This window comes from Canis lupus, chromosome 9, assembly GCF_048164855.1.
Source record: "Canis lupus baileyi chromosome 9, mCanLup2.hap1, whole genome shotgun sequence".
In the NCBI taxonomy this organism is placed as follows: domain Eukaryota; kingdom Metazoa; phylum Chordata; class Mammalia; order Carnivora; family Canidae; genus Canis; species Canis lupus.
The window spans coordinates 28949538-29093716 of NC_132846.1; the positions used below are offsets into that span (position 1 = coordinate 28949538).

The 144179-nt window shown below is 38.8% G+C and overlaps 1 protein-coding gene and 2 long non-coding RNA genes across 3 annotated transcripts in view; 2 read left to right on the plus strand and 1 right to left on the minus strand.

Moving 5' to 3' along the window:
- LOC140639948 (uncharacterized) overlaps positions 1 to 556 on the plus strand; it is a 21360-nt gene extending 20804 nt beyond the window's left edge. Inside the window, exon 4 of the long non-coding RNA XR_012036604.1 lies at positions 382 to 556. This is a non-coding gene — a long non-coding RNA (uncharacterized lncRNA). The remainder of the gene's footprint in view (positions 1 to 381) is intronic.
- A 38918-nt stretch (positions 557 to 39474) lies between these two features.
- LOC140639950 (uncharacterized) lies at positions 39475 to 79838 on the minus strand. The gene is made up of 3 exons (XR_012036605.1): positions 79123 to 79838; positions 40765 to 40844; positions 39475 to 40453 (listed from the first exon to the last, which is right to left on the minus strand). It is a non-coding gene; the product is annotated as an uncharacterized lncRNA (long non-coding RNA).
- Positions 79364 to 94074, plus strand: TMX1 (thioredoxin related transmembrane protein 1). The gene is made up of 8 exons (XM_072838544.1): positions 79364 to 79643; positions 82742 to 82857; positions 84381 to 84426; positions 86621 to 86749; positions 88667 to 88712; positions 88807 to 88908; positions 89020 to 89086; positions 92283 to 94074. Exons 1-8 carry the CDS (start codon positions 79492 to 79494, stop codon positions 92459 to 92461), a joined length of 837 nt encoding a protein of 278 aa, XP_072694645.1. The 5' UTR covers positions 79364 to 79491; the 3' UTR covers positions 92462 to 94074.
- The last annotated feature ends 50105 nt before the right edge of the window (positions 94075 to 144179 follow it).

A 144179-nucleotide genomic window follows, 5' to 3' on the forward strand; every position in this document is an offset into this window, starting at 1 on the left:
TGAAACAATAATAATCACATAACTTTTATAAGTCATTTATCTGAGAACCTACATTTAAGAGGCTTTCTCAGAAAATTAATTAGAAACAAGATGCTTCCTTAATTACCATTTAATAAACTATTTTTCTAAACATAATCACTGATAATTCTCTAAGTTTAAAATTTATTTCATTTGGGGTGCCTAGGTGGCTCAGTCGGTTAAGCGTCTGCCTTTGGCTCAGGTCATGATCCCAGGGTCTTGGGATCAAGCCCCACATCCCTCCTTGTCTCCCTCTCCCTCTGCCTCCTGCTCTCTCTGTTTATATTCTGTCAAATAGATAAATAAAATCTTTAAAAAAATTTCATTTGTTAGTGCAGATTCTTCTCATCTCCTTTATTGCAGGATGGACTTTGCTTATATTTTTCTACAATTCTTATCTACATTTTGAAGATCAAGGCCACCTGTAGCTTGCAATGCCATCTGTATGGGAATTAAGGGCCCCTTAGGAGTGAGAAGCCACCAGGGTGGTGTGATCCAGGAATAAATATTTTGTGAGTATTTGCATTAGTGTAAAAACAAGTGATGGTATAAAAATACTGATCTCATTCATCTGTATCCAGTTAAAATTCCAGTATAAAAGTAGTAATTAGTGGTAACAATAATACTTGATGAAATGCTAGTAAGTTCCAGGTATCATGAAAGTACTATGCTTACCAGTAATGGATATTGTCTCATTTAATCATTACAAGCACCCCATAAGTCAGGCATTGTCATCTCCATTAACAGTTGAGAAAAGTGAAGCTCAGAGAGTGATCCATGTGAGATTTCACAATTACTAAACGGAAGAGTTGAGATTCTAACATAAGTTTGTCTTCCAAATCTACTTGTGTTAGTCTGCTGGGGCCGCCATAACAAAGTACCACAGACTGAGTGGTTTAAACAACAAGAATCTATTTCCTCACAGTTCTGGAGGCTACAAGTTCAAAATCAAAGTGTCAGGGTTGGCTCTCTCCTTGGCTGGTAGATGGTTATTTTCTCCCTCTATCTTCAAGTGGTCTTCCCTTTGTGGCTGTGTCCTAATCTCCTGTTCTTATAAGGACATGGAGTCATACTGGTGAAGGCCCACTCCAATGACTTCATTTAAGTTTAATTATTTCTTCTATCTCCCAAAACAGTCACATTCTGATTTGCTGGAGGTTAGGACTCCAACACGTGAATTTGGCAGGGACACAATTCAGCCCATAAGTCCTAAAGTCATAAAGTCTGTATATAGTCTGTAAGAGGAAATATTAGGTCACTAGACATTTCCACTCTGGTATTAACTAGCTTTTCCCCCAACTAATCTCCTGGGGGAAGATTTGATGATGAAACTGAGGGAGAAAGTTGGGGCACTGCGTCCTTCAGGAAATGAAGAAAACCCACTAAAAGTGGGAATATGAAAGAGAATCTGAGGATGTGGGAAAGTTGGCATCTCCTAATTTGCTTTTAGAGGGAGGGCCAAACATAACAGAAGCAAATTAAACACAGGCCTCACTTTCTATTTTTACTTCTATAGTTCATCTTTCTAGCCTCTTCACATTTTTATTCTGAAAGCATTATGACTATCCATCCAAGCCAGCAGGCTCCTCAGTTGTTGGAAAAGCTCCTTAATAATCTCATTGTCACTTCTAAAATGGTAGCAAAAAAGTATTATTCTGCTGGACTCTATCATTTAAAAATAAGTTGTTAAAAATTATAGTTCTCTATTGATACTGATTGGAATCCAGAAGTTATCAGGAGGTATTTGGAATATTTAATGAGAATTCAAAGGGAGCCAATCATGAGTGATGATTTTTTCCAATTTCCATCAGAGCTATTACATCTAAAGGAATCTACCAGAGAGTAAATCAGAGCACTGCTCACAACTTGCCTCCTGATACTCCTGATTTTATAACATCTTGGGAGCCAGACCTAATGGGAAGAGGCAGAGCCCTCCTCTCCACTGTCATCTATCAAGAGCAGGTTCTCCCATTACTATTCTTTCTCCCACGTTAGTGAGTTTGTTCATGGATGTATATTGCTGAATATACCACTTCTCCAGAAGCAAAATTAACTACCAATCTCCTTTTGGACATCAAGCTCAATGTTAATAATACTGTCGACAGGCTGTTAAAGGCTTCCTGAATCAGGAAGAGCTAATAGGCATCAGTCTGCACACCAACACTGAATGATTGATTGGTAGTGGCCCTCTAGAAAAGAGTGGTGTCACATGAAGGTTGTGAAGCTTTTTTTTTTTGAGAAAGAATGATATAATCAATTAGTGGAGTCCACCGTGGGGGAGGGACTAGAGGCACAAGTATAAATGATCTTCCATTGTTAATAAATTCACAGCTATAATTTATTGAGAGCTTACCTTGTGGCAGGCCCTGGGCACAGCCCAGGACATTCATTATCTCAATGAATCTTCACAACTCTGCAGGATAGGTGCTTTATATCCTCTTCGTGAGGATAAAGAAATTCAGGCCTAGGAGGATTAAATAATTAGCCCCATGTCACCCAGCTGCTAAAAGCAGGCACAGGAATTTGTGCCCTGGCAGTCATTACACAGTTCTTGAAACAGTACTCCAAGTGTGTGGATCAGGATTTGAGCTGAGGCTGTGCCACAGACAGAACTACAGTGCTGCAATGGCCATGAAACTACAGGGCACTGCCAAGGGCCAGGGAGTGCCACTATCGTGGATGTACCTTCAGTACTGCTTCTCTGGCATGGAGATGGGGGATGGGTGTGGGAGTGAGGTTTGCGAGGAGGAGGACCAGTCTCCCCATAGAAAAGTCCACACATGTTTATTAAGCACCTGTACTATGCCAAGCATCTGGGAATGCAACAGAGTTGCTTGCCCTACGGGAGCTTATGCCCAAATTGAGGGAGACAGATAATAAGCACAGAAGCAAAGAAGATGTTTTCAGGCCCAGGTAAGTGTTGTGGAGATGCTTTAACAGGCTTACTGGGTGGGACTGAGCAGGGGACTACTTTAACCAGGGATAAAGGTCTTTTGAGAAAGAATCTGAAAGATGGAAAAGAGGGACCCAAGGGGGGATATGGGGACACGCCCCACAGACTGAAGGACAACAAAATGCAAAGACCCTGACATATAAAGAACTTGTCATCTTTGAAGGGAAAAGGCTTAGTTATTTGCCATTACCCTGTTCAGGACTTAAGACATAGACATGATACAGCACTGTCTGGGGTTTCCCTGCACAAAACCACTTGGTGGGGGGATGGAAGCAAATGATTTGTCCTCTTTTCTTTCTTCCCTCCTCTACCCTCTGAATTATGTCTCAGTTCATATAAAGGTAACACATGCCAAAGCCTTCAGCTTTGAGGATTGAATTAATTTGCTTGGAGAAGAATGTGAATTACAGCACGTGTTATAGAAAGTGTGATTGCTAATATATTGGCCATGCACTGATCAAAATGATAGCAGAGAGAATACTTTCACACAATTTAGAGAGTTTATCTTTGTAAAGTAAAGAATAGGTTAGAAAATTCTAGGAAAGGGAGGTCATTTTCACTAGTCCTGCTACATTAATTACATGTTTCCCAAAAAATAGACTCTCTTTCTTCTAACTTACATGAGCCTTTGGAATAGCTGTGGAGGAACAGATGCCTCAAATTAAGGGATTTACGGAATGATGGGGCTTTGTGTGTATTTTCCCACATTGATTTGATTTACATTAGTTCATGTATTGTTTTAAAGTAAAAGAACATATATGTATTTCATAATTATTATAATTAGGACAACTATTGGCTAAAAACCTGAAATAGCTTTTCCAAAATGAGTTAACCAAGCTTCCTCTGACAAAACCTCTAGCATTGCTGTCCCACATGCTTTTACTTATTTAAGAAAAATTTATCAGGCTCTAACTATGTACCTAACCGTATATCCAAATTCTATGCCAAATTCTATGGGAGATAAAATTGCAAGCAGAGAAATCTTTGTTTCCACCCTTGAGAAACTTGCATTTAATTGGTGGAATGGTTAGAGAAGTCTTTGAAAGAGCTAAGGGTCAAATCTAGAGCAGTTCAGAAAAAATGATAGTATCTAGAATTAATCTAGTACATTATAGATTGTAGATCATCTTCATATACCTTTCTTTGTCTCAGCCTCACATTCGTCTTTTGAGATAGTTATTAGTATTATGCCCATTTCACAGATGAGGAAAGTCAAGTTTAGAGAGGTCAAATACTCAAGACAGTGAGTACGGGGCAGAGGCAGGCCATGGCAGTAGTTAAGACCTCTGGGGTCAGAGAGATTGTGTTGTTCATTTGGCTTCAACTCTGATTAGTTTTGTAACCTTGGGCAAGTTTCTTACCCTCGTAAGGCTCAGTCTCCCCATTTGTAAGGATAACAATAGTACTCACGTCCTACAGGGCTGGGACTACAGTGTGCACTCCATGAACGTAGCCCTTGCTACTAGGAAGCGGCAGAGGGAAGGCGGAATCCCAGCATCTCTAGCCTCTCAGTGCAAGGTCCTGCATATGGTGTGGACTCCAGTGTCTTGCTACTTAGGTTCAAACCATGGCCCTGCTACTTATTTATAAAGGTAACCATGGGCAAGATCCTTAACTGCTGTGTCTCTATTTCCTCATTTGTGACATGGGGTAAACACAATGGCCACCTCTCAGGTTGATGTGAAGATAATTAGTTACACATACTTTGAACGGTACTTGGCACGCAATAAACTCCCTACAGGAATTCACCATAAAAGTTAAAAGATGGAGGTGGGGAGAGTTTCACTAGGAAGGTTTCTTCCAAACAGCACACTTGTCACTTACATCCTGATGGGACAAATGCCAACACATCCTGCTGAGCATCCATGTCGTGCAACTGGGGGAGGCATTGAGGCATCGTGGCTAGATTCACAAACCTACTTCCACCGCCTCTCTTGCACCTGTCAAAACTACAGGGGCTGCTGAGCAATACATGAAAAACCTAATTTGCAATAAAGTAATTTTTTTCCCTAATACATCTGTCCACACTTGAAGGTGGCAAAACACATTTGAGAATTCACAATCCCGCATAGAGGGTACGAACTTGTCAGCTTGTTCTGTCAACATGCTTGATGTCGGAGCATTGTTGTCATCACAGGGCTGCTTGCTATCTGCCAAGCTTGATTGCTTTGCTCTCAAGTGGGAATTGGAAGGTTCTCTAATGGAGGAGAAAGCTTTACCAAGCCCCAGATGCAATTAAAAGCCACAGCCCTTGATGTTGTAAAGTGGGAGGTTTGGTCTCTACACTCTCAGTTCCGTTCAGCAAGTGATATGGCCCTGAGGCCTTTCCCCTTTGTGTCATTCCTCCTCCTTCACTTTTCATTCCCGTTCTCCCCTGCTAAGGCTGCCTAATGGACGCAGGAGTCAGGTCAGCTTTATTTGCCACCTAGTAAGTATTTGTCAGATTAAGTGACTATTACTCATCTCTCAGATGCTTACACACAGGACTTTTTAGTCCTCCACAACCCCTGAGAATTTGAATATTGGCCCGCTTGATGACAGTATTTAGACCCTGATGCAGGCAAAGAGCTTGCCTACCTTGCCTGGAAGACACGGAAGCTTTGAGTTGTATAATAGGGGATTGTTTAATTGTGTTACTTACATTATGGTCACCTAAAAGGGGTCAAATATAAGCAACTTGTAGATTAAATAAAGAGGAGAAAACAAACCTGGGTCCAGAAATTAAATCAGATGAATTTCGGTGTCTTCTCATAAATGTCATTCAAATAGGTTATATGAAAATCTGGGTAATAAGAAGAAACAGATCACTGGCCTTCTGGCCAGACCCATGTGGGATCAAACTCTGACTCCATACGTGGCCTTGAGCATCCTACCACACCTGTTAGAGAACCCTAATTTCCTCAACTACAAATCAGAGATGATAATAGCTACATTACAAAATGGGATTAAAGAAGCTATCACATGCAAAGCACCTGGATCAAGCTACCACAAATCTAGTTTATATTTCCCTCTCTTTGAATCATACCTTTCTCTTTTTCTTTTTAATTTATTTTAAAAAAACTGATCTCTTCATCCTATGTGGAGCTCAAACCCACAACCCCTAGATCAAGCGTCATACACTCCACTGACTGAGTCAGCCAGGCACCCCTGAATCATACCTCTCTTTAGTGGATACAGAAGGGGACCTTTTCCAACAACTTGAAGAACTACAACATGAATGTGATTTTATTATTAAAAAAACAACATTCTTTTGCCATGACCCGCCCAGACAGGTAAAAAAATCAAATCAAAACAAAAAAAACCTTAAAAAAACAAACATACAAAAAAAACTACTTAATGAAAATGAAGGAGACTAGTGAGGCCCAAAAAAAAAAAAAAAGTATTTTTAATGGTAGCATTCCACCTTTGAGTAAGAGTGATGTGGGAGCTGCTATTACAGCGTTCTCAATGAATTTTTTGGGAAATGATTGCCAAATAGCATAAAGAGATTAAGGCCAATTAGTAGAGTTTTCAGTTTCTTAGAGGACGCTCCATTGGTATACGACACAATTGCCAGAAGTGAGTGTACGTTTTGAGTACGAGCAATGGCCTCAGGAGATCCAGGTTGGGCTTAGAGAAAGCAATGTGAACTTGGGTCATTTTGCTCTGGTTCTGATTTCCTATCTGACAATACTTGGTTCCAAGGTCGACTATATTAAAAAACAAATGATGCAGATGTAAGCATGTTCTTGTACTCTTTAGATGTAAGAAGGGCATCTGCACGAGCCATTCATCGATAACCTAAGTACCATAAAAAAAAGTCACCTGGGAATATTGCTTTTTCTGTACGCTGGCTTTAGGAATACTTATTTTGAAAACAGCTCTTTTAAAGCTATTCAATTGTAGGTAAAAAAGTAAGTGAAAATGTCAACTAACGTCCTGGTGGAAACAGAGTCAAACTTTAAAACAAAGACATGTTTGATGAGAATTCAAGAACTATTTTCTTTCTTTTTTTAAATTTTTAAAAATTTTAAGACGATTTTATTTATTTATTCATGAGAGACACACAGAAAGAGAGAGGCAGAGACACAGGCAGAGGGAGAAGCAGGCTCCATGCAGGAAGCCCGACGTGTGACTTGATCCCAGGACTCCAGGATCACACCCTGGGCCGAAGGCAGGTGCTAAACTGCTGAGCCACCCAGGGATCCCCACTATTTTTCTTTCTTTCTTTTTTTTTTTTAAAGTTAATTTATTTTTTATTGGTGTTCAATTTACTAACATATAGAATAACCCCCAGTGCCCGTCACCCATTCACTATTTTTCTTTCTTTAGAGCTATTGTTTATCGCCTCCCCTTGGCGACTTCCGCCATGTCAGTTTTAGTGATGACATATGGACAAATGATCAAGTTTTATCCATTGGGTAAATGTGATTCATCCTTTAGTTTTTTAGACCAAATGGGTTGGTGGTTTTCACAGAGGGAGATGTTTTGCTCGTGTGAAATGACTAATGGTACAATTTGTTTTACATTACCAAAAAAAGGAGAGTAATTGACTTGAGAGCTTGGTTGCAAAGGATTTTTGAAGAAGCATTTCATCTTCTGAGAATGCAACACCTGAAGCATGAACAAAGGTCCTAATCAATCCTCCTCTGTTTTGAAAAATTGAAGACTGTTTAATGAAAAAAGAATGTAAGGAAAAGACAGATTTTAGAAAAGGTGCTGAGCAGGAGGAAAAAACTGGTGGATTTAAAAGTCTATTTTCTTTTTGTGTGCTTTTAAAAGTACACAAATGGAAAACTAATGTCTTGTGTTCCTTTATATTTATAGGCAATGGCTATAGGACAAACCATGTCACTAGCACCCTAGGTGGGATGGGAAGGCAAAACTCTACTCTGACATTGGTGAGAAACCTCTTCATAGATACACCCAGGATGTAGCACTATAGAATGACTGTACCCAAGTGGTGGACAGACCCACCATGAAACCTACAGTTTCAGGTTGCTGATCTGGCTTCCAGTGACTGCTTTTCTGGCACAGATGATGTGCCTATTTTGTGTATGTGTTAATTTGGCTTTGCATTTATAATAATTTTTATTGTATTTTATAAGCTTTTTCTAGGAGTTGCAGTGGGGAGGCAGGTTTCAGGTTTCTTAGTCTACTATACTGCTAAAATTGAATCAATTAGAAGTGATTTTTCTAAAGATCTAAGTGGGTCATACTTCCTATCTTTAGGTGCTTTAAAATTTTGTATGGTAAAACCACTTACATGCCATAAGGAGTCAGAAACACTCTGCAATCATCTTCCTAACTCAGAATCTCTATGCTCCTACTTTTGACCACAGATCCCAAGACTGGATGCCACCTGATGAAGGCCACTGCTTCCTACCCTCAGATGAAAGTTCATATATGAACACATGCCTACACATACACATGTCCTCCTCCCCTATCCAGAGTTTATGAGGGGATACGAATAGGCCAGAAGCCAGGGAGTAAACTGCAGCCATAATGACCTATACTTCATTTCCTGAGAATGCCGTGTTCTTAGATCTTCTTTGAACTTACTATTTCCTACTTGGGCTATTCTCCTTCCTCCTATATGGCAAACTCCTGTTTTATCATCCAAAACCCAGATCAGTGATCCTTTCTGCAAAGTTTCTTCTGCTCTTTTATTGCCTTGCACATCTTTCTTTTTTTTTAAATATTTATTTATTTATTTATTTGTTTGTTTATTTAATATTTTATTTATTTATTCATGAGAGACACACTCAGAGAGAGGCAGAGACACAGGCAAAGGGAAAAGCAGGCTCCATGCAGGGAGCCCGACGCAGGACTCGATCCCGGGTCTCCAGGATCACTCCCTGGACTGAAGGCGGTGCTAAGCCGCTGAGCCACCTGGGCTGCCCTTTTGCACATCCTTCTATTACTGGATTTATCACACTACATTTTTGCACATAGATGTCTGTCATCCTCATTAAGCAATGAGCTCTTTGGATCCCTAAAGCTTGGTACTTTAGGCATGCAAGAAATGTTTACTGACTTTAAATTATCAGGGTTTCAGCATGACATTAAGGAAATGTATTGAACGTTGACTCACAGGGTTGGCTCTACTGGCAATCTTCCCCTAGCACTTTGAAATTTAGGAAAATAACACAGAAGTTATATCTTTCCAAAGGCATTCAAAGGAGAAACTTGATGAGAATGTAAAATAATATAGGCAATGTTGTGCTAATGTGCATTGCACCAATGTGCAAACTGTGGGGAATGGTTTGGTGGTTCCTCAAAAATTAAACAGAATTATCACATTACACTTTGGGGTATATGCTCCAAAGAACTGAAAGCAGGGACTCAAACAGATACCTGGCATCAATGTTCATAGCAGCATTATTCACAATAGCCAAAAGGTAGAAACAAACCAAACATCCATTGACAGAGGAATAAACAAAATACACATACAATGTGTTTATGTTGTACATACATACAATGGAATATCATTCAACCTTTAAAAGGAGGGAAATTCTGATAGATACAACAACATGGAAAAATCTTGAAAACACTATGCTAACTGAAAGCTAGCCATAGAAGGGCAAATATTGCATGACTTCACTTATATAAGGTATCTAGGATAAACAAATTCATTGAAACAGAGTGTTAAATAGAGGTTGCTAGGGGCTTAGGAGAGGCAGTAATGGGGAATTATTTTTTTAAAGATTTATTTATTTGAGAGAGAGAATACACATGTGAAAGCAGAGGGAGTGGCAGGGGAGAAAGGGAGACAGAATCCTCAAGCAGACTCCCTGCTGAGCACAGAGCCTGACTTGGGGTTCATCTCATGACCCTGAGATCATGACCAGAGCCAAAATCAAGAGCCAAAAATCAAGAACCTAACCAATTGAGCCACACAGGTGCCATGAGGAGCTATTTTTTAATGGGCATAGAGCTTCTGTTTAGGATGATGAAAAGTTCTAGAAATGGATAGTGCTGTAGGTCATACAACATTGTAAGTATACCTGATGTCATTGAATTATACATTTAAAAATGGTTAAAATGGTAAATTTTATATATACTTTAGCACAATAAAAAAGTAACTTGATCTTTCCTGGGATGTAGGAAGGGTAAAATTTATCTAAAGAATGCACCCCCATCTCAGAGTCTGGTCTCTTGTCCCAGGGAAAAAGTTGACAATATGCAATGAGAGCCTAATTTTCTTCTGCAATTCCTTAAAGGAAGAAGGAGAAAAGGAAATATTCCCTTGTTGCTTTTTCTGAAATGAATTCAGATTCAAAGAACATTTCCCTGTAGAATCTGGGATAGTTCTTAATATTTCCAAATAATAGTATATAGTGACCAAATCAGATTTTTGTTGTGTTTTGCTTTGTTTTGTTTTGAAGTAGGCTCCACGCCCAAAGTGGGGCTTGAACTTTCGATCCTGAGGTGGAGAGTCATGCTGTACTGACTAAGCCAGCCAGGCTCTCCGTGACCAAATCAGTTCCACTATAGGATCAATCATTCTGCAGACTGGTAAATGTTATACTGTAACTAGAAATTTCAGCCAACCAAGCTAAACCTACCTCAGCTATTGGCTTATGCTACATTTCCTGCTTAAGCTGGGGAGAAAGGCCAGAGCCTTCTTTACTGCAGACTAACATACAAACCCAGGGCAGACAGCTCATCACACTTGCCCCTCCATAATTTCACCAGATAATCTTAATGCAAACTGACTGGTGGATTTGGAAAACAGACTGTATCTGTCTTCATTTCGATGTGGTAAACACAGACAGCATGTGACTGCATTACAAACTCTTGAGACAGACCTGCATCTGGAAACCTTTTCTAGTTCTGTTGCTGCTGCCATGGCAACTGCTGGAGCTTTTGGCTCTGTCTTGGCCTTTCCTCCAGCACTTGACCACCAAAGCGTGACTTCTGTTTAGTGCTCTGGAAAGCCCAATTTCATAGACCATGTTGCAGTCTCTGACTATCATAAGCGGAATTGTGCCTTCTTTTTGCTGCTCCCAGAAACGTTATTTGGGGTCTGAAGTCCTCTCTCTGCGGGTGCTGCTCAGAGGATCTAAGGGGCTGAGTAAGCACATATAACCTTTGGGTGTTATGGGGTCTGCTCTTCTTTCATTGTGTGACTCCTTCAGGGAAGAGAGAACTATAGTCATGGTGGTAAGTAGGAAAGAAGTCAACTACTTGCTGCTCTGCTATCATAGGACAGTCTTGTTTGGGGGGGCACAATCTCAGTGTCATCATAAGCTTTCAGGATAGAAGCAATGGCCAACACTGAGAAATATCAAGACACAATTTTGAATATGTAGCTTTCAACTTCCAATTACATTAACATAATTTTCTAGGTTAGTGGATTAAATATAATACCTAAGCTAACAAATCGATTAAAATATGCTTTTAGGCTTTGTCTTAATACAAGACACTTACAGGTTATTGTAATATGTAACTTTCACAATTTTCAGTGCTGAAAGGACTACTGTTCACCAATATGTTGTATAAAGGGAAATGATTTTGTGAAAAATTAGGAATAAATCTTTATATTTGAAATAACCCCTTTCTGGCTGGAGGGTGTTATGCTAAGCAAACTAAGTCAGACAGTGAAACACAAATGCCGTGTGATTTCTCTCATATGCGGAATCTGAAAAACAAAACAAATGAACAAGATGGAAGAGGACTCATAAACACAGAAAACAAATGAGTGGCTGCTAGAGGGGAGCAGTGGAGATGGGAGAAATAGGTGAAGGGGATTAAAAGGGACAAAATTCCAGTTATAAAATAAATAAGTCATAGGATGTAAAGTACAGCATAGGAAAAATAGTCAATAATATGGTAACAACTTTGTAGGGTGATAAATAATAACTATACTTATCTTCATATTGAAGCATATTGTAATGTATATAAATGTGAAATCACTATGTTACACATGGAACTGACCATTGTACATCACCTAGTCAACTATACTTCACCTAAAAATAAATAAATAAAATTTTAGAAATGACTCCTTTCTTCAGATTTTAATTATTTACTTAATTAAAATTCATAGATGTACACAAAAGGCACTGGATCTAGGGATAGTCAGATCTTAATGCAGTAAGAAGAAATTAGTTTTCTGCATAAGGGTTTAGAGATTTATAATTCATGGCCTTTATCACTTTGCTATGCTTCATAATTTTGCATTGCTTATCACAGTGTATTAACGAATACTCATTAAATGCCTGTGAACAAAATCCAGTGAGTTAAAGGACTGATATCAACACTGTCTTACCTACTTTGTCAGAGGAGAGAAGTGAAGATAGATTGAGTTTACTCTTTCCTTCCTAGAAGAATTTGGCCAGAATAATAATTCACTTGCCTCTAACTGGCTGGAAAATGTGGGAGGGGAGGTGAAAAAAAGGCTGGAGGGAAAGAAGAAAGCATCTATATTTTAAGCTTTTCTGTATGTTCCACACACTGGCGATGTGAAGGCAAGGTTCCTGGCTTTGTCTTGATTTTAGATCACTTGGCTTCTGCTGGTGACTGTGTAAATGAATTCATAATGTTTAACATATCCCAACTCACGTGCCTCTTCTGTTTTCTTCACACCACATTGCAGATCTGCTTGTTTGTGTTCTCTCATTCTCTCTGAGGCATTCCCCTCAGATGGCTTAATACCAGGGAGTCCTTCCTTCTATTAGGATGGTGGAGGTTACAGCCTGGAAGCAAATATCAGGCCTCAGGGAAATGCTCAGCAGGGAAAATCCCAGAGCACGTGTTCCCACCATGTGGTGCTACACAATGGACCTTCTGATATGTGACCTCTGGGAGAGAGGGCTAATGCCAGACAAAGCAGTTGCCAGCATGAACCATCAGTTTATCAAACCCTCTAAGATCACTGTCACTCTTTTTTTTTTTTTTTAAAGATTTTATTTATTTATTCATGAAAGACAGAATGAGGCAGAGACACAGGCAGAGGGAGAACAGGCTCCCCATGGGAAGCCCAATGAGGAACTTGATCCTGAGACCCTGGGATCACACTCTGAGCCAAAGGCAGATGCTCAACCACTGAGCCACCCAGGCATCCTGCCATCACTCTTCCTAATTGGCCTTCCTCTTTGAAATCAACTTTTTGTTGTTCCTGTTTAACGAGACGCTTTTATTAAAGACTTGGTTACATTCCATATTTGAGTAGGATAGCTTTGTTTTGAAATTGAAGTTCAATTTTATACTTTTCTTACAAGATTCACTTATACAGAAAGGATATGTACAGATACCAATGTACATGTAGTGGGGAAAATTTGCTATTTTGAAACTTTACAGAGAAATTAAAGGGGCCCAAGAGAAAAACAGGAAGAGAGATCTCTTTTGAGAGATGGAAGTCAGGCCTATCAGAGATGGCAGGTGACTTCAGAAACAGTGATTTCTTGAAATACACACACATATTAAAAATTCACATGGCTCAAAAATCAAAAATTGAAATCTCCCTCCCACCCCCACCCCCCAGTTCATCCAGACTCTCTCTCTCACTTTCCTTGCCCTAGTAACAACTGTTATTATTTTCTCAGGAAGTTTCTTGAATTTCTGTGTGCCTATACAAGCAGATGTGAATAAATCTATGTATTTATTTGTTCACTTAAAAAATTATCAACTGTTTAGGTAACACAGATTCCTGTCCCCCAAAAGATTACATCCTAGCTGGAAGAGACAGGCAATAATCAGTAGACATAATAAATTTGGAAACAACATATTCCATTAAATTAACAGGGTTAAGGAATAAGGAAACATTAAGGAAGGAGAATTGACATGGGGACCTATTTTCAACATGATCGTCAGAGGGGCCCTCCTTGAGCAGGTGGTATTTAAACAATGACTTGAGTTGAGAAATCCTCATGGGGGAAAAGTTTAATTCCATTCATGAGAAAAATGATTTCACCTGTTTTCTGTGTGCACATGTGGTATTCATTCTCAATTACAGGAGAGTGGTTGGCCTCCACTTCACAGAAGTGGATACACACATTTTCTCCCAAGCAGTGCCTCCTCCAGAAAACTGCCTCCCTTTTTGGGCATCTACCAGTGCCAGAGGGACTCGCTTACTTTATGTTGTTGATGTACAACTTCCTTACCCTAGGAAGAACCCAGAAGAAACTGCTGCATTTCCGCTGTGGTGGGCACCTCACATGCATGAGGAAGAGAGGCAAAGCAGAGCAGCTCATTGCTTCCCTCAGTGGGGAAGGTAATACAAAGTCCTCTCATTTACTGAGCACTTACCATTCATCAGACACACTGCTAAAGCACATTGCCTCATTGGACCTTTTGAACAACATTCAGTTGTTGTGAGATAGGCATTTCTATTCTGTTTTTATAGATTACAATGGTTAATTTTATAGATAAAAATTGTAGACTCGGGTTATGGAAACTGTCCAAGGCCACACAGACCCTAAGTAGTTAACTACAGAGTGTGAGGTTCTGGAGTGGAATAGATTCACTGCAGTCCTTGCTTTGCAAAAGAAATACCAGGGAAGGGACGCATGGGTAGCTCAGCTACCCAGATGTTCAGGTTGAACATCTGCCTTTAGCTTAGGGCGTTGGGTTCTGAGATCAAGCCCTGCATCAGGCTCCCCACAGGGAGCCTGCTTCTCTCCCTCTGCCTATGTCTCTGCCTCTCTTTCTGTGTCTCTCATGAATAAATAAATAAGTCTAAAAAAAAAAAAAAAAAAAAAGAAATACCAGGCAAGTGACTCATTTGCCTTGTCCTTCAAGTTTAGAACAGCTTGGTAGTAGCTTTGGGTAGTACAGGTAAATATGCATGTTATCTCCTGGAAGGTCATTCTGTGGTTACTTACAGAATGCATGGTACTTGGTATTTGGCTCGATATTTTTCACCTTCTATTATAAAATACCATATCAAACCTACCCCTGTGAGGCCAACGAATGTCTTTATTGGCTGTCATATCTCTAAGCCTACCTGTAGATTGCTGGGCAGTTTTAAAATTAATTACATGTTTCTCACATGGAACTCACAAAGTCATAATTTTGTTACTATGATAAAATAGTACAGCTGTCATTTAAAAGTTAACACTTAACACGACACAATCGCCACAATACACACATGGCTTCCATAACACTGTTTGTCAAGTTTTTAAGTTCCTTGACTTGTTGTCAAGAGTCCACAGGAGAAGAAACAAGTTTTTAGTAAAGTGGATCTTATTTATAATAATGTTTCCATTAAAATATATCTCTGATGTTCCTATCTCTAACTAAAGTCTAATTACTCATTAGAGGTAAGACATAACACCTTTATGGGATAAAACCCACTCCCAGGTCAATGCCAGGTGCCCTATTTGAGTTGTTGGAGCTAGACTGTCGATTTTATAATTAAAAGATCAATATTTAGTCCTTCAAAAATGGGGTCGTTTTAATGTTCTGCTGTCATTCTCTTTGATTCTTAGAAAGCAAGATTTAAAATAAACTTAGTTTGTAACCCAGGTAAAAAGTTGACCCAAATACTTCTTTCTGTCATCGAAGATTGATTTTAATTATTGAAATGTCAGTCTTGGAAGTATTATTTTGTAGAAATGAAACTGAGGAGCTTCTCAGGATACTTTTATGTGTGACTGCCTTACCAATCAAATGCATGTGATTTCAAAAACATAATTTAAGAGATTTATTTATGATTTCTCAGTATGCCACATATTCATTGTTCACTGTAAGATGCTTCAACCACAAGTGATGCTGACATAGAAACAATTTAGGGAGGAGGACAGAGATAGAAAATGAGTTTCTGACATTCTGATATGTTTTTAAAATTACTTGGAAGCAATACTGAGAAATATTCCTTAAGTAGTTGCCAGCTTTCAGGCTGCAATTTGTAGTGAACTCTAATTTGATGTCCAAAGACACCTCCTTATAGGAGGAAAACACAAATCATAAGGATAGATCTATGTGACACTTCCTGGAAATTCTTACAAGTTGCCATATAGTCCTATCTTATAATGCAGAAAACAAAACAACTGAATTCACCTCATGTGGCTGGCTGCAAAGACAAGAAAATGTCCTTGTCTGTTTTATTACTGTCATCATTATGATCATTGAGACCCAGTTTAGGAAAACTGCTTTCTATTGACTTTAGGTGTGTCTTTGGTCACTTGCACATAGTAGATGCTTGATGCCCACTTTTTGAATGAATGAATGAGATGTCTATGTTTATGACTGAAATGTGGAAAGAGTTGGAGGATCTTAAAACATTTCAGAGTTCTTCCATGAGGCAACATTGCAATGCTCATGCTAAAGAAAATCTTTCAGAGTTCATTTTCCCCCAAGTTGTTTCCTGCATGAATCATTCTAAAGTTCTCCCAGACACAGTGGGGCTCCCAAATGCCTGTGATGTAAAGCCTCTGCAATGTGTGAAAGTGTAGGAAGTGTTTTTAAGATTTTCTTTCCCAATCATCTTGCCTTTTGGCAGATGACACAATTGAGGTACAATATGTAGGTGGACATTTTCTAAATTATAAAATAAAGGAGGCTAGTGGGTGACTGCAGAGGCAATGACATTAACAAAGTAGAGAAGATAAGGTTTGAGAGTTAGAAAAAGCAAGAATTCTTTCACAATTAATAAAGAACCATGAAACATGATACTAATAGAAAGGATAAAGCAACCAAAATGTACATCGAGTATGCTGCAAGAAGTGCTAGGAAAGCAAAGATCATTTTATTTTTGAACCCAAACTTTTATTTTGATTGCTCTTCCACTACCCTAACTCCTATTTTCAGATTTCACACACTTTCTCTCTCTCTCTCTCTCTCTCTCTCTCTCTCTCTCTCTCTCACACACACACACACACAGCTATACACAAAAGTATAATGTGAGCATGTGTGATTTACAAAATAAAATCAGACCATGAAGTACTTTCTAAATATAAAATGAAAATTGAACAATGTCCTCTTTGGATTCCATATGGTGACATTAGGTAGTTCAATCTCACACCATTGAGTGAGGGTGCACACCACTGTGATTTTAGCAGCAGTGGTATTTCAATCCTCAGCCTTGAAGACTGACACTGGGGGTTGTTATACCAAGAGTGGATCCACCTCTTTAGGGCTGACTTACTGGTACTGATATGTAAAATCAAAATGTCACACTTTACCATGAAATATAAAACTGTCACATATGCAGGAGTCCTCACATCACCATGATCAGCTCCTTCCCTCCCTATAAAAAGACCAAATGGAGAAGTCATGTGGAACCAGAAGATTGTATGATGAGCACATACATTCTCATTAAAATGCAGGAAGTGAGAGCAATAGATCAGCTGATGGTATTCAGCAGGGGGCAGGGGTGGTGGGTGGTCAACAGAGATGCCTTTGGGGTCCAGGCAGGTTAAGAGAGCTGAGTGAAGGTAACTGATTGGGGAGTGAAGGTGACAGCTTTTACCCAGTCAAGCAGATTTTTGCCACATGAAAATGTGGGCTTTTTCAAGAAAAGCAATAAATGGAGAATCTTACCACAAAATCTTTTAAGATTTTATTTGACTGTGTGTGTGTGTGTGTGTGTGTGTGTGTGTGGCACGCACAAGCAGGTGGAGCAGCAGAGGGAGAGGAAGAAGCAGACTCCCTACTGAGCAGGGAGCCCAATATGGGGCTCAATCCCAGGACCCTGAGATCATGACCTGAGCTCAAGGCAGATGCTTAACTGACTGAACCAACCAGGTACCCTGAATCTTAAAATCTTAAAAAAAAAAAAAAAAGTTTCTAGTTAGTTTGAATATCAAAAAGAAAACCTATAGGATCCAGATAATCAATCTGGGAGCGAGGTTAGGTGGGTGTGACCTCTGCCTTGAGTCTCCATAGTCTGATGCATTTGGTTCACAGGAATGGGAATGCAGTCACTGGTTAAGGTTCTCTGTCCTCTGGACAGTGTTTAGACACACACAGCCAACATTTGCCTTAGTGATACTTGCTTTTCTATATTTCTGTGACCACCTCCCACATGGCTTTGGATAATACATTCTTTAGGCACCACAATATATTCATTCTTTCATGGCCCAGTCCTGCTGACCTGACAGCTACTTGGTCTCTAAGCAGATGTGCACTGTCAGCTCTGATCACTATATATTGATTGCATGGTTTAGCACTCAAGTCAATCCTTATTTCCTGTATTGGAAGTTCCAGGGGGATAGAGTATTGTATCTCCATGAACTGACAATATTGCCCTATAAAACATATGTCATTTTGTCAAAATCGTACTTTATTTTTAGTTCTGCCCATTTGACCTGGGATAAACTATTTTTTCCTATCTCTTGATAAAAACAATGATCCTCCTGGTGGCTGGTTTAAAATAGAACCCATCAAATGGACCATCTGTATGGTATCTGTATGAGAGTTTAGTAAAGAGGGGAGTAATATTTGAGAACTGTTTAGTATGAAATAAAATGCAGAAATGATTATTAATTTTTTTGTCTAATCACAGCTGGCTCATTAGATATGTTATTTTTAAAATCAGCAGCATGGTCATAGAAACATTTTCTTCTCAATTTGCCACACCAGTAGGCATATGGTGCTGATGCCAGCATGATAAAATTGAGGCATTGAGGCCTTAAAAAACAACCCATATTATTATGTTTTCTTTTGGGTGCTAACTTGAGATTGAGCAGCTGTTCAACAAGTGTGGGAGGTGTTTCAAAGACAGCTTTTGGGTCTGGGCCTGAAACTCTGCAGAATATGGAAGGTTCTGTCCTATAAGCTGCACCAATCTGGGCATCAGCTCCCAGACAGTACATTTACTGCAATTTAGCCTGTGCTTCATGGTCTCCAAACCTCCAGAGAGAAGTTAAAATATGTTTTATTTTGTCAGATTGGTCTGAAAGAAGCATTATGATCTCTGGTATTTACCTGGCTCTGAAGTTTTGGTTTACTTAAATAATCATTCCATATAGACAGAATTTTCAGAACAGTTAATTGAAAAGAGGGGAAGCTGCTCATGTAGTTGATATACAGATCTTATGGGCCCGTGTTTCATTTGCTTATGAAATACTCATCCAAATCACGACAATAAAAGAAATTTTTTGTTATGGAAAATTTCAAATACCTACAAAAGTTGAAGGAAGGGGTGCCTGAATGGTTCAGTTCGTTAAGCATCTGCCTTTGGCTCAGGTCATGATCCCAGGTCTTGGGATCTGGGATCATGTGCCATACGGGGCTCCCTGATCAGCGGGGACTATGCTTCTTCCTCTCCCTCTGCTCCTCCCCTTATTCGTGCTCACACTTTCTTTCTTTATCAAATAGATAAGATAAAATATTTTTAAAAATTAATTAATTGTAAACAGTTGAAGGAATAATAATAATATAATGAACCCCTGTGTACTCTGAAACCAATCTCACCATTTAGCAACACTGGTCAATTAGTTTCATTTATACCTCTACCTGCCATTTCTACTGCCAATGGATTAAATCTCAAACATTATCTAAAATATTTCAGTGTGTATCTTTAAATAATGACTTTTTTCCTAAAACACACAATAGTATTACCACACCTATAATTAAAAGTTAATCCTAAATGTCATCAAAGATCTAGTCAATGTTCTAATTTTCCTGATTATGTCATACATATTTTTTAATTGGTTTGTTCAAATCAGGATCCAAACAAGGTCTACATATTATGTTATTGTGTCTCCTAAGTATGTTTCTCTCTTAAAATATTTTTTTGGAATGTAAAATATATAGAAAACTGCACAGAGCAGATACATGGCAATGAATTTTTATAAACATGAACACCTTTGTAACTACAATCAGGCCAAAATATAAAACTTGGCCTTTCACTTCAAAAGTCTCTTTCCACAAGACTTATCCTAATGATGAACACTGTCTTCCCCATTTACTTTTATAGTAATTGTTGCTTTGCAGATAGTTCCATCCTTTAGTGATAAAGTGTCTCTGGAAATTGTGAGTTAGCCTTGCCCATTAAAAAAAGATGTCTTTTAAGTGTTAACCTAATCATCGCTGTCTTTTTCTTACCTTTTATTTGGGTCCTTTGACCTAATTTTGCTTATTACAAGCTTATGGTACAGTTCAACATGTTTCTCTGTCCTCGCTATTTCCTGAGAATTGGCAGCTGGACCCAGGGACTGGGTCAGTCTCTCGTTTGATGATCCTTTAAGCAAGAGCATAGGAGGTGTTGGGCAGTTCTATAGGAGGCACATCTGGTTGCCTCCCTCAGAATGTTAACAGCCACTGACGATTACTGCCTATATCTAGTAGTTCATTCGTTTACAAAATGGACATATTCTAATTTTAATAATTTCTATTTCATTTGTTAAATATTACTAATAAAGAGATACCTCCTCTAATCTATCATTTGGCTACCCAGTAGTATAGTTCATGTAGGAAAGGAGGATAGATCCTTGATTCTTTGTTTTTACTTATTTATTTTTAAAGATTTATTTATTTAAGAGAGAGAGAGGGAGAGAGAAAGATAGTGAGTGGGGCAGAGGGAGAGAATCTCAAACAGACTCCCCACTGAGCACAGAGCCCACTGGGGGTACAATCCCAGGATCTATGAGGTCATGATCTGAGTTGAAATGATGAGTTGGATGCTCAATAGACTGAGCCACCCAGGCACCACTCTTTGTTTTTATGTAAATCATCTTTCAAGATAATGAATTTATTCCTATCACATCCTGAAGGTGATCAATTCTTTATGTGTATATATATATATATATATAGTTACATAAAAACATATGTGTACATATATATTATATATATGCACACACACATATAAATATGATTATGGCCTCATAGATTTAAATATATTTAATTTGTTTCAATCCATCAAAATTACTAGTATCATGATTGAAGTTCCACTTGTTCCACCTTTGACCAGGAAAATCTCCTTATGTTGTCTCCTGAACTTTTTTGTGGCAACCCTAGCAGTCTGATAATTTCCTTGGTATTTGGTAGACAAGATATTCCAGGCGTTTTTTGTCATTTTCTGTCACACACCTGGAATCAGCCATTTTTTTTTCTAGAAACTCTAGTTTTAGTGAAAAATGTTATTTCAAGACCACAGTTTGGGCACTAGAGATGCTTACTGTTATGAAGTTGGTCATTATTTCTATTCTCTGTCTCTATTTATACTTATATATGTATATAACTTTTATATGCTACATATAACACATAAAAATATATACCTTATTAATCATTTTAAAATAAGTTGCAAATATCTTGACACTCTTAGTGACATTCCACCTGTTATCGCTTACAAAAATTTTACATTGACTTGATAATATCATCTAACATACAGTCCATATTCAAGTTTCAACTCCCCCTGCCAATGGCATTTACATTTATTTTTAAAATCCAAGATGAAATCCAGATTTCTGCATACTGTATTACTGTTATGTCTCTTTAGTCTTCTTTAACACAGAATAGTTTCCCTCCACCTTTTCTTTTTCCTTTTCTGACATTGACATTTTGAAGTCTGAGCTGTTGTCTTGTAGAATATACCACAGTTCTGTGTTGGTCCTATGATTAGATTCAAGTTAAACATTTTGGCAAGAATACTACATAGATGGGCAGCCCAGGTGGCTCAGGGGTTTAGCACCGCCTTCAGCCCAGGGCCTGATCCTGGAGACCTGGGATCGAGTCCCACGTCAGGCTCCCTGCATGGAGCCGGCTTTTCCCTCTGCCTGTGTCTTTGACTCTTTCTCTCTCTCCTCTCTGCTGTGTTGCTCATGAATAAATAAATAAAATCTTAAAAAATAAAAAAAAAGAATACTACATAGATGAATCTGTATAGTTTCTTTTATAGCTTATGAGAAAGAGGTGTAGTATGCCAATTTTTCTGTTATTACCGAGAAAGTCTGATAACTTAAGGTGTGTCTGTCAGATATCTTCATTGTAAACATCTTTTCCCTTTTTAATTAAAAAAGAGTCTGTGGGGTGATAATTTGAATAACATTATTTTTTCTCCAACAAACTTTCACTGAATGGTTTTAGCATCCTCTATTTATCCTTGAATCAATTATTAAATAAGGATTGCAAAATGGTGATTTCTCATTAAACCATTTCTTCTATATTTATTATTTCCCCTATATATATTATTTTCCTATAAAGGAGATCTTTTTCTCTTTTCTGTTTTTCTATCCCTTTCTCTGAGTTTTACTATGGGAATTATGGATATTTAAGTTTATATTATTCAGTGTGGCTAGTGGCAGCACTCAAAGTGCTTCAAAGAAATGCTTGGTCCACTTTCAGTTTCCTGTCACAATCACAGGACACTTTATAAAACATACAGAAATGCATAATGTAAGGTCATACATCATATATGAATATTGGGCACAGTGACCAGTATCCTGTTGAAATGAACTAAACTTGCACACTCCTGAACCATGTCCATACTTAGTGGGAGTCAAGCCAGTGAAGAGCTTTTTCATCTTCTCAAACTGAAACTCTGTGCCCATTAAACCCTAACTCCTCATATCCCTCTCCCCTAGTCCCTGGTAACTACCATTCCATTTCTGTTTCTATGAATTTGACTACTTTAGCTGCTTCAATAAGGGGAAGCATATAATATTTGTGTTTTTGTTTTTAGTTTTTAAGCAGCTCACAACCGTATTAATTATTTTAAAATATTTTGTTGGAAAAGGAAAAACTGTATAAAAGATTGACAGCATCATCGAGTTTATTACACAGTTTTCAACTTATCAGAAAGACAAATCACTGACAACACGGGGAACAAGGCCTCCCTTTTTTTTCCTGTTTGCCATCAGGAATTAAAACTGAAAATTGTATCATTTGAGTAAAAACAAAACAAAAAATTGGAAGAAAAAAAATTCTCCAGGTAAATGGTTTCTCCCACATTCTAGATATATTTTCCCTTAGACTATCACTTCACTTGATTATCTCTGCATTTTAAAAAGATATGATATGCTTAGAGTGGATGCATAAAAGGAGGGACTCCAAAGGTTGAGGAGAGAGGTGGTGAGGATGGAACTAGGGGTGGGGATAGATCCAACAGGTGAAGGGCTGAAGGAGGGCAATTGAAGTGTGGTGGCACATGTAGGGCCTACCTTCCAGGTAGATAAAGGTCCAAGGTGCTGAGGGTATGGTCCATCTACCAGCAGAATCACTAGTATCTCAGAAGTGGTTCCATGGGGATATCCCCTGTCTTGAGACACAGACACACATTTTTGAGACTATGCCTCAAACTGTGATGGGTTCTAACACGTGCCTGGCCTCTGGTCCACTTTTTCTACATTAAGAATTTTTCCTGTAGGAGTTCCAATGATTTGTAAACAGTTTTCAGAAGCTTTTACCACCTCAGTATACCCTTTGGATTGGCCATTTGCTCCATTCTCTGCAAATTTCAACTCTACCACATTATAGATTCCTACCCAAATCTGCTGCTGGTCTGTGGTCCAGCAGGAGAAGTTGCCACCTACCTCATCTATTTTATAGACCATTGTAGGCATGCAGAACCACAGGGGTCTTGTTGCTGAGCTTGGAGCTGGCTCCCGGCAAACAGGAGGAGGTGACTCCGTGCTGCTATCCTGTCATCTGAGGGCTATGAGGTGGCCGTCAACACATCATCATATAGGTCAATGTGATCCGTAATGCTAAACTCCAGGTTCTGATTTTTTTAAAAAGATTTTGTTATTTATTCATGAGAGCTATGGAGAGATAGAGAGGCAGAGACACAGGCAGAGGGAGAAGCAGGCTCCATGCAGGGAGCTTGATGTGGGACTCCATCCCAGGACCCTGGGATCACGCCCTGAGCCAAAGGCAGATGCTTAACTGCTGAGCCACCCAGGCATCACTCCAGGTTTTGATTGAACTCTTTGTCCATATATTTATCAATCAAGTTCACTCCTTCTGAGATGGTTCCAGAAGGAAGGGGGAGAACCCAGAAAGAGGCTTATTTCACTTAGCATAATGTTCTCAAGGTTCATCCACAAACTATAGCATGAAAAAGGATTTCCTTCTTTTTTGTTTAAGGCTGAATAATACCTCATTGTATGTATATACATATGCTTACCCATTCATTAGTCAATGGCCAGTGGATTGCTTTCACCTCTTGGCTATTGTGAATGGTGCAGCTATGAACATGGATATGCAGATATTTCTTCAAGACCCTGCTTTCAGTTCTTTTGGATATATATCTGGAAGTGGAATTGGTGAACACTTTCCTTGTTAAGGCTGAATAATATTCCATTGTATGTGTATACCACATTTTGTTTATCCATTCATCCCTCCATGGACATTTGGGTTGTTTCTCCCTTTTGGCTATCATGAATAATGCTACCATGAACATGGGTGTACAGATCTGTTTCTGGGTTCCTTCTTGATGAATGCTTGAGGCTCCCTGTTAATTTGTTCATTCATTATGCCTACTATGTGCCAAGAATAGTTGCAAGCCACAGGATACCTCGGTGATTAATCAGATAAAAGCATCTGCTCTATTAGCACTTAAATTTCAAGGAGGGAAGGTATTCCATAAAAAAGAAATATAATAAATAATGTATTAAGTGATATTATGATACATGTCTTGGGGAAAAATAGGGCAGAGTTAGAGTGATAAGATGAAATGGATGGGTTGCAATTTTTAAGTGGGATGCTCAGGATAGGCCTCATTAAGAAGTGGCATTTGGGCAGAAACTTGACAGAGCTTAGGGAGCAAAGTTCAGAAAATAAGTTCTATTCAGCTATCAGGGAGAAATGATAAGAGCATCAATTTAAGTAATTTCTTAACCAAAATTTGAAATGTGTAAAGAATTAAGTTTTTAGGATTATGTCAGTGATAATCTTTTCTCTGGCAGACATAATTTAGTGCTATTATATATAAAATACAGCTTGTGACACAGCTCTCTCTGTATTCACCGAACTCTTTTATTTCCTTCCTGGGCTCACAGGAAGACTACTTTTCCCAGACTCCAGTATCTAGGTGGGACTGGTGTGACTAGTTCTGGGTAAAAGATTGCAAATAGAAATCATGTAGGCCACCAGGTCTCCACCTCCCAGGTGGTCCTTCACCATCCCTCATCATTCTCTCTCTCCCTCTGCACTTGGGATGGATGGAGGTTCCAAGGCTCTAGGGGAGAGATGAGCCACAATATGAAAGAAGCCTGGGCCCCTGAGCCCTGCTAACTTGACAACATTATGAGATGAGCAAGAATTAAGCCTTTTGTGTGGGTGTAAGCCATTGAGATTTTGGGTTGTTACAGCAGTAAGGCAATTCTAATACGTATCTTATCCTAACATATAGCTGAAGCCAGCTGGAAGCTATTTCTTTTCCAGTTATGTGTAAAGCAAACAACCCTACATTGAGTCCCAGGTAGACAGTTCCTTAGACAGATGGTGCTGCTTTTCTTGCACAACTTTCTGCTGCTCCTACCTGAGGTTTGCTGGGCGTGAGAGAGCAAGGCCTTCCCTACTTTGAATAAAGTTTTGCCCCTCTGTGCAGGACTTCCCATGCACTGTATCACAAAAGGTGCTTCTGCTATAATGGCAGGGCCTTCAGGGTAAAACTATATCTGACATAGTCTTAAATATATAGACTCCTTAAATATACAATCTTAAATATATAACTTCCTGACTTCATTCGTGTACCTCAGAAGTAAAATGTTGCCTGGTATCTCCCAGTCACTTCCTGTTCTTTTTCATCCCACTCAGATGGGACAATCATTGTCCCCTCTTTCTGGTTTTTTTCTAAAATGTCTGAGCTGGGTCTCTCAGGTGTTTTTGTTTATTTTTGTTTTACTGTTTTGTTTTCCAGTCCCTAGGAAAGTAAAACACTTTTCTTCATGGGTCTTAGCTTTAAATCAATGGCATACCTCAGATGGTTCAACAGGAGAGGAGGCAAGATGGTGTACCAATTCATCTGGTCCCACAAACTTACCTAGATAACTTTCAAAACATTCTGAATACCTACAAATTCGACCTGAGATACAAAGAGAGAACAGCTACAATGCTACAGAGAGAAAAGTGATTGCTTCACTGGCATACCTCAGGTTTTGACTAAAGAAGTTATTTTAATGAATTTGATGTCTATTCTTGATTTGATAGTTCTGGGAATGGGTTGATTATCCAAGGTTCTAAAATGTTGGTCAGTTTTCCTGAGTTCCCTGTAGTTCACTAACATCTTGTAGCAGACAGTTGAAGTGCCCTGAGCCACACTCCTGGCCCACCTGATTTCGTAATCATTTGAACCATTCCATGCATTCTGACAACATCCTACCTCAAGTGTGTGCAAGGTATCTCTCTGCTTTTCTTAGTGCTTTCTCAGAAGCTGTGGAAGTTTGCTCAATTGGCTTGTGGATTTAGGGGAACCCAAGGTAAAACAGCTGGGAATGGAAGTGCTAGATAAAGCAAACCCTCAGGATGGGACACTGAAACTGGTGAGATGAAAACAAGGACCCCACTCTTACAGTGGTATGTGGAATGGAAAGAACCTCTGGTGAGCTTTTCCTCATAACTGCTAAGAATCTCACTAGTGGAAGACTGGCATGAGGGTTAGGTAGAGGGGGGAAGCACTGACTTCCATAGTTGCTCTAGTATTTATGAGGGTAAGTATGAGGACCACAGCCCTCCACCCTCAGAACTCAGGATGGGACATGGGAGCTGGTCAGTGAACAGTCCCTGTACATGGCCAATGTCTTACCTCAAGCATGTGCCAGGGGATCTCTCTGCTTTTTGCCTTAGGACTTCCTCCAAAGTCTTTTTGGTTCACAAAGAGGTGATTCAGAGGTGTGTGTGTGTTGGGGGGGAAATTAATGCCTGAGGGGATAAACTTCAATGAACGAGGAAGAAGTTAGGGAGTGAATCACCCCGCCTCCCTGTCTTTCAGTGGGCTAATTATGAGACACATTCTCCATAGTTTCTTTGAGGGTCTGCAGTGGGAGTGAGTCCCTGATGTCCACAGCAGTAAAAAGTCTCCCTGTTTTGGCCTCTTTTTTTGCTCAGAAAGTCACCATGTTTTATTCTCTCTCCTGTTCTGTCTCCCTATCTCAGTAGCCTCACTCTTGCTCCCTGGAAACACCTCCCAGTTCAACTACCACACCCCAGTTCTTGTCTCACATTTTGCTTTTAGGGGAGCACAAGCTAAAGCTCTTCTGTGCTAGAATTTCAAGTTCCTAAAATTCATATCTGGGTAGCAGAGTACATTAGGAACCAGTTAACCTATTAAAATATCCTCACTTGGAAAACATATCCTAGGTTAGCATTAGCTGATTCTTGATAATATTGGTATTCTCAAAATTGTACATTTCACTCTCTACCTCAAGTACATTCAGGGAGGATGCAAATTTTTCCTACAAATACTACCCAAGCCCCGTGGAAAGTCCTTGACAGCAGAGCTGAGACAGTAGAGGGAAAGCAAGAGGGAACTTAACTCCTGTAAAGCTGCTGGTCTGAGACAAGGGTTAAAAGTTTCCATAGGCTTAAATACCTCCTTCTGGGAAACAGAACAAATGACAGATAACAACCGCCAGGGGAACAATGGTTGTCTGAGCAAAATAAGAAGTAACAGTTTAAAGCCTGCTTGCACAAGGTATTTCTGTTTTCCAGGGCCCTAAAGAACATCGACCACAAAGAAAGGCATCCTGTGACTGTCTTGTGTCCAAGACTATTATTAAAAAGTAACAGTCACAAGATAATGACCATGGGACTGAAGGACACTTCCCCACTCACAGTTCCTCACCCTCTGGAAAAGCATCTTTATAAGCCTCCCAAGCTCCCTGTTCAGGGAGTGACATTCCTCTTTCTAATCAGCTCCCTTATATACAAGTTATCTCTAATAAACCCAAAATCCTTTGTCTCGTGTTCAGTGTTCATTTCTATGGCAAGACCTGGTCTTGGGGGTCTGGTAACAAAGCCAGGTAAGGCTTACAATAAGGGTGAGCAAATAACCGGAACCACTATATTTCATACAGAGCAGCTGTTATTAAAAGCAATAACGGGACCTAATTAGGTCTAGTGCAATTGAAAGTAATTGCATTTTCTGACGTAAGCACTTCAGTATGTCTGAGTGCTTAGCCTTAGTTCTCCATGCTAACTCCCATCACTTATTTGCCCTGCTGTTAGTTAAGACCTGTTTTGCCTGAATTATTATCATTTCTGTTAGAGTTTGTATCTGACTGACTTTTGACCTGTACAACATCAGATGTCTCTGTTTCTACTTTTATCAGGAAAAAATATCCTTCCTGGTTTATATCCCAGATCTTGCAATATTCTCTCTTTGGTAGACACAAGCCTTACCACTTCATTTGAAAGCTTCCAGAATCTCATTTTGTTTCTTTTATCTTCTCTCTTAGGAGTACAATATAATAATGGCTCCAGCCTCTCCAAACTTGGAACCCCTTAGAGCCCTCCTTTTCTGATTCCCCAGGAGAGGCCCTAAGCCCCAGGCAGGCAGTGAGATTCAGACTGGTTGTTTAGATGTTCTTTGTCTTCACTGTGGTGGTTTTCCTTTTTTTCTTTAAAGATTTTATTTATTTGTTTATGAGAGACACAGAGAGGGAAGCAGAGACATAGGCAGGGAACCTGATGTGGGGCTCGATCCCAGGACCCCAGGATCACAACCGGAGCCAAAGGCAGACACTCAATCACTGAGCCACCTAGGCACCCCACTATGGTGGTTTTCCATTAGAAATTCCTTGATCTTAAAAATAACATCCTTGTAATTCAGTTCCTAGTGCAAAGTCATGCACAGAAAAACACTTAATATAATGTGTTTGTTTTGTTTTGTTTTGTTGTTTTGTGTTTGTTTTTTTAGGGAGGAGAGGGAGAGAGAATCTTAGGCAGTCTCCACATCCAGCCCGATACAGAGCTCCATCTCACAACCCTGAGATCATGACCCTAGTGGAAATCAAGAGCCGGTCACTTAACCCACTGAGCCACCCAGGTGTCCTTTAATACAGTCTTTTATAAATAAAAGCTGAAGGGCACCTGGGTGGCTCAGTGAGTAAGCATCCAGATCTTGGTGTTGGTACTGGGAACCAGCCCCAGGTCTGGCTCTGTGCTCAGCAGGGAGTCTGATTGAAGAGTCTTTCACTCTGTCCCTCTCCCACTCTCAAGCTCTTTCTCAGTCTCTAAAATTAACAAATAAGTCTTAAAAATAAATTAAGACCGAGCCAGATTTAAATCCAGAGAACACACAAAATTTTTTTTTAATGTGACAATTTAATATAATCTAACAAGTGAACAATATTTTGCCTTGGGTTAATATTAGAAGGCTGGCTAGCAGGTTCACATAGCTATAATATACTTCTTAATACTTAGAAGCCAAAAGTAATTTAAAAACACATAAAAAGCACTAAGCTATATGAGTTGGAGAGAGGAGGGTAACAGAATCAACCATATTCCTATATAATGTTTAGTGTTCTCTATGGTATAAAAATAGTGATATAGTAATACCCTATATCCATTATCAGTGCTATTCCTTGGTGTTACACAGCTCTAAAGAGCATAAGAAGAATTATGGTACTGGATAGGAGCTAGGTCCACTGAGCAAATATTTAAGGAATATTGAACACGACTGGAATGACAGAGATTATCTAATTTGACTCCATGATTTTATACCTGTAGACTTAGAGGTAAAGAGGCTTGCTTAGGGCACCAAGGTAGTTTGTGGAACAATGAGTCTTGTGACTGCTTGGACGGTATGCTTCTAACATTCTGTGTGGATATAGAGAGTAACCTATTGATTCTTCTCAGCTGTAGGCTTATCAGGAAACCAGGAAGGATTTTTAGGGATCTAGGTAAAAGGGGGGGGGAAATCTTCAAATGCAGACTAAAGTTTTATGAACAAAGATATTCATTATAGACTGTTTATAATAGCCAACAAATTAGAAATTATCTGAATTTCAACAATGAGGGAATTGTTAAGTAAATAGTAGGATAATGGAATAATAGGATAACACACAATGGAATACTGTGTAGACATTAGGGGTATTCTATAAAAAAAAAGTTTAATACCATGCAGGAGAAGCAGGATACTAAATTTATATTTGGTATCATCTTACTTGGGTAGACATGAATATAATGTATAAAAAAGATAGAACAAAAGCATACTGAAATGATACCTGGCTGTCATGTACCTTCAGGTGCTGAAACTGGGTGGTGATTTTTATTTTTATTTATTTTTAAAAAGATCTTATTTATTTGAGAGAGACAGTGCAGTGGACAGAGGGGGAGGGAGAAAGAGAGAATCCCAAGCAGACTCTGCACTGAGTGTGGAGGCCCATGCATAGCTTGTTCTCATGACCCTGAGATCATGACCTCAGCCAAATCAAAGAGTCTGATCCTTAACTGACTGAGCCATCCACCTGCCCCTGATTTTTAATTCTTAAAAAATTATGTTCTAAGGTTGCCTGGCTGGCTCAGCCAGGAGAACATGGGACTCTTGATCTCAGGGTTGTGAGTTCAAGCCTCATTCTGGGCTTAGAGCTTACATATAAACAAACAAATAAATAAAGTTCTCAACTTTTCATAATGACTTTTCTAACAGGAAATACTTTTAGGCAGAAACAGTATGATGATCTAAAATGTATTAATCAAAACCTATACATTTTCACATGAAAGAGAGTTTTCAATATTTTGCATCAATCTTTTGTTTGTTTGTTTGTTTGTTTTTGCATCAATCTTTGAATAAGAGAGGATGCATCTCAGGAAAAGCTACACTTTTCATCACAACAATGTGCTGCTGTGGATATTTTTGACATGCCAAATACAGAGGAAGTAACGTCAGAAAATATCAACTGGTTTTAAAGTTAATTTGCAACCCTGACAAGAAAACTAGTAAACTTTCAGATTTTTGTCTTTTTTACTCTAGGTTCAACTTTTTCCCCTTATTTCATTTATTTTAAAGATTTTATTTATTTATTTGAGAGCCGGCATGAGTGGTGGGAGAAGGGCAGAGAGGGAAGGAGAAGCAGACTACCCACTGAGCAGGGAGCCTGACCTGGGGCTCTATCCCAGGATCCTTTGATCATGACCCTGAGCCGAAGGCAGATGCTTATCCAACCGAACCACCCAGGCACCCTTCTTTCCCCATTACTTAAAATTCATTCTTAAACACCCTGATTTTATCTTGTGTGATAGAATAAAAATCATGGTCTTTGTGAGTTCAGGTCCTCTGAGAAGCAGATTCCAAGATGGGGTTAGATGCACATGAGAGGGTAATGGAAGTGATGGATGAGGAGGGGAGGGCAGAACTAGGCAGGAAGACCCTTTAGATGGAAAAAAAGGTCCAACTCCTATGGAAGCAGAGAGGAAGGAGAGGTTGGGTAGTACCGAGTCTCAGACTGCCGTACAGTTCCCAGAGAAGTTTAGGCAGGCCAACAGGGAGTCTTTGAGCCAAATTACCCATTGAAGGAGTCTGGAGTTTCACACAAATAGACACATTTGTACCTCATTGTGGGGGTGGCCTGTGGGAATTGTGACCTTGGTGCCCGTACAGTGGTACATTCAGAGGGATAGCTATTAGAGCCAGAGTCAATTATGCTCATTACAGGTGGTATTTGGCTAGCCCAAGTTCAGGGCCACGACAGTCATTAAGATACACATTACAAGGAGATGGCTGGCTGGCTGGTTCCCTAAGTCTTTGAAACACAGAATGAGTGACTTTGGCATTTTCTTATACTAAGTTATACTCTCTGCAGGTATGCTAAGAGGCAATGTCTCAAGCAACTTAGGAGTGAAGCACATCTGCATTTGTGGGCAAATAATGCATATCACTTTCTGATTCCTAACACATGAAGAAATAGTTATTGTATGCATATTTAACTTCTCCAGATGAACTTTGGCTGGGGATACTCAGCTTATCTATTCTGCTGTACTTTGGTTTTGCTAATTATCTATTTCAGGTAAATATAATGAAGATAATAATATATTGCAAATGAGATACCAATTCAGAACATTTCACAGTATTTCCTTTGGAAGTATTGGCTCAACAGATTATAATTACTGGAAAGCAGAAATGTAAAGCTGTCATACAAATTGAAGTGTTTCTACTATTTCTCTGAGGCATGTAATCAATTCAGCGGAAGCAATCAACAAAACCAGTTGTTTATTGTTATGCAGTCCAAATTGCCTACTGGTTAACTGGGTTTCTTCAGATTTAATTGACTAGCTGCTGAGCTGCTGTGATAACATACCAGCGTACCTAAATGGCTTTTAAGGTGGTAAGATTGCTGAAAGGCCACTATGGCTAATATTAATGAGTAAAACTCCTTTCAATTATTTTACACTTTGAAATAAAGACACTATTGAATTGTAAAATGGTCAACATAGCCAGTAAGTTTAGATAATACAACAGTTTATTGATTTTTGGAATTACCTTGCTATAACTGAGGAGTGACTTAAATTTTGTCTCTGGAATCTTCTTTTTCAGTGTGCCCTTGTATTACCCGGGCAGAATAAACCCTGGATGCCCTCCCTGCTCATGGTAGGAGTTCAATGACTACTACTTTTTTTTTTTTTTAAACTGAAGTATAGTTGATATACAATGTGACATTAGTTTCAGGTATACAACATAGTGTATACACTGTACTTTACAACTCTATACTTTATGTTATGCTCACAAAGTGTAGCTACCATCTGTCACCATATAACGCTATTACAATACCACTGACTATACCCTGTAGGAGGTACTTTTCATCCCTATGATTTACACACTTCATAACTGGAAGCCTATACCTTCAGCTCACTCATTTTGCTCATCTCCCCCACACTTTCTGGCAACCACCAGTTTGTTCTCTTTATTTATGGGTCTGTTTCTGCTTGTTTTGTTTGTTCATTTGTTTTCTCTTTTAGATTCAACATATAATTCAAATCATATGGTATTTGTTTTTCCTCTGTCTGATTTATTTTACTGAGCATAATACCCTCTAAGTCCATCTCTGTTGTTACGAAGGAAAAGATCTTATTCTTTTTATGGCCGAGTAATACCCCATTGTGTGTGTGTGTGTATATATTCCACATTTTCTTTATCATTCATCTATGTAGGTCAGTATTTGGTTTGCTTCCATGTCTTGGTTATTGTAAATAATGCTGTAACAAACATAGGAGTGCACATATATTTTTGAATTAATGTTTTTGTTTTCTTTGCTAAATACCCAGTAGTGGAATTACTGAATCATATGGGATTTCTATTTTTCATTTTTTGAGGAAACGCCATACTGTTTTCCATAGTGGCTGCACCAAATTACATTCCCATCAACAGTGTGTGAGACAAGGCAGGAAACAACAAATGTTGGAGAGGATGCGGAGAAAAGGGAACCCTCCTGCACTGTTGGTGGGAATGTGAACTGGTGCAGCCACTCTGGAAAACTGTGTGGAGGTTCCTCAAACAGTTAAAAATATACCTGCCCTACGACCCAGCAATTGCACTGTTGGGGATTTACCCCAAAGATACAAATGCAATGAAACGCCGGGACACCTGCACCCCGATGTTTATAGCAGCAATGGCCACAATAGCCAAACTGTGGAAGGAGCCTCGGTGTCCAACGAAAGGATGAATGGATAAAGATGTGGTTTATGTATACAATGGAATATTACTCAGCCATTAGAAATGACAAATACCCTCCATTTGCTTCAACGTGGATGGAACTGGAGGGTATTATGCTGAGTGAAGTAAGTCAGTCGGAGAAGGACAAACATTATATGTTCTCATTCATTTGGGGAATATAAATAATAGTGAAAGGGAATATAAGGGAAGGGAGAAGAAATGTGTGGGAAATATCAGAAAGGGAGACAGAACATAAAGACTCCTAACTCTGGGAAACGAACTAGGGGTGGTGGAAGGGGAGGAGGGCGGGGGGTGGGAGTGAATGGGTGACGGCACTGGGGGTTATTCTGTATGTTAGTAAATTGAACACCAATAAAAAATAAATTAAAAAAAAAACAGTGTGTGAGAGTTCCTTTTTTTTCCACATCCTCATCAACATTTGTAGTTTCTTGTGTTTTTGATACTAGCCATTCTATCTGGTATAAGGTGATTATCTCATTGTGGTTTTGATTTGCATTACTTTGATGATTAGTGATGTTGAGCATCTTTTCATGAGTCTGTTGGCCTTCTGCATGTCTTCTTTGGAGAAATGTCTATTCAGGTCCTCTGTCCATTTTTAATTGAATTATTTGGGGGTTTTTTGGTGTTGATTTGTATAAGTTCCTTTTTTTTTTTTTTAAGATTTTAAAAATTTATTCATGAGAGACACAGAGAGAGGCAGAGGGAGAAGCAGGCTCTTCACACGGAGCCCGATGCGGGACTTGATTCCAGAACCCCGGGATCACACCCTGAGCCAAAGACAGACACTAAACCGCTGAGCCACCAGGGAGTCCTGTAAAAGTTTTTTATGTATTTTGGATATTAACCTCTGGTTGGATATATGATTTGCAAATATCATCTCCCATTTAGTAGGTTGCCTTTTTGTTTTGTTGATAGTTTCTTTTGTTACGCGAACACCTTTTATTTTGGTATAGTCTCGACAGTTTATTTTTGCTTTTGTTTCCTTTGCCTGAGGAGACATACTTAGCTAAGTATTGTTAAGGTTGATGTCAAAGAGATTACTGCCTATGTTTTATCCAGGACTTTTATGGTTTCAGGTCTCACATCTAGGTCTTTAATCCATTCTGAGTGTATTTTTGTGTATGGTGTCAGAAAGTGGTCCATTTAAAAAAAAACTATTGTAGTAAGAACACTTAACATGAGATCTACTCTCTTAAAATTTTAAGTGTACAGGGATGCCTGGGTGGCTTAGTGGTTGAGCATCTGCCTTTGGCTCAGGGTGTGATCCCGGGTTCATGGGATCAAGACCTACATCAGGCTACCCGCCAGAAGCCTGCTTCTCCTTCTGTCTGTCTCTGCCTCTCTCTCTGTCTCTCTCATGAATAAATAAATAAAATCTTAAAAAAAAATTTAGTGTACAACACATTATCAATGACTGTAGGCACAATGTTGTACAGCAGATCTCTAGAGCTTATTCATTTTGCTTAACTGCAACTTTATTCCTGTTGATTAGTAATTCCCAGTCCCTGGCAACCACTATTCTACTCTTTGAAACTATGAATTTGACTATTTTAGACAACTAATATAAGTGAAATCATGCAGTCTTTGTCTTCCATGATTGGTTTGTTTTACTTAGCATGTTGTCCTCTAGGTTCATCCATGTCGTTGCATATTGCAGATTTCCTTCTGAATGATATTCCATTGTATGTATATACCACATTTTCTTTATACTTTCATCGGCTGAATGCCATTTAGGTTGTTTCTACTCTTTGTGAATAGTGTAGCAATGAACATGGAAGTGCAGTATCTCTTCAAGATCCTGATTTCAATTCTTTTGAATAAATATCCAGAAGTGAGGAATCTTCATACTGTTTTGCATAGTGGCTGCACCATTTTTCAGTTTTCCCAACACCATTTGTTGAAAAACTGTCCTTTCCCCATTGTGTATTCTTGGCACTCTTGTTGAAGATCAGTTAATTGCACATGCATGGATTTATTTCTGGGCTCACTATTCTGTCCCATTGATCTCCATGTCTCTCCTTAGGCCAGTACCATGTTGTTGTGGTAACAATTGCTTTGTAATATATTTCGAAATCAAGAAGTATGATACCTCTGGTTTTATTCTTCTTTCTCAAGACTGATTTGCCCATTCATGGTCTTTCGTGGTTCCATGTGAATTGTAGAATTATTTTTTTCTATTTATGTAAAAAATTCCAATGGGGTTGTGATGGGAGTGCATTGAATCTGTAGATCATTTTGGATAGCTTTGATATTTTAACAATATTAAGTCTTCCAAACAATGAATACAGGATGTCTTCTCATTTGTGTCTTCTTTGATTTTTTCCATCAATGCTTTGTAGTTTCAGCACACGAGTCTTTTACCTCCTTGGTTAAACTTATTCCTTAGTATCTTATTCTTTTTGGTGCTATTATAAATTGAATTCTTTCAGTGTCCTTTTCAGATTGTTTATTTTATGTATAGAAACACAAGTGAATTTTGTATGTTGATTTTTGTATACTGCAGCATTACTGAGTTTATTAGTTCTAAGTTTTCTTGTGGAGTCTATAGTGTTTTCTATGTTTAATAAGATCATGTCATCTGCAAAAAGAGATGATTTTATTTCTTCCTTTCTAATTTGGATGTCTTTTTATACTTTTTCTTGCCTAATTGCTCTGGCTAGGACTTCCAATATACTATGTTGAATGAAAGTGGCAAAAGTGGGCATCCTTGCCTTGTTCCTGATGTTAGAGGTAAAGTTTTCAGTTTTTTACCACTGAGTATGCTGTTAGCTATAGGCTTTTAATATTTGGCTTTATTTCAATGACTGTATTTCTTGAAGAGAAAGAATGGAACAGACACTTTCAGTCTGTGATTCATTCTCAAAGTGTGGTTCCTAGACCTAGCAGCAACAGCATGCACCCAGGAACTTGTTAGAAGTACAAATCCTCTCAGGCTCACCCCAGACCTACTGAATCTGAAACTTTGGGAGTACAGCCAGCAGTCTGCATTCCAACAAATCATCCAGATGATTTTGATGCATGCTAGGAAGAAGTCTGGCTATCAGCATTTCCCATGTATATTTTTCAGAATGTGGCATATTAACAAGTGTTATGTAACAGAAGAGTTTTTTATTTTGAATACATTTGGGAACTTCTGAGCTAAAAAAAGCTAAATAGAACTCATGGACCATGCTCACAGAGGTCCCCTATGGGTCATTTCTCCTGATCCGTCACTAGTTACAGGAACCTGCTTATGTCCCACAAATAGCACATTTCATGTCCTTTCTCCAAAGAATCTAGTTTCTCATCCCTCTCAGCCATTCAGAGATAGTTCTCCTTCTATCATTCCAAAGTCCACCTTTCTTTTATCTACCCCAGTATGACTGACAGTGGGGAAACAGTGTAGTCTGCTGCCCCACTCACTCTACTGCAGGGTAATCACAGTAATTAATGAGCAACATATTAACCAAAGAGTAGGTTGTTCAGTCCTAAGTAACTACTCTTTTGGGACACAGTGAAATATATATTTAGAAAAAAGACATTTTTCTGCAAGGACACAGTCTTGCTAAAGACATAGCCAATTCCTATTTCTAAACTGAATGAAACATCTCCGTCTGAGGCATCTATATTTGTGCTATTTCAGTGGTTCAGTCCTCCCAAAATTAATGTGGAGTTATTTGCTTTACATTTCTCTGCAATGCAAAACCTAGCAAAGGCCTGCCCACAGAATAGATTCCAGTTTCCATTTTAAAATGCAGAAATTGGTTATGGGCCCCCAGATAGCAGCTTTTTCTTTTCAGCAACTTAGAATTCAAACTCTACCTCCAGCAACAGGAAGAAACTTCAGGCAGCTTAAATATACTGGTGTGTGCCTGATATAGGACTTATATGAGAGAGTCTAAATTACCTTTTCACTTAAGAAAAAAAATGAATATACTCCAAAGCTTTCAAATTTTAGTTTAGTTTCCCCGTCAGTTCGACACTATAAGCCAAAGAGCAGGAGGAGAACATGCAGAAAAAAGGATTATTCGACTCTAAAAAAACAATACTGTGTATCTTGTCTGCCTTTACTTGGATCAAGATATATCCCTATACAATAAAGTACAAACCTCTAATGGCTGCGTAGGAAAGAAGCCTTCCAAAGCACAGACCCTACAGAAAGTGGATAAAATCTGGGTGAGAAAGAACTTGGAAGTTAACTTAAGCATGATTTAAACCGTCTTAAAGGAAAACACCAAATTATGCAAAGTTGCTTGTGCCCTGTCATAATGAGAACAATTCAGTTCCAAAGGAGAAGGGGCATTGATTTAAGGATTGTTGGCATGGGGAACAATAGATGACGTGTCATCCCTTTATATCCTATAATAAGTGCGTGTCATCCCAGTCTTTCCTCCAGTTCCTCTGACTCAAATTCATGCATTGTTAAAAACTTATTAAAATGAACTGAATCAGAGCACTGCAGACAACAAAAATAGAGACAGTTTTTGACGCCAAGCCAAATAATTTTGGCTCTTCTTCCCAACGTTCATGTAAACAAACTGTCAGACACCCATACATGCGAATGGAAAATTATTCACAAAGCAGGCCAATCACTGAGGTTCTCAGAACAGTTCTAACAGCAGGGAATTAACTCACTGACATGTTGTCTGTGGAGGGCTGTTCCTTTCCTTAGTGTCATGTCATATTAACAGGTATTTCATTTTATGTTGTCCACCATGGAACACAAAACTCTCATGTAAATTATAGTAATTAAAACCCAGGTCTTTCTAAGCAGAAACAATAAGCCTTTTCCTCATGTGCTGCTGCTTCTTTCTCCATGTGGAAAGGAGATGCAGAATAATTGTCCCAAAAGTTTGGAGGTCAGATCTTAGGAAATAATAATCAATAAAGCAATCACAATTATCACATGATTTCCCTCATTTGTGGAAAATAAGAAATAGTGAAAGGGACCAATAGGGAAGAGGAGGAAACTGAGTGGGGAAAAATTGGAGAGGAAGACTCCTGACTCTGGGAAACAAAGGGTTGCAGAAGGGGAGATGGGATAACTGTGTGATAGGCATTAAGGATGGCACACGATGAGATGAGCACTAGGTGTTTTACTATATGTTGGCAAATTGAATTTCAATAACAAAAACATACTTGGTAAAGCAGTCACATCTATTAAAAAGATGGTAAAGGGGAAGAAAAGGGGGTGTAGAGCACCAAAAATTCATACAGGAGCTAGAAGAAACTGAATCTAGGGAGATGACCACATTAAAAACATAACTGGATTTTAAAAGTGCTCAATAAATACATGCTAAAGGTTTTGTCACAATTGGGTAACAGTTATAGATTGTAATGGATCCATGAAACAAAAAGTTTTAGTTGTAGTAGAGATTGCCAAATACTCTCCAACATCTGTCCTCCCATCTTTTATAGCATAGGATTTGTAGCTGACTACGTGGCCCACTAGTTTGTCTACATAGCCCAGGCCCTAGAAGCCAGCTGTGACCTAGAGGGATGCACACAGGGGGATGCGGGCAGAAGTGGCACATGCATCTCCCTGGCTGCCCCTGAAGAGAAGAAGCATGCCCTCCACTTCCCTTCTGTCCACAGGTTGAAATGTGGATGAAGATGTAGGTACAGCTGAGGGCAAACCTTAATGATGAGGACCCATAAGACAGAATCCAGGGTCCTGAGACCATGGTGTTGTCAAAGCAGCTCCTGACCACTCACATATAATTAGAGAAATAAACTATCTTGTTTAAGTAATACTGTTTAGATTACCTGTCATAAAAGCTGAATGTATATTCTATTGATGCAAGGTATGTTTGTTTAAAATGAAGGATGTAGAATTCTAATCCTCTACAATGAAGCTTGGTAAAATGACAGCCCCAGGCCAAATCTGGCCTGCTGCTTGTTTTTGTAAACAACATTTTACTGAAATACAGCCATGTTCATTCATGTCTATATTGTCTCTGGCTGTTTCCATACTATAATATCAAAACTGAGGAGTTGTGACAGAGACTGTATGGCCTACAAAGCCTAAAATATGTATTGTCTGGCCCATAACAGGAAAAATGTCCATGCTATCGAGGGAAAGAAAAAGAAAACCTAGTCATCCAGTACAAGTCAGGAAAGAGGGAGAAACAATAGAAAATCGAGAAAAAGAAAATTTAAAATAGAAAGTTAGGAATATAACTAAATGTTGTGGTGGTTCAAATTAATGTGAGTGGGCTGAAGTCCTCCACTAAACATGTTGACACTCATCAGGTAAGACAATGAGTCACATCCGGAGTTGTCAGGAAATCTGGGGCATTTGGATAAATTAGATGATTAATTAGAGAAGCAACAACAGAAGGGATTTGTTGTAGGTAGAATTTTCCTAGGAGAAGAGGAACTTTACTTTCAAGAAATTCTGTGTGAAAAATTCCAGGTAGCTATTAGTAAGCTAACTCAGAGAATCAGTAATCATTTCAGCTGAAGAGAAAAAGACAGGGAGAACAGGCAGTCTTGCTTCTCCAGTGATCTAATGGCCCTTGGTGAAATAGTCTCAGGGAAGAGTGGCTATCAGAGAGGTAGAAGGGACACAAAAGCCAGTTCCTCCAAAAACACAAACCAAGTCAACTGATGGAATTAAGGGCTTGGAAATCATCTAATTAGCATATACTATCTGCCAAATTTATTCCTTTACATTTAATAAAAGAAATGTATACTTAAGTATCCTAAAGAGCTCTTAACCACTGGAGAAATGCTGAGAAGGAGCCATGATTCTAGTTATGGGTAAAGGACAAACTCGCATCCTCTGGGGGTTACCCAAGGGCGAAAATGGTAAGGAAACCTGTCTTTGAGCTTCTCTGGGCTTCTTCTGTGTTTGTCTTGCCAGGAGGAGCATGCTAGCATTCTTGTCATTGACTGCGGCCTTGGTCACGCCTCTTTCAGGGAGCACTTGACTGGACTTCCTCCTAATGCAGCCACCTGCTATGATGTCATCTCCCCGGCTTCAACCATTTCCACCAGAAAAGATTACACAATTGCCCAATTACCTACAGAACCAAATAAGGAGATGCTGACATGAATGGAGCAGCTGCTAGGGCAGGCATGGGGAGGGGGAATGGGGATGTAGGGAGGGCACCCTGACTCTCCTCTCATGCCTCCTTAGAACTAGGAGTCTCCAAATTTGTGATTCAGTAACACTTTAAATCCAGTGTCAGAAAATCATTCATTCATTCATTCATTCATTCATTCATTCATTCAATCCAGTGTCAGGGTGAATTTTTCTGGGATGCTAGAGGTTATAATTTGAAGAACTACTCTTATTATTAGTTCAGTTCAATAAGTATATCCTAAATGTTACCTGTATGTGAGGTATTATGTTAAGTATCAAGGATGCCAAGATGGATTAAAATATGTCCCCTGCCTTTGATGAACTTATACCTAATGGAGAGAAAAAAATTCAAGAATAAAACTCCCTCCATTCTCCTTCCACCACTTTCCCCTAATGCACAAATATAGACATATATGCACAAGTGTGCCAACTATTGGTCCCACATTTAGTTCTATAACTATTACAGTACTTAGGTTGGAGTGGACCCCAGAAACCATGGGTCCCTTCCGGTTTCCAAAATCAGTTGTTTTTGGAAGCAAGGGGACAGAAAATATGGATTTTGTGTTGTTTATAAGCTAAATCTGTTTTGCTGGTATTTTAGCATTACTTAAAAAGGGAAAAATTTGTCTGGTTTAAAAAAATAAAATTGGGGGGATCCCTGGGTGGCGCAGTGGTTTGGCGCCTGCCTTTGGCACAGGGCGCGATCCTGGAGACCCGGGATCGAATCCCACGTCGGGCTCCCAGTGCATGGAGCCTGCTTCTCCCTCTGCCTGTGTCTCTGCCTCTCTCTCTCTCTCTGTGACTATCATAAATAAATAAAAAAAAAAAATAAAAAAAAAATAAATAAAATTGGGGCACTAGGGTAGGCTCAGTCAGTTCAGCCTCTGACTTTTGCTCAGGCTATGATATCAGGGTCCTGGGATCAAACCTCTCAGTGCATCCCAGTTCCTGGCTCACTTGGGAGTCTGCTTGTCCCTCTGCCCTTCCCCCACCCCTGCTTGTACTCTCTCTCACTCTCTCAAATCCCTTAAAGTCCCTTAAAGTCAGTATTTAATTTGTGCTATTTTTCTTGAAACTGGTTCTAACATTTTCTGGCACCCAACACATACTGCTTGAGTAATATACTAATGAAAAATCACATTTCAGTATGGAAGGGACTTGAACTCATTTTCAAGTGTTTTAGAGTTTTTGTTCATTTGTTTCTAGATTACTAATGGCTTTCTGAAAAAACAAAACAAAACAAAACAAAAAAACCCTAAAAAAAGCTCTCCCCTTTCCCCCTGCAAAAAAACTCCTCTACTTTCAAACTTTCAGTGAAAGGAAGGAAGGTTAATCAAGAAGATTTGGGACAAATTTTCCTGTCTTAGAGGTGCAATTTTGAGTTTCATTGACCACTTTCAGAGTTCTATTTGGCCCACAACCAATGTGTTTTATGCATAGCAGAACTAAGTGAAAGTCATTCAAGTTATGATGGTTGTCCCTCTGCTGACAACTGTCAAATTTGTCATCAAAGGGTTGCATGTTGTAGGATGACCTTGGGCAAAATTACCAAGGAAGTACAGGTTATCTTTGACCCCTCTCACTTTTTCTTTCCAGTCCTTCTGCCCTTTTCCTAGTTAACCTTCACCTTTCCTTAATATGACCAGTCTTCCCATGACTGACTGACAGCCCCAACCCCATTATATCTCATCAACCCCAGACTGGTTTTCACTGCCACTTGTTCCTAACAAAATCCTGTTTTTTATGTCATATTTCCTTAAAGCCCATTCTCCTCCAAACATTCCTGGAGCCAATCTGCTCAGGTAGAGTGAGTCAATGTATTTGTCCCTGTTAAATGTCTTAAAGCATTGCATTGGCAGCTTCACTGAATTTAGTTTGAGCTTATACCCTCGGATTTGATCAAAGGTCAGAATAATAAGTGACTATGGGAGAATGATCTTGCATCTTTTCCTAGATTACTGTTGAAAAAAAAGAGTTCATTTTTCCATTTCCTAAACACAAGGGTCTTTTTTTAAAATTTAGTATCAGAAAAATGTCTCTCTCCTGAAAAACCGGTGTCTTTTAACAGGCCATAATCAAATAATGAATCGTAATAAAAAATTCATTTGACTAGTTTCAGGAAACTTGGAGCTCAATCAATGTGTAAGCATAGTCTGGATTTGTGGCATATTTATTCCTTTCTGTGGTCTCTATACTAATGGTCTTAGGAGAAATGTCTCTTTTATTATGTGCCACCTCATGTTTTCCTAGAAGTAAACAAAATATAAAATTGATCATAAAATGTTATTCCTCCCAGAAGCAGATTTGCAATTTCCCAGAATCACATAGCAGCAAATGACTTAACAAAAGCAGTGGTTGTTATGATAACTGGGGACATAACATGGCCTTGGAGATTATTTTGGGATGGTGGTTTTTGGTGTCCCCCAAATTACAGTCCCAGGGTACTGCCTTAACAGGCCCACTCTCAGGCCTGGCCCAGGTAGATCCTGTCTGTTTTGCCTGTGTCCGGTAGGGAAAGTTTGGTGAAAGCCTCCTGGGAGCTCAGATGGTTGGCTTGAAAGAGCTATTCAAGATCAATGTAGAAAGCATGTCAATTTATAATCTAGTCTAGTCTAGAAGGTTAAACAGGAAGACCCTGGGAGGGGGTGCAGAGGGACAGGGGGCTTATCAACAAACTCTTCTGATATAAATATTCAAACCTAGTTTTCATTGGTCACAGTGCTATTTTTGTGTCTGAAATGATGCCCTGTGGGAAAAAAATCAGGGCAACTAGGGCATGGCTGTGAACACCTGGGACTTTATAACAGTTCTAGTTCTAAGTAAAGGTTCTGTTTCTTTTATTCATCCACCTACCCCCCAACCTAATTCCAAGCTAGTTCCCACTTAACTCAGAAGAAAACCTTCATTTAAAAAGCACCTTCACTGTGGATCTCCTTTACATGATGTAAAATGATCTCTTTTAGAATTTAATTCTGCACAGCTGGACAAGCAAGGGGGCGACGCAGGTTGCCACAGAAACTGCTGTTGGTGCTAGGAGTCTTTATACTTTGCTCCTAAAAATAAGATGTAAAATGTACTGAGGGTGTGATTAGCGCAGCACAGAAGGGAATTTCTAAAAGGAGAGCCAAGCCTCCCACCCCCACAGGCACGGGGGTGTTCTTCATAGCTGGAGGACAGGACAGAAATCCAGGAGCAGATGCTTAACATGGCTCCTCCCTCAAAAGGTGCAGGGAAAGACAAATGGGAAAAAGTGGCTTTTGAAGAAGAACACAGTCTTGAATCAAGCATAATTCACAGGAATTTCAAGTTTGGGATGTCCTAAAATCACCCAGGGAGGAAATACTGTTCTTCCTAACCTACAAAAAAGCTATAGAAACTTGGCCAAGAATCTGGATCAGAACATTGTAGCCTGGTGTCTTGCCCAGTGCAAGATGCCGTCTTGCTCCACTTTTGTCAGGTGGTCCTCCAGTCAGTTGGGACATGTTCAGTAACCTTTATTTCCTTAGGAAACATCTAAAAGCTGGGCCTCTCTGTCTAAATATTGTTGGAATCTGCCTTTCTGTAATGTGCACTCACTTGCTTTTGTTTACCTTCTGGAGCAACCAAAGAAAATCAATTGCCACATTATTTTTTTGGTCTTAGTATGATAATACTTCACTTACTACCAAAGTGGAACAATTAACACAAATGTCCACCACATAGCTCAGCAAGGCTCAGCAAACTGAAAAATCAGTCCATTTCACAGATCTCTGGCTTCAGTGCAGAATGACATGCCATTAAAACTGCATCATTTCATGATTACATGCAGAGAATATGTATGTACTCTCCAGCATATTCAGCATCTACCATATGCCAGGCATTGTGCTAAGCGCATACATTATTTCATTTTATCCAGTTACATGAGGTAAGTAGTTTATTATCCCCATCATATAGAGGAAATTCAGTTCAGTCTGAATGGCAGCATCCTCATGGGTGTGTGCACACAGTAGAGTAGCAAGGGCATAGACTCTAAAGTCAGAGGGGGTTGAGCTCATTGAACACCAGTTCCTCGACTTGCTAAATTTGTGATCTTGGATAAGTTATATAACCTGTTTAAGCTGCAGGTTTCTAAAAACTGGGTTAATAAAATGTCGTGAGTTAGTAAAAGTAAAGAGAAGTACATGCTTAAAATGTCAAATGTAAAGTGGGTGCTCTCAATAAACCCCAATTCTCCTTCCCTTCCCTTTCAGTCCTAGAGGACCTCACTGCCATTATTGTATGCCAGAGCTGTCAATCAAAAGTCACCTTAGATCCATGTGCAATCAAACCTGGAGAAGCTATCTGTATAGATATTGAACAGTCTGAGCAAATGAACCATTAAATGACTAAATCCTTTGCAAACAGAATATAGTGAAATGATATAAGCTGTTAACATAGAACAATTTACCTCCTTCAAGGAGGTAATATGGAAATCTCACTGACTGTTAAAATGGAAGGAAAAAAAAATAAAATGGGAGGTTGCAAATATAATCTTTAGTTGATCAGCTATATGCCCAGAAAGAGAGAATGAATGTAAAAAGATAATCAGGACTCTCCATCATGACACCGTATAAGATAGTCACATTTTTATCCCCATTGTGCATATTTAAAAAACAAACAAACAAACAACAACAACCCTGAAGCATAGAGAGGTTACGTAACTTGTCCAGGTAAACTAAGCAAACAATGATGGGGCCAGGATTTCAGTTCCAGGTAGTATGGCTCCAAAGGGCTTGCTCTTACTGACCCTTCTGTCCTCTCGGAGTCTACTGTATTTTGTGGTCATTTACTTTTTTTCTCTTCACTGTGCTATATAAGCTCCTCATGGACAAGATCTCATTCATTTTAAAATTTCCTGCAAGGTAGCTTTGCATATAAAGGGTGTGTCATTTCTTAGTTGCAAAGGACAGAGTTGCACACTCTAGCTAGTGTAAGTAGAAAATAAAGGAAGCAAATGATTTTAGTAGCACACATACCGAGGACCATAGCATCAGGGTGAAGGTTATAGAGACTGCAGGAATGTGCAAATTCTACCATCCTGTGGGGTTACCAGATGAAGGCAACACCACAGCTCACTGCTGCCCCCCAGAACACACTAGCTTGTAGCTGAACCTGGGTTCTGGCTGCCTCTGGGTGCCCACATCTTTGCAGTCACATTCCCCAGAATGAATTTGTATAGTACTAGCTTAGGCAAGGCACCAGTTTCTGAACTGAGGTGTTACATGTTTCTGATTGGGGTGGCCTCCATCACTCTGGGGTGGCCTCTATCACTCTCACATGCTGGTGTCTGGCTGCATGGAAGGTGGGAAATAGTTTCTGTCTTCCGTAATGAGAAGGACAGGACTCAAGAGATGGAGAATTTCCCAACATAGGAAGGGTGCTCCAAGGAGTAGGGCAGCCAAAAATACATTAAGTGTCTACCCCATCTGGGCTTGAATAAGGTGTTTTTTTCCCTTCTAACTTTCCTAAATCTTTTTTGCCTGAGAAGTAGATTGTCTGAAATATTGAGATGACTTTCCAGTGGCTGATTAAGAAGAAATGTTTAGAGTTCAGAGAAACCTCAGAAGTTTCCAATTCTATAGTTTTTTTGGCATTGATTTAGTAGGACACAGATAAAGGTAACCTAGCCCATTTAGCTGCTATAAGGGGTAATTAGCAACCTAAATGGTGCCAGAATCTTTAAATGGACTCCAATCTCTCCTCTATCCTCCTCACCTCACTTTAAAAAAAAAAAAAAGGCAGTTATGTTTTTCTTCCTGTTCATCTAGAGCCTATTGATTCCTATCTACTGATTATAAAGTTTCACTATTTTTGTTGATGTTTTACTGATTTATAAATTCATATCAGAGAGAAAATATATGTGAATGAAGGAACACTGAGTTAGCATAATAAAAAAGGTCTTTGAAAACATTAGGTATTTAAAATAGTAATTATTGTTATGCACAATACCATATTATCAAAGTATAATAAAATGAGATTTATTAACCAAATGCATTCTAATAATCTGCTATTTTGACTAGAAATTTGGAGATATAGCAAAATTCTAGAACTATGACTGCTTTAGTTTGGATTCCCCAATTGTAGACAATGACTTAAGTACAGGTAGTTGATTTGATCAGAGTGAAGAAATGAGACAAAGAAGGGAGGGCAGCCAACAAAGGACATGTTATCAACCCAGCTATCAATGTGGGAGGCTGAGCTAGAGGAACTTGAGGAACCAGCTTAGATCTCACTCATACCTCAGAGTTATCCTACCTAAGAAGGTGAGGGAGTGCTTGGGGGCTGCTCTCAGGCAGTGCGCATTTTCCTGCCTGCTGACCATCACAAAGTGATGACAGTAAAGTTGCATCTGGGTGGTTCTTGTAGCAAGAGTTCTTGTCCTCAGGTAAAGAAATGGAGGTGCTAGCAGTTGGAAATCATGCTAGAGTAACTTGGTGAGTTTGGGGACTGTGGGCAGGACACCAAGAATGTCTGCCACATTCCTATGATTGATTGATATGAATGATTCCTAACTGAACTCTTAAAACTCGACTTACATAAGATGTTGACCTAGTAGTTAATCTATCTGTTAGGAGAAATATGTTTGGGACAAATGTTTTCTAAAGTTTCTATGATATTCTCCAGTTGCCTCATCTGTTTAAACCCTGCAGCCCCAGAGTTAATGCTTGCTTGTTGTTAATAGTATGATATAAATGGAATGTTTAATGCTTCTGCTATGAAGGGAAACTTAAGTTCTAGGATATTATTTGTAGTATATGGTATCAAAATACCTGATTTCTTGGTAGGATCTTTTGGGATGTTATTATGACTCTATTCCAGTACATTTTATTGCAATAATTTCCTAAGCCATGGGTAAGAAAAGATGCTTGTTACAGATTTATAGAGAAAGTGGAGACTGGGAGATGTTACAAAAACATTTTTTCATAATAAGAAACCATTCTGGGCCTATAGCTTGACCAGGGAGACAGAGAGAAGCAGATGCCCCCCATTGAGTATGGTGCCAGAGACAATGTGGGGCTCAGTCCCACAACCCTGAGATTAGGACCTGAGTCAAAAATCAAGAGTCAGATGCCCAAATGACTGAGCTACCCAAGAAGCCCCTAGTGCCAGTTATTTTTATCTGGGTTATTTTTTTCTTTCTTGCATAAAGTGGTTGGGATTGTTCCGTGGCTTTAGAAAAACAAATAGACAAGAACTTTTTTGGTTTCTCTTCTTATCTAGGGTTGCCAAATTTAGCACACAAAAATATAATACATACTGTTAAGTCTGAATTTCAGATAAACAGCAAATAATTTTTTAGTATAAGTATGTCCCATGTAATATCTGGGATATACTTGTGCTAAAAGTACCTGTTGCTTATCTGAAATTCAAATTTAACTGGACAAACTATATTTTATCTGGTGGCCCTAGTCTTAACCCACTTTAAAATCTGTTTTTGCTTTTATTATGTGACTGACCTACCAGCAATAACTGCAGTTCAATTTCCATTTTCAGCTCTTAAGGCCAAGGAGATACAGGCATAATCTCATCATTTATGGTGAAAATGCAATTATTACAGCAGATGTACTTCATTTGAGAAAGTTTTCTCTTGCCTTTTTCTTTTGAGACTGAAGTATTTCTAGGATTATGTGGAATAATAAAATGAAAAGTGTAATTATTATGGTGTTGAGTTGTGGAATGGAAATTAAAAAATCTATTACTAAAGGCAATTCTCATCCATCACATATGGCCTTTGTGATTAGTTTGTATGTAATCTGCTATACTCAAGGAGTTTTATATACTGTCTGTTATAATAAAAGTAATTTAATATGGGGTGCCTGAGTGGCTCAGTCAGTTGAGCATCTAACCCCTTATGTCAGCTCAGGTCATGACCTCAAGGTCATGGGATCAAGCCCTGCATCAGGCTCCACACTCAGTGGAGAGTCTGCTTCTCTCCCTCTTCCTCTGGCACAAAAAGGCATTAGAAGGCATAGCTGATGCCAGGTTGGAGATAGATGCTCTATGAGGAGGGGGTGCTATCCTTCAGGATGTAAATCCAATGCCATTTTATAGTACTATGTCCCAAATAGGGAGACTACATGGGGTAGGAAGCCAAGGGATAGCAGCAGGAACAGTACTATTCTCCATCATTACCAAGGACCGACTTGGGGACTTTGTGCTTCCCATTCTCACAACTTTTGGCTCTGTGGGTCTGGAAGTCCTTCACATCAAAAGGATGTTTCCAACAGAGAGTATATGAAGATACCCACTAAACTTATTGCTATGGCTGCCATTCGGTCACTTAAGGCTGGCTCCTTGTGCCAGTAGACCAGCAGATACACACAAGACTTCTCACACTGCCAGGTGCAGTCCACCCTGAGCATTATGAAGAGGTAAGCCTGATACAAAATGGGGGTAAAAGGAATATATTTGGTACTTAGGCTATCTACTAAGGCATCCTGTGGTTCTCTCACACCCAATATTAACTGAAAATGGGCAGACGTGAGACAGTAAGATGAAGCCCAGATGTGGATGTAGGTCACCGCACAAGCGAGCCACTTAGTAGAAGTACACACCAAAGACCCAATATTAACTGAAAATGGGCAGACGTGAGACAGTAAGATGAAGCCCAGACGTGGATGTAGGTCACCGCACAAGCGAGCCACTTAGTAGAAGTACACACCAAAGACCAGGGGAATCTAGAATAGGTGCTAAAGGAAGGTGGTAATGAACAATGGTTATAGCTTGGGGCCAAATGCTGCAGGAGAAACCTGCTTTCTTCCTCTAACCTTCCTCCTATAAGCTTCTGAAGAAATTGTGAACTAGAATCCTAGAGAACTTATATCTAGATGGAATGAGCTTAATGAACTGGAAGGCAGTGGATCTGAGCACTGCACAGGATGAACTGTAATAGATGCTGCTGGTGCTCCATCCACTCAGATAACCTATATTATACTTACACACATACAGTCTATTTTCATCAAGTCCCATGGCTAGAATGCTTGGAAGGTCATATACTCCCTTCCTGGGGACAATGATAGTCTGTTAGAGGTGAGACAACTTTGTATGATTTTTACTCCACAGCACCCCCCTCCCTACCTCTGTACCTCTGTCTTTACACACACACACACACACACACACACACACACACACACACATACACTAATGAATCAGGCCAAAGCTAGACCTGAGACCACATCCTTGCTCAGTGCCTTCCTCTTTCCTTACAGATTTTTTTTCCTGAAGATTATTCCTGCAGTAGAACACATTACCCAAACCCCTCTTGCAGGCTCTGATGCTAGGAAATCTAACCTGATACTTTGTCATTTCTGACTCCAGGAGGCAGAAACTATTTTTAAGTTGACTTAGACCAAATACAAGACTAATTCAATGATAGGTGGATCTTGGAAGAGAATCCCATGGTATAATTACAGGAGATTAAAAAAAAAGAGTACCTCCCTTCCAAAAAGATATTAAACATAGGTTAAGCCTAAACACTGGAGAAAATAGAATTGAGTAATAGTCGATCTCAAAAACCAAATATGAATTAGCAATGGTAGTGCTATTGTTTAAAGTATTGTTAAAAACAGAGATATATTGAAGAAATTTGATGTCTGAACAGCCAGGAATAAATTTTCCAGTATTTTCTGAATTGGTCAGACCCTTAATAAAAGAGTATACCCTTTTTGGTTAACACAGAGCATGGAGAAACTAGACACCTTGTATGATAGTCACAAAATTGACTGTAAGTACGAAGAGTAGGTTCTGTATGTGGAAAAGATTTTTGGGGGAGAGAAGTATCTTTTTCAGGGAGCCTTTATCATTGACTTTGTTTAGAATTGTCAGTGATCAAACGGTGAATAATAACAAAAATTGGACTCATTTTTAGTCAGTTTTATGACTATTTAAAAATTCTCTATAAACAATACAACTTCTATTGTGTATGCCTAGGTGGTTTGCTCACACCTCCCTGCACTTGGCATGACAGAGATGCACACACATGACAAAAGACTGAGATAAAGTAACAAGAATGTCTGAGAATAGTGCCATGCAAGACATGGCTTATGTTATGATATTGGTTTATGACAAGATAGGTACAGAAATTGAGAGGAAGATCTTAGTTATTTCTTACAGCAATTTGATTCTGCTGATATCCAGTATTGTCTTCTAATAATTCATTTTCTTTGTATTTTACAGAACTACTGGTCTGCAACAATGTTAAATTGTTTTTTTTAAGATTTTATTTATTGGGGTGCCTAGATGGCTCAGTTAGGTGTCTGCCTTTGACTCAGGTTATGATCCCGTGGTCCTGGGATGGGGCCTTGCATTAGGGTCCCTGCTCAGCTGAGAGCCTGCTTCTCCCTCTCACTCTGCTGCTCCCTTATTTGTAATTTTCTCTCTCTCTCTCTCTCTCTCTCTCTCTCTCTCAAATAAATAAATAAATAAATAAATAAAATCTTTAAGAAAAAAAGATTTGAGAGACAGCGAGAGAGTGAGAGAGAGCGGGAACGGGGGGAAGGGCAGAGGGAGGAGAAGCACACTCCCCTTGAGCAGAGAGCCTGATGCAGGGATCGATCCCAGGACCCTGAGATCATGACCTGAGTGGAAGTCGGATGCTTAACTGTTTAACCAACTGAGCCACCCAGGTGCCCCACAATGAGAAGATTTTTAAAAATCATTCTTTACTCCAGATACTTTGAGAAAATTAGTTGATATCTCCTGCTGAAATACAAGATACACGTGAAAGTCTCTTGATTAAACAAGATGGTGAATAAATCTGTGAATCTAAAAACATAACAAATGGCTGGGCTTAAGAATGGATTAGAAGTCAACAAAGCTGATTATATCAGAACATAGCAGGTTATATTAGCACAATTTTAAACATTAGGTTCTATCCTGGAACAGACTTAATATGGTTTTCCCATATTCCCATATTAGTATGAAGAAGATGAAGATGTGAATATTTGGATGGCTGGTTGCATTATTTGTTTACCTGAAGGCAACAGATTGGAACCAGATAATTCCTTGGGAAGAGTGCTCACCTTGACTTAATAGGGCAGAATCTGGGTAATTGGAAGGATGCCAAGAATAAAATTAATACTATATGGATGATAATGTGCAAAAAAGAGTAGGAGGGATTCTTTGTTAATTCCAGAGCAGTAATAACTGAGATGACTAAGGCAGTATATAATGGAAGACATTTCTGATGGAAATAATTAGGAGATGAATGAAAGCGTCAATCTCTTAGTGACAGGGATTTCTTTCTATCCTAATTTTAGTCCTGATTCTTCTTTGGTTCTTCTGTTGTCTGAAATCTTCTTAAAACAGTTTGGCATTTCCTTTTCAAAAATGCCACCAGGCATCATGATTCAAGCAGCAACTTAGCCCCACAATGTTAATTTTCTCTATAGCAGAGCACAGTAGAGAAGGAAGGAATGTTTATCTCGCAAGGAAGTTTAAATCTATGACTTTTATAATTTCTATGATAGATCTTCTGGGGTACAATTATTAGTCATCTTCACTTCATTATTCATCCATTCATTTCATACTTTATGGTGTATTAGGAAATAATTCTTTGGCAAATGAATGGACTAGATGAATAAAAAAGATTGGAATAAATCTGAGTCTGAGGAATGCTAGATATTCTTGCCTATGGTAAAAAAAAAAAAAGGAGAATTTTTTTTTTTCCTTTTCAAATCTATCATGTTGGAAAAACAGTCTGAGAAATCCATTGTTCCAATCACTCAGGAATCAACTGGGCAAAAAAAAAAAAAAAAAAAATGGAGGTCTATCAGGGTCCAAATGCTTTATGATTAGAATGTTTTTTATGAATAGGCAGGTTTTACTGACTTTTTGAAAAAGAGATCAGAGATACTTTTTACATAATCATATTTACTGCAAAAAACCACTTTTGATCTAATGACCCATTATCCAGTGTTCTGCCTGTGGTCAAGTTGCTACTATGTCATAAAACACTGTCATATTTTTAATAAAAGTTATATTAAAATGACTCTTCTATTAAATAGCTATCTTATGACCTTGTTCAACAGCCAGTTTCAGTGTATAATTAATCTTGCCTCCATGAAATTCTTTGTATGCCTAGCTTGAAGTTTTCAGGTAATCATCGAATTTCTTTATACAACTTTTTTTTTTCTTTTTAAAGGTTTATTTATTTGAGAGAGAGAGAGAGAGTGCATGCACTTGAGAGGGAGGAGGGGCAGAGGGAGAGGCAGAGGGAGAGGGAGATGGAGACAAGGAGACTGCCTGCTGAGCAGGGAGGACAACTGGGGACTCTATCCCAGGGCCCTGAGATCAAGACCAGAGCTAAGTAGGTGGCTCAACAGACTGAATCACCTAGGCATCCCCTATAGCTTCTTTAAAGAATGACTTTGGTAACATGTGACTGTAGGACAATGTATAGGACCCATACTCACAACTATTTGTTGGTTTTCTGATTAAACTTGAAACTTGGTGGGTTTTTCTTACCCATCTATATACCACAGGAGGCAAAGCAGGACTCTCTTGATGGAAGAAGCAAAGCAGAACTTGTGGGACGAGACAGGAGGAAATAAAAATGTCAGAGGTGGCTGAGTGTCCTGAGATTTTAACCGCCATGGAGGGCTTTAAATTTCTAAGGTTTCTTTTTTCTTTTTTAAGATTTTATTTATTTATTCATGAGAGACACACAGAGAGAGGCAGAGACACAGGCAGAGGGAGAAGCAGGCTCCATGCAGGGAACCCAATGTGGGACTCAATCCCAGAAATCCAGGATCATGCCCTGGGCTGAAGGTAGGCACTACACTGCTGAGCCACCCAGGCATCCCAATTTTTAAGGTTTCTTATCCGTAATCCAATACTTCCCTGTAGCTAATAATTTCTGACAGTTTTTCATGCATTATTTCCAGAGGGAACATTGCTTTTAACAACAAGCACCATGTTATATCAAAAGAAAGACCCGTACAAATACAAGTGGGTGAATGTAGAACCTACCAGTTCACATGTTAATTATTCTTGATGAGGTAAAGTGTGGGTGAGATGAATAAAGTTTCAGACTCAGTTTCAAATAGCTGATAGATCTCCACAGACTCTGTCAACATGTATGTGGTATGTAGTATATTTTCATTGATCATAGTTTATGGAAAACATCTTTAAAAGTATGCAGCATAATCTACTGAACATAAAATACAGGATCCTTTTTTCCCTTAACTAAGTTAGAGCTCTTTTATTGAGAGAACCTTAATAAAGGATTCTAATTTGGCATTAAATGGCACAATAAACTGTGCACATAAAATTTTACTTTTCCCCCTACAGCTCTTGAAATCTAAGATGTAACAAACTGTTGGTAATCGTCATCAGTTAATTGTTATTTGCAGCTCAGTGTATAAATGAAATTTATGTGGGATTTCCCCCAAATACTTTAAGAAAAAAAATATAGGTTCAAATACTACTGTAGTAGAAAGGTTGGCTTTTGGATTCTGTGACCAGGGACTCTGGGATTCCTATATATTCCTATATATAATCTTGCTCAATTTCGACCTTTAAAGTCACAGTTAATCTCTATTTTTATTCCTTTTTTGGTTTGCTTTATTCTTGTTTTTGAAAATTAAACCATTAAGTGAGTCCAGATTTCTCCTTACACACTTAGATTGAATGTGGTGTATAGCATCTTATATAGCATCCCACTGAAGGATGATTACCATACTAAATATTTTTCTTGATTAATTTAATTGCTGTCACTCTTATTTTGTATTAACTAAGTAAGCATAAATGATGCATATTATTTTTATTACACTTATTATATTTCTAGAAAGAGGTACAATTTGTATTAGGAATTTTTACAAACTTCAATAAAATGCATTTTAATCATACAATAAAATAAGTTTTACTTTGTGAAAATTCCAAACAGAAAGACATGTCAATGAAAACTAAATTTATTAATTTTAAGGATGTATTTGAGAGAGAAACTGAGCACAAGTGGGAGGGGCAGAGGGAGAAAGAATCTGAAGCAGACTGTATGCTGAGTGTGGAGCACGACGTGGTATCACATCTTACAGCCCTGAGATTGGGACCTAAGCCGAAAACCAAGAGTTGGTCGCTCAACCCACTGTACCACCCAGGTGCCCCTCCTTTGTCACTTAAGAAATTTAATGATTGGGCCAGTTCATGCATTTATCACGTTTAAAGTCTAGCACTCTTTTTTTCCATAATGAGAAAGAAATGTCCATTTTTCTTGGCTAAACAATTTTGCATAGAGCACTTTTTAAAAAATTAGTATTAAAACAGAAATGGTAGACTCTTGGGCATGCCATGCATATTGGTGGTCAGCTTAAAACTACCTGTGTGTGTTCCCTGGTTTCAGTAGTATTTGAGCACAGAAGTCACCTCTCAATAGATGTGAGGATGAGTAGAGACCTCTTTTTTTTTTTAAACAAGATTTTATTTATTTATTTGACAGAGAGAGAAAGAGAGAGAATAAGCAAGGGGGAGCAGCAGGCAGAGGGAGAGGGAGAAGCAAGCTCCCCCCTGAGCAAGGAGCCTGATACGGGGCTGGATTCCAGGATCCTGGGATCATGACCTTAGCTGAGGCAGACACTTAATCGACTGAGCCACCCAGGTGTTGCTGGAAGAGTGGAGACCTCTTAAAGCCATGGTGGGGACAGTGTACATCTCTGCATAGAATGAATGCCTCCCAGCATCCAGCATATAGCATGGCAGAGGGCTAGGAAGTCCAGACATACCTGCTGTCTGGCCAGTCTCCTCCAGGAGGAGCCATGCCAAAGGCAGGTCAGGAGTAGGGGTAAATTGTATGGTGAAGAGCAGCACAGTCTCTATCCCCAGCTGGAGCTAGTTCCTTCTTACTCTTTGCTGCTTTTAATATCATAATAACATAGGCTGTACCACTGGCTGCTGGTGGCAGGAGAGAAGGCTGTGACATGAGATGAGAGATGTGATGAAGGATCACAACTACTCTGCGCAGATAATGTGTCACTGCAGACCAGCTAAAAAAAAATGGAGATGTACTCTGCATTTCCTACATTAAATACCTAGTGTAATACCTGACACATCTCTTGCATTATCCTAGAAGTTAGTGCTAGCAGATGGCACTAGTTTCCAGATTAATAAACATTACCATTTCCTTAGACATCAATTCAGATAAGCCAGTGTTCCTAAACTTGAAGGTTCTAGGTGGCCAAGAGACCTCCTTTTAGTGGGTGATTTTTCTTTGAGAATTTTATTGTTTTTTGAACACATACAAAGATGAAACTTCAAGTTTAGGTCACGGGCAGCTACAGTTTCATATGTTGGGAAAATGAAAGAGCAGAAACTTACTTAGCTAAGATCATTTGAATACAAAGAGCCTGAGATGAGTATCGACCATAAATTCTCTCACCTATTCATCTTAGGCTCATGTGTCAGTTTGCAGGGTCCATTCCTGAATTCTAATAGTCACCTTTTACAGCTGTTTCATTGATTTCTCTCATTTGTTTTCCAGAATGTGTGTTTTCTTCAAAAGTACCTCATAAATCACTTTTACCCAGCCTCCCATTTGGGCAGGATATGTTCTTTTCTAATGATAGATGGGACACAATTTGTTCTCAATCCAAATGATATAAAATTGGCTGTGAGCCATTGCTCAAACTTCTATTTTTATATATCTCCCCTTGGTTTTGTAAAAAAATACCTCTAATGAATACAGCTCAGATTTCTGTTCTTAGTAAGATGCATGCAGCATCTTAAACTTATTTTGTTTGTTTTTAGGACTATTTTTAGTTTATCTAATTTTAATAAACCTTGCATTTCATCAGAGTGAACCAGGATTTCTGTAGAAGCATATCATCTCACAAAGGAGTGTCTAACAAATCCTTAAAATGTTCTTTTACTTATGAATGACAATTGTCTTGAAAGCTGATCGTCATCATAGGCTGATGATGCAGGGAGAAGCCCACTGATTCTCTGGCAGATTGTAGCACTTTGTGAAGAGGAGTGGGTCTTTCATTTGAGAGTTTGGATTTTGATTTATGCAGGGAATTGCTAATGTGCCAATATCCATTCTATAGACTTTGTGTAAATATAAATAGAGCCTCCTCTACGGTCCAACTGCAAGAGTGCAAGAACTCTTCTCTCCTGTCCAGCATCAGGATGGGCTTTTCCCATGGACAGTGGCTGCTGGGCCCATGCTGCCTGTCTCCTTCTCTTTGTCTATCTTCTCTCTCCATACCAACTGCTGCTTTCTGAAGCCCCAGACCAACTGTGGCTTGAGGCTCAGAATGATGAGACAGGAGCCCACGATGCATTTGAATTTGCCTGAACCCCAGGGGTCTGATCTCAGCTCCTATATGCTTTCCAAGTAGGAGAGGCAAAGCCCCAGACAATGACTTGAATTTTGAGATGGAACTTGCAATAAATGTGCATAAACCAACAATATTACCAATGATGCTTCTTGTTTCTAGGACTATTAGCATATCACTATGATTCACTTATAGAATTCCTATGAGAACTAGAGAGATCCAACAAAGGAAAACACAGAACGTGGCTGTTTTCATATAACTTCTTTCATGGAGATGAGATTTTCTAATTTCATGAAGATTACCAAGAGCTGCTAATGTATTATAGATCCCATTGCTCCTGAGCTCAGTTTATATCTTCCAGCCTATTTCCTATGTCTAAATGGGGTTTTCCCTTCAGAAAGAGAAATTATAATCTGATTATAACATTTTCCCCAGTAGTTGTGAAGTGTTTCTTTCAGTTTCTGTCAACCTTATTTCAAGATGGAGAGCACTACTAGTATTTTGCCAGCCTGTTTGAAAGATGTAAGAATAGTAGGCAGATCACTCAGATAACACATAACATACTTCAAAAAGCAATATAATGGCTGCAAATGGTTCTACACCTACTTTCCTCCTTTCCTCAAAAATATGAATAACTTCTATGAGACAGAAATGCCACTCAAAGGAAGCTAAGACAAAGTAATGCATTTTGGATATATACTACATTCATGAAATAGAATATTGAATTCTGGTGATACTATAAAAAATCTGGGTTAAGATGGAAGGATCTTTTACTAAAGAGATAATCTGATCTTTACAAGATGTGCTTTCAGGTAGAATATTGTTTGATTGTACTACATTGTATAAAGGATATTTTACATTTTGAAAGATTAATGTCATCAGATCTTCATGATATACAAAAAAATGTAATAAGTGAAAGGAATGGGTATTACTTATACTCTCAAATATGACACACTAAATCTCACAGTAGGCCATATCAGCAGAACCAACAAGTTACAGATCTACCTTTTTAATTTCAGCTTCATACCACATCGGGCACCATTTCCTACAACTATAGTGTTAACGTGTTTCATGTGATGTATTAATCAGTGACATTCTGATGTGTCAGGCAGCCAGCTGTACCCAGCAGGTTCCCATAGCCTAGCAGATGGTCCACCACTGAAACACACTGCAACACCTGTTCTTTAGAGGACTTCTAACCCAGGCCTTCTCCCTAAACTCAAATAATTTTTTTCAACTTTGTGTAAAAGTCATTCTATTATCTTTTATTGCACATACATACAAATTAATATTTTATGTATCTATTGGGAGTAGAGGAGGTAGAGACAGAAGAGAATGCTTTTGAGCCCTCAATAAAGTGAGAGAGTATATGTAGTGGTGTGTAAGCAGATGCAATGGAAGGCAGGCTCCCTGTGGCTGCCCTCTGCTCACTGCACCATCTGCTTTGCAGCTGGGACAATAGCAGGGGCTGAATTAGACAAATAACTTAGCCCTGAAGAGGGCCATCTTTAACCTAAAAAGCAACCAAATAGCCCCAGATGGCGGGTTAATGTCAATCCATAGCCTATTTAAGATGATTTGGGCAGCAAAATTGAGATAAAATACTTGATTTAAAAAAAAAAATTAAGGGACTAGGTCTTTAAAAAAAAAGTTTGTATCTTAAAATTTCATTTTTTTTATCTACAAATATTTGAAGATACAGATTTACATATTTAGATACATTAGCCCCAGTAGCACAAATAAAAGAGCCAGTTACAGATCCCCGAACTATTTTGATCATCTTCACTAGGAAGATCATTGGGGACTGTGGCAAGAGTTATAAATAAAAATCCTTTGGATAGTTCTCTCTAAATTTTAGAGTCTATAAATGACTGTTGACTAAAAGTATAATTATAGGTAGCTATACCATAGCAAATCAGTATTTTTTACATACTCAACTGCAACTCAAAATTCAGGTGTTACTGTTAGTTTGAATTAGGACAAAATGGTAACCTAAAATTAAAATAGAACGCATCCAAGACATGGTAAAAACTAAATCTCAAAGTTCTTCATTAAAAGGCAAACTAATGAAAACTGAATTAGGCCATGGGACAGAGGGAATTCTAATTGTAAAATGAACCATAGAAGGTCATTAGATTGACAAACAGGATGAATACCTGATTCTCAAAACCAGAGCCAGTTTGATAACAACCACCACATCAAAAAGCTCTTGAGGCATATAACATAGAGGATGAAGGGCAAAGATGAAGGGTTTCCAGAATTGAGGACAAAGGAAAATCTTAGTAAAGCATTTTATTTGCATACTTCTTCACAGAATAGTCTATAGCTGTTTACTTGAGGTCATTTAAACAAATCTACTCTTCAGGACATTTTCTAAAACCTTTCTTGTGATCCTAAGGGAATCAGGACAGAAGAGTGGTTGCAAGTGTATATCCTGTGTAGCTTTTATAACACTCTCTTGGCCAGCCCTCAGGTAGATCTACAGAGCTGGGATTATCTGAGGCCTGCTACTTGGCAGACTCACTGCTTAGTGCTGGGGATCCACCATGCTATTTTGTTTTTATATATACACACATAGCTAACATATTTACATTTTACCATATATTATACATTCAATAACGTGTTCAATATATGTTTTTTTAGGATGACAAATCCTAAAAACACTGTGAAGAGTGATGCTCTGGTGTACTGATAAAGGTTTAAAAATCAGCTCTCTCTCTCTAAAAAAAGAGCCTGATTTGTAGCATTTGTTGATTTCTGTGTGTAAATACTCCCCATCATGGCTAATTTTAAGCTACAAATCTGATGCACTGAACATGGGGGTTAGGTAGAAATTTGTAGCAGCCACTGCTATATGCTTTGGGGCCATACAGATACAATAGATACAAGTAACTTTAAAAACATAGATAATGGTCAAATGCAGTAAAATAATTAGGAAGTGGTAAGTTTTGAGTATTCCTTTTGATTTAACACAGCTCATTTATTAAATTATACCACTGAATTTTTAATAGGGACTGTGTTTGACAGTAACATGTAAAATTCCTGAAAATTTAACTGGCTTTTATAAACAGATAAGCCCTCATACCACTATTGATGAGGTAAGTTATTCCCATTTTACATTAAGAAGAAACTGAGGAACAGAGAGGTGTAGTAAAAGTTTAGTGACTTCCTTAAGGTTCCATGATCTGTGAATGGCTGAGCTGGGATAGCAAATTTAGTCTCCAAAGTTTTCCTGCTTCTCTGATGGGGCAGTGTAGACTTACAACAGCCCATAGGGACCCCAAATGCATCTCTATTTACATTCTTATCACTGGTTGTGGCAAAAACTATTTTGTAGATCTTTAGTGGGGAGGATAATTTTAGGAAGGAATGGATGATTATCCAGCCTTGATGGATAGAAGACTGGTTAGAGGGACACCCCAAGAAGCTAAAAAGGACGGCTTCTTCTCTCCTTTGCTCCCCAGCAGGAGGCTGTGTCTGAACTTAGGCTTACATGCAGAATTTTGTGGAATATTCTTAGTGGAGAATAGCAATGCAAAGTTACACTTCTTAAATTTATATTTTTATATGACTTATAGAAGTCATATATAGAAGTCATTTCTGGCTAAGATGAATGAATTTATAGACTTATAACAGTCATTTAGGCTAAATCCACATTTTCTTCAAAATCCTCATGGAAAAAAGAAAAAAAAATCCTCATAGAGATTTCTGAGTCAGTCATAATTCCAAATGAGAAAGACACAATATTTAGGGGAAGAAAATGTTACCTTTCAAGCAAAGAGTTTTTTATGAGAATTAATTAAATATTGCTGGTCATAACCATTACTAACCCTATACTGACAACAATTACTTTCTGGTATGACTTTTAGTGGTTCTCATTTTATATGTATCTTTTGAAATAATTATTATTCTGAGATTGAGAACAGAAATAATATAAGTCCTATCAAATATTAGGTAATTTTGAATACAATATTAACATTAATCTTGATATTATATATAAAATTTTTCATTATAACTGCACATTTTAATGATCTGCAACTGATAAAAGCAGCTGATAGCATTAAATTGCTTTTTTGTTATGACATTTTTGTGATGAACTAATTCATAACTTTAGGCTCATAAAATGAATATTTCAGTGAATTAATTTTATATTTATAACCTATGATCCTGGGCTGCATATTTATGAAACTCAGGCAAGTAAAAAAATCCATATTCATTTTTGACAAAAATGTAAATCATTTCAAAAACCATTTGAAGCAAATAAAGTACAAGAACATTCATTGCTTGGAGGCTAATTCATCTGAGTTACGAATTTATACATTTATGTGCTTCCTGTGGTCTCCATGGTAACAACAATAAAACAAGTTAACAGAAGAGGTTTCTTTTAATCCCATAAAGGAGGTTGAGACCCTTTCATGACATATTCAAATTTAAGCTATCAAATCAAATTCACATTCAGTCAGCTTCAAAGATTAAAAAGGTGATCAATACACTTGGATGTAATTTTCAACAACCAACAACCCAGTTACCAAATTCAGTGCTATGCACAAGTGTCCTTCATGGCATAAGGCTAAAAACAATGTTTTAATCTATTGCAAATATCATTAAACTATGCATTAATACATTTGCTTAATGAACCTCTAACCTTACTAATTTTCTTATCCAGTTTTTCAGTTTTCATTCTACAAATGAATATGGGCCACGTTGATAATGAATTCTCTGGCTGTCAGAGGTGGAGGCCAGGTCGCACTAGAGGCACTCACTGGAAAAATGGATTCAGAGGAGAGCTGGAAAAATAGCAGTAGAGCTCTCATTATGGCTTTGGGCACTGCGCTCAGCAGAGTCAGGTAAATCTGAGCCCCTGCTTTACCTACTGGATGTCCATTTTCCTGCTTTCATGACTCTTACCCAACCACTGTCTGCTCTAAAGCCTCTGAGAGCCATCTAACATTTGAGGCCTCTCAGGGAAAGATTTCACTATAAAGGTTCAAAGATTAGGAATGGTGGCAGGGCAAGGAGGTGGCTTGAAAATCCTACAGCCTCAAGCCCGACTTGCTTCTGCACAAGGTAAACATGAGAGTTGTTGAAAGTAACTTCTTTCATAGGACTACTACCATGGACTAGGCAAGGACTGCCACATGTTCAACAAAACCTCCTTGATTTCTGTCCCATGGCTAAACAACATCTCCCAGCCTCCCTTGTGCATGACTCAGTTATGGCTAATGGAACAAGGGCAAAACCATGCTGGCCGTTCCAGGCCTGTCACAAACTTTCTGTGTGATTCTCCACTTCTTCCCAGTCTATATTTGCCAGCTGGATGCAGAAGATCCAGCAAAGAAGTCTGGGAACCTAGCAGATGGGGGGCCATACATGGGAAGGAGACAGCTTCCCTGAGTGGCTACACTGGAGGCTGTCCTCCAACCCAGAACAACCTCCTCACACTTTACACAAGAGCAAAAATAAACTTCTATTGTGTTAAGCCACTGAAATTTTGAGATTTGATTGTTGTAGCAGCCAGGTTTACTTATCCTAGTATTGGGAAAAGGGAAACAGTCTTACATAACATGAATTTTTTTTATCTTTGATGCTTTTGCCAAGGCTGCCCCCTGTTTGTTAAAACATTACTATTTTCAGTGGAGAGATGGCTCCTGATGCTTATTGGATAACTAAAAATAGCAATTTTTAGTAGGAAGACAAAAGGCATTACAGAGGTTCAGAGAAAGGGAGAACAGTACAAATATATAAAATGTCTGGCTCTTAGTGATTTATTGCATAACCATATATACACAAATCAAATCATGCAAAAAGTAGAAATGCAGGTGATAATCTCTTCCTAAACAATTAATGGATAGAGTGGAATATTATCTAACAGCTAGAGGAAATAAGTAGCTAAAATAATAGTATGCAGGGTAATTACATTCTAAATGCATGGTATTTTAAATTGTAAAATCAGAAGAGAGATTTCTGACATAAAAAGACTCTCAAAATTGCTCTAGGTAATCATGACCTCTTTAAAAAAAAGGAAAGGAAAAAGGGGCTGGTAACCACTTACGAAAAATCAATTAATCAAGTAAGTGACAGTAAATAGCTGTAAACTGCTAATCCCTAACATACTTCTATTTATTTCTTTAGCTTAAGGAAATAGTAATATTAAAGAGTCGTCAGTGAAATTTATAATCAGTGTGATAACAATTTTTCCTCCCAAATTCCTATGATGTTGGATTCTTAAAAGGTTTATTTATCTATTTTGTTTTGTTTTTAGAAAAGTTCTCCATTATATATAGTCACAGTGAATAATAAGTCACAACTTATTGGGACATTTAAAATGTATGCATAGTATACATTTAAGTTTGACCAACATAAAGTTTGAATATTTAAAAGGAAACCAGGGCACCTAGGTGGCTCAGTGGTTGAGCATCTGCCTTTGGCTCAGGTTGTGATCCTGGGGTCCTGGGATGGAGTCCCACATCAGGCTTCTTGCAGGGAGCCTGCTTCTCCTTCTGCTTGTGTCTCTGCCTCTCTCTCTGTCTCTCATGAACAAATAAATAAAATCTTAAAAAAAAAAAGGAAACTAAAAAAGGAGTAGTATTTTTGAATTTTCATTTTGCCTACTATAATTTGAAGATCTTCATAATGAAAAATGATAAACACTAAAATCTAGTTTAAGTGACAATACAAATAAGTATCAAATTTAACATCCAAAAACTACCAACATCCAATGAACTACTAATTGCTCATCTGTTAGCTTTTCTCCCTTCCCTATTGCAAGGGATAAGCTGACGTTTTTGAAAGCATCTTCTAAACTATAAAGCATTTTATGAATGTAATATAAAGTATCATCAATCTAGATGATTTGAGGATAATATCATAATTTAATGAGTAATAAAGACATATGAGATTCAAGCTTCCTTCTGTTGGCCTGCACTCCCATTTTCACATCCAAGAACATGAGGATTTGGAGATGCTCCTTCTTTTATTCAAATAACATCTGTGTAGATATGGGATATCACCTTCACTGCTCTCCCCTCCCCCAATCTTTTCTTTTTCCAAAGAAGAAAACTATAAAGGAAACACAAGGATAAGATACCAACTAAAGCTTTACCAATTAGAAGGAGGACTAGCCATAGCCTTATGAAATTTCTACATGATCACTGCCCCATTTCAGATTTATGTAACAGTTACATATTGCCACAAAGCTTAACATTAAGCAATATTGTATCTAGTTTCTCCCTTTTCCCATTACAGTGTATATCTTTAAAACTGCTACTGTTATTGAGGAAATTTTTAAAAATTGCTTCTTTGATAACTTATGTCAGCTACAGGCTTTAGAATATGTAGTTTTCTGAAGATGAATACAATGGATTGCAAAAACTATTAATGACTGGGTCATCTGATTTCACTTTATTTTCTATGTGTGGTCATGGACACCATTATAATATTGTTCTTGTAAACTACACTGTTGCAGGGAACTTAAAAATTTTTAGTTAGAGGAAGATCTATAAAACAATGGAAAAGTTGGCTTTCATTCATAAATTGTCTTTTCTTGACATACAGGTATAATGGAAAGGAGGTTTTGAGGGAATAGATTAAACATGATGTATAGGAATTGGGTTCAAATGGTTACTAAATGGGAAAAGAGATAGGAGGTTGGACCTACCCACTTGTGAAGTCCTTAATAAACTTTTTATTTTGTAAGGTCTTTAAGGATTAGATTGACAGATATTAATGTGACGTCTAAAATATTAGAAAATATCTGAATTTAACACATGTCTAAAACTAATTATATCATAGAGCAGTTAATCCTCCCAAAAAGATTTAAATATTCTCCCAGTGCTGAGAATCTGTGAAGTAGTTAATTCCTCACTCTCTGGAATCCAACAAACCTGGTTTGAATCTGACCTCTGCCACTTATCACTGTCTCAGGCACATCGTTTCTTTTCTTTTCAAGACTCGGCTTCTTCTGCAAAGAGTGACTCAAGAGTGTTTGCCTCTGCTAGCTTCTGTGAGTATTAAACAGCATAATGTGTGGGCGCCTCTTAGTCTGGTGCCTGGTATACACAGTAATCATTCAATAAATCTTTGTGGTTTTGGTATTATTGTGGTTGTTACTAAAATATGGCAGTAAGCCAAAATTGTTAATCCCAAGGCCATGGGGCACTAGAATAACGTTAACCTATGAAGTCTACAGTGTGATGCTTTTTATGTTTTCCAAAACCTATTTCCTACTGAAATTCTTTTTAATGTTTTCTCCCTGCTATCAAAAAAAGCATCCTCTGCCACCTAGTGGTTCCTTATGACCAGTCAAGAAAAACCTAAGACACCACCCCCTCCCCCAAAAAAGTAAGGAAAAAAACCACCATACTTATTTTAAACAAAGGAATTGTGCTGTAGGTTTTCAAAAGAAGCAATACATAGTAGGAATAAAGCTGCTTAAATTTAAAATATTGACATATTATTTTTTCTCTATAATATTGGTCAAATTGCATTTGAATATTTAATTGCTAACAACATTTCTGCAGAGTGACTAGTATGGCTTTTATGCCACATTTAAGTTCCTTGGTTTCTTCATGGCATAGGTGATACATGAACATAAGGATTTTAACTGCCATGCTTTTAAAATATAAATATCACAAATGCTGATTTTAAAAAAGTGTGGGGTGCTTAGGGGCCTTCTATTTCTGTGTCTTAAGTTGGGGGTAAGAAAATGTTCATTTTATTACTCTTCTTTAAATATATATATGTGTTATGTAAAAATGATAGTTCATTGGGCAAAAGAGGCAAGAAGGGTCCTCTAGATAGAGGGGACACTGGATGCACAGGCGGGGTATGTGTAATATCAGGTTTTGGAAACCACAGTCGGTCTATGTATTTAGGCTACAAAGTGCAAGGTGAAAGGTGTGGGTAAAAAGGTGGGTGGGGCTCGATTCTCAAAGGCCTGGAATATGATATATCTTGACTTTAGCCTGTGGGATATTAGGAGCCATCATAGAACTTCACAGCAGAAAATACTGTAAGGATGAAAGCTGCCACTAAATAGTCACCTCCTATGTGCCAGATCCCTTTTGTTCTAAAATTATCTCAATCTTTACAATAACCCTTAAAACTTTCCCCCCTCATCTTATCTATTGAAAAGCTGAAGTTCATGGAAGTCAAGTCACTTAGGTGAAGTCACACAGCCAATAAGTGAAGAAGCCTGAATTCAGAGATGATCTATCTCTAAAGCATGACTCCATGTCAGTAAAACAGGAGGCCTATGCCATGCTTCCTGATATGGTCATATTTGTTTTAGGACATTATGTAGCATTCTCTTATTTTGATGGACTTTTTGAGAATTAGGGAACATACTTTGAGGCTGGGGACTGTCTCTTTAAATGTTTTTGTCTACCACTACACACAGTAAGTGTTCAGAGGCTTGCTGAATGACTCAACACTGAGTCCAGAAAGGGTGAGTAGAAGGCACTGAAGTGAAGCAGTGTTAGATGGAACTGCATTTTCATAAACGCATGAGGAGGCATTTTGAACAACCTTCTTAGGTTTTCCAGGCTACCTTATATAAACAAATAACATGTATTGACTATAGATTTTATATATTAACTCATATAATCCTCACAATGACCCATGACTGAGACAAGAGAGATTACATCACTTGCCAAAGGTCTCAGGTTACTAACTGGTAGGATTCAAGACCAGGGCATCTGACTTTAGAACACTCGCTCTTAAGTGTTTCACTCTGAAGTCCCCACTATACTAAACCGCCTCTCAGTGAAGACTGCTGTACTCGGTATGATTTAGCAGGGTAGTAATCTCCTAGAATGATAGTGAGATGTGCAGCCTGTAAGGAGCACAGAAGGAACAAGAGATGTCCTTGGCCTGCTACTGTGCTCTAGGGCCTCCAGCCAAGGGCCGAATTGGGCTCAAAGTCAGCCTGTGTTTTGTTGGCAAAGCCATGTGCCCTGGCTATTGTCCACACCAAATCAGGTCCCTAGTAGGGTTCCTTTGCCAGGACAAAAGTTTGCCTTTTTCAAATTAACATGAAGGCGCAATATAGGCAAGCCCCCTTGCATGGGGATCTGGTTTGCTAGGGGCAGTGAGGGTAGATAAAGAGGATAGTGAGTGTGTGGAAGAAATTACTAACCTTCTAGGACAATTCCAAGGTCAAAGAGTCATAAAACATGATCCTCTGCTTCAGAGTTTGGTCAAGAAAGATCCAGGCAACTCTCCAATCTCTAAAGACTCTTTTAAAAGTCAAATCTTAAATGAACTTAAAATGATCTGTACATAACATACCATTTGTCCCTAGCAAAGCCTGCTTATTTGGGAGGAAAAGACCAATTCTCAGGTAGAGCCATCTGAAAAAAAGTCACGTATAGGAGATAAATCCTCCCTTTGCACTTCCCAGTTTTATTACCTGCCAAATCATTTTAACTATAGCTACACAGGGGCACCTGGGTGGCTCAGTGGTTGAGCGTCTGCCTTTGGCTCAGGTCCTGATCACGGGGTCCTGGGATTGAGTCTCACATTGGGCTCCCGCAGGGAGCTTGCTTTTCTCTCTGTCTGTGTCTCTGCCTCTCTCTGTCTCTCATGAATAAATAAATAAAGTGTTTTTAAAAAAACTATAGCTACACAATGATAGCTTTGATTTAAAAGTATTATACATACTTTCTATAAATAACAAAGGAATTTGAAAATTGTAAAGTACATATATATGTGAGAGATTAGGACGGTCAAGATAATGGGAAGGATGTTGCTGATGAGATGTTGATGATGATGAAGTTGAAGTCAGATAAGATTTATTGAATTCTCATGATGCTGTGGGTCAATGTGCTGAATAATTCATATGTATTATTTAATTTTTAAACAAATATTTTTGGGACACCTGTTGTAAGCCAGGCATACTTTTTTTTTAATTAAAAAAAAAGATATAATTTGTTTATTTAACACACACACACACACAGAGAACAATCACACAAACAGGGGGAATGGCAGGCAGAGGGAGAGGGAGAAGCAGGCTTCTGCAGGAAGCCTGAGCCTTTGACCTGAGCCAAAGCCAGATTCTTAACTGACTGAGCCACCCAGGAACCCTGCCAGGCATACTTCCAAGGAGTAAAGATAAGTTGGTGAATGAGATGCAGTCCTCATGGAAGTGACACGGTAATGAAGGAAAGGCATGATAATCAAAATAGGCAAACATATAATATCAAGTAGTGGTAAGTGATATAAATCAAAAAGTAAAGAAGGATAAAAGAAATGGTCAGGGAAGGTCTTTGAGGAGGTAACAATTAGGTAGAGACATGAATGAAATAGGCAAATGATCTATGAAAACATAAGGGAAAATGTTTTCATACATCAGGCCCAGGGTTAGCAACTGCAAAGGCCCTGAGGTAGGAGAGAGATAGTGTGTTTGAAAAGGTGACCAAAACATAAGGGAAAATGTTTTCATAGATCAGGCAGAGGGTTAGCAACTGCAAAGGCCCTGAGGTAGGAGAGAGCATAGTGTGTTTGAAAAGGTGACCAATGGATAGAGTGAAGTGAGGAAAGGAGACAGTAAGAAGAAATAAGATCAGTTGGTGGCGGTACCAGTAGTAGCAGCAGCAATAGTGATAGTGGCTAAGTCAGTTAGTTGTAGGTAGGTCAGGATCTGGTAGTCCAGTTGAATTTCTAAGTCTGAAAAAATTTTTTTTAAGATTTTATTTATTTATTCATGAGCAACATGAGAGAGAGAGAGAGAGAGAGGCAGAGACACAGGCAGAGGGAGAAGCAGGCTCGATGCTGGAAGCGACATGGGACTTGATCCCGGGTCTCCAGGATCATGCCCTGGGCTGCAGGCGGCTCTAAACCGCTGTGCCACCAAGGCTGCCCTAACTCTGAAGATTTTGAGTTGGGAAATGATATGATCTGATAGAAACAATTATTCTGTGCACTGTAAGTCATTTAATGCTTACAACAAACCTTTGAGGTGGATCTATCATTTCCATATAACAGATAAGAAACAGAGGATTGGAAAATGTAAGTAGTGCCATTAAAATTGGAATACTGGTCTGTCTGACTTCAGAACCAGGTTCCTAGCCACCAGACCTAACCTATCATGACCATTAAAATGGAGCTGTAAGGTGTGGAAGCCAGCCTCCAAGATATCCCCCAGTATCCTTACCTTTTTGTATCTTACACTCATGTGGTCCTCTCCCACAATGAATAGATCTGACCTTTAGCACCAATGGGATGTGGTGGAAGTGACCAACAGTCAGTAGCCTCTGAGGCCAGGTCAGAAAAGACATTACTGCTTCTGCCTCGCTTTCTTGGATGGCTCCCTCTGGAGGAAGCTGGTCATGAAAACCTCAAGCAGCTTATGAAGAGGCCTTCCTGGAAAGGTGCTGAAGCCTCCCCCAGCCAGCACCTCCCATGTACCGGGCACATGAAAGTAACTTTGCAAGTGTATCCTCCAGCACCAGTTAAACCTTTGGATGAATGTCCCTCGAAGAATACCTTGTCAACAACCTCATGAAAGACCCTGAGCCAGAACTCCCAGGAATTAAGTCATTTCTAAAGTCTGAACACACAGAAACTGTGAGGGATCATGTCTATTATTTAATTTAGTTGAGGTAACTTTGGGGAGCAGTACATAATTAATAACTAGGCTTCTGTGAAAGCAATTGCCCCCTACACTGTTGATCTAAATATTCAGAATGGAAATATTAAAAACCAAAAGCAAGGGCACCAGGGTGCTCAGTTAGTTGGTTGAGCATCCAACTCTCGGTTTTAGCTCAGGTCATGATCTCAGGGTCATAGGATCAAGCCCTGTGTTGGATTCCATACTTAGCGTGAAGTCACGCTACAGATTTTTTCTCTCTCTCTCTTTCTCTCTCTCTCTCTCCTTCTGCCTCACCCTCAACATGAGCTTTCTCTCTCATTAAAACAAGTAAATAAATAAAAATTAAAAAAAAACCCAAAACCAAAAGCATATGGGCTTGCTCCTTTTAATTTTTAAAAATGACTGTAATAGTCTGCTTAGGTTTCTATAAGAAAATACTATAGCCTTGGTGGCTTAAACAACAGACATTTATTTCTCACAGTTTTGGAGGCTGGAGAGTCTAAGATCAAGGTGCAGACAGTTTTGGTTCTTGGTGAGGGCCCTCTTCCTCATTTACAAATGCCTGCCTTCTTGCTGTATCCCCACATGGCAGAGAAAACCAGTCTGGTGTCTCTTCCTCTTCCTATAAAAGCACTCATCTCATTATGAGGATTCCATTCTCATGAACTTATCTAAACCAAATGATATCCCAAAGGCCCCACCTCTTAATTCCATTGCATGGTGGGTTAAGGCTTCAACATATGAACTTTGGAGAGATATAAGCATTTAGTCCCTTAATGACAATTAAGGGTCATTTTCTATAATTACTGAGTTTTAGAGAGATACTTAAATATGTGTGGTATGTCAATATACATATATAAACTTTGATATTTAACGTACTAAAATTAATGTAATAGGTAAAAATAAGATAATATGCAATGTTGTTCCATATTAACTGTCAATTCTCATGGGCAAGGAAACTGTGACATCCATGGCATGCTCAGATAACCATTTCTGTCTGGGTCCATTCAAGCATTTCTTGTTGTCCTGACCCCGTATCATTTATGATCCTTTCTCTATCTTGGGCCATCTATGCAGGAAGAGCTGCTACTTGTGTCAAAGATTTCAATGCTAAGTGAACACATTTCTCTTTCTTCTTCTGAAGTTGACATTTCAAAATTTAAGTCTGGTGTCTGTGGCTTTAGCTTTCCTCACGCCTTGTGGACATCTGCAATAATATATATTAAGCTAATCTTGAGCTACAAATCCCCTCTAACTTGCTAAGTAATTATGCCAGTGATTATAATCCTTCAGATGGCTAAATCTTCACTTATGCCTAAATTAGGGGTTTCATGTGATGGCATCACTTTGAATACTCAGAATTTTCTCAAGTTTCATTTAAACATTTTATGCATGAATGAGAACATTATAAAATATTTAATACGCTTCTTTAAAGTAAAATTTTTAAGTCAACCTCATAAATTTAGAATGGTCCTTACTTTTGCCTTTCTGCATCTAGATGGGAAAGGAGAATAATTAATCTTCCTAATCTTGGCTTAGAGAGCTGTGAGACTGTCTAAGGATGTTATCTCACAGAGAGTGTAGTTGTCAGAGTTTAGCTGGGCTACTCCATAATATTGCTGCTTTGGCATCCTTTTGGGGTGGTGAAGCAGCCTGCAGTCTGCAGGTGGTCAAATCAGCCTTGAGCCCTTCTGTGAGTGTATGCCCTAGATAACAGCCCATAATAGAGTCATAAGTAAATGTAAGCTCCTGATAGGACTCCCTCAATGGCCCTTATGATAAATAGTCCCCACCTTCTTTCTAGGACTTTCACTTTGTGTACCTCTTAGATAAAAACTCTGAAATTTACCAAAACTCTGGGGTTTTTTTTTGTTTGTTTATTTGAATTGGCCAATTTGGCCATAGCCCAAGAATCCCAAAACATTCTACCCACTGACCCTCAAGACATACTGTGTACTTCTCTCAGGACTTGTGAGCAATAAACTTCTCTATTTCAATTTCCCTTGTGTTCTTTCATTAAACTGCAACTCGCCATCTGATAAAGGCTCTTATCAGGGCTCTAACAACAAGTATTAATTTAACAAAGTCACAACAAATGGCTAAGCTAATATCAGACAAAACAGACTACAAAACAAAAAAGTTACTAGATTTAGAGGGAAATTTTTTTTTAAGATTTTATTTATTCATTCATGATAGACATAGGGGGAGAGAGAGGCAAGACACAGGCAGAGGGAGAAGCAGGCTCCATGCAGGGAGCCCGACGCGGGACTCGATCCCGGGACTCCAGGATCGTGCCCTGGGCCAAAGGCAGGCGCGAAACCGCTGAGCCACCCAGGGATCCCCTAGAGGAAAATTTTATAAAGATAAAAGAGCCAATGGATCAGAAATGTATAACAATTATAAAGATATAAATAATAGAGCTCTAAAACACATGAAATACAAATGGTCAGAATTGAAGAGAGAAATAGTTCGGAACGGTAACAGTTGGAGACTTCAATACCCCATTTTCAATAATGGATAGAACACTTAGGCAGCAGATCAGCAAGGAATTAAAAGATTTAAACAACCCTATACACCACCTAGACCTAATAGACATTTACAACAGAAGAATGTAAATTCTTCTCAAGGGTTGGAATATTCTGTGGTTAGCCTATATGCTAGGCCATAAACCAAATCTCAATAAATTAGGAAAAACTGAAATCACAGGAAGTATCTCTTTGATGATAAGAGGGTGAAATTAGAAATTAATGACAAAGAAATTTGGGAAATTCAAAAATATGTGGAAATAAACAACACACTTCTATATAACCAATGGATGAAGAAGATATCAAAAGGAAAATTATTAAATACCTTGACAGCAATGAAATGATGACACAACGTGACAAAAATTAGGGGACGCAGCTAAAGCAGTGTTTAGAAGGTAACTTAGGGGTTCAGTGCCAATGTTAGAAAAAGAAGAAACATCTCAAGTCATTAACCAAATCTTCCCCCTTAAAATATGTTAGAAGGAGGAAGGGAGAAAACTAAATCCGAAGATGCAAAAGGAAGGAAATAATGAGACAGAGAATTTTTTTTAAAATAGAGAAAACCAATGAAACTAAAAGTTGGTTCTTTGAAAAGATTAATAAAATTGACAAACCTTTGGCTAAACTGACCAAGAAAAAAAGAAAAAAACTCACATTACTGAATTATTGATTAGTAAAATTAGGAATGAAAGAAGAGATATTAATATTGACCTTACATATATAAAAAGGGTAATAATGGGATACTATGAGCTACTATAGGACAAAAAATTAGATAACTTAGATGAAATAGACATATTCTTAGAAAGATACAAACTACCCAACTGACACAAGAAAAAGTAGAAAATCTGAATAGATCTACAACAAAAGATTGGATTAGGAATTTAAAAACTACCCACAGGGCAGCCCCGGTGGCGCAGCGGTTTGGCGCCGCCTGCAGCCCAGGGTGTGATCCTGGAGACCCGGGATAGAGTCCCACATCGGGCTCCTTGCTTTTCCCTCTGCCTGTGTCTCTGCCTCTCTCTCTCTCTCTGTGTCTCTCATGAATAAATAAATAAAATCTTTAAAAATAAAATAAAAATAAATAAATAAATAAAAACTACCCACAAAAAAAAAGCCCAGGCCTAGAACACTGCACTGTTGAGCTCCACCAAACATTTAAAGAATTAATAGAATTTTTCAAAAACACTTCTAAAACATAGAAAAGGAGAGAGCAATTTCTGCCTCATTTTATCAGGCTAGTATTATTCTGATATCAAAACCAAACAAAGATATCATAAGAAAATAAAACTACAGATCAATATCTCTTATGAATATAGATGTAAATATCCTGAATAAAATACCTGCAAACTAAATCTAGCAATATATAAAAAGAACTAAACATCATAACCAATGGGATTTATATCAGAAATGCAAAGTCGGTTTAAATCAATTAATCCAATACACTATATCAATAGAATAAAAGACAGAAACACCATGATCATCTCAATAAATGCAGAAAAAGCATGTGACATAATTCAACATTCCATCATGATAAAACTACACGACTACCTAGGAACAGAAGGAAACCTCTTCAAGCATTTGTGAAAAACCCAAACTCACATTAGACTTAATGATGAAAACTGAATGCTTTCCTCTCAAGAATAGGAATCAAGACAGACTTCTCTAGTCTTGCCACATCAAGACTATTCAACATTGTACCAGGGGTCTAGCCAGGAAAATTAGGGAGGAAATTTAAATAAAATGCATCTAGATTGAAAAAAAATGAAGTAAAATTATCTTTATTTTTTTTAAATTTTTTATTTATTTATGATAGTCACAGAGAGAGAAAGAGAGAGGCAGAGACATAGGCAGAGGGAGAAGCAGGCTCCATGCACCGGGAGCCCGACGTGGGACTCGATCCCGGGTCTCCAGGATCGCGCCCTGGGCCAAAGGCAGGCGCTAAACCGCTGCGGCACCCAGGGATCCCTATCTTTACTTTAAGATCATATAATCTTACATACAAAAAAATCCTAAGAAATCCACTAAGATGTATTAGAACTAATAAACATATCTAGCAAAATTATAGGATACAAGATAAATATAAATTCTATTACATTTCCATACAGCTGCAATAAACAAACAAAAAATAAAATTAAGAAAATAACTGCATTAATATTAGCATCAAAAAGAGTACTTAAGAATAAATTTAATAAAAATGCAAAGCTTATAATTTGAAAACTACAAAATTTGCTGAAAAAAATTAAGAAGACATAAATCAATGAAAGACACACCATGTTCACAGACTGGAAGGCTTAATATTGTTAAAAGGGAAATACTTCCCAAATTGATCTACAGATTTCATGTAGTTTCTTGAAAAATTCCAGCTTGCTTTTTTATGGAAATCAATAAACTGATTTGAAAATTTATATGGAAATTCAAGGGTCTCAGAATAGCTAAAACAATCTTTAAAAAGAACATGGAGCACCTGGGTGGGTCAGTGGTTGAGCATCAGCCATTGGCTCAAGTCGTGATCCCGGGGTATTGGGATAGAGTCCTGCATCAAGCTCTCCCCACAGGAAGCCTGCTTCTCCTTCTGCCTATGTCTCTGCCTCTCTCTGTGACTCTCATGAATAAATAAATAAAATCTTAAAAAAAAAAAAAAAAAGGAGAACATAGTTGGAAGACTCACACTTCCTGATTTCAAAACTATAGTAATGAAGACAGTGTGATAATGGCATCAAAGGAGACATGTAGATCAACAAAACAGAACGAAAATTCAAGGAAAAAAATAAAACAACATACATATATGACCAACTGATTTCTGACAAAGTTGCCAAGACCATTCAAAGGTGAAAGAATAGTCTTTCCAACAAACGATGTTGGGACAACTGGATATCCACATGCTACAGAATGAAGTTGGACCTCTTAAGCCACACCATATATAAAAATTAACTCAAAATGAATCAAAGATTTAAATGTATGAGCTAAAACTATAAAATTCTTTTATTTTAAGAGAGAAAGAGAGAGAGAGGTGGGGGAGGGGCAGAGGGAGTGAGAGAAAGAGAAAAACTTAAGTAGGCTCTATGCCCAGTGTGGAGTCAGATGTGGGGCTCGATCTTACTGCCCTGAGGTCACAACCTGAGCTGAAATCAAGAATTGGTGTTTAATCAACTGAACTACCTAGGTGCCCCGAACTATAAAATTATATGAAAACATAGGTAACCCTGGATTAGGCAATAGTTTCTTAGATCATAAAGACTTTCAATTCAAAGTGGATGCCCATGAGAAATGAGAACATTATATCCACACAAAAACTTGTACATGAATGCTCACAGAAGCATTATACCCAACAGCTAAGGAGTAGAACAAATCAAATGTCCATCAACTGATGAATGGATAACCAGGTATGTTCTAATTATACAATGGAATGTTTAATTAGCAATGAATAGAAACGGAGTACTGATACATGCTACAACATGAGTAAACTTTGAATACATTATGCTAAATGAAAGAAGTTAGTCACAAAGGGCCACATATTATATTATTCCATTTCTATGAAATATCCAGAGTACCCAAAACCATAAAGGCAGAAAGTAGATTGGTGGTTGCTGAGAGCTGGGGAAAAGGGTCATTGAGAGGAAATGGGGAATGATTGCTAATGTATATGGAATTTCTGTTTAAGGTGATAAATAAGTTCTAAATTTGACTGTAGTGACAGTTGCATAACTGTGAATATACTAAAAACCATTAAATTGTATATTTTAAAGGGCTATGTTGTGCTATAGGTACATGAATTATATATCAATAATGAGATTATTATTTTAAAAAAGGAAAAAAAAAACCATTCAAGATTCCAGAAGAAAAAGATGATGGCATATATCAGGGCTATGACAGTGGGATGAACAGATAGATTTGAGATGAGTTTAGATGTTAAAACCAACAGGACTTCATGATTTGGTTGATTAGTTAGGAGGGTTAATCTGGTTTTAGTAACTTAAATTTAAGAGTATTTCCTTGTGAGTTTCTGTGGTAAGCCCTAGCAGTGAAGCTAGATCATCAGTGGCTCTTCCCCCTAAACCTAATGAAATAAACCAGAACAGTGAAAAACTAGCTCTCAGAGGGAGAGGAACAGCCCTAGCCTGGGATAAGTCTTCAGTTACATTGTGAAGGTAAAGATGCACCAGTTGTTAAAATATTGAAATACTTGGTTGGTAAACAGCTGCTGCCTGGAGCCTAATGCAGGAATCTATCACCAGGGTGGATCCCAGGACCCAGAAATCGTGACTTGAGCTGAAGGCAACTGCTTAACTGACTAAGCCATTCAGGTACCTGTGTGTGTGTGTGTGTGCGTGTGTGTGTGTATTATATACACACACACATATGGAATATATATATATGGAATAGTTTATGTACACAAAAAAATTCCAAAAGCATACAAAAGAAAATGTTAATAGCAGTTGCCTATGGGGTACAAATTCTCACACAAGATGGGAAAATATTTTAGATGGTATTTCTTTTCACTTAACAGTCTTTAGTACTTTTAGTCCTAAGTGCATTTTTTGTACAGAAAATTTCCTTAAAAGGAATTTTAATAATCTTGAATGATTTATAGTTTAAAAGGAATACTCATGAACATAACCTCATTTTATCCTTTTATCAACCCTGTAAGTATAAACAGGAGGTATTATCTCTATATTACACATAAGAATATATTTATATTCTTTCTTAATACAGCACATACATTAAAATAAAAGCATGGCATATCTATAATTATGATTTTCCTTATTCATTCATTCAACAAATATTTATTGAGCATTTATTATGTACTAAGTTCTAATAGTGGCTAGGCACTATACCTTAGAGATTACAGTAGTGAACAAAATAGAGCTTTCCACTGTCATGAAACTTATATTCTTATTTTTTTTTAAGATTTTACTTATTTGGGGATCCCTGGGTGGCTCAGCGGTTCAGCGCCTGCCTTTGGCCCGGGGCATGATCCTAGAGACCCGGGATCAAGTCTCACATCGAGCTCCCTGTGTGGAGCCTGCCTGCTTCTCCCTCTGTCTCTGCCTCCCTCCCTCTCTCTCTCTCTCTCTCTGTCTGTCTCTCATGAATAAATAAATAAAATCTTTAAAAAAAGATTTTACTTATTTATGTATTTGGGAGAAAGTGTGAGAGAGAGAGAGAGTGCAAGCATGGTGGGGAGGAGCAGAGGGAGAGGGACAAGCAGACTCCATGCTAAGTGTGGAGCTGGACATGGGGCTCCATCCTATGACCGTAATATCATGACACAAGCTCAAATCAAGAGTAGGTTGCTTAGCCAAATGAGCCACCCAAGTGCCCTAAAACTTATATTCTTATTGAGTGAGGAAAGAAATCAAATCAGATAAACAAGGACATCAGTTTAATATCATGCAGAGATTTAGAGTAGACTAAAATCATGGATAATATGACTCTCTAACAGGACTTTTAAGAGATAACATTTAAGTTGAGATCAATGACAAAATGGAATGATATGAAAACAAGTGGATAAGTAGTCTAGGTACAGGGAATACCAATGCCAATTCTCTAACGTGGGAATGAGTATGGCATATTCAAGGAGCGATGGGAGTGTAGTAGGGTAAAAGGAGGAGGGAGCAGTTAGGCAGATTTCAGATCATGTAGGAATTTATAAGTGATAATAAGGAGTTTAAGAAGTTGGGATTTAATTTTAAGTAAAGTGGGAATCACTTGGAAGGTTTTAAAGAGAAATGGCTTGATCTTATTTAAGGAGGCAAGAGAGGACAAAGGGAGATCAATTAGGAATCTAATATAGTAGAGGCAAGAGATGATAGAACCTTGGAGTAGGGTGTTGGCTATGGAGATGGAAATTAGTGGTCAGATTCAGGATATGTTTTGGGGGTCGAGTTTATGGGACTTGCTGATGAAGTACAAGAAGAAGGGATGAAGAGGGAAAGCGCCAAAGAATTAAAATGTAAATTTTTGGTCTTGAACAACCTGATGGACGTTGGAGCTTTTTGCTGAGATGGAAGACTACGAGAGGGAGAACCAGGAATTTTATTTTTTGGCCACATTATGTTTAAACTGCCTATTTGATATCCAAGAGACGTCCAGCAAAGAGTTGAATATATGATGTCTGAAACTTCCCAGAAAGGTCAGAGCAGAAATGACAGGTATACTGATGGCTTTTACAGCCAGATTGAGGTTACCTGGAGGAGTGTGTGAATACAAAGAGAAGGAAGGGCCAGTAAAGCAAACTGGGGCAAGCCGACGTCTAGAAATCACATAAAAACCAACCAAGAAGCAGCAGCTAGTGAGGAAGGAGAAAAACAATCGAGTGAGGCCCAACTGAAGGCCAGACAGTAAGGCAGCTTCTAGGAGGGTGTGGTGACTGCAGAATGCTGCAGTCAGTGGAGTAAGATGAATATGGAGAAGAAACAATTGGCTTTGTTAACATGCAGATCACTAGTGTCCTAGAAAGAGCCTTTCAGGGGAGGGGTGAGGAAGTCAGCCAACTGGGGTGAGTTGAGGAGAGATGTGAGGTGAGATGTAAGGGCTACAACTACTAACGTTGGACTAATACTTTCTAGAGGCAGTGCACGTTTTGATGTGCATTTGCATTTACAACGATTGAGAAAAAAAATTTCTAATATTTGTTATAAGCCTATGTGTTTTGTTCCCATTTTGAATTTCAGATCTCGCATCTCTGTCAACTACTACATTTAAAAAGAAATTGAGGGCAGCCCAGGTGGCTCAGCGGTTTAGCGCCGCCTTCAGCCCAGGGTGTGATCCTGGGGTCCTGGAATCGAGTCCCACATCAGGCTCCCTGCATGGAGCCTGCTTCTCCCTCTGCCTGTGTCTCTGCCTCTTTCTGTTTCTCATGAATAAATAAAATCTTAAAAAAAAAAAAATCTTGAAAAAAAAAAAAAAAGAAATTGAAGGACAACATACATCCTAAAGTGCATACAGTGCACTAATCTCAACATGTACGGCTTGATGGTTTTTTATATGTGTACGCCCATGTAACCAACTGTTGAGACCAAGATAAAGAATGTAAAACGTATGCCCTAAGGTTCCCTTGTTGCACCTTTCCAGTCTGTATTCCCCGAGTAAACCAATATTCTCATTTACATAAACATTCATTAGCTTTACTACAAAAAAACTTCAAAAGAAGCAAGGGAAAACTCTAGAGGGCACTTAATTGGAAACTGCTTTAGAGTAAACTTACCAATTGGCTGGAGGAAGTACGACTACCAATTATTTGGCGCCAAAATGCTGGAGCGGTATTTAAGCCAGTCATCTCCGAAGCCCCGCCCCACTGCCTAGGCCACGCCCCCTGCCTGTGCCGCTCCTTTCCAAACGTACTGGGGGCTCACCAGGGGGGGGGGAAGAAAGCGCAACTCTGTCATGCGCACTAGGGACAGGCGTGCTTTACAAACCGACTCAGTCGGACTTGGCCTTGTCATGCGCATTGAGAGTTCCCAGGAGCGCGCGCGGTCAGGCGCATGAGCAGATTCGCCCGCGAGGGCGGAAGTGGAGAGCGGCTGCGCAGAGGTGGGGGCCGCCGCGCTTGCTGTGGGGTGGGCACGCTGCAGGAATGATGCCCTCCGGGAGTCCCGCGGTTCCTGTGGCGGTGTTGCTGCTCTTGGTTTGGGGGGCTCCCTGGACCCACGGGCGGCGGAGCGACGTGCGCATCATCACGGACGAGAACTGGAAAGAGTTGCTGAAAGGAGAGTGGATGATAGAATTGTGAGTGTGGGGCGGTTGTCTCGGGTCCCCTTGGTGGGCCGGAAGGTCCGCGTCCTAGATCCACGTCTGGACACCAGACTTCACCTCCACCCACCACGCCCTGCGGGCCCTGGGCTCCCCAGTACTCCCCCTCGGAGCCGTGGAGCCGGCGCCCCTGGCTCTTCGGGATCCCTAAACTCGTATTCGGACGCGCCGCTGGCTTGGTCCCACCCCTTCTTGGTTTCTCACCGGGGAACGTTGAGTGTCCCCCGAAGGGCGTGTCCCGCGCGGTGCTGCGGCTCCGAGGCGGCGCTCCGCTGGGAATTCTCGCTCGGCTTCTCACGACTGGGCTGGAGGTGGTTGGTCTGACTAGCTCCCCTACAGCTGTCTATTTTAGCACGATCCTTCCACAAACTTCTCACTTAACTTTTCACCAGACTTTACAAAAGAGTGAATTGAGCAGAACCTCTCTTCTCCTTCTCATTATCCTTTAAAAGTCCATTTATAGTGTTGGAATTTGAGACTTTTTTTTTTGAGACTCTTTTTTTTAATCTTAAGTTTTATTTTATGGATTGAGTATATTCTTATTTGAGGTGCTGAGTAAATTCAAGTTGGAATGTTAAATTTTCTTTTTGTTTTTGTTGTTGTTGTTGTTGTTGTCTGTTTGTTTCACTTTCTCCACATCTCAATTTTCCTTTGGATGTGTTTTGCAAAGAACTGAATACGGTGGGCTGTTACTCTCAGGCTCAAGTGTTATTTCATTAAAAAGTAAAATTAATGTATGAGTGTGATTGTAAACTCTTAAGACCACCCGTAAATGATGATTTACTGTACAGAGGAAATCACTTTTCTGTGGGGACTCTAATAGTGTCCCTTCTGCATCGATAGAAAATAAACTGCCTCCCTTTGCTTTAGTTGCTGATTGGTGGTGGTGGTGATGGTAATGATAATGGTACCACTGTTGATAATAGTGGTGTTAGTGATGTTAATTAAAAAAACACTAATGAGTGTTAAGTGTACTAGACACTGCTACGCACTTTGTATACATTATCCTGTTTAATGCTCTACAAATTCTATAAGGTATTATTTCCCGCATTTTACAAGTGAGAAATGCCTAAAGGCTTTAATTAATGTGGTCCAGTACTGTTATACTGGCTTCCTTTCTGTTTTCAGAGCCTAAGAGTAGGTATGCAATAATTGTTAGAATAGCCCCCTTCTTTAAAACAGTTCAGGTGAGTGATTTCCTGTATCCTTAGGTTGCCAGTTGATGGATGGAGGTAGATGTCCCTAAAGGAGACCGCAGAAGGCCAAATCAGTAACTCCTGAGTTATAAAATCAAAAAAGGCATAGAACGTTTATATGAAGGAAAAGTTAGGGGGAAGTGTTTATGTAGTATACATATAATCTGTAACTTAGTGAAATGGATTTTCAGGCACCTTTGAAGCTACAGGGCAGAGGAAATATAACCAAGGACAACATTTAGTTTTTATTGACATGAATGACTTATTTTAGATTGTGCCAATAAAATAGTTACAGTTTCATGAATATTAAAACAATAGTTATTATGAATTTATGTGCAAAATACAGACAAGTGGTACTTGAAGTTTTTTTTTTTTTTGAAGTTGTTTTTTAACTCATTTGCTTAAACTATAAATATAGTGGTCAAAAGTTTATTAGGGGATTTGAATTAGAACTCAGTGAAATTAGACTATATTATTGTACTTATTTTTTTCCTTTAGCTTACTGAATTTGGGGTTAAGATTTTAAAAACCACCTAGGAAACAAGAGGAACTTGAAAAGGGGATAGATCCTTCTAGTCCTAATGATAGTCAGCTCATATTACAAGTCTGTTATCTGCATTACATCCATCTTGATCGGTTTTGTTACAGAGATATTTTCATTGAAATACAATCTCTTGTTAAGGGCTTTCCCTTTCATGTATGGTGCTAGTCTTGTTCCACAGTGCCAATTACTTTCAGGAATTTTATTTTCATAAAGTAATTTCAGATATAATGAAATGTAGAAACTACTCTTGTGTTCAACAAGTACAGGCTTTATTCTTGGTTACATTAAAAAAACTGATTTTTTATTCTTGGTTACATTTAAAAAAAAACTGATTTTTTTAAAACTCAAATTAAAAGATGATAAAATCCTGGGGGAAAATCAGGGCCTTGAAAGATGCTGAATGTCTGAGGAGTAATTAAAAAGCTAATAAACTTACCCATAGATTTGTAAACCTGAGGTCTTAGAAACTGGCTGACCAAGGGCTGGCAAAAGGAATTTTGTTTGGCTTGCCTACTGTTTGTATCTTAGTTAAGTTTTGAGGTAACATTTTTGTATAAATACAGATTTTCAGCTAATTTTAAATAAAAGCTAGACCTTGCTACCAAGCTGTAAATTGCTTCCTGGTGGTCTTGCTGGTGATTATTCTCCATTAAGTAGGGGCCTACATTTCCTTGTTCACCTCAGCCCTGGGGAGTTCCTATTTTTCTCATTTGTGACTCCTGTAGTGCAAATTATTAAAACTGGTGAGCTCCAAATTTGGTTTTTAGGTTTCCAATGGCCACATACTTATAGAGAAATTTACAGGTTTTGGTTTTTTTTGTTTGTTTGTTTGTTTTTAAATGATTTTATTTATTTATTGAGAGAGAGAGAGCACGCACACAAGTGGGGGAAGGGGCAGAGGAAGAAGTCGACTTCCTACTGCTGAGCAGGGAGCCTGACTGGAGGCTGGATCCCAGGACCCTGGGATCTTGACCTGAGCTGAAAGCAAAGCAAATGCTTAACCCAAGCACTGAGCCAGCCACCCAGGCATCCGAGAAATTCAAAGGTTTTTAAAGAGCTCTTTTGCATGTGAACTTAGAAACTTACTTTTGTGTCTTAAGAACTTATTTTTGTGTCTTAAGAACTTACTCTCACAATTACTTTTCTGTGATTAGTGTTATCAGTTAAGAGTTTTGATTTCCAGAATGTTTGACCCACAATTAAAACTTTTTTATCTTCACAAAATTAATCATTTTGCTGTATTGTTTTTAGTATGAAATATTCTTCACAAGAATTTTTTTCTCTGTGTGGTCATATGGTGCTTAACTTTTTTTTTTTTAAACTATATTTCTTAGTTATGCTCCATGGTGTCCTGCTTGTCAGAATCTTCAACCAGAATGGGAAAGTTTTGCTGAATGGGGAGAAGATCTTGAGGTTAATGTTGCAAAAGTAGATGTCACAGAGCAGCCAGGTACTGTAAGTCCGTGGTTAGTCTTTGCAGATTGGGTTAATATGTTCATCCTGTTTGCCACATCACTTGGTTTTAACTACTTTTCCTTAGATTTTGAAAACGTAACTGACTATGCTACTTAAGCTCAACTACCTCCCCGATGAGGGATCCTTGTGCAGTGGCTGCAGAAAGCAGATTGTATTGCTCTAAGGGACCTTGGAGACATTGCCTTCTTCCCATTCTTGCCCATATAAGAGCCTCTGATCTGATCTTTTTTTCCCTTCTTATCCCAGGCCCCAGACTAGTGGTAAGATGCCTTTGAGAAATCCTAGAATACTGTGGTTTAGGTGGACATTGGCCAAGCTGTCATTTGCATCCATACCAAGCTTCAGAATAAGGAGCATGTGGTTGAGGTTCTATATAGAGCCAAGGGCACATTTCCTGACAAGTGATCTGGATCTTTTAATTGGGTTTCAAATTTAATACCTTTTAATACAAAGATCTCATGGTTATGGGGTCAAATATACTCCTGACATGGCCCCCTGAACAAGTGGCACGCCCTACTCTTACAGATGGATGCTCTTTTTTTAGACCAGCTTTATCTTACCTGTTCTTGGTCACAATAAACTTGGGTTGTTGACTTTGTTCCCATCCCAGATGGTAATAATAGCTAATATTTATTGAGCACTTACCTGGTACAGATATTGTTCCAAGTGTTTTGCGTTTATCCTATACATATAGTTCTGTACAACCTTGTGAGATAGGTAATATCCCCATTTTACACATAAGAAAACTGAGGCATAGATTAAACTCTAGTTATATTACTGCCTAACATGGTTAATAATGTTAGCTGTTATTGCTCACCTTATGAAAGGTTCAAAATATTTTCCATTTTTTAAATATTTTCCATTTTTAATAACACATTGACTCTGCCTTTGTTTTTTGAATGTCAAATGCAACTTTATTTTATTTTATTATTTTTTTAAGATTTTATTTATTTATTCATGAGAGACAGAGAGAGAGAGAGAGAGAGGCAGAGACACAGGCAGAGGGAGAAGCAGGCTCCATGCAGGGAGCCTGATATGGGACTCGATCCCTGGACTCCAGGATCACACCCTGGGCCGAAGACAGGCGCTAAACCACTGAGCCACCCAGGGATTCCTCATTTGATTTAGACCTAAGATTACTGTTATATTGTGCTCTCCCATTACTCATTGCTAGTAGTCTTATAATTATACCACACAGTGGTATAATTGATCAAATGTTAATATATATATTCACAGATACCTTCGATATTTAAGCATTACGTACTTGTAATTGAGATACTGCGCAATAGTATTGATTTTTAAAGTTGCTTTAAGTACATAATTAGGATTTTTTTTATTGTTACAAAGCTCAACTATTTTTAGGTATGATTTCATATGCTTTCCCCATTAATATTTAAATAATTGAGAATCAACTTTTAGTAGCAAGTGATTGTTGGCTCATATAAAACCTGCTGTGTGTTCTTTCTTGTATTGATTTCTAATCTTTATAATTTTTAGGGCTGAGTGGACGATTTATCATAACTGCTCTTCCTACTATTTATCAGTAAGTATTTGAAGATTCTGTAGTTACGGAGAAGGATTCGACATAGCATAATCAGAATAGTAGGCCTCTGGCCTGGATTAAACAGCATTATATTCAGTAAGGCTTATTTTGCCCTTAGTGCTGTCCAAGGTGTCTCTAGATAGATGGATGATGTATGAGACAGTCCCTGGTCTCAGAGCTTTGTAATTATTTTGGAGGATTATGTTCATATGACATGATGTGATACCAAATAGTATAGTAAATGATGATGAGCCCAGAGTTGTGTTTAAGTCCTGTAGAAAGTCTGGTAACAGAAAAATCACTGGGCTAGGGTGGTTCCTGGTTCATCACAGGGATGTAGATGCAACCCTGAATTTTCCAAAGAGTGCAGAAATAAGCATTCTACCCTTTGGATAATCTCATGAACAGTCATAAATAGTCTCATGAATCTGATATGTTCAAAAATTAGCTATGAAAGGGCTATAGCTCAATCTTCAGACAGTAGTAAGTGAAACGGTTGAGTGCTAAGTAAGAATGAACAAGATTATGTAGTCTTCAGTATCACGTCTTTTAGTTTGAATTTCTCTTCTAAACTGGGGATCAGAAATCTCAAGTCTATACAGGCCCACCTCATTTTATTGTGCTTCACAGATCCTGCGATTTTTACAGATTGCAGGTTTGTGGCAGCCTTGTGTCAAGCTAATCTGTACCATTTTTCCAATAGCATTTGCTCACTTTGGGTCTCTGTCACATTTTGGTAATTCTTGCAATATTTCAGATTTTTTCATTACTCTATTTCTTATGGGTGGTCTGTAATAAGTGATTACAACTTACTGAAAGCTCAGTTAATGGGTTACATTTTTTAGCAATAAAGTATTTTTTAAGGAAGGTATACTTAGTAGACCACAGTACAGTAAATATTTATATGTGTTTGGAAACCACAAAGTTTTGTGACTTGCTTTGTTGTGATTTACTGGGGTGGTTGGGGTGGTACTGTGATATCTCTGAGGTATGCCTGACCTGCCCTATAAGGTAAAGTTCATCTAGCTGGTGAGTTGAATGCCAGGAGGTACTTCTCTTCTCATATAAAGTCATGAAAGCAAGTTGACAGTTTTTTGTGTGTATCTCGCTTTTCTTTGTCAACTTTTTTTTTTCATGTTTATGTCTGTTTCCCTATACCTTTGTATTCTTCCCTACTCCCTTTGTGCCTGTTCATACACATGTTCTATGTCTCTGTAAGTACTACTGTCCATTTTCACTCAATTCTTTTCTCCACATGCCCCTTAACTGGTTCAAATCACTGTCTTTGATTTTCCTTCTCACTTCTTAACATCCCCTGAACTTATCTGGAATTTCCTGTCTTTTTTTTTAAGTCACATTGTTTGTCATGCCCATTCTTTCACCTGTTGAACTTCTACCTATTCCTCAAAAACAGCTCAAATGCCATTGACGTTACAAAACTGTATTTTTTGAGAGGGGGCCTCCTTGTGGTCTTTGGCTCTGGATGGCTAAAGGATCCTCTAACCCTACTATAGGTAGGGAATTTTCGAAGGTTTTTGCACTTAAGCAATAAAAATAAAAGTATTATATAGGGTTGGACTGGCAGTATTATTTAGGGTAGCTTGAAAATAGTAAAGATGTGGGACCAGGGAGAACATTTTTGAACCTATGAGAACTTCATACATTGGGAATGGGAAGGGGGAGGTGGCTGTCAGGAAGAATGCAAAGCAGACAGTAAAATAAGAGGAAAGGAAACACGAACAGATCCCTCCAGGACTTCATAGTAGCACAGTTAAAATGATGTGATTAGGGCTGAAAATACCAGAAAAATGCCTTAAATTTTTAACCTATATAGCTTAAAAGTGGCTAATAATAAGTGCCAGACACTATTCTCACAACTTTTCATGCAGTCATCCTTTTAATATGTGCGTTACACATTTATTGAGCTATAATTGACATATAACTACTGTGTTTCATAGTTTTATTATTTGGAAAGGTAATAATAGTCTTAAGGCTTATGATTGTTTATAACCCCATTGTTTAAATTTGGAGCTAAGATGTTATGAGTAGGCAGTTAGTATGATTTGTTACTTATGCATTACTAATGATTCTGAATATAAGGATTGATTATAAAATGATGTTAAAGAAATAGTAAAAACAAACACAAACTTTACCTACTTGGTTCTGTTTAATATGTAATTCTGATCCTCTTTAGTTGTAAAGATGGTGAATTTAGGCGCTATCAAGGCCCAAGGACTAAGAAGGACTTCATAAACTTCATAAGTGAGAAAGAGTGGAAAAGTATTGAACCAGTTTCATCATGGTTTGGTCCAGGTTCTGTTCTGTAAGTATGAAGGATTTTTCTATTATTTATTTCAGAATCAGTTGGACCAGATAATTACATTTTGTGGAAATAAAGCATTCATACTGAGTTTTAATTCTTGGACCCTTAACAGTACATTCATATTTACTGTGATATTTTTAGTTTGGCTTTTTCTTTTAAGTCCGATACTTTGATCCTTGTTAAGCTAGAAGGAGGCATTCACTAGAATTGAAAGCCTTTTCAGGAATATTTTAGCTTTGTAGATCATGGTTATTTGTATCATCAAAAACTAATCAGTCTTCCTGAACAGTATAATGGGTAAAGTTATCATTTGAACTTATTCTTTGAATGAGAAGCCTCAGACATGTATCTCCTCTTGCCGTCTTTAGATTTCAGTTCTTCATGTGATTGAATTATTCTACCCATCTGATAATTTTTTGGTTGAATAGTATAGATGAACAATGATCTTAATGGCATGAATAACCACTCGGCTTTATGTATAGCTAGGCAATGGAGTAGTAATACCTGGAGATAGCTAGCATATTTCCTCTTAGCTGTTGGTGTATAAGGCCTCACACATCATTTGAGAGACATCCAGAAATACTGAGTTTTGCTGAGGTCCCCATGGAGTCATCCTGGTGTGGCCAATCTGTTTCTTCCTGTCCTCTTACCACACTTGCTCTTGAAGGATGGGGGGGTTGTTACACCAATGGTATAAGAGATAAAAATGCTCTGGATTCTGGGAGTGGACAAAAGATCAACCCTAGGCAGTATTTTAAAGTAGAATTTTGTCTTTACCACCTTTTCCTGACACCTTTCCTGTGATAATCTCTGAATTCACTTGTCCTGTAGCTCTCAGAATTCCCCCTACTGAACCATCATGCCAACCCAATTAAGGCACCTGATATTCCTGATAGAGCCTAATTAGTGCTAACTACAGTGAGGCTACAACAGTGCTTTATGTTTCAGTTCCTTGTTCCTGTTCCCATTTTGCAGTTCAAACAGGAGAAGCAATGTGGTTGAATCACCTTTCTGGGTTGAACTGAAAATGCAACTGATTTTTGTTAATTTGAAATCTTGTAAATGACTCTTCCCCTCTCCAGTAGCTTGTAAGTCTCTGTTGAATTGAGCAGTCCATGCCTTTTTTACTGGTGGACTGAAAGAGGCACTTCCTGTGTCATTAGATTCACCTACCCAATGATTGGCAGTGGGTAAGACCATCCTGCATCCAGGAACTCTGGCTTAGGTGTGAATTAGTTCATGTGTTAGTGGCAACACTTTTCCGCTGGGGGAAAACAGGGTTTCTGGGTACAAACCCTTCTTAGTTTTGGAGCATGCCTTTTTCTAACTTCCCATCTAAGCTACTTGGGTTTATGTGAAAATAATTATTATTTTTATTTATATTATTACTTAGCATTTATTTCCTATCTAGTTTCTTTTTTTTAAGATTATTTATTTATTTATTGATAGACACACACACACACACACACACACACACACACACACACACAGACACAGAGGCAGAGACACAGGCAGAGGGAGAAGCAGGCTCCATGCAGAGAGCCCGATGTGGGACTAGATCCAGGGCTCCAGAATCACGCCCCAGAAGGTGGCGCTAAACCGCTGCGCCACCGGGGCTGCCCTCCTATGTAGTTTCTTTGTATATCATTAAATGATATCAAACTAATGCTATTGTAAGATTTATTTTTAATACAAAAGGGGGATAATTCTTAGGTGGGCAGGATCAGTTCAACAAGTGCTCCCAGTTCTCCCTTCAGGCTCCCTTCTCTGCTCATGCTTTGGAGGATTAACACCAGCAATAAAATCTGTCATGATGGGGAAATTTTGACTGAAAGGTAGAAGGTATAGATATGCACATATTGTACTTCTAAGCTGTGTGTCTTACTCAGTTTCTGATTCCCCTCTCCTTTCTTTCAGGATGAGTAGTATGTCTGCACTCTTTCAGCTGTCTATGTGGATCCGGGTATGGGCTAAAGTTTTATTTCTATTTTAAACATTTTTGACACTTTTATTCTAAACAACTAGGTTTTTAGTTTATTTTTTTCTTTTTGTTTTAGACTTGCCATAACTATTTTATTGAAGACCTGGGGTTACCAGTTTGGGGATCATATACAGTTTTTGCTTTAGCAACTCTGCTTTCAGGACTATTACTAGGACTTGTAAGTATTTCATTTTCAGAGTACTAGGGAAAAAAAATTAAATCTGATAATTTAATGTAGTTACACTAGCTCTGTTATATACATTTGAATTTCTTGTATTTATTTTTGCAGTGTATGATATTTGTGGCAGATTGCCTTTTTCCTTCAAAAAGGCGCAGACCTCAGCCATACCCTTCCAGTAAGTATATTTTTAAATGTTTATTTGCTATAATTCTGTTCATTTCTGTGAACATAATCACACACATAACAGATTGCCCTTCCAGCTTAGCATTCTAAATATGAATGGTAGATTATTTTGGACGGAACTGGGAGACACTTACTCTGTGTAAGAATGACAGCCTGGTGGGTTTTGGAACATAGTTATTTTCTTGGCTTTTATAATGTGGATAATTTTAACAGTGCATATAACTTGTAGATATTTAATGACATTGGTCTATTGTCATTTTATTTGAAAATTCCATGATATTCATGGATCCATTTGAGTATACTTGAATGAGAAAAGGTTGAATATATTCTACTCTTGAAGTCATTCATTATTATAGTGACCACATTTAAAATTTTTCTTTGTATGCTAGCCAAGTTAAGTTTTTATGGTAGGCTTTTGGAAAAATAGCTGATTTAGGATTAGCATTGACACTGTACTACAAGATGAATTTATATAATTAGAAGTATTCACTGATGTCTGTCTTCATATAATTGCTTCTCAAACATGCATTTTAATCTTGAGAATTATACTGATTTGGAAGCACTCCTGTTTGCTGTTTATAAAGAACTTTCATTTTGTGCCATCCCATTCAATTTTCAGCAACTCTCTAGATTTCATAAGTGATACCCTCTCCATTTTGTGGTTGAGGAACGTAAGGCTCAGAGAGGTGAACTATTTTCCCAGGGTCACACAGAAGTGACAGAGTAGAGAGTAGAGCCTAAATTAGACTGTTGGCATGACATTTTCATCGTGCTGCCTTTCATGACTTAGGATATTTTGAGATCAGAACTCTTCAGTTGAAATCAGTGGAGATTGCTGATAATTGACAGATTATCTTTTCATTTCTTAGATCATTACATCAGTAATGAAAAGGACATATACAGGGAAAGGAATCATTTTAAACAAGAGCCACTGACCTGTAAGAAAGAAATGCAAGCACAGATTACTTAAAAGACCATTTAAAAGTTGTTGAATAAAAAAATGATAAAAGTTGGTGAATGTACATGTAATGTTTATACCACTTAAAAACCCTTAAAGCTAACAACAGTTTGTCTCTTAAGTAATCTGTGGCACAACTGATAGATATTAACCCATACTTTAATGTGATACTGCGCCCTCTATAGCCGGCCACATGATTTGAGTTGTTTTCCAGTATGTGTGTTTAACTTAGATTTTGAGTTGCTAGGTAAGACCTACCTCAGTCTAACTTTAAGCAAAATGGAAGTTTATTGCTTCAGATAGCAAAGAAGTCTTGAGGGCAGAGATGGTTGGATTCTAGGGCTCAAATGTTAAGATGTGTTTCTGAATTGCTTAGTTTTCTATGCCTTAGTTTGCTTCATTTTTGGCTCTTTCCAGTCCTTAGCATAAGATGATTAAGAGAGCCGTAGTTCACAATCCAGAGTAAGAAGGAGATACATTTTTTTCTTACACCCACCTATCTTTTAGAAAAATTCCCGTGTACTCCACTAGTATAGAGAGAGTTCACTTGTTTGGAACAGTCACTCTGAACCAGGGTTTCTCAGCCTGAACACTTCTCACCTTTTGGACTGGATAATTTTTAATTGTGACAGACTGTCTTTTGTATGTTGTTGAATGTTTGGTAGCATCCCACTGGTTGGCAGTAGCACTGCTCCTTAGTTGTGACAACCAAAGATATCTCCAGACATTGCTAAGTGTTCTTTTGGCCAGGAGGTGGGGAATAGGGGATGGGGGCAGAGTACAGCAAAATCACCCCTGGTGGAGAACTGCTGTTGCATACTGTAGTGCTCACCACTGCTACATGGGATGTGGCACAGAGAAGGGGCTCTTAACCCAACAGAAGGAGGGATGCCAGACCAAATAACATTGTCTACCATGTGGTAATTTCTTCCAGTGTTTTCTTGTGCCTTAACACCCTTGCAACTCCCTACTCTCTTCTGGATCACCTAAGATTAGGGGCAGGCTAGGATCACTGAACAGACTGAAGCTCATTGACCCAATTCTGTGTTCTGTATCTCAGTAACATGGTGTGTTCTAAGTTGAAGTTAACTATCAATGGGTCTTTTTAAAAGAATGGAAAGGGTATATATGTGATATGTGTGAACACAGAAAATTCATTGAGCTGGGCAGCCTGGGTGGCCCAGCGGTTGAGTGCTATCTTCAGCCCAGGGCATGATCCTGGAGACCTGGAATCGAGTCCCATGTCGGGCTCCCTGCATGGAGCCTGCTTCTCCCTCTGCCTGTGTCTCTGCCTCTCTTTCTCTCTCTCTCATGAATAAATAAATAAAATCTTTAAAAAAAATTCATTGAGCTGGATACTTAGGATTTGTATATTATATTATTTGTAATTTGTATCTTAATAAAATTATATATGTAAGGAAGAACATTTGTGAAACTCCTTGAAAAAACTTGGGTAGGAATATAACCTTTAATTGTAAATGTCTGATTCCTGTTCACCTGGGAACTGAAATGAAGGTAGTGGTGATTTATTTCAGTGTACTTGTTAACTGGAAGAGTGATTGATTGATTTAAAAATTTTATTTATTCATGAGTGAGAGACAGAGAGAGGGAGGGGAGTAGAGGCAAAGGGAGAAGCAGGTTCCCTGCGGAGCAGGGAGTCTGATATGGGACTCAGTCCCAGGACTGTGGGATCATGACCGGAGCCAAAGGCAGACACTTAGCCACTTAGCCACCCAGGCACCCAGCTAGAAGATGTAATAGAAAATTAAGATAGCTCTGTTTAATGCAGTGTATTTTCTTACGGCATCCACAATCACAGCATTAATTTTAGCTTATTAATGTCAGTTCAGTTTATAAACAGGCAGGTAATTATAATGAATTTGGTAAGGTGGATTTTTCAAACCAATTTTTATTTTTATGGTGTCGTTTATTCCTAAAGATATCCCTTTTGGAAATCTAAATTTAGGATTGATAAAGTGGCAAAGCAATTTATGGGCATATGAATTGTCTCTTGATTTTACTCTAGTGCAAGTCTAGTACATCAAGGAAAACCTATTTCTGGTCTTGATTTTTATTATTATTATTTTTTAATGCCCGCTGTGGATGTTATTTTCTGTTGTCATATAATGCTATTACATATTCCGTATGCTGTACTTTTCATCTCAGTGACTTATTTATTTTATAACTGGAAGTTTATACTTCCTAATTCCATCTGGTCTTTATCTTTAAGAAAAATTATTACCAGAGTCTTCTCAACCTTTGCAAAAAGTGGAGGAGGAACAAGAGGCTGATGAAGAAGATGTTTCAGAAGAGGAAGCTGGAAGTAAAGAAGGAACAAACAAAGACTTTCCACAGAATGCCATAAGACAACGTTCTGTGGGTACTTCATTGGCCACAGATAAATCCTAGTTAATTTTTCTAAATGTTGTAATATTATTTTGGCAAAAACAGAAGATCAATCATTTCTTTGTGGTTTGAAGTGAACTGTGACTTGTTTGTACATTGCAAGGTTCAGTCTAGATTGTCATTAGATTGAACAGACTACCTTCAGAAAATAAAAGTAGCACTTGAACAGAGTACCTTCAGAAAATGAAAGTAATACTACGTAAAAAATTTTGAAATAGGATTTAAGAACAGCAGTATGGTGGTTTAAACAATTCTTTAATTTTTGAAAAATCTGGTGCCAAGCAATAAGATTTGAGTATGTTAATAATGTTTCAAGTTTTCTGAGTTGATCAATTACATTTCCCAAATATTGCATTATTGAGATACTTAAGAGGATTACTTTGGAGAAGAAGATTTCTCATTTGATATGATTTTTCTCAGTTTCACTGTGTGAAAAAAGAACATTTTCCCATAAATGGGAACTTTGCCCATTGTCTGAAGAAATGTGTATTTCAGTGACAACTCTGGTCATTTTAGAGATATAGTCCAAAATTTCTTCCTATTTTTAGATTATGCAACTAATAAAAACTACTTTGCTTTAGTTTTCTACATGTGATAATACAGGATATGCTACTGATTTAGGAAGTTTTTATATAAGTCCATGGTGTTGTCTTGATTCCTATAAAGGTCGGTTGCCTTTATTGTCCCCTTCTGTTCAGTGTATGATTTGTATTTTTTTTACCATGGGTTACATTTTTCATTTTCCAAATTGGATAATTTTCTGGAAATGTTTTTCATTCTTTAATAAATGGTTCTTTTTTTGTTGTTTCAAACTGAAGTTTACTGCAGGATTCTTAAAATTGAAGAGCTATCTACTAATAATTTAAAATTTTGGCCATTCATTTCAGGTTTTATAACATTCTACTGAACCTCTACTTGAATTTTCTTTTTAATATGAAAGTGAACATTCCTGATTTTTATTTGGTGTTGAGGAAAAGCTTTGATATTTTACATTTTGAAAATTCATAGAAACTTAATTTGATATAAAATAAAGTTAACATTCTACTCAGGAAAAAGTATCTCAGTGTATATTTTCAATGCACATTTGTCCTCACACAGAAAGTTCTTAATTGATTTTACAAAGGCTGTACATGTTTGATGTTTAAAAATCATAGCATTCTTAAGTTTATGAACACACAAAATCCATATTCTGCTGTACTTTTTATTGTGTAGTATTTCACAGGTGAGCATCAGCAGGATGGGACATTTAATATGTTTTTACTCCTCAGACAGCTACAGCACAGAGTTTTCACCTTTCAGCAAAAGCAGTGAGGTGTGATGAGTGGAAATAAGAACTGTATTACCTACAAAACGGGGAAAAACCATAACTCAGAATGAGTCATTTGTCCATTATGTAATAGAAAAGTTCTGTGATGCCCCCTTTTGTCTAGATTCTGCTGCTATGTGACTCCATTAGACTTACACAGTATCATAATGTACAACAGTTTTTCTGAAAGATCTTGCCTTTAGAATATTAAACATTCTATCATTGAAGAGTTTTGGATGTATAATAATTTTGTGATGCTTTAGAAAAATAGTCTAAGCACAAAATAAACTTTTCTAAGCACTTCACTAAAGCTGGAGACAAGTGTGATTTCTGGTTGCATATTTAGAAAAGCCTAATTATTTTGTATTTAACGATGTTCGGATGAATAGTTGTGTCACTGTGTGTTCTTGATCTGTACAGTCAAAAAGCTAGAGTCATACACCTCTTTTTCTGTTACTTGAGATGATAGAGGAAAATAGTGCTCCTTAATCAGGCATTCTGTTTTCTAGTGTTCTCATATACACAGCATAGATTTTAAGTTTTTAAATGATTAGAAAATACTATGTATGTAGAATATTTAAAAGTAAAAAATTAAAAATTTTAAAAAGTAAAGTAAAATTTTAAAGTAGCCTAAGTAGAGCCATGATATTTTAGAAAACATCTTGCATTTCATCACGACTCTTGCATCTCTCCAGTGACTCTTCAGTTACTCTAGACATCTGAATAATCAATTTTCTGTCACACTAGCGGTGTACAGAAGCTATGCAGTATCATTTTACCTTTAACAGAACCCTTTTGTTTTCATTATAGGAAAGATTAAGGTGCAGTATCAGCATCCTGGAGAACTCTGCTCCCTCCTGGAGAACTCTGCTCCTTCCCCCCCTCCCCAATAATTATTCAGTGATACCATGGAAGTGTAAAATCTTTCCACTCCAATGGAAAATGCAGTTCTACTACATATTATCTAGATACTTAGCAAGAATGACAAAAGTTTTAATGAAGAGTCCTATGTATATAATCGTGGCTTCCATTCACAAGGGTTCTTTTTTCTCCACATTCTCACCAACATTTGTTATCTCTTGTCTCATTAAGTATAGCCATTCTGATGGGTAAAGTGATACCTCGTGGTTTTGATTTGCATTTCCCTGAGGATAAGTGATGTTGAGTATTTCATGTCTGTTGGCCATCTGGATGCTGTATTTGGAAAATTGTTTAGTTAGGTCCTCGGCCCATTTTAATCAGATTATTTGGGTGTTTGTGGTGTCTACTTGTATAAATTCTTTATATATTTTGGATATTAGCCTGTTACTGGATAAATCATTTGCAGATAAATTCTCCCATTCAGTAGATTGCTTTTTGATTTTGTCAATCGTTTCCTTCGCTGTGCAAAAGCTTTTTATTTTGATGGAGTCCCTATAGTTTATTTTTGCTTTTGTTTTTCCCTTGTCTGAGGAGACATACCTAAAAAATACTTCTAAGGCCGGTGTCAGAGAAATTACTGCCTGAGTTTTCTTCTAGAAGTTTTATGTTTTCAGGTCTCATATTTAGGTCTTTAATCCATTTTGAATTTATTCTTCTGTATGGTGTGAGAAAGTGGTCCAGCTTCATTTTTGAATGGTGCTTTTGAAAACAAGTTTCTGTCAAGTCACTTGTGTTCTTATTCAGCCCAGTGCATCAAAGGCATAACTCTGGATGTAATTACATTATAAGATTAACATTAAGCATTTTGACTTATTTTAGAGTTACCAAGGATATTCTGATCTATCACGATAGTTTAAGTTAGAAGTCTTTCAATAAGTTTTTTCCAGTTTTAGGGATCCCTGGGTGGCGCAGCGGTTTGGCGCCTGCCTTTGGCCCAGGGCGCGATCCTGGAGACCCGGGATCGAATCCCACATCGGGCTCCCGGTGCATGGAGCCTGCTTCTCCCTCTGCCTGTGTCTCTGCCTCTCTCTCTCTCTCTCTCTCTCAGTGAGACTATCATAAATAAATAAAAAAATTAAAAAAAAATTTTTTTCCAGTTTTATCAAAACAAATTACTTTGATATGGATCTTTTATTAATAAAATAATTGACCTGGGGTGGAAATTTAAATGAGTAGTCCTACTGAGTAACTGTATAATTGTGAAAGTAAAATTTTAAGTATCTTACTTGCAGATTTAGATTTGTATTTATGTAGCAACTTTCGCATTTGTTTTAAAACCATTAAAACTAGAACAACAATAAATTTAAATGAGAAGTTTGGTAATATATAAGTAGTAAGGTCAAATTACATATTTGAACGATCTAAAATAATATTCTTTTAATGATTGTTTCTTTTGACTCAATTACAAATGGTGGTACTGTCAGTATTGTGGCCATTTATGAAATCAGCTGTCCTTTCTACCCATTTGGTTTTGTGTGACATTATTTTTATACCTATTTTCATTGTGGTATGACAAGTCACGACTGGTTGTATCCTGAAAACGAAAATATGAAAAATGAAAATGTAAGAAGTCAAATGACCAAATAGAGGTTTGATTCTCTGAAATTTCTTTCAAATCTAAATATAATTAAGAGCTAGTTTTAAACTGAGTGAAAATATACTTAATTTTGAAGAATAAGTAAGTATTTTTAAAAAACTTTTCTAGTTTCAGTGTTTTTAATACAGCACGTCATAGAAATGATGTTACTAGTAGATTGGATTATATCCAGTCCAGTACTTAGGAAGATTCAACTTAATGCCACCTGGGCATTCCAAAGAAAATTTCTCTATATAAACTTCAGACATCTCTGCTTCCACAGAAGCATCTATACTATACACTTGGTTGGAAATTAACAATGCAATCAACTTTACCTCCCCACCCCAACCCAACTAATATTCCTGAAACTATTTTAACAAATCTTCTGTTGTTAGGTGAACATGTCTCACATACCATCTGTTGGTTTAACAGTCCGCTCAAATCCTTTAAATCCTTTCTGACCTACAGTCAGAAACCTAAAATGTAGGTTTGCATCATTCCCTGGCAGTTAAATCACATTCTGTCTTGTAATATTTATTCTTGCATTTATTATCCCAATTAACTGAGAGATACTGAGCAAATCACGATATATCCCTGGCCTCAGCTTATGAGTTCAGTGATTCTGGGGTTCTCTACCTTTAACAAGATAGTCACTGCATTTTTAAGTTGTCTCTAAAACCTGATTGTCATCACCTTGAGACCTGAAAATACTTGTTAGTTTGAGACAAAGCATACTATTGTGGGGAAACTTGGCAGAAGTCAGGAGAGCTGGCTTCAAGTCTTGTCTCTGCCCCTGACTAGGAATGTGACTACCACCTCTCTACACTGATTTTCATTTTTATGAAATGCGTGTAAGTCAAGTAGTCTAGTTCTTGGATAAATTACTTTGAGGAAGTTCTTGAACAATGAAGTTATTTGCAACTTTAACTTCCTGGGCAGGTTTCCTAGAATATTAATGCCTTGTGAAGAAAGACAGTTGAAAAGTAAGATTGTTCATGTTGACAGTAAATTGTGTGGGTGTCACTGGACACGAACTTAGGTCCTCAGTCTGCTGAGCTGGGAGAGCAGGAAAAAAAAAAGGCCATTGTGCCTTCACTATCATTGTAAACACTGATGTCTACTCTACTCTCTAACATTCACATCCTTCACAGCAGAACCCAGATTTTATGTTCTCCATCTCTCTCTGCAGCCATGTGCTTCAGGACAAGCTGACTCCCTCCTCACCTAGGTCTGAATTTGAATTATGACACCATGATAATCCAAGCCAGTGATTGACGTGGTCAATAAATATGCAGTCCAGTTTGAGCCAGTGAGGAGGTAGGGGCTTCTTGTAAGGTCTCTGTTTAAAAATGAGGATTTAAGGGAGATGTCTCTTTCTTTTGGAGTTGGCCATTTTCTTAGAGTTTTATGACCGTCTCACAGCCTGAGGATGAAATGAATAAATAGGAGGGCAGAACCAAAAGAATCAGAAAAGCAAAGCTAGAGCTTTGCCAGAGCACATCCTATCTCTGGGCATCTTGTTATTAGAGATAATTTTCCTTATTACCTAACCACTTTGAATAAGGCTTTTCAGTTCCTTGTATCTAAAGTATCAGCATGGTTGTCACCGTTCTGGACTTTGTGAACAGTGGTATCTTTATTTGGCATAATTTAGCTCAATTCCATGTCATTTTCAGATTGCCCACCTCAGGTATGGTTAACTTTTCTCCCTGTGACATTCCAATGTCAGGAAAAAGAGTTATCTCTATGTATGTATTTGAAACTAATTCAGACATGTACTTCAAACAGACTTGGTAGAGAAAAGTTAAGTGAGTATAGTTTTACTTTTTTGGAAGGTTTGTGTGTGTGTGTGTGTGTGTGTGTGTGCACTTATATTTTATTACATTAATGTTAGGATCTGTAAGCATTAGAGGTGAAATCCTAGAAGCTAAAAATAGTGTGTCGAGTGTAAGTATAGCTGGCTATTTAGTGTTGACTCAGGTTTGAGCCTAAAATAGCCTGGTTTGGCTTGTAAAATCCTCTTTTATTTGGATTTTGTGCTTAGTGAGCAAATTCCTATTGTCATTTTTGACAATAGCTTGAGTTTTGCTGAGAATGAGAACAATGTAAGTTTGAAGATGGTAAGAAGGAATTATTTTGCCATTCTATTCCATTTGGGGAGGAGCAAATAAAGGATGAAGTAGTAAAAGGTGAAGTTTGTTTATGTCTTCTGGAATGTTTCTCTCCTTTCTAAGTTTATTTGTTTATTGTCAAGATTAAATAAGAATGTATGTGAAAATGCCAATCATAACTTAGCATGTGCAAATAGCTTGATATAGAATGTTTCTTAATCTGATGTTTATGAAAGGGGATTCCAGCTGAATAAGCCTACTGCTTAATAGACTGTAACTTGCATTATAGTATGAAGTGTTTATTTTGCAAATCTGTTGAGAATGCAGTTACTTTTTTTGATGGTTGAGCTCCTTGTCAATGCATGTTTTGATATTTCATTGTTGGAGGACTACTTGCTAACTTTGAGTTATATGCTGCATGTAAAAATGTTTAGTTATGTTCATTGTTTATGTATGAGTTCAAGTTGCTAACAGGTTCCAGCCTTCAAGCTGATTTTTAATCTGGAGATATGTAAACTGCATAAAATGGTGTGTTACTTGTTCTCATCCTTGGATATGAGCTTACAGAGAAACTTAGAGTAAACAAAGACAAGAGAATGTGATGAGTTTTTTTATTAAAGGCCTAACTTTTATTCTGGGATTATATCCTTCTTTTAAAGATATTTTAAAAAATTTTTTATTTGACAGAGAGAGTGAGAGTGCACAAGCATGGGGAGTAGCAGCAGAGGGTGAGGGAGAAAATAAGCTCCCTGCTGAGCAGAGCTCCATGTTGGGCTCCATCCCAAGACTCTGGGATCCTGACCCAAGCTGAAGGCAGACAGATGCTTAACCAGCCTAGCCACCCAGGCCCCCCTATGTCCTTCTTCTTAATGTTTTAAAATTAAAAATGTTAGATTTTTTTAAATGACCCTACCGTAATAAAGAGTTGACAGTCTCTTATGAGTATCTTAAATTTGGAGAATTTTACTGGATGATAAAATTTTGAAGTCTGGGAGCCACTCTTGTCCAAGATGAGCAACCTGAAGTTTCTTCCCTAGACCACTCATGAAGGGCAAATAGAGAGTAAGAATTCTGGTCTCCTCACAATTGATTCCTTCTTTCTTCATAAGGTTTTCTTAGTGGGGTTATTGGAAGCCATGCCATGTTATACAAACTGTAAGCTAAAATGCTCTGTTCATAATATTAAATAGAACCCAAGTCTGATCAAGCAGAGCTGTTGGCTTATAGGAGATCTGTCATGTCACATTTGGTATTACTATGCAACGTAAACCTGTAGTAACCTCATTTTTCTGCGTCTCTGTGTTAAGCTGCAATCATCAAGGAGAATAATTGAATTTAAGCTTCATCAGTAATATTTCCACCTGTTCATATAGGGAGATCAGATTAAATCTGATATTGGTGATAAGCAATAGAAAGTGTACCAGTGGTACACTGAGGTTCTGTAGCTTTATTATTTTTTTCTGGTTGAAGCATCATTATAATATATAGTAACAAGGAGAAGTACCCAACTTAAGTTTGTGTCAATCACATTCATATCCTAACACTACAAGAGCTCAATAAATGTTTGAACAGTATATTTATTTAGCTGTTTACCACTAGGCTTGAGGTAGATAAAGAAAGCTCTGATGGTGCTAATTACCCAATTTTGCACAGAATAGTTTTTATTAACATAGTTTCCATTTTATCTCACTAATAATACTGCCCCATCATCCCCATGGATTTACCTCTCTCCTGTGAGGTACTGTTAAGAACACTTGACTCATGGGGCACCTGGGTGGTTCAGTCGGTTGAGTGTCTGCCTTTGGCTCAGATCAGGATCCCAGGATCCTGGGATCCAGCCGCATGTTGGGGTCTCCCCTCAGTAAGGAGTCTGCTTGCCCCAATTCCCCTGACCCTCCCCCTGCTGATGCTCTCTTGTGCTCTCTCTTAAATAAATAAATATTTTGTTTAAAAAAAACAAACACACTCTCCACGTGTGTACTGCTGTAGAGTTTTCAAAGAGCTTTCACAAGCTTTGTCTCATGTGACTCACAGCAACCTTAATGAGTGAACAGGGTAAGTTTTGTTATTATTTTACTAATAAGGAAATTGAAACTCAGGCCAAAGACCTGCTTGAGGTTATACAGTCATTAAGTGGTGGATTTAAGACTAGAACCTAGGTTCACTTACTTTAGTAGAGTTCAGTGTTTCTCAGGTTATCTTTAGTTCACAAGTCCCACAAGATGTTTCATGAAGAGTCTTGTAAAACGAGTTAGGGAAAGCATGTATATTCTGTTCCTTCTGGATGTTCATAGTACAGACTGTCCCTGTAATAACAAGACCAATTTACCTTTGTTCAACCTGATACTTCCCTTTATTTGAACATATAACCTCTTTTTATTTTTTATTAAAGATTTTATTTATTTTAGAGAGAAAGAGAGAGAATGAGCAGGGAGAGTGGCACAGGGAGAAGGAGAAGCAGACTCCCACTGAGCAGGGAGCCCAATTCAGGATTTGATCCCCAGATGCTGGGTTCATTACCTGAGCCTAAGGCAGATGCTTAATCAACTGAGCCACCCAGGTGCCCCAGAACCTCTTTTAAAATTAACATTCTTTAAACTTCCCAAGGCAATTAGTTTTCCTTAAAGTACACTTTAGGGCAGTGGCAATATAGGAACTTATATACCATGCTACCCTCATACGGGGCTTTCTTTAGTACCTTATAATTTAAGCTTCCTAGTCAATTGTTGAATACTAGCTTCCTGAAAATATACAAAAATGATCTATTGATTAAGCAAAGCTGAGTTTATTCTTTATGATGGTAAGGACAATCACATCATTGACAGAGCCTTAGTACACTGTGTCTTGGAGAGAGGGAAAGCAAAGGCAGGTTATTTGAGTTCTTTTGGGATCTGATTTAAGGTGGGTTTCTTGATTTGAGAACTTGTTTATGAGTGAACAAATTTAGGAGTAGGGTTTTAAGCTACATCTTAAAAAGTAGTCACTGAGTGTCAACTAAGAAGGGAGTATATGCTTTGTTGAGGAGAAATTGAATAGTCTAGTGTTCAGGTAAATGACTTTGAGGAAGTTCTTGAACAATAAAATTATTTGCAACTTGAACTTTCTGGGCAAGTTTCCTAGAATATTAATGCCATGTGAATGAAGACACTAGGATAGTAAAATTGTTAATATTGACAGTAAGTTGTGTGATTGCAAATAGTTTCAGTTCTCAGTATCATACCCTTACCACCATTCTTTGGTCTGAGCTGAAAGATTTGTAACTGGGGATGTGGTCCCACAATCGTTACTGCAGATCTTCACTGCTATTTGTGGCGTTGTGATCATGTATCACAGTTCCCAGATGGTTGTTTCAACATCCATGGTGTTAGTTTTTTCTGTTCTTTGCATTGCTTATTTGTTTAATTATGTGATGGGACATTAGTTGCACAGCAACATTGAAAACTTGCCATCACCCATCTGAGTCCCTATATATATCAAATTCTAGGAGAAGGACTATGATCAGAGTTTGTAGGGCACCTTTTAAACCCTGAGCCAAGAGTGCCCAAATGAAGATGGAAGAATAATTTTCATTTCCATTGCAATGAGTCTGCAGGACCAGACATGGGATTATTAGCCAAATTGCCTAATTTTGTGATTTCTTTGTCAGGTCTCTTTAGAAGTATCAGAGATGCCAGAAAGCTCTGCAGGGATATAATCACACCATTTTCCCCTAAAACAGCACATACTCCCTCTCAAGACATCAATATTAGGTTTAATGGGCTCTTAGTTCAATTTCCTGAATCTCTTGGATGAGGATCACCTTGGTGGAACTATATAGCCTTAGTGGCTTTGTCTAGCTCTCCTGCTTTTTCTCTGAACCACAGCATGTAAGATGGCTCCCTTTTTCTGGGCCTTTTGCAAAGTGAAATTAGCAGAGAAAAGAAAGCAACCTAGAATCTGCTGTGAGTGGTTAAAGTTTTTGAATCAAGGCCCAGTTTTTCTCCTTTCACTAATTTACCTAATTTCTTTTTCTAAAAGGCAAATTGGTGAGTCAGACTGGCTAAGAGACTATTCTGAGAGCAGGTGTCTATTTACCATGGTAACAACCCTTTGTACAGTTTGTAGTTAGTAGCCAATAGACTTTGGTGTTACAGATCTAAATGTATTATAAATTTGATTTTGTGTTACAAATGAAATCACTGGTGGCCACCCACTTACCTGTTTTTGGTCAAAATACCTCTATGTGGTTGTCAAGTAGTTTTTTATGATTTGGGACCATTTAAGGAGTAGTCTGGCTCTAGGTACTGAAATTTATAGTGTCAAGAACATCATTTAGGCACATCTAAAGTGAAAGAAATAGTGTGTTTTACCTGTAAAACTGGATAAAGTGAGACCACTTCCAAATCTCTACCATATGTACCATAGTTCTCTTCCAGGCTCTGTATCTGAAATATCTGCATAAAAGGTTCCAAATATTAGTGTTGGTGGATACCAGAGCCTTTTTTCCCTAAAATATCATAGAAGATTTTAGATTTCTGGCTGCCTGTGTTTTGTTTGCCATCTAAAATTTGCCTAGGAGGAGGGGCAAGATGGCGGAAGAGTAGGGTCCCCAAGTCACCTGTCCCCACCAAGTTACCTAGATAACTTTCACATCATCCTGAAAACCTAGGATTCGGCCTGAGTTTAAAGAGAGAACAGCTGGAATGCTACAGTGAGAAGAGTTCCCGCTTCTATCAAGTACAACTTGTTTTTGGCCACTGCACTGAGCAAAATGACTAGAAGGAAAAACTCACCTCAAAAGAAAGAAACAGTCCTCTTTCCCACGGAGTTACAAAATTTGGATTACAATTCAATGTCAGAAAGCCAATTCAGAAGCACAATTATAAAGCTACTGGTGGCTCAGGAAAAAAGTATAAAGGACTCAAGAAACTTCATGGCTGCAGAATTTAGATCTAATCAGGCAGAAATTAAAAATCAATTAAATGAGATACAATCCAAACTAGAGGTCCTAACGACAAGGGTTAACAAGGTAGAAGAACGAGTGAGTGATATAGAAGACAAGTTGATGGCAAAGAGGGAAACTGAGGAAAAAAGAGAACAAAGATCATGAGGATAGGTTACGGGAAATAAATGACAGCCTCAGAAGGAAAAATCTACATTTAATTGGGGTTCCCAAGGGCACCAAAAGGGACAGAGGTCCAGAATATGTATTTGAACAAATCATAGCTGAAAACTTTCCTAATCTGGAGGGGAAACAGGCATTCAGATCCAGGAAACAGAGAGATCCCCCCTTAAAATCAATAAAAACTGCTCAACACCTCGACATTTAATGGTGAAGCTTGCAAATTCCAAAGATAAAGAGAAGATCCTTAAAGCAGCAAGAGACAAGAAATCTCTAACTTATATGGGGAGAAATATTAGATTAACAGCAGACCTCTCCACAGAGACCTGGCAGGCCAGAAAGGGCTGGCAGGATATATTCAGGGTCCTAAATGAGAAGAACATGCAGCCAAGAATACTTTATCCAGCAAAGGGTCTCATTCAGAATAGAAGGAGAGATAAAGAGCTTCCAAGATAGGCAGAAACTGAAAGAATAGGCAGATACAGAATAGGCAGAACAGAAACTGGTTTGGTTTGACCACCAAACCAGTTCTCCAAGAAATATTAAGGGGGACTCTGTAAAAGAAAGAGGAAGTCCAAGGGAACAATCCACAAAAACGGCCAGAATAGGTATCATGATGACACTTAATGACCCCATCAAAAGGTGCAGGGTTTCAGACTGGATAAAAAAAAGCAAGACCCATCTATTTGCTGTCTACAAAGACTCATTTTAGACATAAGGACACCTACAGCCTGAAAATAAAAGGTTGGAGAACCATTTACCATTCAAATGGCCCTCAAAAGAAAGCAGGGGTAGCCATCCTTATATCAGATAAACTAAAGTTTATCCCAAAGACTGTAGTAAAAAATGAAGAGGGACACTATATCATACTTAGAGGATCTATCCAACAAGAGGACTTAACAATCATCAATATTTATGCCCCGAATGTGGGAGCTGCCAAGTATATCAATCAATTAATAACCAAAGTTAAGACAAACTTAGATAATAATACACTTATTCTTGGTAACTTGAATGTAGCGCTTTCTACAACTGACAGTTCTTCTAAGCACAACATCTCCAAAGAAACAAGAGCTTTAAATGATACACTGGACCAGATGGATTTCACAGATATTTACAGAACTTTACATCCAAACGCAACTGAATACACATTCTTCTCAAGTGCACATGGAACTTTCTCCAGAATAGACCACATACTGGGTCACAAATCAGGTCTTAACTGATACCAAAAAATTGGGATCGTCCCCTGCATATTTTCAGACCATAATGCTTTGAAATTAGAACTAAAGCACAAGAAGAAGTTTGGAAGGATTTCAAGCATGTGGAGGTTAGGGAACATCCTGCTAAAAGATGAAAGGGTCAACCAGGAAATTAGAGAAGAATTAAAAAGATCCATGGAAACTAATGAGAATGAAGATACAACCATTCAAAATCTCTGGGATACAGCAAAAGCAGTCCTGAGGGGGAAATACATCGCATTACAAGCATCCATCCAAAAACTGGAAAGGACTCAAATACAAAAGCTAACCTTGCACCTAAAGGAGCTGGAGAAAAAAACAGCAAATAGATCCTACACCCAGCAGAAGAAGAGAGTTAATAAAGATTCGAGCAGAACTCAATGAAATAGAGACCAGAAGAACTGTGGAACAGATTAACAAACCATTAATTCTTTGAAAGAATTAATAAGATAAATAAACCATTAGCCAGCCTTATTAAAAAGAAGAGAGAAAAGACTCAAATTAATAAAATCATGAATGAGAAAGGAGAGATCACCACCAACACCAAGGAAATGCAAACGATTTTAAAACCATATTATGAGCAGCTATACGCCAATAAATTAGGCAACTTAGAAGAAATGGACGCATTTCTGGAAAACCACAACTACCAAAACTGGAACAGGAAGAAATAGAAAACCTGAACAGGCCGATAACCAGGGAGGAAATTGAAGCAGTCATCAAAAACCTCCCAAGACACAAAAGTCCAGGGCCAGATGGCTTCCCAGGGGAATTCTACCAAACATTTAAAGAAGAAACCATATGTATTCTACTAAAGCTGTTTGGAAAGATAGAGATGGAGTACTTCCAAACTTGTTCTATGAGGCCAGCATCACCTTAATTCCAAAACCAGACAAAGATCCCACCAAAAAGGAGAATTATAGACCAATATCCCTGATGAACACAGATGCAAAAATTCTCAACAAGGTACTAGCCAGTTGGATCCAACAGTAGTACATTAAGAAGATTATTCACCATGACCAAGTGGGATTTATCCCTGGGATGCAAGGCTGGTTCAACGCTTGTAAAGCAATCAATGTGATTGATCATATCAGCAAGAGAAAAAAAACAAGAACCATATGATCCTCTCAATAGATGCAGAGAAAGCATTTGACAAAATACAGCATCCATTCCTGATCAAAACTCTTCAGAGTGTAGGGATAGAGGGAACATTCCTCGACATCTTAAAAGCCATCTACGAAAAGCCCACAGCAAATATCATTCTCAGTGGGGAAATACTGGGAGCCTTTACCCTAAGATCGGGAACAAGACAGGGATGTCCACTCTCACCACTGCTATTCAACATAGTACTAGAAGTCCTAGCCTCAGCAATCAGAAAACAAAAAGAAATAAAAGGCATTCAAATTGGCAAAGAAGAAGTCAAACTCTCCCTCATTGCAGATGACGTGATACTGTACCTAGAAAACCCAAAAGACTCCACCCCAAGATTGCTAGAACTCATACAGCAATCTGGCAATGTGGCAGGATACAAAATCAATGCCCAGAAATCAGTGGCATTTCTATACACTAACAATGTGACTGAAGAAAGAGAAATTAAGGAGTCAATAGCATTTACAGTTGCACCCAAAGGTATAAGATACCTAGGAATAAACCTAACCAAAGAGGTAAAGTATCTATACCTTAAAAACTACAGAACACTTCTGAAAGAAATTGAGGAAGACACAAAGAGGTGAAAAAATATTCCATGCTCATGGATTGGAAGAATTAATATTGTGAAAATGTCAATGCTACCCAGGGCAATTTACACATTTAATGCAATCCCTATCAAAATACCATGGACTTTCTTCAGAGAGTTGGAACAAATTATCTTAAGATTTGTGTGGAATCAGAAAAGACCCCGAATAGCCAGGGGGATATTAAAAAAGAAAACCATAGCTGGGGGCATCACAATCCCAGATTTCAGGTTGTACTACAAAGCTGTGGTCATCAAGACAGTGTGGTACTGGCACAAAAACAGACACATAGATCAATGGAACAGAATAGAGAATCCAGAAGTGGACCCTCAACTTTATGGCCAACTAATATTCGACAAAGGAAGAAAGACTATCCAATGGAAAAAAACATAGTCTCTTCAATAAATGGTGCTGGGAAAATTGGCCATCCACATGCAGAAGAATGAAACTGGACCATTCTCTTACACCATACACAAAAATAAACTCAAAATGGATGAAAGATCTAAATGTGAGACAAGATTCCATCAAAATCCTAGAGGAGAACACAGACAACACCCTTTTTGAACTTGGCCATAGTAACTTCTTGCAAGATACATCCATGAAGGCAAGGGAAACAAAAGCAAAAATGAACTATTGGGACTTCATCAAGATAAGAAGCTTTTGCACAGCCAAAGAAACAGTCAACAAAACTCAAAGACAACCTACAGAATGGGAGAAGATATTTGCAAATGGCAAATCAGATAAAGGGCTAGTTTCCAAGATCTATGAAGAACTTATTAAACTCAACAGCAAAGAAACAAACAATCCAATCATGAAATGGGCAAAAGACATGAACAGAAATCTCACAGAGGCAGACATAGACATGGCCAACAAGCACATGAGAAAATGCTCCGCATCCCTTGCCATCAGGGAAATACAAATCAAAACTACAATGAGATACCACCTCATACCAGTGAGAATGGGGAAAATTAACAAGGCAGGAAACCACAAATGTTGGAGAGGATGTGGAGAAAGGGGAACACTCTTGCACTGTTGGTGGGAATGTGAACTGGTGCAGCCACTCTGGAAAAATGTGTGGAGGTTCCTCAAAGAGTTAAAAATAGATCTGCCCTATGACCCAGCAATTGCACTGCTGGGGATTTACCCCAAAGATACAGAGGCAGTGAAACGCCGGAATACCTGCACCCCGATGTTTATAACAGGAATGTCCACAATAGCCAAACTGTGGAAGAAGCCTCGGTGTCCATCAAAAGATGAATGGATAAAGAAGATGTGGTTTATGTATACAATGGAATATTACTCAGCCATTAGAAATGACAAATACCCGCCATTTGCTTCGACGTGGATGGACCTGGAGGGTATTATGCTGAGTGAAATAAGTCAATCAGAGAAGGACAAACATTATATGGTCTCATTCATTTGGGGAATATAAAAAATAGTGAAAGGGAATAAAGGGGAAAGGAGAAAAAAATGAGTGGAAAATATCAGAAAGGGAGACAGAACATGAGAGACTCCTAACTCTGGGAAACGAACAAGGGGTGGTGGAAAGAGAGGTGGGCGGGGGTGGTGGTGGTGAGGGTGACTGGGTCATGGGCACTGAGAGGGGCACTTGATGGGATGAGCACTGGGTGTTATGCTATATGTTGGCAAATTGAACTCCAATAAAAAAATTAAAAAATAAAAAAATAAAAAATAAAAAGTTGCCTAATAAAATGATTGAGTTTCGTTACCCATAAAGTTACCAGATTTCATTAAAGGAGTGGAATCATGGAAACTGGGTGGTTCCTCCCAAAGGAAAATGTGTAATTCCAATAGTTAGTTTGGTTGTATGGGTTACCAGTTTATGAGTAATTTGTCTCTTCCAAAAGGCCAAATCTTTACGTTTTAGGTTGTGCACTGTTTAGGAGGATTCTGAGGCAGGTCTCCTCATACCTGTTGATGCTAAAATTGGATGTATTGCATGAGCACCTTGCAATATTTGGTCATGTCTGCTTGCTGGTAAGATGTAATAATCCTAGATGCCTGGACAGGCCAGTCACTCATAGAGCAAGAAGAGGTCATGAACCCCAGAGGTATCATTAAAGCCCATGAGAATATCTTCAAGCCATAGAACTTGGAGAGTCTGTGAGCTTTGCTAAACTGAGTTTCAGAATTCCATTTGTTCTTTTTTACCTCTCCTGGAAATTGGGAAAAAATACATAGCAGATTTTCTGAGTACGTGGAAATAACTCTTTAACGATAGTCCCAGAAGAATTGGTACCCTGTTCAGTAGGGAGAGAGATTGGAATTCCTCAGGTTGGGTTATGAAATCAGGTTAATATATTTTTTTAAGATTTTATTTATTTATTCATGACAGAGAGAGAGGTAGAGACACAGGCAGAGGGAGAAGCAGGCTCCATGCAGGGAGCCCGACATGGGACTTGATCCCGGGTCTCCGGGATCATACCCTGGGCTGAAGGTGGTGCCAAACTGCTGGGCCATCGGGGCTGCACAGGTTAATACTTTTTATACTGTAGAGCTAGAGGTCTAGCAAGAAAGGATTTCAACATATCCTGCAAATGAGGCTAGAACAATGACCAGAGCATATTTAACACCCATACTAAGATGTACTTGTATGAAATCCATGAAGTGTTTAAGGAGGACCTGAGTTTGGGGCTCTTGGACAAGTTCAACCTTTGCAGTTTTACCAGGACTATGCTGGTGACATGGGACATGCATCAGAGACACCACCAGCAATTTTAGTAAAGTTTCCCCACTGAGGGTTAAATTTATGTCACTCGACTGAGCTAAGGGATGCCCAGATAGCTGGTAAAACATTATTTCTAGGCGTGTCTATGAGGTTGTTTGTGGAAGAGATTAACATTTGAATCATTAAAGATCTGCACTATCAATTTGAGTGGGCAACATCTAGCCAGTTGAGGGCCCAAATAGAACAAAAATGCTGAAGGAGAGTGAATTTTCTCTCTTTTTACCCTTGGACATCAGAGTTCTTGGTTTGGGGGCCTTTGAACTTGGACTGAATTATTTCACCAGCTTTCCTGTTTCTCCAGCATGCAGAGCAGATAACAGATCATAGGACTTCTTGGCCTTCATAACCACGTGATCCGATTTCTGTTCTCCCTCTCTGCTTATTTGTGTGTTTGTGTGTATGTGTGTGTGTGTGTATGTCTATATTTTGTTCCTTCTGTTTCTGAATAATACACCAAAGTTGGTTCAGTACAGCGGCCAATTTTTCCTTACTGTGGTGAGTAGTTTCATGGAAACTTTTTTTACCACATCCCTTGCTAAAAGTGTCAAGAGATTATCCTCATGACATTTGCATCCAGATTCCTTGCAGTAGCTTTCTTCTAACTCTGGATCAAATTGCTGGCATCTTGTAATATAGCCTCATCTCTCCAGAGGTTTGGTCTTTTGGGATTTCATGGATGCTAGGATTTTACTAAGGGATGCCTATCTCACATCATGATATGCCAGAGCATTTTGTTTAGTGTTGTGTTATTCCTTTTGAGATGAGTTCCAATCATCATAATAACCAGTACTTTAAGAAGCATTACAGTAACTTCAAGGTTCTTTAATCTGTTAACTGATCTTGGATTTTCTGCTGAGATAAAAAAAATCATACCTGTTATCAGTTTATATATAGATTCTCTTATCTGTAAGTAACCAACAAAATCTGGTTAGTATAATGAAAGAAATTCTGCCTCTTGCAGGGTGTCACATCCTAGAGGTGAAATTTGAGACTTGTTACAGTGTATCTCTCCTAATACTTTTCTATGTAGGTCCATCAACAAAGAAGTTTAAGTCTGTATTTTCTAATAAATCAGTTTGGAGCATAGATTGTTCATGCACAGAGGTTAAATAGTTACGAGTGTCTTCTCCAGGTAATACTTGAGCAGCAGTATGGAATATGTTACAACAATGAATGTAAATGAGTACAAGAGAAAATAATAGAATTTCATAGAAGATAAGATCCCCTACTAAGAAATGTATATTTCTAGCGAGCAAGAAAGACTGTACAGCATGAGACATCATCAAGTTTAAAGGAGACCCTAAAACCAAATCTGCAGAAGCCTCTACTAGGTTAGCTGCTGTCCTTACCAGGTCCGGAGGTTTTGCTACTAGGTTAAATGGAAGATTGTAGTAAGCACTTGACCTCTAGTGATTCCCATGAAGTTGAATCAGAACATTAAAAGCTTGTCCAGATTCCTTTTATACAAATAGAAAGGTTTATGATAATTAGGAAGACCCATCGTGAGACATTGTTGAAGAGCTCAACTTTGCTGTTGTAGCGCAAAGACAGCATTGGATGATCTATAAATGAATGAATGTAGCTGTGTTCCAATATACTTTATTTATAAACAGGTCACTGAATATGGACATTTTCTTTTACTAAACAATTTAGTTTTTAATATTTATTGTGGTTACTAATATATTTGGAGTTCTTTCCACCATCTTATTTTGTACTTTTTAAGTTTCTTACATATATATTTTTTACTTTTTCTTTTGGATATTTTTTAAAATTTTGTTCTCAATTCTATCTTCTGCATTGAAAGTGATGCTCTCTAATTCTGAAAATTCCTGAAAATTCTAACAAGCATGTTTAATTTAACAAATTCAAAATTTAATCATTATTTTTGCCCAGCAACCAAAATTATATACTATTATCTTTTATTTTACTTCTCTATATTTAACCTCATAATTTTAGCATGATTATCATTGCATTATACAGTAGTAGTTTAGATTTTCTTATGCATTTTCCACTTACTTTTGCTCACCATTGGTTTCTGCATCACAGGCCATTTTTGGGAGGGTCCATTTTATTTCTTTCTGGAGTAGGTCTTCTGAATTTTAGAAGCCACTTATTAGACTAATTTCTTTGAGATAATCTTTTCTTTTACTAGCTGCACTAAAATCTACCCTTTGTTCTTCTGTAATGTCTTGTTGTGAATGTCTTTGTTTAAGCATTTTAGGATTCATCAAGATTCTTGAATCTGAGGATTTATTCCTTTTATCAGTTTTGGAAATTTTTCAGCTATTATATTTTTCAGTATTGCCTCATCCCTATATTATTTATTAAATCCTTCTGATTTTCTTATTAGAGGTATGTTAAAAATTCTCCCTCTGTTCTCTACTAAACTGCCTTTTTTGGGATGCCTGAGTGGCTCAGTGGTTGAGTATCTGCCTTCAGCTCAGGGTGTGATCCTGGAGTCCCGGGATTGAGTCCCTTGGGCTCCCTGCATGCAGTCTGCTTCTCCCTCTGCCTGTGTCTCTGCCTCTTTCCCTGTGTCTCTCATGAATAAGTAAATAAAAACTTTTTTTAAAATTGCCTTTTTATTTTTCATCTCTTTATTACTCTCTCCTTTATTCTAACTTCTTCAAAATTATCTCTAATAGTAATTCTTCAACAGTGTCTAATCTTCTGTTTTGTCTCTTTACTGAGTTTCTAAATCCAATTATGTGTTTGAAATTTCTAGACACTACTTATGAAATATGCCTGTTCATACTCTTAAGTTCTATCTTTAAATATTATAAAAAAAAAACAAAACAAAAAAAATAAATATTATCAGTGTAATTATTTTCAGTCATTGTGAGTCAGATATGGTTGTGTTCTGTTTGAATGTCAGTCATATATGCTGATTTGTTTTCTCTTGTGCCTTGGGATTTTTTATCTTAATTTCATAATTTACTTTATCTGTAAATTCATAGGGGCCTGGCTTCAAGGTACATTCCACTAGGATTTGATTTATTTCTGCCAGTCATTTGGGAGTGTTTTAAATTCAGTTCTTACCTTAGAGTTTTTCAACCCCATAGGTACTACAGATTTTTTTGTGTATGCAGGGTCAGTTTGTGAAGAAACTCTCAGAAGAATCGTCCCTTCTCCCAGAGCTAAGGTAAAATAGGTGCATTTCCTTCACATATCCTTCTGTGTTAATCTTATTTCTGAGGGACTTGTTGGCAAGCCTCATCTCATCTTATCTCATCTGACCTATCATCCTAGGTCCTAGGTTTTTTCTCCAGTGCCCTTGTTTGTATAAAGACCAAAAAGCTGGAATCCACTGGCATGGATCAGCAGAAGCATCAGTGGGAACTGTTAGTTCCTACACTTAGCTGTCTCACTTGATTTAAGTTCTTGCTTCATTTTTAGCCTATGGAGTGTTTCTTCATAATGTCCAGCCATGAATATAAAGAGATTTAAAAAAACATTTTATCCAGAACTTTTAGGCATCTGTCCCAGGAGTTTTTCTTAATTTTTTATTTATTTATGATAGTCACACAGAGAGAGAGAGAGGCAGAGACATAGGCAGAGGGAGAAGCAGGCTCCATGCCCCGGGAGCCCGACGTGGGACTCGATCCCGGGTCTCCAGGATCACGCCCTGGGCCAAAGGCAGGCGCTAAACCGCTGCGCCACCCAGGGATCCCAATAAATTCTCATTCCACTAAGTCATTTTGCCTGAAACAGAAGTACTCTCTTGTTCTTTTTGGTATTCTGTGTTTACACTTAAAAATAAATAAATAAATAAATAAATAAATAAATAAATAAATAAATAAATAAAATAATCTCCTTACCATTACTTTAGTAGTGTTTTGACAAAATCAGAGATTAACAAAAACTTTTTATTGTGGAAGGTTTTTTAGCTATTACATTGGGGACTTTTTAATATTGAAGCATGAGATGGTAATGTCACAGACACAGAATTGAATTTAAATTTATAGCTGCATCCTGAAATTAAGTGTGATGCTTTTGTTCTTTTTACTGCCAAATATTTTTATTAAATCAGTTGGGTTTGACAGATGAATGTATGTATTTAAAGGTATGTTCTTGTGTCATTTCATTCAGTTAAGCTGTTATAACTGATAGATTCAATTGATAAATTCTCATTTTATTTATTTTTTTTTAATTTTTGATGCTTCCTTACTAGAAGAGTTGCGTCATCAGTGTTTTTTACCACAGGGTTCATTATAGCACTTTCCACCTCGCCATTTCCTTATATTGCAATGTCTTCTTTTTTGTGGGAGAAACCTGGCTCCCATTATTCATAATATTTACTTATTTGTTCAGAGCCAGTATTCACATAAGATGATTTCAGAATTGCTAACCACCCCTGTGAAAAACAAATTTCCAGGGGATCCCTGGGTGGCTCAGGGATTTAGCGCCTGCCTTCGGCCCAGGGCGTAGTCCTGGAGTCCCCATATTGAGTCCCGCATTGGGCTCCCTGCATGGAGCCTGCTTCTCCCTCTGCCTGTGTCTCTGCCTCTCTCCCTCTCTCCATGTGTCTCTCATGAATAAATAGATAAAAATATTTTAAAAAAAGAAAAAAAAACCAAATTTCCTAAGTAGAATATAATATTTGTGCATGGTTTACAGTAGATAGTCAAAATACTGTTTCTTAGGCCAGCTCTTGCTTTCCCACTTCCTTCATGTGGTTATAGTGTTCATGTAATACAGTTAAGTTCATTTGTTACGTTTATTCCACTTTGGGTTCCCCCAGGCCCTAGTTTAATCATTTATTTTGAGGGTATATGGAAACATTACAAGATTTTAAGAGTCAGATTTATTTACAACAAGGTATATTCAGATTAGTTTCACTGCCCTGCCCTCACCTTCACTACTCTTCTTTTTTTCCCATTTTTTTTCCTGCTTTGTTCCCACTCACTTTCTATAGGCAAAACTCATTAACTTATAGTTTATCCTTTTGGCATTTATTTTGAACAAATGAATATATATAATGAATACATATGTACTATTGTTATATCCCCTCTATCTTACATGAAAGGTAGCATACTTCATTTTGCTTTTTAAATTTAATATGTTATAGAAATCACTCCATATAAATTCAGAGAGATCTTCATTCTTTTTTATAGCTGCATAGTATTCCACTGTGTGGATGTCTCGTTTATTCAGCAACTTCCCTACTAATGGCATTGAGCACATAGGTTGCTTCTAATATTTTGCAGTTACAAACAGTGTGCAGTGCATAACCTTACACATATTCATTTTGTATTGCTGGAAGTTTATCTTCAGAGTAAATTCCTGAAAGTGGGATTGTTGGGGCAGAAGTGAAGTGCATCTGTAGTTTTTATTAAGTGTTGTCAAATTTCATTCTGGAAAGAGTTGTATCAATCTTCATTCCTACCAGCAATTTAGGAGAGTATTTCCCCACAGTTTTACCAATAACTTGTATTCTATTTTTTCCAGTCTGATAGATAAAAATGGTACTTCAGTGGTTTTTTTTCTTATTTTACATTTCTCTAACATTTTTTTTCACATTTTTAAGGACTATTTTATACTTTGGGGGTGAGTTGTCCATCTTTTTTCCCTTTTTCTACTGCATTTTCAGTTATTTTGATTTACAAGAGCTCTTTACATATTACAGATAAGTCTTGCAAATATTTTCTCCCAGTTTGTCAGTTATCTCTTGTCTTTGTTTATCATGGGTTGTTTTATTTTTGTTTTTGTTATGTAATTATTTTTAAAAGATTTTACTTGTTAGAGAGAGTGTAAGTGGGAGGGGGGCAGAAGGACAGGGAGAGAGAAAATCTCAAGCAGAGTCTCCACTCAGCACAGAGCCTAATACGGGGCTCAATCTAACGGCCCTAAGATTATGACCTGAGCCAAAATCAAGAGTTGGCAGTTTAACCAACTGAGCCACCCAAGCACCCCTGTATTGTATTTATTTTTATGTGGTCAGATTATCAATCTTTTATTGCCTCTGTATTTTAAATCTTTGTCTCTACACCAAAACTGAAAAGGAAGTTACTCATATTTTCTTCTAATACCTGTATGGTTTTATTTGTCAGGTATCTGATACATTTAGAGTCAATCCTTCTGCATGAAATGCAATACAGATCTAATTTTACCTTTTGTTCCAAATGGCTACCCATTTGTCCTGACACCATTCAAATCCATCTTTGCCCCAGTGATTTGAGATGTCACTTTTAGCATATACTAAACTGCATAGAATCATCACAGAATTACCTTTATACATTTATTTTGGCTTCTTCTTGCACTTTGTCATGGTGTAGTTGGTGTTATATTATCTGTTCATTGCCTGTAGCCACAGATAATGCTCCAGATTGATGTTTGTTCTTCTGAAAGAATAGTTAATTAACCCAGAGAAATTTACCTTCTGGCTATGTATTAAACACTGTTACCCAAATTGAACCCACAGCTATGAGGCATTGCTCCTTCTGTCCAAATGTTATTGTCAGTTTCTGTTGTATTATAAAATCGTTAGGCTGATAGGAAGCTTCCTAAAATGAGCCTCTGGGCTCCTTGTTTGAAACTATGTATTGAGACCTTGAAGAATGGCCTCATGAGTGCTAGCTTTATAAAGATTCATTGTCTTTGGCTCCTTGGGTTGTTTTCTTAATTCAGTTGCTAGATCTTGGTAGACAAATTCTAACACTGTGATTACTGCCAGAGCAGACATTAGAATTATGAGGTAATTAAGCTTTTGAATACACCTACATCTAAAGTACAGAGTTGCCTGGTGACAATGACATCCTTGTTAAAATACAAAAAATCTGGGGGCACTGAGTGGCTCAGTGGTTGAGCATCTGTCTTTGGCTCAGGGCATGATCCCGGGGTCCTAGGATCGAATCCCACATTGGGCTCCCCTCAAGGAACCTGCTTCTCCCTCTGCCTATTCTGTGTCCCTCATGAATAAATAAATAAAATCTTTTTAAAAAATACAAAAAAATCTGAAAGTCCACAGACATTGCCCTTCGAGATGACTATAGGTTGATGTGAGGAGAAACACTATCCTAGGGGCGCCTGTTCTGCTCAGTGGAGCAAATGACTCTTGATAGAGATTACTTAAGAATAAAACCTTAAAAAAATACCATCCTAAAGAATCTTCCTGTTTACAAAATAAACGAGCTGTTTGGGGAAATAGATTAATGTAGGCTACTGCAATATTGTACCTTTTCCCTATCTTAAAAGGCCATAAGTATTTGATTAGTGCTGTACTCTGGCTTTGCTTACAAAGCACCTCAAGTTTTTGGGCTTCAAATTTCAGAATATATGGAAAGTACCCAAAAGCCAGAGGAGTATTTATTTATTGCCCTTATTTTGTCCTTTTGTTTTAATACTGATTTTATTTTGTTAGTATTTTTTTCTGACTTATTTTAAAGTGAAGAAGTTGCAGTCCAAATGAAGTTGAGCCTTTTCTTACAGTGATTTTTTCTTTTACAGATGTTATTCACACTCTTGACCTCCAGAGGGAGCAAGAGGGTTATAGTTAAACAGTAATCATTCCTGAAAAAGAACTTTTCTCCTCTCCTGTTCTCGCTCCTCCTCTCCTGTCTTCCCTTTCTCTTTTCCCCTACCTACATAAACATGTAGATTTTGAAGAGTCATGTCTTATCATTTTCTATTTTCCTGATTCTTTTGTGTGACATCCACATAGGTTTCCCTAAACCCTTATTAAGCCTATCTGTCTTCTAGTTGTCAGCCTTTCATTCCTGATAGTGGAGGGGGTACCCTGATGTCTCAAAAGAGTGATTCTCAAGGAACCCAGACGGAAATTTGTTTCAGCAATTAGCAATATTTCTTTGGAAATAGTATTGGTCCTTTCACCCCCATCGCTGCACTCTGCCCCTCCCCCACTCTGTTAGGGGGGCCTACACATTTTTTCCCCTTATTCCTACCCAACAACAGAAACGTTAGGGTGAAACTCTAAACCACAGGTCCATTTTGGATAGACATCTCACCCTCAGGGTGCCTTCTGGGTTGAAAAACTGGTCCATCACAAGATCCTTTGTTGATAGGTCAGTTATTAGGAGGTGCTTTGTATCTCTGTGATCTTCACGATGAAGGATCCCAAGTGTTTGCTATTTTCTCTCAGATAAAAGTCTGTACAAAAACAACTACCTAGTTCCAACATACATATTTTCTCTCTCTTCTATGGTTATAGCTAAAATCTAGATGGGTTTGTGATGCCTGAGTCTGGACCTTAAATGTTACACTGAATCTTGAGAGCTTGCCTTGAGATAGATCTGGATTGGGTCAGGATAGTTCTTGTGCCTTTTGTCCTAATGTGGCTTGGCCTACAGAAACTTCCATCCTTGGTATAGCCCATGCATGAACCTACCATTTCTTCATAAGGAGCATTGGGTGTTAGGTACCATCTGTATGCTACTGACTCCAAGGTGTTTATCATCATCTCTGGCCCCCATTCTCAGTGGCCATTTGATATGATCACTTAGATGTTTGATTGAAATTTCAAATGTACTGGGTACAAAACAGAATCCTTGACTTTTCCTGCCCCAAACCTGTTTCTTCTCTAGTATTCCCAAATGGACCACCATCTCTCTATTACTCTTAGGAGTCATTCTTGATTTTCCATTTTCTTCACCTGCTACAATCTCATCCTTCAGCCAATTCTATTTTAATTCCAAAATATTTCCTACATCTGCTGTCTTTACTCTCTCCTACTCTCTACTTCACTTCAGCATGCTATGCTTCTCTCTCATCCAGACCATTAAGATAGATTCCTAACAGGAGTAACAATGGCAATGACTTGAAGAAATTTAATGTGCTTTTCTTTTTTCCCCAAATATACCTGCTCAGAGAGGGGATAAAAGAATACAAACTGAGGAGCACCTGGGTGGTTCAGTTGGTTAAGCGTCTGCCTTTGGCCCGGGTCATGATCTCATGGGTCTTGGGATGGAGCCCTTTGTCCAGCTCCCTGCTCAATGGGGAGTCTACTTCTCCCTCTCCTTCTGCCCCTCCCCCTTGTGCTCATTCTCTCTCTCTCAAATGCATAAACAAAATCTTAAAAATAATATAAAGTGAAAAAGCTAAGATTTGGCTTCTGACATTAAAAAATAGGGTCATACAGAAAGACAGACTTGAAAGCTAGTCTTTGTAGGGAGAGAGGGTTTTATAAATGTTTTTGGTGCCCATTTAGATAACAAAGATCAGGGCTGCAGGACTAGATTATAAATTTCTCCCATAACATGTAGAACATCTGTACTATTCACCATTCATGCTGAGTGAGTGATAAGGCTGGAGTTTCAGACAATGGGGCTATGGTAAAGAAGCCTGCACATCTGTCCACACTGATTTTTGGAGGAGGAAGACAGAGGGAAAGAAGACAAGAGATAATGGTCAGTTAGGCATTCTCATCTTCCCTTGTGGCTGCAGCCCAGAGGGAAAGAAGTCAATTAAATACCTGGAGGAATACAGAGAACAGAGGAGCTCCTCCTTGGCTTCTAGTCTGGGACACTGGGAAAAGTTACCTAGAGGTGCCAACCTGGAGGGTGACCACATGTAAATGAGTTCAGAGATATGGTCAGAGAGTGAGGATCTTATTTGTATCCCCAAGCCTTCCTCTGTTCTTCCAAGGCATGAATGTGGAGTTGAAAACCGCCAGGGCTGACATGGACCTGTTGAGATGGGGACTTCGAGACATTCAGAGGGGCCTGTAATGCCAGTGAGAGTGGAGGTGACGGCTAGTCCTACCTGGTGGAGAGCTTGGTACAAACCAAGATGTAGACCAGCTCAGCTTCAGCTGCAGCCCCTAATGACACCATTGTAGGCTAAAGACATTGGGGACAAGGGACATGGCTGGGGAGCCAGAGAAACCAGAGGACCCTGCATGGTTTTGAGGAGTCTTTTCCCCAAAATCCACTAGGTCATGCATGCTTCTCTCCCTCCGTACACCATCCTGGAGGGCAGGTATGGTGCCAAAATCTAGAGACTAAGCATGTCTAACCAAAGAGGCTGAATTTTACCTAAAAGAACTACTTAAATCACCGTGTTTGTCAGGGGTTATCTCTCTGCTCTTTTTATTTTCCTATAGTTGATAGGGGCTAGTGAGCAAGAATAGATCAACTCTAGACCAAGTGGAAGTCTAATTTCTTCACATTTTTGAGTCCTGAGGTGGGTTCATTGCAACCCTGCTACCCTGGCTGCTTCTGCATCCACCCTTACCGCCCCTACAGTGCCTACACAGTAAGCAGAGCAGGTCTTAAAAGTGTGGGAATTTGATCATACCACCTTTCCACATCTTCCAAAGTCTTCCCATTGGGCCCAGAATGAGGCACCTCACCTCAGCATACAAGGCCCCATATGGTCAGGACCTGTCTCTTCTCTGTCCTCATCCTAAAACTTGTCCTGTAAGCTCCAGCTCAGTGGCCCTTCTGTTCCATGAATGAGCTCTGCTTTTTCCTATCTCAGGTGTGTGTACTTGCTGTTTATACCGATGCCTTCCTTTTGTCCTTTCAGACCCAACTTCCATCCTTTCTCACTTTGTTCTGTGCCCCCTAGGCTGACCATATAAATTGCATCAGTAGACATGCTAGTTTTCTGGCTTCCTATTGGAATTGGCCAATGGGAAGCACTAGCAAGAAATCAGGAGGGAAAAGATACTTGTTCAGGGTATTTATTCTCCCTGCTTCTTTCTGGAAAGGTCACCGGCAATTGGCTGTATCCCAGGAGTGCCCTGGCTCCCCCCACCTTTGGTAGATCACACACTGTCTCTAGTTTCATTAAACTCTGTGTGTACTTTTGTCCAGAGTCCCTTTTGGGTGCCACCTGCTTTCTGCCAGACCTATCTGTCACAGTCTTATGCGTGCTCCCTGCTGGGCTCTCTGCATGCTAGTTTCTTCCTGAGTCTCAGCTCAGATGTCACTGCCTCAGGAAGACCTTCCCTGACTACCCACCATCTCACTGCCCTCCCCTGTGGCCTGCCTCTCGTCCTTCACTCTTTATCACAACATATTTTTAGTTTCTTGCATTACAGTGCTCAAAATCTGATGCTATCTTTTTTTTTTGTTTTATTGTTTTCTACTTGTCCTTTTATTTGGATTGTAGCAGGAGGCTTGTCCATAACTCTGTATTATGTCCCCAATAGCTAGAATCAAGCTTGCACATAGTAGGCAAGTCAGTAAATGTTTTTTGAAGACGTGAATGAAGGACTGATTTTTCTTGTTCTTGAGAAGCCTGGATCTCAAGGCAGGGTATAGGGTGTATGGGAGGGTGTCGGAGGCAGGTCAGGAAGTTGTCTCATTTCCTTGCACCTTTATTGCATAAGGTGTTAACAAAGCCTCTCAGGTCCTATTCGCCAACTGGCTCAATCACTAATACTCAGGAGGTAGAAGAGAAGGTTCAGAATAAGCCCTTTGAATGGAAATATGGAAGGGTGTCTGTATCGTCTAATATCTCTGTCTCCTTAACCTAATTCAGGTGTGTCCAGTCTCAGCCGCTTATGGAAGCTGCTTTGTGTGTTTCTTTGGGGTCTGGGGATGGTGCTGAAAGAGTATCACAAAACTTCTTTCTGAGGGGACACTCTTGGAATGCCTGAGCTGAGCAGCGCGAGTGCCTGATAGAGGCTAACTGTCAGAGTTCCCTGTGGAACTTACCCAGCTCTCTGGGCTGTGCCCCTTGCCCACTGAGTCATACATTCCAAGGGACAGGTTCAGGAATCTGTACTTTTTAAAAGTTCCACAGATGTTTCTAGGATATGGGCTGGATGGGAGCCACAGGACTGGCATAAAGAAGAGGGGCTTTGCTTAGTTCTATGAATTCAGGGATCTCATTATGTTGTTTTAAATCTCCTGTACCATTAGCACAAAGCTGGCTGATGAGCCCAGTCCATTTTGTGTTTGAGTCAATCAATGTTTCCTTTCATATCTTTGGAATTATTTCTCATGGCAATAGGGTCTCGAAAACTTGGCATTTGAAGGGTAATATTATTTTTAACTTATAAAGTAAGAAACTGAAATCTGGGAAGGTTGGCAGACTTTTTTGGCCACAGTGGTCCTAAGACCACTCTCCTTCTACCAAGTTGTATTATAACTCAACAGCCCATTGGATAAAACTTTTCAAATGTGACACCCACCAAGTCCCTGTAGAGTTTTCTCTACACGGATTTCCGTGAAAGGCCATTTCATCAACCAATTTGGTGATGTAGTCACATTCACCTGAACTAGACCCATGTGTGCATTGGCCAGTGTTGGCTCTGGTCCTACATTCAGATTGTACAGATTTACAGTCTGGGATTATATGACATATATCTTCCCTCTGTAATATACCTGGATTATTTTAAAAATTTATTGAAGTATAATTTACATATAAACTATACAGATTTAAATACAGGTAGTTGAATTTTGACAAATGTGTGCACCTTGTAACCACTATCACAATTGAGACATAAAATATTTCTTTCACTCCAAAATGTTCCCTCATACCCTACTCTTCCCCCACTTTTGGCTTCAGGCAACCATGATCTCCATCACTACAGATTTTGCATTTTCTAGAATTTCACACAGATGATATCATACATAGGCAAGATTTTGGGTCTCATTTCTTTTACTCAGCAGTTTTTCATTATTTATTTATTTTATTTTCATTTTTAAAAAATTTGTTTATTTGAGAGAGAGAGCTCAAGAGTGTGTATCAGTATGAGCAGAGAGGAAGGCCAGAGGGAGCAGCATAACTCCTTCTGAGCAGGGAGCCCAATGTGGGGCTTGATCCTAGGACTCTGGGATCATGACCTGAGCTGAAGGCAGACACTTAGCCACCACCCAGGCCCCCAGGATAATGTTTTTAGATGTAAATATTTTTACATTGTTCCCTAGTCTTTTTTTCTCTTACCCTATATTTCTACTACCACCACTCTCCTTCCCCTTTCAACCAGGGAGCTTAAGCTTGGTCTGTATTTTCTAGCCCTTCTATCAATATTCATATGACCATGTGCACATACCTGTGGAGAGCCCAGATAATTTGGGTTGTAAAGGTCAACCTCTGTGAACACAGACTAGAATAGCAAAGGGCCAAAAATGGATTTGGAAGGGCAAAAGGAGAATAATCAGCAGAGGTAGATGGGCATTCCTGCTTAACAGATGAGAAAACTGGGAAACTCAGAAGGCACCTACCTATACTTGGTCACCGGCCAGGGCAGGCTTCAGTGGAGCTCTTTGGACTCCAAATCCCCACTTCTCATTTACCTTAAGAGAGGTTTTTTTATTTTTATTTTTTTCCTAATAAAAATTTGAAGGTCCCAAGGGCAATGAAATTTAAGGATATTTAGGACTTGGAGCAAAGATGATATTAGTGATGAATGACAATGGTGATGGTGATGATGGTAGCAGCAGTGGAGGTGCTGAGAATGATGGTAGAGATGATAGAGTGGCTGGTCATGACGGCGACAGTGATGGTGGTAATGATGGTGCTCTAAAGAATCACACTGAGATCCAGGGAGGACTGAAGGGAACAGGAAATAAAAACTCATCTTTAAAAAAAAAAAAAAAACTCATCTTTTTTACAGTGCTTTAACCTATTTTTTCTTATTTCAATTTCATAACAATCCTTTGGGGTGTGTATTATTATTATCATCCCCATTTTAGAGGAGGAACCTGAAGGCAAAGCAGTTACTCAACTATTGGTAAGAGAAGTGGGTAAAAAACATTTGGTTCACTCATTACAGTAAGGTGTTATGAAAATCAATAAATATTTTAGTGGTATGTATTAGGTATCTGACTGACTTGAAAAATGTGTCCAGGGATCCCTGGGTGGCGCAGCGGTTTGGCTCCTGCCTTTGGCTCAGGGCGCAATCCTGGAGACCCGGGATCAAATCCCACATCGGGCTCCCGGTGCATGGAGCCTGCTTCTCCCTCTGCCTGTGTCTCTGCCTTTCTCTCTCTCTCTCTCTCTGTGACTATCATAAATAAATAAATAAAAAAGAAAGAAAAAGAAAAATGTGTCCAATTTCTCACTTATTTTTTTCCAATTTTTCACACTTAAAAGTAAATTTTCTTCGTGCCAAGTTATTGCTAAGTGTATTAAAAAGAATGGGTTGACCTATATTAATTTGGAGGGATATCTGTTTCATTGTTACTATTGTCCTGAAGTGGCAAAATACAGATGCAGATATATGTATGTAATAGATTCTATTTTTATTAAGTGAATATGAAACCTACTGATCCCTGGCTTCCAGTTTGGTTTGGCTAAGCTGAGGCTGGTTTCAGGAGATGAGCAGGTGGGAGGAGAGAGGTCAGGAGGTTATTCCCCCACACACACACCTGCTCCCTCCTTGCTTGGCTCTAGTTCAGGCAGGTGATCACAGCTTCCCCTGGTCTCCCCTTTCCCACAGCTTTGACCCTCAGGAGGTCCCTATAAAATCATTCCTTACTCTTGCCCCTTAGGCTTGGGGTGGTAACTGCCTCCTGCTGTTCCCAGTTGTGGTTGTTTTACCCTTCCCGTGATCTTGCCCCACACCTTTTGTGCCTATTAATTAAGCTAATATTGCTCAGCTCCTAACCCTTCTGTGTCCTGCTTTTTGGTGCTGGTCTGGGACTTTGCAAATTATACCCCTTTGTGCCAGCAGCTCCCTGTTGATTCTGCCAACACTGGGTGCCACAGGAAGCCTAAAGGCTGAGGAGGAGGAAGGGCCTGGTCCACCCTTTGCTTGCTTTTTCTATTCTAGTCCTCTCACAACAGCCATGCTTTCCTGAACCATTAGCACAGCGGGGCACCTGTATCATCCAGGCAGCGCCTCAGAGCTTTCAACCCCAAGTTCTTCCCTTGGTTCCCTGGCCAGAGTAGTGATAGTCTCTTTTTACACTAATTTGTCTGTCTACCTATTTATTTATTTAATAAGTAAGCCCCACACCCAATATGGGGCTCAAACTCACGACCCCAAGATGGAATCTCATGCTCCACCGAATGAGCTGGCCAGGGCCCCGTGCTATTTTACTGTTAACTTTTCTGTGTTATGTCAGTGAGCTCTTTCATGTATTCAGCTCTCCAATACTGTTTTCTCTTTTTAATGTGGTAAAAAAAAAAAAGCCACATTAGATACAATTTGCCATCTTAACCATTTGTAAGTGTACAGTTCAGTAGTGTTAAGTATGTTTACACTGTTGTGGAATCTCAGAACTTTTTCATCCTGCACAGCTGAAAGCACAGCTCTTCCCATTGAACAACTCCCCTTCCCCCTAGCTCCTTGCCACCACCATTCTATGTCTGTCCTTATGAATTTGACTGCTTTAGATACTTCATGTAAAGATCTCCAACTCTTTTAAACTAATTCTTTTTATTAAAGTAATCAGCATAGTTTATGTTTTCCTGCTTGGACTCTGGTATATCTCTATAGATGGTTCCTTCTTTATAATTTTCAATTAAACTCTTTGTGCTCCTTGATTCCTGCTGCAATCCTAGCTGATACTCTATCTTGAGAGGAGTAAGATAGAGTTACTATCTTGTTAACTACTATTTTAACTTAATTGTTAAGATAGCAATAAAGGGGAAAGCCCTTTTAAAACCAAAAGCAGTATAAATTGGAGAAAGACAATCCATCATATGGTTTCACTCATATGTGGAATATAAGAAATAGTGCAAGGGACCAGAAGGGAAGGGAGGAAAACTGAGTGGGGAAAAATTAGAGAGGAAGACAAACCATGAGAGACTCCTAACTCTGGAAAACAGAGGGTTGCAGAAGGGGAAGTGGGTGGGAGGTTGGGGTGATTGGGTGCTGGGCATTAAAGAGGGCACATGATGGGATGAGCAATGGGTGTTATACTATATGTTGGCAAATTGAATTTAAATTTAAAAATAATAAAACCAAAAGCACTATATATCATTACTAGGAGGAGGAGGAGGAGTGTTCCAAATGAGGCCATATCTGAGCCTCCCTTGTGTGTCACTGGAAGTGCTAACATCCAGAGAAGCAGAATGACAGACAATGGATGCAACCTCAAGAGTTTCAACAAACTCCATGGCTCTGGGCCTGAGGATCAGAAAGAGAAGCCAAGTGGGAACCCTTTCCTAAGAGAGGGTGCGGAGAGTATAACAAAAGCCCCATACTCATATTCACAAGTTAACATGGGGAAGAAGCCAGAGTGCCTGTGTCCTTAAGTGATACAAAGACTCTGGCTGTGGTCACGATGAGACTCTAGTCCCAGATGTCAGTGCCCAGCAACTCAGTGACACTTCAACATCCTAACTTAAAATGAAAAATCTGGTTGCTTTTACAGAGTAGGAAAATCCCCAACCACCAGCCAACTCACAAATGCCAGAAACTCCTTGTAGCCATAGTCCTGGCAAGAGATTTCCCCGGCAGGGTGGGGTCCCCCAACCTCTTTCAGAGGAGTCTTCTCTGAGGAGGTCAGATTTTACAATGAGGCCCAGTAGGTCTTGCCCAAGGGATTTAAAGGGGAAATGGGGGGTGGGGGCAAGAGGTATTGTGGGCAAGTCCAGGGAGGACAGCCTTGGGTTTTTTGAATAATGCCTTGGTTGGCTGTGCACTCTGGAGAATATAGTCACTCCCTGCCAGGAAATAAGGACTCAAAACACAAGTCTGAGCAAGATTAAGGCATTTTTCTGTAGCAGCTGTTAATCAAGAAAACCTGAGCTCCAAGGACAGGCTATTACTCCTTCTTAAACTGACTTGGTCTCTTTGTATTTGGGTAGGACTATAACATGAGTTTCATGGCTGGATGCTATAGAACACACACATGCATACTCATTCAATGTCTACAAGCTCTATAAGCTCTAAGAAATGATTTACCAAGTTGTGTGAGTACATGGGGATCTGGAACAATTTTCTACCACCTATAAGTGTCACCTGATTCACAAAAGGGTCCATGCCCCCTCCGTGCCTCTCCTTCCCAGGCTGAGAACAGCTCTAGATTATGAATCACGGGAGGGCAGGACCATCACTTTCATCCTGAATCTCCAACAGCATCCTGCTTGGTGTGTTTTGTGTAGTATTTTAATGAGTATTTACTAAATTGAACATGTATAAGGAGACTTCAGCTTCTAGGAACCCACAATAAAGCATTTCCATCTTGAAGGTGGGCTTGTGATGAGTGACCCTTTCCGGGATCTCAGTGAGAGTTGCTTCTCTTTGCAGTGTGGCTCTTTGCATAGGGGTCTTGAAATCAGAGATAAGTAAACACTAGTTTGGGAGGCTGCATGCTTGTGTTGTTTCCCCCACCAACAGTCCAGGCTTTCTTTCCAATTTCATCACCTGAAACATCATAGTCTCTTTCTGTCTCTACTACTCCATGGAGTTATCATGGGGATTCATGATAAAAGTGAGAGAAAGGAAATGCATAGTTTTTGCAAAGCAACAACTGACTGCTTTCTGGAACCTAAGAGGAAAAGAGCCATCCCTCAAGTAGAAGAAACTCTAGCTGAGAGCCACAGAAGAGTTGGCCATCACAAGCCCAGCCAAGTGCAGGAGAAGCTGCTTACACATGTCGGATGGATGAAAGATATGTCAAAGCATTGAGTGGCTTTTATGACTATAGAGGACCATGGTTAAGACATGTGTTGTCATTTAATGGATAGTGCTTTCTCCTGTGGGCATAAGAAGAGGAGTGCCTTACAATCAATGGAAAATGGTACAAAATACAGGCTTACAAAGTTCAGGGAGCCACTACCATTTTACAGGAAAAGACAGATTCAGAGCCTCCTCTGCTGATGAGTCTACAATTAGGAGATTCAGCGTAAGGTGGCAGATAGTTGACCAAGCACTGTGTGAGTAGGAGTATGCTGCATGCTTGTGATGCTACAAGCCCAATAACTATAACAAAAAGAAGATATAACAGGTCTCAAGAGTATGGAGGGGTAAAGAACCTGTCCTCTTAGATATATGGACTTGAGATAGACAAAAAAAAATTTTAAAAGCATGTTTTTTTTTTAAAATTTAAAATATTTACGGTTTTGGGATGCTTCTTTATACAACAGCAAAAATTAAACCTGAATTCATAAAAAGTTTATCAGTTTTCATACCCCACAGCAAATATCAAACATCTTCAAGTAAATTTGACAGTAAATATTTGTCTTAAAGATTATATTTGTTGGGCAGCCCTGGTGGCGCAGCGGTTTAGCGCCGCCTGCAGCCCAGGGCGTGATCCTGGAGACCCTGGATCTAGTCCCACGTCAGGCTCTCTGTATGATGCCTGCTTCTCCCTCTGTCTGTGTCTCTGCCTCTCTCTCTCTCTGTATCTATGAATAAATAAATAAAATCTTAAAAAAAAAGATTATATTTGTCAAGCATGATTTTTTATGAGCAGATTAAATTCTATATAGTCAATTATTAATGTCCCTAAAATAACAAAACTACTTCAGATTAATAAAACTCCAGAAAATTAACTATTACAAATATCTACATTTCTGCCAAATCTCTATTAATGGAACATGAATGAAAAGAATACATACAACTTGTTTTCTTATGTATCCCACCTCATCCCCACCTTGACTTTTCTCATGTATGTATAAAAATTTTTAGCCATTTCTGGTTCTTAACTCTCCATCATGTTTATGGTTAATTCTTAACCTGGGGCTCATGAGCAGAGATACAGGGATGGGCTCAAAGGAGCCTTTGCCCCCCTGAAATTATATGAAAACTCTTGGGTGGTGTTGAGAAGAGGGATTCTGGTTGTCATCAATTTCTCAAAAGTGTCCAATTTTTTAAAGTACAAAAGAATCCATGAACTACCAATCAGGATTCTGGATCAGTTGTGGCCTGGCCCTGGGCTGCTCCCAACAGTTGGAACTTTTGGCAGATTTATGGCCCTAGCAGGAGGTGGGATTAGACCCAGCAGCAGCTGAGTGAGTAACTGGGAAATGAAATGGGCTTTGTGATTCTATCTTGGTTTTGGGATGTGGCTGCCAAAATGTCCCTGCTCATCCTCAAAATAAACAAAGAAAAGCCATCACATTCCTGTGCCTTCCAGGTTCAATCTGGCACTTTGAACTGTTTATAAGTGACAAAAACCAGGTCCTAATCCTTTAGTTTTCTTCTCATTCTGGCAGGTCCCAGATACCTTGACTGTGATAAGGATAAGCTTAGAGGTGGACTGAAGAGGCAGTGATCCAAGCCACTTGCCACTGGTGGCAAAGAATTGGGTTGGATGGATTCTCCTTTAGTCCCGTGGAATTCCTCTACCTCGAAGGCCCGGCTTGGCTTAAACTGATGCTCAGCTCTGAAATTTCTAGGTTAAAAAGGGACTTGAGAGCATCTAAGGCTTTAGCAAGCATCAGAAATTTGTTGGAGAGTTTGTTCAAAACAGATTTCTTAGATCATCACTAGAGATTCTGGTTCAGTAGGTCTGGGGTGGAGTCCTGGAATTGTTCTGTTTTTTTAGATCAATATCTACAAGTGATTGTGAGAAAGGGGCCATAAAGAGTTTTGCTTTTCCAAATGTTGAGATCTTGGATGAAGAAAAGGACAATCTGGGCCCTCAAACATTCTCTCCTCCATGAGTTCATTCTGTTGGGTCTGGGTGCTCTCCTTATCTTCAGAGATTGGCCTGAGAGGGAAGCACTGTGTCTGTTTTATTTCTTTATAGTTGTGATTGCAAGGACAGGGATGACTTGGGTCTTGCTGCTGTAGCTCCATCAGTCTTGGCCGATAGGAAGATTCTGCTCAGCTCTGCTACCTCCAGCACTTCAGAATTTCTCCCCAGCTAAGGGAATAATCTCCTGAAAGGGCACTCAATGTGGGATGATACACCTTGGCTAACTCAACCAAGAATTGTCTGTTAGGCACTGTGTGTTTCTAAGCCCCTGATCGGCAGAAGACAGTGTCCAAAGTGGCAGTTGCTGTAGTCTCCTTCCTCACAGGAGGCAGAGTAGTATAGTGGGAAACCACCCATCTGGGAGTACAAAGTCCTACATTCATTCATTTATCCATTCACTGAACAAATATGGTGCTTACCATGTACTAAGCACTGGGTTAGGTGCTGAGATTCAAGAGTGAGCAAGACATAGTCTGTGCCTTCATGGAACTCTTACTCTATTCAGAGTGAAAGAGATTAAAAAATGGTTCTAAAGTGCCTACACAGGAGGGAATGGGTTTTCAATCTAGTTTTCAGAGAGAAAAGGGGATGGTATAGAGGTTCATCCTGAAGGTGATTTTGTATTCCAAAATGACTTCTCTCACATTATCTGTTTATTTGGGATAGATGGTGAAGGAGAGCTAATGGAGATTGTCAAGTGGTCAAAGACATCTCCCTCCCAACCTAACACAAAGCCACCTCTTGGTGCCAACATCTCAGAGTAAACAAATCATTACCTAATTCACTTACTCAATCAATCAATCAATCAATCAATCAAGTGATTAGTTAATGACAGCCATAGTGCAAAGAAATATATAGCTTTGTGGGAGTTCACAAAATGGATAATTAGTCTAGGGTAGGGCCTAAGGGAAAGATTTCTTAAGTAGGTAACTTTGAAGCTGAGACCAGAAATAAGAGGTAAGAATGGGTGTAGAATGAGCAGTAAGTTGGGGCCTAGCCAGGATGACTGTAGCTGAGGAAACATGAGGAAGAGTGTCCCAATGAAGTTAGAGAGAGGTAGAGTGAGATCCTACAGAGGCATACGGAGGTTTTTTTCTTTATACTTGTTGGTGTGTGATCTTGAGTAAGTTTCCTAACTTCTTACCTGTAAAATGGGGGGCAGAGCCAACCTGACAAGGTCACAGCAAGGATAAAAAGTTGCTTTGTAAAACATAGTCTTATAAAAATAGAGTGATTATGACTGCTCAGTGTCTAACAACTCATTTTTCTCACTTAGAAATGGCAGACTGGTTTTGGCAAGAGCCTAAATGGGACCCTCCTTAGCTCTTCAAAAGCCTTTCTGTACAGGGAAGGGAGCAAATCTGACCTGTTTCACCAACCCTGGCTCTGATGGCCATGCCTCTTCAGACTCTCCGCTGGGCTCAGCCAGAGCCAGCATTTCCTCCAATGGGATGTCTAGCTTCTGGAAGTTTCTCAGTTTCTGGGTATGCCATCACATTCATTTATTTTTATGGTTTCTCTGACTTAAGGAGTTCCAGCCCATATATTTTGTTGATTTTTAAAAAGTAACTTTGAGAACAGCAACCTGTGGTTAGACAAACATTCATTTTTCATGTCTTAGTAGATCTGTATTAATGGATGTTCAGTTTTCAGTTTTATTTATGAAGTACCACATGGTACCTAAATGCTCAGGGCAGAGTCTTTGGTGAAATGAAGGTCTGTCTATTCTTTATTCCTCTTGTCCTTGTCTCCTTTTTTAAAGTTGGGTGAATACACACATGCAAAACTCCTAGATTAGACCTGATTATCCAACCCTTAAGATGTTACTGTCAACTTCACAAGAGTTGATATAACACTTCTTTTCCCATGGACAGATGCATCCTCACATTAGCACCTTTTTTTAAAAAAGATTCATTTATTTTAGAGAGAGAGAGAGAGAGCATGATCAGAGGGACAAAGGTGGGGGGAAGAGAGAGAGAATCTCAAGCAGACTCTTCTCTGAGTGTGCAGCCTGACTTGGGGCTCAATCCCATGACCTTGGGATCATGACCTGTGCCAAAATCAAGAGTTGGATGCTTAACCAACTGAGCCATCCAGTGTCCCTTAGCACGTCTTGATTCCCTATGTGTTTATTAAAATGTAGTCAGAAAGGAGATTTCTCTGGCTTAATGAATGAAGGAGGAATAGGAAGTATTTCTGGGCTGGGAGTCAGGGACCTTGAGTCCTAATGTTGGCTTAACCACTTGCTAGCTGTGTAACATTACATAGGATGAACAAGTGGTGTCTTATACAAAAAGAGATCTATTTACTTTTAAATGACAAGAAAGCTGAAAGTAGGAAGTTATTGGCTAGATTTCAGCCACAAGCTAAATGATGTTATCCAGGACTAGGTTCCTTGTGTCTTTACCTTTTACAGCCCTTATCCTGTGGCTCTTTTATTCTCATGCTTGTAGCTTTATTGTGACAAGAGGCCCACCCCAGTTCCAGACCCCATGGCTGCTCAGGTGGAATGAACAGGGAAGGGTAGTACATCCACCTCTGGCTTACTCTACTGACAAATCAGATTTGCAAAAAAACCCTCAGGACTGTCATATAGTCACTCATAGCAGCAAGGGAGACTGGGAAAATATGTAGTTGTTTTACATTGTAAAGTGGAAAGTAGTAAGGGAGGAGGGGGTTGGAAATGCCTATAGGATTAATCAAGGGGTAGCATCTGCCCCAGAGTTTTTGGACAATTTATATTATTTTGGCCTTTTTAAAAAATTTTTATTTATTTAATCATGAGAGACAGACAGAGAGAGAGAGAGAGAGAGAGAGAGAGAGAGAGAGGCAGAAACACAGGCAGAGTGAGAAGCAGGCTCCATGCAAGGAGCCCGACGTGGGACTTGATCCTGGGCCTCCAGGATCACGCCCTGGGCTGAAGGCGGCACTAAACCGCTGAGCCCCGGGACTGCCCTGTTGGTAGAATTCTTGGTCCTAATACACAAGCACCAAACCCCAAAGAATAAACAAAACTGCAAGGCTGCAGTTTGATTGATGAAATCGATTTCATCAATTTATCCCAGAAAAATCTATCAAAGGACTCACAGGCCTTTAGAACCTTGTCAATTAAAGTGCGGTCCAGCAGCATCCCAGTCACCTGGGAGCTTGTTAGAAATGCAGAATCTCATGAAGTGATGGATATTAACTAAGTCCTTGGTTGTAATCATTTGACTATATCTGTATGTATCTGTATGTCAAGGCATTATGCCGTATGCCTTAAACTTCTATCTCGATAAAACCAAAAACCAAAAACAATGCAGAACCTCAAGCTTCATACCCTCACTGGCCTCTGTAATTTTCATTTTAACAAGATTTCTGGGTGATCTGTATGCACATTAACATTTAAGAATTCCTTAAAAAAAAAAAAGCTTAAGAATTCCTGGTTTTGAACTAAAGAGCCCCAGAAACCATGTACATTCAGGTTAAACCATCTCACTTTATAACTGAGGAAACTGATATCCAAAATAATATAGCGCAGCCGGGTGGCTCGGCGGTTTAGCACCTGATTTCGAGGTCTGTGCTCTTTCCATTTCTCCATGCTGACTCTCACAGAGAGAGGCCCACACATGAGGGACACTAAGACGAAATACAAGACAGTCCCCAGTTGAATGATAATTAGCTTGTTTCAGACCTGTCCCTGCTGATTAGCCTCCATCTGCCCCTCCAGATCCCTTCTCTACCCTTCTCTGCACCCCAGGTAGACAGACCTCTGCCCAGGCTCTGGCCTCTATTCTGTGTGGCCAGTGGGAACCATCTGTAAGAGATTGCCTGAGTGGAAGAGACAGAGGTGGGATATTGATTTTTACCCCCTGCCCATGTGGTCTCAAAGCCATGACTTGGGTGGCCTCTTCTAAGCTTCTCACTTGTTCTCAGTAACTGCCTCCACCCCTTGTCTTCTCAGGCCCGGGGACAACTGTTTCTTGTATTGCTAGTTCCCTGGGTCACTTTGTGTTTCCCTTAACCCTGCCCACACCTCCATAAATAGCTCCTTTGGCTGCCTTTTTGAGGTGCTGCCTGTTTTCTCACAAGACCCTGACTTGCCTCATTTTCTAAAAATTTTCAGGTAGCGGCAGATAGCAGTAAGCAGGACAGAAGTTGGCAGGAGATCTGGTGGGCTCTGACAGTCGGGACTTAAGGAGAATGAAGAGCTTCAGTTGGGGAATTTATGGCGATGGAGAGAAAATATTTGGGAAGAGCATCAGGCAAAGTTAAAGATTGAAGGGACACATGGATCTGCCTGCATCTGGGGATCAGTTGGAAAGTAAGTGGCCTGGGGTGAAACCAGATAAGGGCGGTTATAGTAATGGTGCTAACATTATTAAGTGCTATGTGTCATTATGTGCCAAGTGCTTTACTTGAACTTTTGGCGGCCATGGGCTCATCCTCATTTTTAGAGGGGGAGAGAAAATTAATTCACAAAGAAGTTATAAACTTGCCCCAGGTCACCTGGCAACTCAGCGGCCAGGGTTTGAATCTTGTGGTCTGGCTCTGAGCTTGCCCTCAGAACCATTATGGTGGGCTGAGGCACAGATTTCCACGGACTGCTTTGGGGCCAGGATGAAATCTCAAGAGAATGGTATTAAGAGATTGCAGGATGTGTAAGGGAAATACCACATGGGGAAGAGCAGAGGAGTCTGATGTGCCCTCCACAGAGCCTTCAACTCAGTGTAGCTCTGGATCATGTGTGGAATCCACCAGGTTGGTTCATGGTTTTCCTCCTTCCCTTTTCTGGACGTGATGACAGAAGTTCTGTCTTTCCTTTTTATAGCCCCAGATCAGAATTCATGTTTGGTCCTCCCCAGTAGCAGGGAAATGGGAGGGGCCTGGGTCTGCATGCTGAGAGCGGCCTGTGTTGCCAGAGACCTGTTATGGAGAGGCCTGGAGGAGGAGATGCCCCCTCCCAGCCCCCAGCAGAGCCTGCACATCTGCATCATTGTGGACTGAAAGGGAGCACATTAGGAGTCAGCATAATTATTTTTGTTTTTAATCTGCTCACTGGGAAATTTCTTTAGTGGCCAAGATAATTCCAATGGCCCAATTTGTTCTCTATTTTCCATGTGGAAACAGATTGAACCCAAGTCTAATTTTTCTCCTCTATAAACTTGTGGTAATAAAAGCTACCTGACGTGTAATGTGCACACATATGAGGGCACATAGCACTGAGACTAAAGTAGGTGTTCACAATATTAGTGGAAATTCTCCTTCCTCTTAATTCGCTTTATTTCTGTTGAAAGATAAACTGAGGCATATTGAAAATTTTAAGCATTTATATGAGCAAAAATTGATTCCAGTGGGGAAGCACCAAATGAGAAGTGGTTAGGAGCACTCTACCAGCAGGAGTTGGGGGAGGGACTTTTATAGAGAAAAGGCAGAAGGAAAGTAAGGAAATTATTTATTGGCTCTAGCTTATTTTTATTTTTTTAAGATTTATTTATTTGAGAGAGACCCTCAAGCTTCATACCCTCACTGGCCTGGGGCAGGAGGAAGGGCAGAGGGAAGGAGAGAGAGAATCCTCAAGCCAATTCCACACTGAGTGCAGAGCCTGATGCAGGGCTTGATCTCATGACCCCGAGCTTATAATCTGAGCTGAAACCAAGAGTTGGCCACTCAACTGACCGAAGCACCCAGGCACCCCATTATTGGCTTTAGCTTACCATCTAGTTTGCTGTTTGTGATCAGTTGTCCTTAGGTTTCACTTTTGTAACCCTTAGGCATTTATAGGTTTGGGTTTTTGGCTTACTTACTGGGCCAGCATGACATTAGAGCCACCTCAGACTAAAGCCCTTCCTAATTAATTAACACTTCCTTCCATTTAAAGTCATTATGAAATAATAGTAAGTGTGGCAGAGGGTAGGTTTTCTCCCTCCCTTCTCCTTTTCTTCCTCCCTTCCTTCCTTGCAACTTTATTGTCAAAAATTTCAGACATAAAAGCATAGGGACAGTGAAATGTGCCTGCATCATCTGAATTTAACAATGTTCAACAGCTTGCCATATTTAGTTTCTCTGTTTTATTTTTTGCTAAATATTTTATTTTATTTTAAGATTTTATCTATTTATTCATGAGAGACACAAAGAGAGAGAGAGAGAGGCAGAGACACAGGCAGAGAGAGAAGCAGCCTCAACGCAGGGAGCCTGAAGGCAGCCCCAAACTGCTGAGCCACCCGGGCTGCGCATATTTTTGCTAAATATTTTAAAACAATACCAAATGTCATCAATTTCACCTAGAATACTTGAGTATGCATTTCTAAAATATAAGAATATTTTTTAACACAATGAAACTGATACACCTAGCAAAACTAACAGTAACTTCCTACTAGCAAGTTCTACTCAGGCCATATTTAACTATGTTCAAGGCCAACACAGTCTTTTTGTACTTGGTTTGATCAAATCAAGATCCCAACGCAGTGAGGAGCTACAAAGGGCCCTGTTTACAGTTCTTAGAGTTCAGGAATTTCTTTGCCTTTTGCACAATGACTCAGCTTTGCCGATAAAGTGAACCCTAACATTTGTGGTTTTGACTGTCTGGAAACAACTCCAGATGTCCATGGCATTTAGCAAAGTCTGCTGAGGCACAGTTGTGAATCCTGGGCATTTCCGGGGTTGTGTCTGAGAGGGAGTTGTTCAGCTGGAGTGTGCGCCTTGCAGAGAATCAGAAATCTGATTTGGGATTTCACAGATTGGGACTTTTTTTTTTTTTATGATTGGAGTCATACATAGGATTACTGATTTTTTTTTATTTTGCCAAGTAAGGACATTAAAAAATACCTTTTATCACCATTATTTCATAAAAGGAAGGACATTTAGAGAGACAGAGTGTGTAAGCTGGGGGAAGTTTGGGAAGGAGGGAGAGGGAGAAAAGCTTCAAGCAGACTCCCCGCTGAGTGCAGAGTCCAACTCAGGGCTCAGTCCCATGACCCATGAGATCATGACCTGAACTGAAACAAAGAGTTGGACACTCAACCAACTGAGCTACTCAAGTGCCCCAAGGAAGGACATTTTAATGTTTAAAGGACAGAATACAGGGGTATCATCCCCAGGAAATGAAAGTTGGCTACTTTATGCTGACTTATATATGTTTCATGGTTCCAGTTTTCTCATTTTGCCATGGACTGATGAGCACTCTTTTACAGTCTGATATTTAGGAAACATCTGTTTAGTCAAGATTGCTTGGGCAGGAAAAACTTGCAAAGTGATAAAAATGTCATTCTTTTTTGAAAAATATTCATTGAGTGGGAGATGAAATGAGTAAAAGTTGAAAAAGAAGTTCACTTGTCAAGTGGGGTAGGTACAGGAGAGGGGTGCCATTTGTTTGAATTATGATTTGGGGACATGTCAAGAGCCAGGTATAAACTTTTTCATATTTTCCTAGAGGTCTGGGATTGGATCAAGGGATGTTAAGAATTAATTATTTTCTTAAGTCATTAGACTACTGATGAAACCTCTTCTTGATTATCAAGAACTCCTTCTGATCTTGTTCCTCTTTTCCAACCCCGTATCGCCATCTCCCTGTCCAGTGCCCCACACTTGCCATGCGTTGTGTAAGACAGTAGCTATTTTGTACCTCTGAACCTCTCCCACAGCCTAACACCAGCACTAAGCCCGTGACCCACACATTTGTAGCTCTTGCCTACCCTGATCTGCTGAGCTTCCAGTTGCCATTCAGCAGCCTCACTTGAGTGTCTTTGACTCAATCCTGCTCTTCCTCCTCACTTCTCCACTGCACAAAGTAGAAAAGTTGCTCATGTCAGAACCGGGGAGTTCTCCCTGACACATCTGTCACTCCTCACATTCACACATTACCTACTTCTGATGCATTGACTGCATAATATGTTTCTAGTCTATTTACTTCATGCCAGGACCACTGCTACTGCCCCAGTCTTGGTCACTGTTTGCTCCTCCCTGGGTTATTGCAACAGTTCCTCTTAATCCCCATCACTACTTTAACTCCATCAATCTGTTCTTCACACAGTAAGCAGCAGAAAGACTTTCTCAAGACAGAGATTGTGCCACATTGCACCCCCTGTTCAAAACTCTGAGGTTATTTGAGACAAAGTGGAAAAAAAATTCCTGACAGGGCTTCCAAGTCTCATGTGGCCTGCCTGTTACCCAACTCTAATCCCATCTCAAGTTATTTTCCCTTTTAGTTACCATATATGATTGGCATATTGTGCACTTTGATTTTCTAGAACACTCAAAGCCCTTTCTCATTTCATGGTAAGGAACATGTGGTGTTTCTTCTGCTTAGAAAGTTCTCCCCACCCTTCCCACTCTCTGCCTGTTCCCCCTCCAGACTGTAAGCTTTCTGAGGACAGACCTTTGACTGTCCCTCTCTTTAATGAATAGCTGACATCTAGCACAGTCCAGGCAGAGAGTAGGTGCTTGGTAAATCTATGCTGAATGGGTGAATGACTATTCTAATTAACATCAAAATTCTTCCATTTCTATAAAAGGAATAGAAAGGGGAGGCTGAATATATTTTAGAAAGAAAAAAGGCTAAATTTTTGCTAGATCAGCCAAACTGACATTCAGCCTTCAGTATTCAGACCAGTATTTACCTCTACACTAATAATAATGGACCTTTCTGTGAAATAAAGTAAATCGTATTTTAAGGAAATGTTAAGATCAGCTTCATTTTATCTGCATTACCAACATTGCCGAGGTTCCTATAAAACTCCTGTCAAAAAATCACCTGTCTTCAATAAAGTGCTAAATCTGTCCATTTCTGAAGGGCCTATAATACACCCATTTAAAAAAACTACGTGCCTTATTAACATTGGTTATTGAAAAGGCTAAAATCAAGTATACTTAAAATGGCCTCGTAATTTAAGCTTACATTTTTATTACAATTTGAGAAGAGTCAAAATATTTGTAGAGCCATTTCCTTTTACACTTTTCAATAAATTATGTAATTTCATTTTTTCTTTTGTTTAACAGAAATGAAATGTTTTCTGAGAACTTAAGCCTGTGCTGAGCTCCCCCTTTTCTTATTCCCTTCTAATGCATTGTCTTACTGACTCACCTTTTTAACACCATGTCCTATTTGCTCATTATCTCTACTTTCCAATTTAGGTTTTTACTACCTGCTAATTTAATCTCTACAGTTATTTTGTGGATATGACTTACCCCTTCAACTATACTCTAAGCTTCTTGTAAATAGGAGTTGGTGTCTTTTTCTGCAGCATCCTCAGTGTAACAATCAGGTCAGGCTAAGTCATAGTGCAGTAACAAAATGTCCAAAATCTCAGAGGCTTTATTTCCTACTCCACCTGCATGTCTAATATGGGCCAGCAGGGGGACTCTGATCATGTGTTCTCTCAGGGACATAGGCTAATGTAAGACTGCTCATCTTCACCCACATCCCTGATGGGAACAGTGGTGGGAAGGAAACATGGCAAACCACTCAGCCAGCTTTTAAAGTTTCTGCCAGGATGAAACACTTATCATTCCATATGTATGATGTTTGCTAAAACAAGTCACATGGCTATGCCTGAGATCAAAAGAAGTGGGCAAGTGAAACCCTAAAATGTCCCTGGAAAAGGACAGAGACATTGGATGAACTGCACTAATGTTTCACACTTGGTGCCTGCAGAGCCCTACTCCTTTCCAGGGCTCATGGTGGGAATTCTATCATACTTGTTTACTGAAGTTTGGAGACTCCTGAAATTTGGAGACACCTGGAGGAGTACAGGCTAAAGGTAAAGGAGAAGGCGGTTGCTGGTTGAAAATGAAGAAAATATTGCTATAGTGTATTTGCATTCTCCTGGTTTCAACTTCCCTTCTAAAATGTGGAAATAGGGAAATCTCTGGAGAATATTTCAAAATAAAGGACCCATGTGAATACCTGCCTTTATGCACCAGATCACTATGCATACACTAATGATCTGGCCCTATACCCTGACCTAGTAAACATTCCTGCCAATGATTTCAGTGACTGCAGATGTTGAGACTCAGAAAACATCTGTGGGCTACATGAACCTGGGAGGAGAGTGAGTGATCTGGGTGATAGAATTATGAGTCAAAGATGGAATTCTGGGCTGAATAATGAGTTTGCTCTAAGGGATCAATGTGTAATGTTTGTGTCCAAAGACAAATTGCATAACTACAGGATGGCAGATCTTTGAACAACAGCATGTGTGAAAAATCTCCAGGGCTTTCTGTTGACATAAACTGTACTGTTATTTAGTTGTGGGATGTGGTAGCCAAATGAGCTAATAGAATGTCCACATGGGAGCATGATGCCCAGGACAGGGGAAGGGCTAAAGGAGTCTGCTCAGGTGATACATAGAAGCTTGAACTCAGTTTGGGATGTCACCATTTGAGGGACCTTAGCAGATGAGCTTACCCAGAGGAGAATCATTGGCTTACCAATGGAACAAGAATACTCAAGGAGTAGATGAAGGAACTGGGTCAATTTAACCTAGAGAATCAAGAGACTGGATTGGGGAGGTATGAGATGGGAAAGGGTAGTCTTCAAATAATCACAAGGCGACCAGTTGGAAGGGGGAATTTATTTTGCTACAGAAGACAGAATAAGGATAGGTTATAGGGACACTGATTTTTGGCTCATGATCAGGAACAGAATCCTGTGAAAGTTAAATCTCTTGTAGATCATGTTATCAAGGGGACTTATGAATCCAAAGACTTATGAATACCCAGTTGTTCAAGGCTGAGGAATTGTTTTTTTTTAAGATTTATGTATGTATGTACGTACGTATGTACGTACGTATGTATGTATTTATTTATTTTATTTATTTATTTATTTATTTGAGAGAGACAGAGAGTGAAAGAGCATAAGCAGGAGGGGTACAGGGAGAGGAAGAGAGAACCTCAAGCATACTCCATGCTGAGTGCAGAGCCCAATGCAGGGCTTGCTCTCACCACCCTAAGATCATGACCTGAGCAAAAATCAAGAGTCAACTGGTTAACTGACTGCACCACCCCCAGATTGAGGAGTTTTCTAAGACTTAGGATGTTGAGTGCTAAAATCAGAAAAATCCCAGGCAAACCTGGATGAAGTGGTCACCCTATCAGAGAGGATTGCCCTTCCTGTAATCTAAGGTCTCTTCCAATTTAGAGATTCTGTGATATGTTGATTTTCCCAGAAAATGTTCAGGCAAAGCAACTATTCTTATACACTATTTTTCCAATCCCTGCTTATTTAATCACAAAGGACTTTTGCATGCTCTTTGAGCAATTGTTCCACATTTGTGTTTAAGATTTAATCGCTGCTGCTGGATTCATGTCCTACAATTGTATTACATAATAAGGTGAACATTTCCCTGCAAGTCCAAAGTCATTCATTACATAAATGAGTGTTTTAGAAACAAAGAGCTGCACCTTTCTTAAGAAACAACAATGGGTAATTTTTTGATAGTTTGAATTGCTGTTATTCTTAAATAAAGCATTAAAGAGGTGAACAGGGGTATAGGAAGTTAAGAAGTTTCATTATAATGAAATTTCTCTTGGATAATGCACAATGCAAGAGCTGTTTGTGTTCCACACATCCTTGTAGAAACTTTATTCTTTTCTTTTACTCACTCATTTTATTTGTGATTCTGGAATAAATTGATGAAATCAAACTGCAGCCTTGCAGTTTTGTTTATTCTTTGGGGTTTGGTGTTTGTGTATTAGGACCAAGAATTCTACCAAGAGGTTCTGCAGTTTTTGCCTGGCCTTCTTCCTAATGATGTACTACCTGCCCATTCCAACTGTTTAACTTCAATAAGAAGCATAAGAGATAGTTATTGAGTTTGGCCAACTTTCCCAAGCCTTTTCTCTTTAACTCACTTGATAAAGCCATGGAAATAAAGCCCTTTGAGAAGAGAAGAGTAACTGGTGAATAGGCTCTATTTTTTGTCTAGCTTTATAGAGGAGTCCCTTCAATTTTCTGGCTTTGCATCCAATCCCAAGAATAGAAATCTAGGGAGGTGAGAGGATCATGGGAAGACTCTTGACATGACTTAAAGGAAGTGGCAATTTAAAAAGTTCTGACTGAGAGGATAGTAGTGGGGGACTAGCTGCTCATTCAAATCCACTCCACCACATGCTCCCTCCTACTTTGGTTTGGAATCTTGCCTTCTGAGAATTTTCCTTGTATATACACCTGACTCTGCCTCTCAAACAGAAATTACTCTGTTCTTACACCTGTGCTATTGAGTGTTCACTGTAGTTGTTGGTGATAGATTTGTCATAGGGCCAGGAAAAATATCTTGTGGTTCATGATAAATAAAGACAGTAACAGTGGGTATGGTGCTGGACAACCTACTCATTTAGTTGTCATCCATGCAAGAGAGGCACAAACAGCTGTCTGAGATCAGCCTCCTTGTTGTAGCAGTGTTTTGTGTTCTTGACCATAGAGCCTCTGAAACTCTACTTGGGAACATAATATAAGTAATATATATAGGACAGTAATGCATCTCCCAGAGGGCCTTATGGGGAAGAGATGTCATGCATTGGTTACTATAATCTGCAACTGCACTCACAGCCTCACCAATCTGTTACATTCTCACAAATAGCATTCTGGAATATCAGACTGAGCACAGAAATCTGGGCTTACTTAGTGCGGCCCTTCACACTGATTTGTAAAAAGTCAGGACTGTGAATATTTTCAGTGGGCACTATACTTTTGATCCAGAATCTCTCTGAAATTTTGACAAATCAACCTAATGATAAATATTGGAAATCCATTGCTCATGTTCAGAAAAAGGGCCACTTGAGGTAAATAGCATGTGTTCATCCATGATAACTAGCTTTATTTTATTTTGCGGTCTTCCAGCCATGTTGAAACACTCATGGGAACGTAGCTGCATTTTTTCCAGGTTTGCATCAGAAATTGTCTAACAGGATAAAGGTGGATTTTCCCCCTCCTTCAAGTGATTGCTTACTTTCTTCTTTCTTGGTACTCATTCCTTGCTGAATTCACATCCTTTTCTCACGCAATCCGTGTTGAGGGCAAGTGAATATCTCCTTACCATTTCCCACAATTAGCATGAAGAGGACACCTGGTGGTTGAATGAAAACCTACTCTCAGGAGAGGTAGCTGGAAGTGCAAGAAGTTGAGAAAGAGAATTGTGGAATAATTTGTGGGCATAAAAAATATGAGAGATTTACAAGTACTAAGCATGTGGTGAGGATGATGTGGATGAAGTAACTCAACAGTATCAGTTGGTGTGAGAGAAGCTGTAGAACAAGACAGTTGTGTGGGCTCCTATGGCAGACCTGTCCACAGACCTGGTGCCCTGGGCTGTCACTGGGCCCTGTCTGCTGCCCACAATGGCTCCCACTGGGCTAATAGATCTTGCTGAACAAGATATAATGTGATCTCAGATCTACTGTGACTCTACTTTTCAAATAATAGTGTTTTAAATTTATGGGCTTATTAGGAAAAACAGAAAGTTACAGATTGTATTTATATCACCCATGAAAAAAAATTCTCCTTCATAAGCACCCAGCACGTCGCCGGGCTCCATTATCTTTGATTTTCTGTGCAGTCACTTTCCACATCTGCTGTGTTTTCCCATAGGCTGCCCTGTCAGTGTGATGCTCCCTGCACACGAACTACATGCCACCTGTCTTGTTGCCCTTAATTTGTCCCCTGCCTGAATCGCACAGTCACATTATAAATCCAGCAAAAGCTTCCTGTTTTATTCAAACTGGTCTCAAAGAAAAATTATCCATGGACAACCAAGCTGTTTCTCCTTTACTCCACTTGCCTTTAAAAGGCCCTTTAAGGGGCGTCTGGGTGGCTCAGTTGGTTAAGCGTCTGCCGTCAGCTCAGGTCATGATCCCAAGTCCTGGGACCGAGCCCTGCATCAGTCTCCCTGCTCAGTGGGGAGTCTGCTTCTCCCTCTCCCTCTGTCTACCTCTCCCCCTGCTTGTGTTCTCTCTCGGTCACTCTCTCCCTCAAATAAATAAAATCTTATTTTAAAAAAGGCTTTATAAAATAATAACATGCATAATTTACAGTTATGAATTTGATTATGCCAGGACAAGTTACCAAGCTATTGTTTGGTTTATACTTTTTTCCTCACATCAAAGGCCTAAATAAACAGCCAACACCAACTGACCCTTTTATTTCCTGTGTGTTTTGTCGGTCTTCCCTATATACTTCTCAAGTGCTTGAGACAAGTTCATGCTCCATCTGATCTTTTCATTGAACCCACAAAATCACTGTAGGTGGTGTTTTCCCCAGAAATTTTAAGTGAGATATTAGGTCCAATATCTGAGGCAGTCAACACAACTGTGATGCTTCCTTGTTTGTTTGCTTGTTTTTAATTCCTATAGATTGTACCAAGATAAACCTCTCATTTGTATTTATCATTATATATAAAGGCATTATAGAGACAATAAGGTTTGCTTAACCTGCCCCTTGATTCGGAGGATGAGTGTGTGTGGGGGGTGTGAGTGGGTGTGTTTTAACATAAAAAGAAAATGTAGCATGGGAAGAATTTTTACCACAGTCATTTAGAAGGTAATGACCTGGTTTGATTCCTTAACGTAAGGGCAGACTTCTCTGATGTGCTCTATTTTTACACATCCTAAGATGGCTGTGTTGTAAACTGGGGTCATGGTATGTTGACTTTATTACCATTGTTATACCCTTATATCAAAATCACTAGCCTGATAATTAGCATCCTCTCTTTCTGTTTGTATGTAGATAACAATTTTTGAGACATATTTCTCAAGTTGTTTTAGAGTCTACCAAAAAATGTCTTTGCTTATATATTTTAAAAATATATTCTGCCTTCAATGTTCATTTTAACCAGCAAATATTTATTGAACATCTTATTTGTGAAGTCTGTATGAGGCAGTGAGAGGGAAAGGACCCTTGTCCTCAAGGAATTTATTTAGTGGAAGTGGATAAGTTCATTTGTGGGTTAGACGTGGGAATATGAGATTACTAAAAAGAGGCATTTTTAAGCCTCCCAATGAAATAGTTCTACTTCCTGTAGCAAGAACAAACACATACGCTGCTGGTTAATATGCCAAGGTGATGGATACTTAGTTAGATTTTGGTCCTATGAAAAGTGTTAGGTTATGCATACTGTAACACACACATGCACATTTGTTTCTTTTCATGCATGCACATTTATTTAGATCAGTGGCTTTCAAACACATTTTATCTTCTAAGGTAACAAAGACTGGCTGATGTCAGTGGGAGGCAGGAGACTTCCCCATTTACCTGTTTCTGTGGCCCCTGGTCCCCTCTCCTTATGCAGTAGCCTCACTGAAAGGCCCTGGTTCAGATTGGTAGATAAACAAAACTTTATCTTACAACATTAAACTATTACCACTGTGATCCATTTTACTCAAAGATGATTCAATACACATTGTAATATGCTGGTTGATTGTTGTGTTGCTTAAGTAATCTTATCTCTCATGCATTTGCATATCTCCTTCCCCACCCCCACCCCAGCCTTTCTCATCAAGGCCTTTTGCTTTGATC

What these genes read in the sequence shown, in the direction of transcription:
- TMX1 (XM_072838544.1), top strand. Translation starts at nt 79,492, where the DNA reads ATGATGCCCTCCGGGAGTCCCGCGGTTCCTGTGGCGGTGTTGCTGCTC. An exon ending in CAGGACTATTACTAGGACTT is followed by an intron (nt 88,909 to 89,019) that starts GTAAGTATTTCA and finishes TTATTTTTGCAG; the next exon opens with TGTATGATATTTGTGGCAGA. An exon ending in ACCTCAGCCATACCCTTCCA is followed by an intron (nt 89,087 to 92,282) that starts GTAAGTATATTT and finishes TTTATCTTTAAG; the next exon opens with AAAAATTATTACCAGAGTCT.